At 38.5% G+C, this 116846-nt stretch overlaps 5 protein-coding genes across 9 annotated transcripts; 2 read left to right on the top strand and 3 right to left on the bottom strand.

The window, feature by feature from the left end:
* The first annotated feature begins 8333 nt into the window (after window positions 1-8333).
* Window positions 8334-8966, top strand: LOC127791819 (60S ribosomal protein L27-2). The gene has a single exon (XM_052321931.1). The coding sequence runs from the start codon at window positions 8391-8393 to the stop codon at window positions 8796-8798; it is 408 nt and encodes a 135-aa protein (XP_052177891.1). The 5' UTR covers window positions 8334-8390; the 3' UTR covers window positions 8799-8966.
* A 2019-nt stretch (window positions 8967-10985) lies between these two features.
* On the bottom strand, window positions 10986-27172 carry LOC127791818 (porphobilinogen deaminase, chloroplastic-like). Of its 4 annotated transcripts, none has more exons than XM_052321927.1 (6): window positions 26109-26399; window positions 16106-16516; window positions 13992-14198; window positions 13662-13839; window positions 13451-13559; window positions 10986-11133 (listed from the first exon to the last, which is right to left on the bottom strand). In XM_052321927.1, the coding sequence occupies exons 1-6, from the start codon at window positions 26382-26384 to the stop codon at window positions 11127-11129; spliced, it is 1188 nt and encodes a 395-aa protein (XP_052177887.1). In that variant the 5' UTR covers window positions 26385-26399; the 3' UTR covers window positions 10986-11126. The 4 variants fall into 4 exon arrangements, with proteins under 4 accessions (XP_052177887.1, XP_052177889.1, XP_052177888.1 ...); XM_052321929.1 differs by lacking the exon at window positions 26109-26399 and adding an exon at window positions 26883-27172 and having other exon boundaries at window positions 10997-11133; window positions 16106-16511; XM_052321928.1 differs by lacking the exon at window positions 10986-11133 and having other exon boundaries at window positions 13244-13559.
* A 23369-nt stretch (window positions 27173-50541) lies between these two features.
* On the top strand, window positions 50542-52129 carry LOC127791347 (probable BOI-related E3 ubiquitin-protein ligase 3). 2 transcript variants are annotated; one of them, XM_052321151.1, is made up of 3 exons: window positions 50542-50824; window positions 50910-51258; window positions 51370-52129. In XM_052321151.1, exons 1-3 carry the CDS (start codon window positions 50769-50771, stop codon window positions 51973-51975), a joined length of 1011 nt encoding a protein of 336 aa, XP_052177111.1. In that variant the 5' UTR covers window positions 50542-50768; the 3' UTR covers window positions 51976-52129. The 2 variants fall into 2 exon arrangements, with proteins under 2 accessions (XP_052177111.1, XP_052177112.1); XM_052321152.1 differs by having other exon boundaries at window positions 50542-50828.
* An 8620-nt stretch (window positions 52130-60749) lies between these two features.
* LOC127792199 (protein WHAT'S THIS FACTOR 1 homolog, chloroplastic) lies at window positions 60750-85225 on the bottom strand. Its single transcript, XM_052322621.1, has 2 exons — window positions 83982-85225; window positions 60750-61161 (listed from the first exon to the last, which is right to left on the bottom strand). The coding sequence occupies exon 1, from the start codon at window positions 85223-85225 to the stop codon at window positions 83999-84001; it is 1227 nt and encodes a 408-aa protein (XP_052178581.1). The 3' UTR covers window positions 60750-61161; window positions 83982-83998.
* Window positions 85226-86102: 877 nt separating this feature from the next.
* LOC127792200 (DNA polymerase zeta processivity subunit) lies at window positions 86103-88699 on the bottom strand. The gene is made up of 5 exons (XM_052322623.1): window positions 88349-88699; window positions 88166-88246; window positions 87838-87950; window positions 86700-86889; window positions 86103-86497 (listed from the first exon to the last, which is right to left on the bottom strand). Exons 1-5 carry the CDS (start codon window positions 88377-88379, stop codon window positions 86298-86300), a joined length of 615 nt encoding a protein of 204 aa, XP_052178583.1. The 5' UTR covers window positions 88380-88699; the 3' UTR covers window positions 86103-86297.
* Window positions 88700-116846: the final 28147 nt, after the last annotated feature.

The raw sequence follows: 116846 nt of genomic DNA, 5'->3' as shown, positions 1-116846 counted from the left end.
AACCTTATTATTGTTGTTATCCTAGTTAATACGCCTAAGTATGATAAGATGGGCCCACAACACATCGGGTAGGCCTATCATGAGATTACGTGAAATGGGTTGAATTGTTAAGGGCAAAGGGTTGGTCAAGTAAGGGTTTCTTGATAGTCAAATGGCCTAAAAAACCATGTTAGGAAATGATCAATACCATGCAAGAGACATGTTCAAGTAAGGCTATGCGGGACAGATGGCCGGGGTGAGGTCAAGAGACTGTGCAATGTAACAACCCGCCTTACACGGGCGTGTCATTAATACAATTATACCCTTAAACATCAAATTAATTTGCATTTCAACACTGAAAATGCAAAATTAATAACTTAAAGACATACTCAATAATGATGATTTCGCCCCAGTGTCCTCATCAGGCTGTTGTCTCATCCCGAAACCATCTCAGGGTTGATCCTTACAAAAAAATCAGAGCCTTCTCAGGGTTCCGTTGATTTCCTGGAGGTTTTTTACTACAATTCGGTAATTTAGGCTGAATTGAAGTTGTACCGAAAACTATCTTTGATTTAACTTCTTTCAATGTTATAAATCAAGTTTTGATATGCTTGATGACTTCATACTCTTTCTTTTAGACATCTAAGTCCCGAGGCATTCCCTGTTGCTGATTCGGCGACTTACTTTGCTATCACAACCATTTTTCGGTATCACAAACTCATTCAAACAACGTGACAACCAAACGAAACATGGGATATTATTTTCATCCACAACATACTTTTTCTTTTTAGAGATACTTATGTTCTGAGGTATTCCCTTCAATCGATTTAGTTGTTTATAACTCCAAGAAATTATACTTAAACTCCAAAACTTCCAATAATTTCATTTTTGCCCCCGGATAAATTACTTTTGAATCCTCTAGAAATTCTCAGATATTACACGCAACATGAGACCAAGTGGGTTAAGAGACATGTAAGAGATCATGCAACCAAGTAAGCTAAGCGATTATGCAAAAGACTATACAAGCTAATAGCCGAGTGATGACACTTGAATGAACACTACGATATGGCCAAGTGACCCCCCTGGAAGCTTCTCTCAAGACACGTTCAAGAGACCTTTCCAAAATACTTCACAGGTCACTTACTAGAAGATATACAAGAGACTATCGTGGGTCATTTAAGCTCGAAAGCCTATTTTCAAGTCAGGTGAGAGACCCTCTCGGGAGATTACATACCCTGAGAGACTTGATCTTTGGACATAAGAGTATGATGAACCAATCAAACTTACATCCAAAATGCCTGTCGATAAATTCATATGACTGTTTGAGATGTCTGTTGAAAGATGCAGTCTTTCAATTACTCTTCTCTATAAATAAGATAGCCATCATCTTTGTTTAGGTATACTCATAACTCTACTACTACTATAACTCTGCTTGTTCTTTGTTTTTACCTACTAATTTGGAGATTGACTTAAGCATTAGAAGGTCCGCACGGGACACTTACCTAAGTCTCTAATCGATTTCCTTTTTTGCAAGTCACCCAACAGATGGTTACTTATCACCATGGCATTGGCTAAAAGGTCACTCACTACCTCTTTTGAAACACTCTCCCACCTTAAAAATGTATTATTGTATTTAGGTAACAACAATTATTAAATAAGATTTTCTTATGGCAAAACTCACCCACAAAGTAGGTGAATTGGGTAATTAGAAAGTTTTGTGTTTTGAAAGAATTTTTGAATATGAGCAAGGTTTGACTGATATAACAAAAAATTTTGAGTGAAAATGCAATACAATGGTTGATAGAGAATAAATGCACAAGAGATTCAAGATATTTATAGTGGTTCAACTCTTTCTAGTCTACATCTACTACTCTAGCACTCAACTAGAGATTTTCAAATTCACTAATGCAACTTTGAGTTGCAAACCTCAACCTAATGTAATAACTAGCAACCAAACTAGATCTCTAGCACAACCAATTAGGAAAACTAAAAGTACAAATAAAAAAAAATGAGAGGCAATTCTCAAAATATAAGATGTTCTATCTAATACAAGGCTACATCAAAATTTATAAGAAATGAACAATTCTTGACAAAATTTAGAAGACGAACAATGGAGTTTAACAAAAATAGAGTAGTTTAGAAATTTCGATCTTCAAAATATTTTCTATTTATAATCTTTCACATCCTTTTGGAGATTTCTAGCTATTGTAGATCACATGATGATGGTAAATGATCAATCTGCAAAGAGCATTAGGATTTCCCAAATAGAACCCATTGATAGTTTCCAGGTAGTCGATAGTTTTTTCAAGATCTGTTAAAAGAAATTAATAGTTTAAAGGAATCAATTGATAGTTTACTATAAACTTTTTACTGTTTGTAGGAATTCAATTGACGATTAAATATAGAATATGCAATTTGGTTAATTGATAATTTAAAAGAATAAGTCGATAGTTTTAAAGTATTTGACAGTCTATTCTCTGAATTGTTTAGAAACTGGTTTTCAATGTTCAAAGATACTTACACATTTTTCATTCTATTAAAACTTTTTATTTTTATTTTGCATTTTAGACTTTAAGAGCCATCAATTTTTCATCATTAATTATAAAAAATAAATTAAAAATTGTTTTCAAGTGTTGTTCAAAATAGTTGAAGTCGAAGATTCGAGCAACACTTATTAAAGTTATTAAAGTTTTATGTGAAAACAATTATCATCAAAATTAAACCAAGAGTAATGTGGTTTTGAAATAACTAAGGTTATTTTGGTCATTTACCAAAGAGGTAAAAAGGGGATTTTATGTTATCAAAGGTATTAATTGTTATCATAAATGGTGAATTGTAAATTATAGCCAAGTATGGTGTTAAGAATCAATGGCTGAGCCACATACAGTCAAGGGTGGATCATTGCCCATGCAAAATTTTTATTTTTTATTTTAATTAGTTAAAAATTAAATATTAAAAAATAAATTTTAAAATATATTAATAATTATTTAAAAGTCTTATAATAGACATATATCTATATAATAAGGTAAAAAGGTTTTTGAAATGTCTCAAATGTATAGACATTTCAATGACTGAGATCAATTTGACTGAGATTATTCTATTCATTTGTGTGTTCCCGCCCATCTTCCATGTTTATCTCTGTTTCCCTATCTATCATTTGTCTCCCCACCTTCCCTCTCTTTCTCTCCCTTTCTCTATCTACCCTCCATATCTCTCTCTTCCTCTTTGTTCTTCTTTCTCTCTTAGCGAGAATCTCGCTGTTTGTAACCTTCCGACAACACTCCAACCCCCGTTGGTAGGGGCAAACGATAATGGGAGGGGCAACCTACGAGCGGTGGCAGCGGAGGGTAACAGCAGGCGGTGCAAACGGTGGGGGCCGACGGGTAGGGGTGGTGCTATTTGCAGTGGTGGGGATGAGGCGGTGCAAGCACAGAGGGAGGGGCGATAGCTTCCACCGACAGTTGGGTTCCTCACGGCCACCAACGGGTGTGATGATGGGAATAAGTGGAAGAAAGAGAGAGAGAGAGAGAGAGAGAGAGAGAGAGAGATGATGGGTGTAGGTGGAATCCAACATCCCCAAACCCACCGATTCGGGGGTGCTGGGCATCCCCAAGTTCAGGGATGCCAAGCACCCCCGAATCCCATCCTTCCTCTCTCCCCCCCCCCCTCTCTCTCTCTCTTGGGAGGCCTCGAATTACTCCGCCAACTGACAGCCATAGCGACTCTTTGGCTACTGTGTTGTGTGTATATCTATCTATATATATATCTATATGGGTGTGGGTGTGTTTATATACTTAACTGTATGTATGTGTCTATATATAGATGGGGTGAAATAAAAAAATAGTGTAAGTTTTTAAACACACACAAGCCGACAAACAACCATAGCAGCTCGCCGGTTGCTATGTGTTGTGTGTGTGTATATATATATTATATGTATAGGGGTGTGTGTGTGTTTATATATGTATATGGGTGTGTGTGTTTATATACTAACTGTGTATATGTGTCTATATATAGATGGGTGAAATAAAAAAACAGTGTAAGTTTTTAAATTTTTTAAAATTTAATTTTTAAAGTATTTAAATATCAATCGTGTAAGTTTTTAAATTTTTTTGAAATATCATGTAAGCTTTAAATAAAAAAAATACCAATAATATAAGTTTTAATTTATAAGAATTTGACATGGATGATTCAATTTCAAAAGAAATAAAAATCTCTCTTTTAAAAAAATATGAAATTGATTAATCTATTATATTGAATTACTTAAAAAATGTAAATATAAAAAAAATCATTTTTTTTTTTTAATTTTATTTTTGTTTTACTAATTTTATTTTTTATTAAAATAATATAAAAATCAAAGATTTCCTGACCACGCATGGTTAGGGAACCCAAGGCTCCGATCTCAAATCAAGGTTCCTCCCTCCATATTAATAGTAGCAGCCATGGCGGCCTGCTGCAGTTGGTATGTACTGTTTGATATTTAATTTTTAATTTAATTTGTTTAGATTATAGAACATTTAGTGATATGCTTTACTATATAGATTTAGTAATTTTTTTTTCTTTTTATTATAAAACGTTAACAAGTATATAATAAATTTAATTTTTATTTTTTGTTCAATGTTTATAATTTTTTTTTCAATATTAATGAACAATATTACATTTTAATTTTAATATTATTTATACTGCGCCTTTAGGCACGAGTATCCGCTAGTATATATATAATATACTAAAGGAAACTTCTCAGAGAAGCTTTGAGCCTTTGACATTTGATAAAAGAGAAAAAGGGACAGGAATGCGGGAAGCTTTAATTTGAAAAAGAGAGTTAGATTGTCAAAAAGATGGGATAGGAGTTTGAAATTTGAAAAAGTTGTTGGCTGTTACAGTCCTTCTTGCTTCTATTTCATCTTCTTCATCTGTCTCAAACAGTAGTAGCACCAAAATGCTTCAACTCATCTTCTCGTCGATCATTGTTGCTATAAAGATTAGATAATAACTTATTATAAATAATATATATATATATTTGTATAGTCATCAACCATTGATAAAATATATATGCCATGTTGGACCAGCTTGCAAGTTGGTGTTTCTTTTAATACATTGTAAGAAAAGAAAAAATACTTTAAATTTTAAATCAAAATTCAAAAGTCAATAGGTATGACTATAGTTTTGAGTTTTTTAGTCATTGTATTTGTGTGCATTTTGCTTAAAACTCATGCGATTTCTTTTGTCTTTCAAGAAATTCTCTAATTCAGTCATTTCGCATCACCAGCCACTACCAAGTATGACTATAACTGTTTATAGTCCATAGTCATAGACACATAATTGTATGCTTATATAATGTTTAGTTGAACTTCTATTTACTTGTGTTTTTCTGTATTTATTGTTGTAATTTGTTCTTGAATCAATTGTACTTGAGTCTTGAATGTAAGAACTACCGGGGACCTCTTCAAACTCTTGTCCGTTTTTCTTCCCTTATTCCTATTTGATATAAATGAATTGTTAATTAGAATTGGTTTTTGAAACTATGTTGATTTTTTATTCTTTATTTAAATTTAATGTCAACAATTATTAAGAGATATTTCAAAAGGACAGCTCTATTTTCTATTGAAAAGAAAAATGTTAATAGAAATAAATATAATGTCGCTTGGGATTAAAGTGAAACTGATGTTGATATTTGCATGAAAAATAATGTTGTTGGGGATCATAGTGAAATTCATGATGAATGAAATATTCAATTTGAAATGGATGTTTGAGATGAATATATTCAAAATAGAATTAATGTTACTCAACTTCCTACAAATCCTTAACTACGAATTCCAATTATGGAATATAATATTAATGTCCAAGATGAAATTCGAAGAGTATACATATAATTGGGTCATTATCAAACTCGTAAGCATAAATTTCCATAGACAAAAATTGGAAAATCATTACTGAGACCTTTCCAAGCTTCTTGGTTTAGTGAATTTCTTTTTTGGTTAGAATATAGCATAAAGAAAGATACAACATTTTGCTTCTATTGTTATCTTTTCCAACCAAGTGTAGAACGAGAAGATAGTGACACTTTTGTTGAGAAGGGGTTCTTAAATTGAAAAATAAAAGAAAAACTTCAGGAGCACGTTGTAAGTCACAATAGTCCACACAATAAAGCTCGAATGAAGTTCGAAGCCTTTATGAATCGAGAGAAAAATATTCGGACGATTTTCTTGAAGCAATCACAACAAACACAAGATGACTACCAAATTTGTTTGGGTGCATCAATAGATTGTGTTCGATTCCCTTTACGATAGGGACGCATTTCGTGGATATGATGAATTTGAAGATTCAAATAATCAAGGGAATTTACTCGAACTGTTGCATTTTTTGGCATATCATAATGATGAGATTAAGGTTGTTACTTTCAAGAATGCTCTTGAAAATCTCAAACTAACATCACTTGACATTCAAAAATATATTATAAGTGCTGCTGCTTTTGAAACAATAAACGTCATTATCAATGAGATTGATGATAAGTTATTTTCTATTCTAATCGATGAATCTCATGACATCTAAGTTAAAGAACAAATGTCTATTGCTTTGCATTATGTGAATAAGAAGGGATGTGGAGTTGAACATTTTGTAAGTATTGAGCACGTTTCGAGTACCACAACTCTCTCACTTAAGAATGTTATTGATCATTTGTTCTCTAAATACAAATTCAATATATCTAGTTTGAGAGGTCAAGGTTATGATGGGCTAGCAATATGCAATTTAATGGCCTTAAAACATTTACTTTAAAGGAGAACTCAAGTGTTTTTTTATTCATTACTTTGTTCATCAACTTTAACTAGCTCTTATAGTCATGGCAAACAAGCATGTAGAGATTGAAGCATTATTTGATTTGATTGATAGGATTGTGAATGTTGTTAGACGATCGATTAAACGTTGTGATCTTTTAAGAGAAAAATAAAAACTCCAAATTCTTAAGGCACTCAATCATGGTGAAATATCAAGTAGACAAGAGCTTAATCAACAAACTACTCTTAAGTGTTCTGGTGATATACGTTAGGGCTCTCACTGTAGTTCTTTATTGAACTTGATTCACATGTTTTCACCTACAATTGATGTCTTTGAAATGATTGCTAATGATGTTCCAAGTTTTGAAAAAAGAAATGAAACATATAATTTGTTGAGCTTGATAATAACATTTGACTTTACATTTAATCTATATCTCATGAAAAAGATTTTAGGAATGTCAAATGTATTGTCAAAGGTACTATAAAAAAAAAAATCAAGATATTGCCAATGTCATGAGATTCGTGAAAATTTGTAAATAATAGCTTCAAACATGATAGATAATGGATGAGATTATTTTTTGAAAACTATTTATTCTTTCTATAAGAAGCATAGTATTAATGTTCCCAATATGAATGATATGTATATACCCCCAAGTTCTTCACGGCGTAACACTCCAAAAATGACAATTTGCATCACTTGCGAGTGAATTTCTTTTATGTAATCATTGATATGCAACTCTAGGAGTTGAATGATCATTTTTTTGAGATAAATAGTGACTTGTGCATTTATGTAGCATGCTTGTATCTAGATGATTCATTCTCTGCTTTTAACATGAATAAATTAATTTAACTTTGTGAGTATTATTGGAGATTTTTTACCAATAGATTTCTCAACGTTTAATTATATACTTGAAACATATATTATTGATGTGCGTATTGACAAGAATTTTGAAAGACTACGGGACCTTAGTGATATTCCAAAGAAGTTGATAAAGATAAAGAAAAATGATGTCTATCCACTAGTGTATAGACTTGTAACAGTACCATTAATTCTTCATGTTGCTACTATTATAGTAGAAATAGTATTTTTTGCCATAAAGTTTGGTAAAATTTGACTATTCAATCAAATTTAAATCAACAGTTGAATGATAATTTAGTTGTGTTACTCATGTATATTAAAAATAATATATTTAATAAAATTGATAATGATGTTATTATGCGACATTATCAAAGTATGAAAATGCGTCGAGAATAATTATATTAATTTATTAATATATATTTTTTATATTATGTTATTTTAATTTGTTTTACTATTTAATTTTTGTCATAATTCGTCCAATTGTTAAAACTTATGTTTTGTCAGAATTTTGTGAATATAAATCTAGGTTTTTAGTAAAAGTGACAGCATATTTGACGGCTTTGAGTGTTGTTTTTAATTGCTTTGCTTATAGTAATAATAATATATTTATGAATTTACAATTATAGTCACCGTTGGACGGGCATGTCTATTTAATGACAGGATGGGCCACAATGTCATTTTGCACCTCAACCCATCGTATAAATATCACGCAATCTCCAAACCCTAGGTTCATTGGTGAGCGGCGAGAGAGATAGAGATAGAGAGAGAGAGCGGCGAAGATGGTGAAGTTCTTGAAGACAAACAAGGCGGTGATCGTCCTCCAAGGCCGATTCGCCGGCCGGAAGGCCGTCATCGTGCGGTCGTTCGATGAGGGCACTCGCGATCGCGCCTATGGCCACTGCCTCGTCGCCGGCATCGCCAAATACCCTAAGAAGGTGATTCGCAAGGACTCGGCCAAGAAGACGGCCAAGAAGTCTCGCGTCAAGGCGTTCATCAAGCTCATCAATTACAACCACATCATGCCTACTCGCTACACTCTCGACGTCGATCTCAAGGACATTGTCACAGTCGACGCCCTCCAGTCCCGCGACAAGAAGGTCACCGCCGCCAAGGAGGTCAAGGCTCGCCTCGAGGAGCGGTTCAAGACCGGCAAGAACCGATGGTTCTTCTCCAAGCTCCGGTTCTGATGTCGGTATCCGTTTGGTTTTTGTTCTATTGCATTCCAAGTTATGTTCTGTTCGGATTTAGGGATTTCTTCCGCTGATACTTTGCTAAAATGTTAGTTTGAAGTTTTGGTATGTTCTGAACTGGTTTTCATTTTCGTTATATTAATATAAGCTCCTGCTTTTAGGTTATGCGCTATTGGCTTGCATCTGTAGTTTTGGTTTCTACATTTGACGTGCTTTTGCTGCGGCAGTGATTTTCAATAATATTGGGTTGAGCCACACTTTTAAGCTGAAAGGATTAGATGTTGCTTAATAGGATCCTCTTCCATTGGTATACCTGTTGGAACGGCGCTGTTAAGAAAAATAGGAGCTGGTGAGTTTTAGTTAAAACGAAGGCAACACATTCCAAAGACTCGGATCTCTAAACAGGGAAATTGTTTGGTTGAAGGTTTGCAACATTTAGGTGTTGAGTCTAGAAGTAGCATAATCTGACCCGTTGTTTGCAGATGTAGCATAAGTTGTTAGATCAGATGCATATTGCCATCGCAAAACAAGTGCTATTGTTCAGCCTTTTATTGCGTACTGGCTCAAATCTAGAGGCCTGGGTGTGAAGCTGGCTTCAAAATTCGCGGGGGCAATCGTTGGATGGATCTATGCTTAGGGTTTCTTGGGGAATTTTTAAAATGCTACAATTTCTAAACATATTTAAATAAATACTAAGCTTTTGAAACTGTTTTAAGAAACTATTGCAAATTTTTCTATGCCAGCTAGCCTCTTGTTTTGACGGAGTAAATTTGCTACTACTCACAGGAGCGAGCTCCAGGTGAGTTTCAACATTAGAAGAGTAGAACTTGAGTAAGTTTCACAGTACCTCGCTGCTCCCGGGAGCCAGTTTTGTCTGAATAAATTTTCTAATGCTGAACCCCCCACTTCCAGCATGGACTAACATGACATAAAAAGTGTAGTAGTTTGGTAATTAGCTTGGTATTTCCTTTAATTTACTTTTAAAATTTCTCAGGGTTTTTCTTCTTCTAAACTGGAAACTTAGAGAAGACCGAGAACGGTTCATGGGAATCGGATTTAGACAGACTTAAGGACTCGGGGGGTTCAATTGCAATGCAACGCGATTTTACATATTTAAACACAATGGTTTGCCATGGTCCGGTCTCTAGGTTTGCCCTCCCCCCCATTTTAAGTGGTGAAATTGGCTTATGGGAGTCAACTTTTCTAGGTCAATGCAAACTTCGGCAATGTTGAAATTCAATACCGTCGTGACAGTTTTATAAGCTTGATGTGCAATAGCAATGAAGGGAATCAATGTATGTATGCAAGTTTTTATGTTTTGTTTGGTTTGAATACTAAACAACTGAATATGTAATGTAATATGGTTTTTTCCCCCATTGATTTTCCTTTCCAATCACATTTCCGAGGTTCTGTCGGTGTGCCATTTGTGCTTGAATGTTTTTGTTTTGGATCCGAATAATATTATATTAATGGATGACATGACAAATCAATGTTCTGTTACTTTGTAATATGTAATTTCTTTCTTCATTATCTCATGTTGTGGGTAATATAAATTTTGAAATTAATTATGAGACTAATAGTTGAACTAAATCAAAAACTGTTTTAGAAAGCATTTGGCAATTTTAATGCATTATGCATATGGTTGATTTATCAGCCATTTCCTGTATTATAGTTTAAAATGTCTTTGAATCAAATTTACAATTTACTAATAAATGTGTACTTTCATTTTTCCTGTTTAGCTATGAATTAAATGCTATCCCCTTCGAGCCTCATTCAAGGAAAAGTGGCAGAGCAGTGTCTTCTTGTAAACATGAGATTTAACGTTTCCTTGTGGCAGCATGGTCGTCTTGTTGCAAACATGAGATTTAATTTCTCAACAAAGAAAGGGTGGGTGAAGTTAGAGGGAAGTTAAAAATCACTTCTAACTTGTGTTAACTAACTCCAATTATGTGCTTTAATCTCATCCCTTTAGTTTCTAAGAATCCAACTATGATTTGGCTAAAAACATCTCTAACAAAAGGTAGCACAATATATCATCAGGAAAATTGTAAAAATCAGGTGAATGTGGTGAGCTCATCAACTAAGTAAGATACTTTATTTACTTCATGTCAACGCATTTAAAAAGTTTAAAACGTAAATTTAAATATTTGTAATAATTTTAACTTATTTAAATATAAAGTTAATAGTTCGAAATGCACTTATAAAAGAGAGTTTATATAGCTAACGTAAGCCATGGTAACAATAGAATTGTCAAGAACTAAAGATTCATTTTGCCAAAACTAATCCCTTCATCACTAATAAAAGAGAGATTATCCAAGTGTCGCATCAAAATCTACACATACACAAAATAAAAAATTAAAAGATTAAAAAAGAGAAGATAAAGAATGGTGTAAATAAGTTGCAGAAAGCATAAAAAAAAAAAAAAAAAAATTAGTGAACAAATCACAGCAAAAAGAAGAAGAGGAACATACCACCAGAAGGAGATATCCACGGGGTGTAGGAAGTGGAGGAGCGGCAGTCCACCACGGTGTATAGGAAGATTTTATATACTGTTTATTTATTTATTTTTATATAGTATTGTATTATTTTTATATTATTGATTTAAATATAATATTATAAAAATTATATTTCTAAATAATAATTATATTATTATTATTTGACTAATAATATAATTATTTTATTATAATTGGATAACAATCTTAAATTAAAGAATGAAGGAGAAAGAGTACGAGTAGGCTAGAAAAAAAAATTATTATATTTTTCTAACAATTCATTCATTTATTAGTAAACTTATAATATTAGTATTTGTATATGTATTTTTGGATTTACTTATAAGGGTATATGACTTTTTAAGTTACCGGCTAATTAATACTTTCTTTCGTTTCATCTCTGTTTTCCCATTTTCTTACTTGATATTTATTTATTTTTTTATTCCATTCAATTACAATGACTAACCCCTAGTCCAAACACCACACCGTACGTGGATGACGCTAATGACTCTGATAGATAGACCTAGTACCATAAATTCAATTGCAAAAATTAAACACGTTTGTGTTGTATTTGAATTTAACTATTCATCAAAATATTAAAGATGAGATAAATATTAATAAGTATATATATATATTATAATTAATAATATATATATTATAATTAATAATATATAATGGGCTTAATAATACATCTTAAAGTCCCTCAATTATTACAAAATATGACATTGAGTCCCTCATCTAAAAAACCTCAAGATTCAATTTTTAAACAATTAAAAAGATAGCTTTTTAGTCCTTGCCGTCAATACGAGTAAATGGCTCCGTTATATTTGTTTCAAACCTATACACACACACACACACATGCACACATATGGTCGCTATGAACGCAGTCATCACCCACCCGCCATGGCAGCCGCGATCAACGCGACCATTGTTGCGAGAGAGAGAGAGTTGGCCGGGGATGGGTGATGGGCTGTACAGTATATATATATATACATATATATATAGAGAGAGAGAGAGAGAGCTGGCTACGGCCATGGGAGGGGATGGGTCTGTGTAGTGTATGTATATATATATATAGAGAGAGAGAGAGAGAGGGGAGGGTTGCGGCCATGACAGTCACCGCCAGTCGCCATGGCCGCGGCTATTACCCATCCCCCCAACCATGGTCGCGACCATCACCAACCCCCCAATATACACAAACACACGCACAGATATGGCCGCTATGAACGTAGTTGTCGCCCACCCGCGATGAACGCGACCATTGTTGCAAGAGAGAGAGAGAGAGAGCTGGTCGAGGGTGGGTGATGGACTATACAATATATATAGAGAGAGAGAAAGAGAGAAGGGGGGTGGGTCTGTACAGAAAGAGAAGGGGGTGGGTCTGTGCAATATGTATGTATATATATATATAAAGAGGAGGGGGTAATGGTCGCGACTGCATTAACAAAATATATATCTATAATTGTATATATGTATATTAATTGTTAAATATATATATATATATATTTCACTGAGACTAAATTATGTCACGCACCTTAAATGGTGCGTGATGTGACACACAAACGGATGTAAACGGTAAGAACTAAAAATATATTTTTTTAATTGTTTAAAGACCAAATCTGGAAGTTTTTTAGATGAGGGACTCAATGTCATATTTTGTAATAGTTGAGAGACTTTAAGATGTATTAAGCTTATATAATGTAACCAATAGCTAAATAACATTAGTTATATATCAATCAGTACACCGCCATTACCCATTATTCCACACCACAGCATAAATCATGAAAGAAAGAAAGAAAGATAACTAACACCAAAAACGGGCTTTTACGATTATACAGAAACCACCCTAATAAACCGCTTGTTTTCTCCTGATGAATAATTGGATCTGAACTCCCATGACTACTACTTATCCAGAACCCACCCACCCACCCACCCTAATTTTCACTAATTTCGACAGCCAATCCAATCCAAGCCAACAGAACAACAAACAAGCTAATGAACCTCAATATGGATATTTGATATTTAGACGGCATTTGGCTGCTGCTGCTGGCTTACTGAGGGTGGGGGTTCTCATAAAAAGAGAAACAAAAGAATGAACCCTCCCTCCCCATTGGAAGAGGAGGAACACAATGCTTCGTCTAATCTGGCTAAAGTACTTACGAATCAAAAAAACCTGGCCCTGCTCTCAACAGAAGTTCCTTCCCGGCATCCTTTCCCATCAGAACCATATCTTCGTAGGCATAGGGCCCTTGTCTAGAAGTTTCTAGCACTGAAAAATTATAATTATAATTATAATTAAAATTCACCATCATCCCCCATATTTTTCTCCAATCAGCAAGCACTGTTCTAATGATATAATATAATATAATACCTCGGGTTCCGTCGGGCGAGGCCACCAGTCCTCTGAAAATGCAATTCCCATCCTCATTCCGACAAGCATATCCCGCAATTGGAGTGCGACACGACCCGTCCAATGTCAAGAGGAAAGCCCTCTCGCATGCAACCGCTAGTCTTGTTTCCTCCTCATTCAGTGAGGCTATGTAGTCGGCCTGAATGCAAAAACAGCACCACCACCAACACCTTATAAAACATACATACATACCTAAACTGATTTTTTGCCCACCAACAAAAATGAAAAAACAAATTACATAACCCACCTATCCCACCACCAGCCATAATTCAAAGAAAGAACTGAAATTACCATTTTATCATCGTCGCTTCGACACGCAATTCCAATAGCCCCTTGAGCAACCGCTGGAAGCATATCATCAATGGGAAGAACTGAAGTTACATTTTCAGTCATATTTAGGCGTTTGAGTCCTGCTAAAGCCAATAGAGTTGCTTGGACCACCCCTTCATTTAATTTTCTTAACCGTGTCTGAACATTACCCCGGAAGTTCTCCAACACCTACAGATGAAAAAACCCACAAAAATAACAACATATTGACAACCATACCAGTAAGTAAACTACCACCATAAGGTGCCACATAAGCCAAAATCCCCAAATGAGCCAAAGAGGCATATGCTAGAAGAAGCCAGCTCTAACGCTTTAGAGCAATTACACACATCACATGCCTAACTGAGCAAGTCTGGAATTGTTCAGAATTGAACCTTCTCAGCGAGTAAAATATTGCGCATAAACTTTTAAACTCCAGAAGAAAGTATTTAGAAAGCTGGAGATTGTCTAGTGCCTACTGTGGACATTTTATAAGGTTGCATTTGGATGGAGGGAGAATTTGAAATGCTTGCATTTAAATTCATTCAGTCATTTGAAATTTAAGTGTTTGGATAACTATTATATGTTAGATTGAAATTCAATCATTCTAATTAGTGTAAAAAGAAAATGTGAAAAAACTAAAAATTATATGCTTAAATATTTTTTACATCCCAGCAAAAAAATATTTCACACACACACACACATAATGCATATATGTAAACACATACATATTATACAAGTGTAAGTATACATACATATACTATATGTATAGTGTACATCCTTACAATTATATATAAAATATAGGTACATATGTATACCTATATACAAATATATATCTGCGTATATAGTACATATATATAAATAGAATGCATAAGCAGATATATATATGTACATATGAATATAAACTACCCACACATACTTATATGTATATATGTAATATCTATATAGGCATGCATGTATTTATACGTATGTACATATGCATACGTGTAAATATTATATATATACATATGCATGCACTTATGATATACATGTATTTATATACATATGTATATAAATATTTGTTATAATGTTGCATTTGGATGGAGGTATTTCAAATGATTTTGTTTGAAATTCTACAATTTGAAAAGCTTGCATTTCAAATTTTGTCATTTGAAATGATGTTATTTGAAACTTAAAAGTGTTTGGATAACTATTATACATGAGAATTTCAAATCCAATCATTCTAATATATGTAGATATATATATATATATATGTATATGCACATAAATACATATATATAATATGTTTATATATACATATACATATGTATGTAAATATATATACATGTGTATCTACCTATTTACATATATATATATGTAAATAGTACATATATATAATAATATGCATACATACATATGTAAATATATGTATATAGTATATATAATATATGTGCCTATATAAATGTATATATATGTCTATATATACTAACACACACACACACATACTATATATATGCACATATATGTACGTATACTTATGTGTACATATATGTATATACATACATGTAAATATTTTAATAAAGAATTGTATATAACTATAAATAAGAATAAAATATTTTATAATCAATGTATAACTAAATATTTAGTCCAAATGACACCCCTTGTGGGGTCATTTGAAATCCTCCTATTTATTAAGTCCAACACTCCAACTCCATGATAAATTTGGACCAAATCCAAATCCCTTCTATAAAATGGTAGCCAAACATTGGATTTGGGATTTCAAATCCCAAAGCCCAAATGATGGGGTCAAATGACCACCTCCAAACACAACCTAAAAGAATTTGCTGAATCTGTTTATTCACTTTCTGAAACCATAATGCATTGGGTTCCTCCTATTTTGAAACAAGGAATCAGAGCTCTAGAAGAACTTCCTCCTATTTTGCATTGGGTCAACGTGTTGACAAACAAACACTATCTACTCTTATCATCTTCTCTTGTCCCACCATGACTATCAAACCTCCCCCCCCCCCCAAAACAAAAGACAAAACATGAGAGAGAGAGAGAGCTTATGACCAAATACTTGCAAAAATATGTGATCACATGTAATACAGTATACTCACTTTAAGTGATGGATATCTATGGAGAATTTGAGACTTTCTTCTGAGTGAAGCGGTTCCTACAGTGCTTCCAGCTGGAAGCTCTGCTAGTGAAGCTGCACTTAAGGAGATAAATGCATCCCGAACATCCTCTCGTGGAAGATTACAAGGCAAAATTGTCCTATCTGGTAAGTATGTAGGAACATCTTTCATTGAATGGACAGCAATGTCAATTTCACCATTTATGAGTGCCTCATCAATTTCTTTTGTAAACAAGCCTTTCCCGCCTATATCTGCAAGTGGTTGACTTAATATCTTATCACCTGTTGTTTTTATTACTACAATTTGAATAGCACCCTCTTCAGCCAACTCTGAATGTGTAGCCATGAGTTTGTCTCGTGTCTCATGAGCCTGAGCAAGTGCCAGTGGGCTGTCCTACACAAAGAATGGATAGAGACAATCATATGGGAGCTATATATCCAAATATCTAGCTTAAAAGATGCTTTTCCTCTGCAATTGACTATCTATTATGTATCAATTATACAATTTAAGGTAGATAATATATTCAACTTCAGTTATTGCTGTATTCTTTTCAAGAAGTTAACACAGTTTCAGGAGCTAGTAGCATGCAGCAGAAAAAAAATTTGCCCATCAATTTTGCTGCACATCATTACAGAAGTACTCATGTATTGTTTGATATTTGTTGACTTTGTATAACATCAAGAGCTGTTTATTAGTTACACGAATATGATAACTTTTAGGATGATGTGCTGGTGGTTATCAATGTTTTGAAATTTCATAGAAAAACTGTTATACTAATAGAAAATATTTACAGTAGGACATGTTTTTAGCCAAGGAAATAGTGCTGCTTCGGCATGGTAAATCAAACAAAAATTGCATAGAGAACAGGCAAAAAGGAGTCCTCCCTGAGCCAAAAAAATGAAGTAGATAACACATGGCCTTTTAGACAAAATAGAGGATTCTTCAACAAAGAAAGATAGAAATACCCAGCCACAACCGCCTCTCCATTACCAGCCAAATATAGAAGGAAGAAACTGCTCAATTAATGACCTGGGGTTGCACCAAATGTCCAACCAGAATCTAATTCTAGTTGGCATCTCCCAACCTTAAATGGTAAAAACATGGGAAAACTTCCCAACTCATGAAGTCACCAAAGGCATACCCCATAAGGAGAAACATTTGTAGCTGTAGTCCATATGATAGAGTCAAGAAAGGCATCACATAATCTTTAATTTTAGGACTCTTTAGTTTTATTTGAAGAGAATAATGATTGGTTTTGTATAATTAGTATTTTTTAAGTTTATCTTGAATGATTTTGTCTTTTATTGGGAATTTTAACAGATTTTGCAATAGACTTTGTGCTTATAGATCAGTAAATTAGATAGGATCAATTTAAAATATGTTCCATCTGTTTAAGAGTTTTATCAAGCCTATAAACATGGCTTGTTGATGGATTATGAGTCATGGTTATGTTAAGGGATAAAAATAAATTTTTGGAATAGCTTTGAATTGACCAGATTGAAAACTAAATATATGAAATGTAAGTTTAGTAAACAAATAGAAGTGTAGATGATGTTGTCATGAACTTGAAGATTTATTCCTAGAAAAGATCAATTTAAATATAGATCAATCATTAAAAAAAGGAGAAATTATTCAGGATGATACAAGGTGGGATACTATGGAGAAATGCTTTCAGCATTTTATGTAATCATACAATCTAGAGCTGTAATGGGCAGTGACAGGTTAGCCCCTTTTTTTCTGGCCAGTGCAGGTTGGGCCCGCTTTGCCCACCATTTGGAATTTTTTAAAAAAATTAAAAAACAACTTTTAGTAATACAATAAAAATATCGTATTAAATATTGTTTTCATCATTTTATTGAAAAATCATACACAAAATTACATAATTCAATTTCTTAACTAGGACAATTACCTCAAATTAATTTTACTATCTCAAACTATTGACAAATAAAAAGTCATAAAATACATGCAAACTTACAATTTACAGAATGTAACGTACAAAATTACAAATAATACACTGATTTATATGTTAAATTATACTTAGATTATTTATTTATAGTTAGAAATTTTTAAAAAATATTTTTTATTTATCAGCCTCGTGGCTGGGTGGCATGGTGTCACAGTTATGAATTGTGACAATAATCAGCCTTCTAGTTCAATGTGTATTGAACGAGGAAGCTAGAGAACGGAGGAAAGAATGGGAGAGATTGGAAGAGAATGAGAAAAAGAGAGAGTGAGAGAAGTTGAGAGAGAATAAGAACTGTATTCCTTCTTTGATAATCGATGGCGTCTTACAGGGATAGATTGAGCTTATATAGCTGTCCTAGGGTGCTGCCATAGCAGATCACAGCTCTCATAACCAACTATTTTGTCGTATCCTAGCTACCTTTACAGCTGGACATTCTCTCTAACTAACTAACAACTTGGAAAAAGAGAATTACAATTGAACAATAAAGAGAAATAACAAAGTAAATTAAGCCGCAGAAAAATTGGCCTTGGCTGGCCTTGATTCCGTGACAATACCCCTCCCTTCAGCAATTTCTTGTCCTCAAGAAATGTTTAAGAGGCTAGCGGTTCGGGGAAATTGTTGTAGTAGTTGGGGAAGGTACTCCCAGGTGTCCTCCCTCAAAGATCCTCCTTGCCATCTGACCAGCGCCTGAATAAGAGAGGCCCCTTTGTGGTAGATGACTCTTCTATCCAATATAGCCTTCGGCTCCTTTGTGACTTCCTTCTCCCTAGGTAAAACGGGTAATTTTGGGTTCACTCGTTCCTGTCCAGTTGACTTCTTTAGTAGGGAAACATGGAAGACCGAGTGGATGTTGGATCCTTCAGGAAGTTGTAAACGGTAAACCACCTTGCCTACCTTAGCCGTTATGGGAAAGGGCCCGAAGTATTTAGGGTTGAATTTAGAGACTAGTCCTTGAGAAATGGACTTAAGATGGGGTTACCTCAGCCGTAGATAAACATTCTCCCCTACTTCAAATTCTCAGTCAGTCCTCCTATCGGCCTGCTGCTTCATCCGGTTTTGAGCTGATGCCAACTTTTGCTTGAGTTGCTGTATCACCCCTTTCTTTTGCTGGAAATACTCCTCAACTACGGCAGCTGAGGTACACTCTTCGATGGTTGGTAGAATTGGAGGTTTAAACCCGAACACAGCTTCAAAGGGTGACATCTTTATAGATGCATGGTGGCTGGAATTGTACCACCACTGTGCTAGAGCTAACCACCTATGCCAACTCTTTGGTTGCAGCAAGCACACGCAGCGGAGGTAGGTTTCAAGACTTTGGTTCACTCTTTCTATCTGCCCATCAGATTGAGAGTGATAGGCAGTCAATAAGTTGGGTTCTATGCCCATGTTTTTCATCAACTCCCTCCAAAGGTGGCTGGTAAAGATCTTATCCCAATCTAATATGATAGTCTTAGGGATCCCGTGCATTGCTACTACCCGGTCAGTGAACGCCCTTGCCACTTCTTGGGCGGTGTAAGGGTGCGTTAGCCCCACAAAGTGTGCAAATTTGGTCAGCCTGTCGACAATCACCATCACACAATCCTTGCCCTCGGAACGTGGCAACCCCTCGATGAAATCCATGGACACACTTGTCCATGACTGTTTTGGAATGGGTAATGGTGCAGAAGTCCTGGGTATTCCACATTCTCATATTTGCACCTCTTACATGTATCACACCCTAGAACATAGTCCTTGACCGTCACCCTAAGCCCCAGCCAGTGGAATAGCTGCCGCACTCTCAAGTAGGTGTTTTGGATGCCCAAATGTCCCCCTAAAGGAGACTCATGAAGTGACTGCAGAATTTTTCTCTTAAACTCCTCCTTGTGGCCTATTACTATCCTGCCTTTATATCTCAGCAACCCATCCACCATCGTATATCCTTCTGCCTCCTTACTTCCTAGAGCCAATTTTTCCAGCAGTCGTTTAATATGGTCATCTTCCTCATAGCTGTCCACCACCTCCTCACACCATTCGGGAATTACCACAGTCAGGGCGACTGCACCTGCTTCCTCTTGGCACCTAGATAATGCATCTACTGCTAGGTTCTCCTTTCCTTTCTTATATTGAATAGAGTAGTCCAACCCCATTAGTTTGGCCATCCCCTTCTTTTGGAGTTGAGTTTGAAGTTTTTGTTGGAGCAAGAACTTCAAGGACTCGTGATTCGTCTTGATTACAAACCTTCCTGCCTCCAAATAATGGCGCCATTTTTCCACAGTCATTAGGACAGCCAAGAACTCCTTCTCATAAACGCTTAGTCTAAGGTGTTTAGGGCTGAGGGCTTGGCTCAGAAAAGCCAATGGTCTTCCGTCTTGCATCAATACTGCGCCTATTCCAACTCCACAAGCATTCGTCTCAGGCACAAAAGGCTTGTTGAAGTCCGACAGTTGTAGTGTGGGTACCCTGCTCATCGCCACCTTCAGCTCTTCAAAAGCAGAATCTGCCTCCGACCCCCACTAGAAGTTTCCCTTCTTTAACAAGTTTGTAAGTGGTTTTCTCATGACCCCATACCCTTTAACAAACATGCGGTAGTAACCAGTAAGCCCTAAAAATCCCCTAAGAGCTCTTATTGTAGTGGGTTTTGGCCAACTGAGCATAACCTCCACCTTTCTTGGATCGGTGTTGATTCCCTCCTCTGAAATTAAGTGTCCCAAGTATTCTACTTGGTTATGGCCAAATGCACATTTAGATCTTTTGATGAATAGCTAGTTTCTTTTAAGGACCTCAAAAGTGGTTCTTAGGTGGATGAGGTGTTGGTCTAATGTGGGGCTATATACAAGGATGTCATCAAAGAACACAAGGATGAACTTTCCTTAGATAGGGTTCAAATATCCGGTTCATTAAAGATTGGAAAGTGGCTGGGGCGTTGGTGAGCCCAAAGGGCATCACCAAGAACTCAAAATGACCATGGTGTGTTCGAAAGGCCATTTTGTGGATGTTCTCGGGCTTCATCCTTATTTGGTGATAGCCTGAGCGCAGATCCAGCTTGGAAAAGAACTTGGCTTGGTGTAGCTCATCCATAAGATCTTCAACAAGGGGTATGGGAAAAGCGCCAAGTGACATCTTTTTTCTTTACCAATAGGACGGGGGAAGCAAAAGGGCTTTGGCTTGGTCTAATGAAGGATTGACTTATCATCTCTTTTACCATCCTTTCAATTTTGGTTTTTTGGACGGGGGCATAACGGTATGACCTGACATTGACTAGCTCTGCATTTGGTTTTAGGTTAATGGCATGGTCCAAAGTTCGATTAGGAGGAAAGGTCTTTGGTTCCACAAAGAGGTTCTTAAAGTCTGCCAACAATTCATCAATAAAGGGTTGTGCACATACTTGGTCGGCACCTTGTTGCTGGTGGCTGACAGTGAGATGTAGCTCCCCCAGCCCTTCCCCATTAGGATTCTCCTCCACTTCCACAATGGAAAATAGCTGTGTAAATTGACTCCATTTGCTCTTGAGGACCCTTTGCAGTCTCTTACCCGTAATCATCTTGCAAGTTGCAACCTCTTACCCACTTGTAAGTGTCATACTTTTCCCTTCTTTTTCAAAGGAGACTTCCATTCGGTTGAAATCAAAGCTTATGGGACTCACCCCCTTCATCCAATCCACTCCTAACACCACATCACACCCTCCTAGCTGCAACAACCTAAGGTCTGCCTCAAATTTTTCTTCCTGCATTTCCCATATGAAACCCAGGCAGGCAGAATTGCTCAACACCCGATTTCCATTGGCAACGACCACACTCAAGGGCGATGTCCCAGTGAGTTGGCACTTTAGCTTCTTAGCGGTGCTATCGTCAAAGAAACTATGTGTGCTCCCACTGTCAATCAAAATTGACAAGTTGCCTTCCTTCACCTTCCCTTCAACCTTAATTATCTTGTTGTTGGTGATCCCCCTTGAGGGCATGGAGGGATATTTCTCCATCATTCTCCCCTCTAATTTCCCTGAAATCTTCTACTTCTTTTGCCTCCAGTTCACCATCCCTATCTCCTTCCAGCAGTAATAGTTGGCGTTTGCATTGGTGCCAAGGATAGTATCTATCACCGCACCTGTAACATGAGCCGGGTTGCCTCCTATGCTCCTCCAACCATCCCCCTTGATACGAACCACCAACATTTCTTCCCCCTGTATTTCCTTTCATCGAGTCTCTATAAGTCCCTTTGCTGCTCATCCCTTGCTGCCAATTTCCCTTGGACGTCACTTTCTATTGTTGTCTCTGCTTTTTCATAAGAGCTTCAACCACTAGCTCCTGCAACTTGGCACTCTCCGCAGCTTGTTCCACTGTCCGAGGCCTTATCATTTTTACCACCAGTCGCAAATCCTCATTGATGCCGCTAAGGAAGCTAGAAACAAAATAAGCTTCCGACAGATGGGGGTCATTATTAGTCATCAGTGACCTCAACTCCTCAAAACGTCTCAAGTAAGACCCCACATTCCCCGCTTGCCTTAATTTATTGAATTCCTCTATAGTGTCCGACATGGTCCTCTCCCTGAACCTTTCACATAGCTTTTCTGAAAATTCCCTCCAAGTATAATTCTCCCTCATTCGGGTCCACCCTTGGAACCATGCATCCACCATATCATCAAAGTAAGCAGCAACCAAGGCCACCCTTCTTTTTGCTGGCACATTATACCATTTGAACATCCGTTCACACTTCCTAATCCACCACCTAGGATTAGTTCCTTCAAATACCGGAATCTCCATTCGAGGCATGGGAAATCCTGGTTGAGGTGGACTAAGCCTATCCTCACTTCCTCTCCTTGTTTCAATTTTGATCTCATCGTCCTGCTCAACCTCAACCTCCGAAGCACCATTTCCTTGGTTCATCCTTTCAATATGTAAAATAGGTTCTGTTCTAGTTCTAGGAGGGAAGTCAGGGGCTATTCTTACCTGGTTTTGCTAGGTGAACATCAGCATGAATCGTTGAAGCTGATTCCCCATCTCTTCTCTCATCTGGTTGATATCTTCCCTTATCTGATTCAAACCACCTTCGAGCCTACGCTCCATTCCTCCGATAGCCTCGTAATTGTTCTCGGATCCTAGTTCCAAACAATCCACGTGATGTTGGAACTCCCCCACGGTCGAAGTGAGTTGCCGGAGTTGTAACTCCATATTCTTCATGCGAGTTCCTTCAGCCATTACCCTCGTGATGTTACTATGTTGCCGGAATCGATGCTCTAATACCAATGTCACAGTTATGAATTGTGACAATAATAAGCCTTCTAGTTCAATGTGTATTGAACGAGGAAGCTAGAGAACGGAGGAAAGAATGGGAGAGATTGGAAGAGAACGAGAGAAAGAGAGAGTGAGAGAAGTTGAGAGAGAATAAGAACTATATTCCTTCTTTGATAATCGATGGCGTCTTACAGGGATAGATTGAGCTTGTATAGCTATCCTAGGGTGCTGCCACAGCAGATCACAGCCCTCATAACCAACTATTTTGTCTTATCCTAGCTACCTTTACAGCTGGACATTCTCTCTAACTAACTAATAGCTTGGAAAAAGAGAATTACAATTGAACAATAAAGAGAAATAACAAAGTAAATTAAGCTGCAGCAAAATTGGCCTTGGTTCCGTGACACATGGCCCATTTTGTTTCCTAGCCCATTTTACACATCTGATACAGAAGTTATAAAGCTAAACAAACAGCTATAAGACTATCTTTGTTGTATGGCTCAAAATGTTACACAATTAAATATTAATATGTGCAAGAGTGTAATTCATGCAAAGTTATTCTGGTGGATGTGTGGCTATATCAGGAAAAAAGAAAACAGAATAAGAAACAGATTATTCATTGAGAGTGGCACCTTTATGAAATAAGATGTAAAAAATATGATAAAACAGCTGGAATATGTGGGAAGGAGACAAATAGATGCACCTGGGGGAAAATCCTTTGATATGACTTTACAAAAGATATGGTCATGGATTCATATGACTAGAAAACCAATACTCATGTATTCAATCCCACCTAGTGGGATTAAGGTTATGATGACGATGATGATCTTTTTCCAATTTAGCTCCAATTTTAAAACTAAATATTTCAAATGGTTGTTTTACTTGTACATCTAGGGAGATCCAATTCCTGGTACTTAATTAGTTTTTCTACCATTGTTTATAACTGTTGAAGAAGATAAAAGGAAAAATGATTCCAAGCTGTGAACGAGTGGATAAAGAGATGAGGTTGTTATGGGAAAACCTAGGAGAAGTTCAAACTTAGAGGATAAATGAAAGAAAGAATGAAGCAGTTTCAAAACGGATGAGGGAAGCCAAGTTCAAATTTATTCTAATCTGTAATGTATTGTTATTTGAATTAGTTGTAATCTATTCTTATATTTTAGGAGAGTTTTTAGGATATTTTGTATATACACATTTCAACCTACAGATCAATGAAGTGTGAGGAAGAACATTTATTTTATTCAGCATCCAAACATTCAATATATCTCTTCCATTCATTTTTCAATAACTAAAAGAAAAAGAGTTATCATTAGTTCTCAATTATAATAAAGAAAGGAAAAGTGAGACATGGTAAGACACCCAACTCTCAAAGAGCTTAACGGGCCAACGAAATGTCCCATTCTCTCAAATCTACAAGTAAGTTTTACCTGATTGCAATATGATGTTTTGTTTTGATGTTGCAATGAGATAGAATGGACCTAGCAACAGTTATCAGACAGTTTTTGCAAGCAACAGTTACTCAGAGATAGTTTTTGACTACATGAATTTCTCTTTCTATCTTGAACTCATTTTAGTAACCATTCAATCCATATGACTAGACATCTCTTGATTTACATCCATAAGAAAGCCTATTTAGCATCAATATAACAGGTGATATGTGAAGGTGAGGTATGTATAAAAATAGTCTCACACCATTTCTTCACGCCAATAATATAAGAAATGAAACTACAAAGTAAGCATGAGATTTGAACCATGCTTACAAAGAGAATCATGTCACTGTTCCCAGAGCTTGTTTAACCACCACAAACAAATATTCCATTGCAGAAGAAGGGTTGCCAAGGGATACGCAGGTATTTATTAAGCAGTTATGATGGAAGCATCATGAGCAAAGGAATCAAAGAAACAGAAGAAATATGCAAATTTATGGATACTGCAAACAATATGCCGTTCTCCCCTACATGCTATCCAAACCACCAATTGCAGATTTTCAGTTCAGAAAACATAAAAACTGTGACAAAGTGTGCACCCAGATGCCAATTGGATTCCGGAACAATATATTGAAGACTCTTGACCATTCTCTAGTTTAATTTCATCTCATGTTTTCCATTAGCTAGGACTTATTCCTTCCACAATCTTATCACCCAGATGCAACCAGAATTCAAGTTCACCTCCACTTCCGGACAGTTGGAGATCTTTAGATTCTAAATAGCCCAGCTCAGCCTTACTAATCTGAGGCATTGTGAAGAGTAAACTAGGTGAAATCTTAACCTCCTTTTCATCTGCACCACATTATTTCCATAAATTTGAACTTACATTTTCACATAGGCAATCTGATCTTCTAGCTTTCCACCAAATAATGGATTTCTAACTGGCCTGCCCACATTGAACTCCAGCCAACCACCTTAGCGTTTTATTTGTTATTGCTAAAACTTGCAAAGTCCCCAATGTATCCACTATGGATTTCAGCTGAAGTGGTTAACCATCTATAACACAATTGAATTGGCAATAAGGTCGTTTTATGTTAAAAGCAGGTTGATGACAAGGTTGCTTGAAACCTGATATGCTATCAAGAGCCAAAAAAATATTCATACTCATATTATGGGATTGAAAACTAAAATTTTCAATAGTTCTGATGCATCGGTCATCAACTGTTCATTGTTTGACTTCAGGGCATTGAAGCCTGTAGAGTATATGCCACTTTGAAATTCCTAAGCTTCATAAGCTACCTTCTTTGTAAAAACTATATAGAATACATGTATACATATATAGACATGTATATTGATACTAATGCATTCTTCTGATCAGATGTCACCTCATAGCAGCACAAGCATCCCAAGTCTTCAGCAAAACTACATTGTGATTCCTTTGAGCTGTTCTGTCCCCAACTTTCAAACCGCTTTTTTCCTCGATAACCACCTATCAACCTATTAAAGGCTCCAGAAGTTTGAACTCTCACATGCAAGACATGTAGGCAACCAGTAGGTGAAGAAAGATGGTAAGAAATTTTAAAATCTCTGTTATACGATGAACCATCCTTTTCCCCCTCAAAATTCACCTTTATCACTTGATAGGCTTTTCCTTTTACCATTTAAACAACTTATTGGGAAAGATAATTGCCTTGTCACATAAGTAATCAAAGGCTTGATTTCACTCATAGCATATCCGCCTCTTTTCCCCGGTCATAGTATATTTAAGTTACAGATGCAAGTCAACATCAGACGATCCTCCTTAAGATCTGGAAATTCATTTAATCTAAATAACCTCTGATGCTGGTCAGTGGTTATCAATTAAGGTAATCTGCTCAACTCTTCTTTTCCTCTACGTCTAAACTCAAGTAATCAGAGCTTGGATCTTGTTAACTATTCTTCAGTTCCAATTATATTGGGGCAAAACAACACAATGCACATCGAGACTTCCGAAACAGAAAAACAGTACACAAAACAAACACATGATTTGCATTCTCCCGAGATTCAAAACCCTAGGACACCTGGGACCTCGCAGTCTGAACTACAGTTTTGACTTTCCATTCAGCCAGTAGGTGCACGGACAACATTAGATCTTTCAGTGAATTGAAAAGAAAAATTACCTTCCTCTGGTGCCGATTCGAATGAGAGCTACCTTGGTCTGAGCCTGCTGTTCGATGGCGACCGAGGCCCTTGTGACCGCATTTCTGCGGCGGCAACGGATGGTGGACGGAGCCTTTGGCGACGGCAGAGAGACGCCAAGAGCGGAGACTGAGCCGAGAGACCGGAAATTGGAAGGGAAGAGAGCTTGATTTAGCGAGAGCATCGTCGTTGTCGCCGTCTCCATTGAAGCAACAGGATGGAAAGTGAAGAGGAGAAGAAGAAGAAGAGGAAGAAGAAGATTGGGTTTTTGTATTTTGGCTCCATCTGTTGGTTTTATTGCACTTTGTTTCGATGCCGCTCCACTTATCCTCCACGTCGGACAGAAATTATGCCATGTCACATTTTAAATTTAAAAAAATAATATTTAAAATTATATTAATCTATTTTGTCCGACAACCTTACCGAGAGACTGATCAAAGAGCAGAAAAATTGAAAGAACTACCTTCACCCAAATTGTACATTTGCTTCATTTGCCCCTTCTTTACCTACGTCATTTCTTTCTCATTCCATAACGTTGTCTCTAGTAAGTGTTGATCATCACTACATCGTAACTGCAAGACAAGGCAAAGAGGCGAAGACAATGCAGTGACGGTCAATACTTGTTGGAGGCGGCCATAGAAAGAGAGAGATGAGGCAGGCAAGCAAGAAACAGGGGAAACAAATTTACAATTTGAATAAAGGTATTTTTGTTATTTTTGCAACCTTCAATCACTTCTTGATAGGTTACTGGACCCTGTAGACGAGTTCTTCAAAATTATGCCATGCCATGCTCCTATGCTATTACCTGATAATATTAAATATTTTTTAAATATAAATTATAAAATTATATAAAATTTTCAATAAAAAAATCCTAATTTTGCTTAAATGGGTAAAACATAAGCAACATATATAACTTTTTGGATTTATAATAAATTAATAATATTAATTATAAAAATATATAATTTTTTAATAAAAAATATAATAATTTAGCTTAGACGTACATAATCTCAATAATATTTACGATCTCTTACAAAAGAAAAAAGAAAAGATAAATCTCATAAACCACCATTGAATTATACTTAAATTTCCCCAATCACTTTGTTTTTTAAAAATATCACTAATCTCGTTTTAGATTAAACCAATAACATATACTCCCTTGTTAGGAAGTAACGAGAGTTAATTTTATTAAAAATTTAAAAATTCTTCAATAATTGAAAATAAAAAATAAAACGAAATAAGTGTTGGTGGTGGTTGGTAATGGCATTGCTAATAACCTAGTCGATAAAACCCCCCAAAAAAATGCTTGAAAAATCAAATTGATTTGAGAGAGAAAGATACTGAACCTGTATCTCTATTTTGGCTTTAAAGGACCTAAAATAGTTTAAGTTCGTGGTGTTATTTGAACCTAGGAAGAGAGAGATATTAGATTTGGATTTGAAAAACTCGTATCAATTTAGGTGTTTTTGAGATGACCATTTTTTGCGAGAGTTTCTAGTGCTTAGTCCATTAATTTTGCTAAAAGAAGTAAATCATAGAATATGTCTCAAGGAGGTCAGGATTTGAATTCACGACCCATCGGGATGACACCTGCATATCATGACCCGTCATTTGCCATCCGAGTTATGCCCCAAGAGGCACTTTGGGTGTTCTTTGAACCTAAAAGAAAGAGATAATGAATTTGGGTTTATAGAACCTAGCTCTTTGTTCTAAGTTCGAACACAAATCTAGATCAATCTAGGTGTTCTTTGAAAGAAATATAAATAGAAAACAAAGTGCCACATGAACAAATTATGATAATGTTATTGTCTAAAATAATATGATATAAAATTTTTTAAAAATAAATATACATAAATTTATAATAATCTAATTATCTTAATATACAGTAAAAAATAATCTTTCTCACTTGACAAAAAAAGAAATACCATTTCATTAATTTTAATATGAATTAACTTTATAAATATCATTATTCAAAATATTTCTATGTAATGTGCATATAAATTATAATAAAGAGAAGACCATCAATTCTTTTTTTCCTCTTCTTCCTTTTTATTATAATTTATATGGACATTATTTCTTATAGTTAAAGATGCGTTTTGTATCACCCAAATTTTTTAAAAGAGACAAGTAGGAGGGAAAACAAAATACAAAAGGAAATTGATGAGGGGAACGCCCTCGGTCCCATAATTACGCCGAGACGAATACCTAAACAGCGGTCAAAAGATACACAGCAGACAAGCATTGCCACGTCAATCAGATAAGCACTCAATAGAGAAACCCCCGAGATCTCAGGAACAGGCTATCCCACCGAAGATCACGGAGGCAACAGTTATCCCGAACTCCTCGGAGGCGGAGGCTATCGCAAAACCCTTATCGGGAAAGTCCCGAAGAAGGCGGGAGGAAGATCCCGAAGATCCCTCATGATTCCTATCCCGAGAAAAGGTAAGCGAAGAAGGTGGGGGATTCTCCTTATTTTTTCCATCAATTAACATAGTTTAAAAAGGACAAGGAACCCTAGATCAAAGAACTAACTGAATCATCGGAGATCGACCGGGGGAGCAAGCCCCGTCACCATTGCAGGTACATTCAGAGAGGCAAGAAGGGAACGTGCGGCTACCACTTCCGAAAATCCTTCATCAATTGGCGCCCACCGTGGGGCCGACATTCTTCTCTTCTGTCTTTCCAGTGCAGCGGACAATCTTCTCAACCGTGAATGGCGACCAGAAGACAGCCGTCTAGGGCCATGGGGAGCAACCCCGTTCCGGAACCAAGTCAGCAGAACCCTCCCCGAAGCCCGCCGGGGAGGGCTCGGAGTCCGGAGGGCCCTCCGCCTCCTCCTGATCGGATAGCACTTCTGGAGGGTCAAGTACAACGATTGACGGAGTTACTCATGGGTTTTCTAGACGGCCAGCATCAGCAAGCCCAGCACTCTCGGGCGGAGGAAAGGCGCGAGCCCCCAAGAGAAGAGGAATCTTATCGACGGGACGAGAATCCGCAGAGGCCAGGGCCAGATGACGGCGAGGCGGCCGAGTTTCTTGACTTGTCGTTTGTGCAGCAGCGGCAGGAAAGAAGATTGCGGCAGTTGGAGGAGGAGATGGCCGCCCTAAAGCCAAGGACCGGAGAGGCTCAGGGACCAAGGATAAATCAGCCCCTTGGCCCAGAGATCATGGCGGCCATACCACCAGAACGTCTCCGTATCCCGGCCATTAAGCCCTACGCAGGGACCACCGACCCGATGGATCACCTGGATCTCTTTACCTCACATATGATGGTACAGGACGCCTCAGACGCGATGTGGTGTAGAGTTTTCTTGGCCACTCTGGAGGGGCACGCACGGGCGTGGTACTCAAACCTGGCTCATCATTCCATCATAAGTTTTGCGCAACTCCGGGGCAGCTTTCTGGCGCACTTTGCACCTCTCCGAAGACACCGAAGGTCCACCATGGCCTTGGTGAGTATGAAGCAGAACCAAGGAGAGCCCTTGAAGGATTTCGTTTCACGATTTAATATGGAAGCCCTGAGCATCGAGAACTTTGACCACAATGTTGCTATGGTGGCATTCCAGAACGCCCTGAGGCCCGGCCCTTTCGCCCAATCATTAGCCAAAACGCCTCCCAGCGCGTTCACGGACATATTAGGCCGGGCCACGAAGTACATAAATGCCGAAGAGGTCATGCAGGCTAAGAGGGCGGAGCATGTGGAGAAGAAGGATAAAAAGAAGCATCCCGAGGAAAGGAGGAGTGACGACCGAAGAGAAAAGCATCGCCCTCGGTGGGATTCGGCGGGTTTCACTCCTCTGAACGCCCCGAGGGCAGAAATCCTCGCTACTATTGAGGGAAAAGATTACTTGAAAAAGCCTCGACCGATGAAGGCACCATCTGACAAAAGGAACAGAAGTAAATATTGCCGATTCCACCGAGATCATGGTCATGACACGGAAGAGTGTCACCAATTAAAGGAGGAGATTCAGGAACTTATCAATCGGGGTTTCCTGAGGAGCTACGTGGCAAAAACAGGTGATTCTCAGGGGAGAAAGGATCGACGGTCGCGATCAAGAAGCCCCCCCAAGAGAGACCGCGCGGAGGATCGAAATCGGGTCCAGCGGGAGAGATCACATCGAAGAGAAGATGATCATCCTCAGCCTCCGATATTCCACACACTCGCGGCGGGGGAGGTCCCAGTCATGAAGGACGAAAAAAGTAATGCGACCCGGCTGAAGAGATCGAGGAACGTGGATCCAATCTCTTTTTCAGATAGCGACCTCCCGGGGTACCCAACTCAAAATGACCCACTGGTGATAACAGCTGAACTCGGGAAGTGGGAACTTCGGCGGATCCTTGTGGATCCAGGAAGCTCTTCAGAAATCTTGTATCGGCAAGCCTTCTTAGGCATGGGGTATGAAATGACACAGCTAAGGGCAGCGAGGGTCCCTTTGGTGGGATTTGATGGTGAAGCCGTATATTCAGAAGGGATTATTCAACTCCCGTTGACGGTAGGGAGAGGTTCCCGAACTTCTCGTGTTATGCTAGATATCCTGGTAGCAGACGTGCCTTCGGCTTACAACATGATTCTGGGAAGATCGGGTCTCAATGCCCTTCGAGCCATCCCAAGCACGTATCATATGATGATGAAGTTTCCCACGGATAGGGGGACGGGCGAAGTGCGGGGAGATTTGCGCTTAGCCCGTGAATGTTACATGGCCTCTATAGGCATGGCGAAGAGTAAAGAAGCAGGGTTGCAGAAGGATGTTGACCCCCCGAAGGAGGTCAGTTTTCTACTAGAAGGACCTGAAGATCCCAAAACAGCGGAGCCGGTGGATGAATTGGAAGAAGTACCTCTGGAAGAAAATTGCCCAAGTCGATGTGTAAGAGTGAGTATGGAGTTAAAAGATCCGCTAAGGAGTCAAATAATATCACTCCTTAGACAATATGCAGATATCTTCGCGTGGAAAGCCCGGGATATGCCAGGAGTAAATCCAGAAGTAATGACACACAGGCTGGGGGTCCAATCAGGCTTTCAGCCTGTCAGACAGAAAAAACGAAGCTTCGCCCCTGATAGGGCAAGGGCGATCGAGGAGGAGATCGCAAAGTTAGCAGCTGCGCGCCACATTCGGGAGGTGGATTATCCAGATCGGCTAGCGAATGTTGTGCTGGTTCCCAAAGGGCAGAGCAAGTGGAGACTTTGCATCGATTTCACCGATCTTAACAAAGCCTGCCCAAAAGATAGCTACCCACTCCCGAGGATTGACGCCCTAATTGATGGAACTGCTGGATGTTCGCTCATGAGTTTCCTAGATGCTTTTTAGGGATATCACCAGATTCCATTGCACCCGGAGGACCAGGAGAAAACAGCATTCATCACCAACAAGACAACCTACTGCTACACCGTAATGCCTTTCGGATTAAAAAACGCAGGAGCCACTTACCAGCGCCTGGTAAATAAGCTTTTTCACCAACAACTCGAGAGAAATATGGAGGCTTACGTCGACGACATGCTGGTAAAAAGTATGGTAGCCGAATGTCATCCGGAGGACCTGGAGGAATGCTTCAAAACCCTTCGTAAGTTCCATATGAAACTTAATCCTGTCAAATGTGCTTTCGGCGTTTCTGCAGGAAAGTTCCTAGGCTACATAGTACACCACCGAGGGATCGAGGTAAACCCTGCGAAGGTCAAAGCTATCATGGATATGCCGGCCCCGAGGAATGTGAAAGAGGTACAGAGCCTTACGGGTAGGATGACAGCCTTGGGCAGATTCCTTTCTCGTTTGGCAGAAAAAGGCCTTCCTTTCTACAAGGTCTTATCGAAAGCAAACAACTTCGAATGGAATTCTGAATGCCAGCGAGCTTTCGAAAAGCTTAAGGAGCACCTAGCCACGCCACCGGTTCTTACCAAACCGAAGCCCGGAGAACCATTATACATATATCTGGCGGTGGCCAACGAGGCCGTTAGCTCGGTATTGATCCGAGAAGAAAATAGGATCCAGAGGCCCGTTTATTATGCGAGTAAACGATTATCGGGAGCCGAGGTTCGGTATCTTCCTATGGAAAAACTGGCGTTCGCCTTAATAACATCGGCGAGGAAACTCCGACCCTACTTTCAAGCTCATACGATTATAGTGCTTACTAACCAACCCTTGAAGCAGGTTCTTAGCAAGCCAGAGCTTTCAGGCCGGATGTTGAAGTGGGCAGTAGAGCTCACCGCCTTCGACATTGAGTATAGGCCGCGACCGGCCATTAAGGCGCAGTCGCTAGCAGACTTCATCGCCGAAGGGATAGGAGCTCTCGAAGGTCCCGAAGAAAACCAGAAACCATGGTTAGTGGCGGTAGACGGAAGCTCGACCTCGGGCGGCGGCGGGGCAGGATTAATGATAAAGAGTCCCGAAGGGCAAATATGGCCTTACGCGCTACATTTTGAATTCCGAGCATCTAACAACGAAGCAGAATATGAGGCCTTATTGGCTGGGCTGAGGTTGGCTGAACAGTTGGGGGCTCAAAACGTCGAGGTGAGTTCAGATTCTAACTTAGTGGTGCAGCAGGTGAATGGAGAATATGAAGCCCGAGAAAGTCACATGGCGCAATATTTGACCCTAGCCAAAGAGCTGATGGCGCGTTTCCAACACGTAAAGGTGGAATACGTCCCTCGAGCCATGAATACAGAGGCGGACTTGCTGTCCCGAATCGCCTCTTCCTCTTTCCCTACAAGCTCTCGGGAAATTCGGATCGAATCTCTTCCGCAAAAGAGTATCGAAGAAGCCGCAGACCAATTTTGTATCGATGACGAGCCTAGCTGGATGGACCCCCTGTTGTCATATTTAAGAGAGGAAAAGCTCCCGGAAGACGACTCGGAGGCACGGGAGGTCAAACGAAAAGCCCAAAATTTTGTGTTAGTCGGGGGGGAACTATACAGAAGGTCTTTTTCACAACCGCTGCTCAAGTGTATCCGACCTCGCGAAGCAGACTACATCCTACGGGAGATTCATGAAGGAATATGTGGAAACCACATCGGGGCTCGGGCGCTTAGTCAAAAGGCCCTGCGACAGGGGTATTATTGGCCGACAATGGTACGAGATTCCGAGCAGCGGGTTAGAACTTGCGACCGGTGCCAGAAAACGTCTAACTTGGTCCATGTGCCGGCAGTCGCGCTAACTCATCTCGCCACACCATGCCCCTTCGCCCAATGGGGTATAGACATCCTGGGACCTTTTCCCCCAGCAGCTGGACAGGTCAAGTACATCATGGCTGCTATCGATTACTTCACAAAGTGGGTTGAAGCGGAAGCAGTGGCCTCTATTACTTCTCGCCGGGTGAAACAGTTTCTATGGAAGAATGTAGTCTGTCGCTTCGGAGTTCCTCGGGTGCTGATCTCAGACAACGGCACTCAATTTTCTGATCGATCCGTTCGGGAATGGTGCCAGGAGTTGGGAATCAAGCAACAATTCACCTCGGTAGCACACCCCCAAGCTAATGGCCAAATCGAACTCGCTAACAGAACTCTGTTGCGTGGGTTAAAAACAAGAGTAGATAAGGCGAAGGGTAGCTGGGTAGAAGAACTATCGAGCATTCTGTGGTCTTACCGGACTACGGCGAAGGTCTCCACGGGAGAGACTCCTTTCAGTCTATGCTACGGCTCGGAAGCATTAATCCCAGTTGAAATTGGAGTGCCTACGCTACGAGTAGAGCTATTCGACCCTGAATCCAATGAGCAGAGTTTGAGGGACAACCTAGATTTCCTTGATGAATTTCGTGACCAGGCGAAGATTCGACAAGCTGCTTATAATCAGCGCATAGAGAGATACTACAATCGACGAGTAAGAGCACGAAACTTTCTACCAGGAGATTTGGTACTAAGGCGAGCAGACGTTCAGGGAGCCCGAGAAACAGATAAGTTAACACCAAATTGGGAAGGTCCTTACAAGGTAACAGAAGTCCTCAGCCCGGGGGCATACAAAATACAGACCCTCGAAGGTACACCGGTGAAAAACGCATGGAACGTGCAGAACTTGAGGAAGTTCTATCAGTGATAGCTCTTTATTATCCTCATATGATCTGTTAGTCATAATTTTACATTATATGTCTTGGCATCTTTTCTTTTTTATTGCTTTGCGTATGCTATCCAGGAATAAATTCATTTTTTCTCCTATGCGTAAAAACTCATCATTTCCAAAGATCTGGGAAGGCACATCAGCGCGAAGGGAAAGAATTGACATACCTTCAACGGGGCTAGACCCCTCAACTAAAACAAAGGATCAGATATGATCCTCGGGGGGCCCGAACCCCCGACAAAAACAAGGGATCAAATATGATCCCGACAAAAACAAAGGATCAAATATGATCCTCGGGGGGCTCGAACCCCCGACAAAAATAAAGGAGCAGATATGATCCTCGGGGGGCCCGAACCCCCGACAAAAACAAGGGATCAAATATGATCCCGACAAAAACAAAGGATCAAATATGGTCCTGGGAGGCCCGAACCTCCGGCAAAAGCAAAAGATCAGATGTGATCCTTGGAGGGTCCCGAATCCTCGAAAGGCTTAAGATTGCGAGGATCAGGCGCGATCCTTGGGGGGCCGGAGCCGAACCCTTTTGAGCAAGCGACGAAGACCAAGTCTTGCGATGAGCAGAAAAAAAAAAAAAAAAGGGGAAGAATCAAGCCTAATCCCAACACTTTTATTATTACGACAACAGGTTTTAATACAAAAAATGACTACTCTAAAGAAGACAAAGCGGCGACAACATCGAAGGGGATGGAGTCTACATCCAAGTTCGGGAAGCGCTATTTGATGAGTTTTCTCATATGCTCAAACCCACCCCGAAGAACTCCTTCCAATTCCGCGGCATAAGCTTCAGAGCTTCGGAAATCCTCTCGACCATTCTGAAAAGCCACTTGGGCGTCCTTGAGGGCAGATTGAAGTTGGGCATGAGCAGTACGAAGGTCTTCTTTGCACCGGGAATAAGACTCCAACGCTTCGACCTGTCCCTTCTTGGCCTCCTTCAGCTCTAGAGTGAGTCTTTTTATATCCTCCTGAAGCTGGCGATTAACAACCTTAGTGGAATCCAGCTCCTCCCCAAGTCGGGAATTGGCCTGGTTAGCGTCAAGCATGTTCTTCTGAACCAACTCCAAATCCTCCCGAGCTTGAGCTTCGGCTTCGTTGGCAAGTCGGGCATCTTCTTGCGCCAGCTCCACAGACTTGGTTAAAATATGAACACGGTGCTCGAGACCCGACAGTTGGGAAGAAAGAGATTCCAACCCTCGAAGCCTTTCCACTTCAGACTCCAGGGAGATGATCCGAGTTTGAAGTTCGGACTCTCGTCGAGAGACCAGACCTTGGAACTCCGTAAGGTTCTGAGGAAGTAAAAACAGAGTACAGATTAAGACCTACTCGCATAGAAAAAGCGAAAAGTCAAAAGAAGAAGGAGTACGGTCGCACCCTTAGAATTTCAGCGCAATAGTCGATCTCGTTCGGAGTTCGTAGAGTCTCCGGTAAGACTAAAGCCGTTGAAGGAGCATTGGTGGCTTCAGGAGCCGAAGGCTCGGAGGGAGCAGCAGCTGGGGAGGCGGTTTCCGTCCTGCGACGCTTCGTTCGGCGCGCTAAAATCTCCTTCGCCGACAACACCGAAGCCTCCTCCAGCGAAGCCTCTCCCGTCAGCTCCGAACGCCCCGCTGGTGCCAATGGCGTTAAAATTCGTTTAAAAATCGAACTGATAGGGATGCTGGGAGGCGTAGCACTGGACTCCGTACCTGCCATGGTTTGCCTTTTCTGGGCCTCTGCGCGAGCTACAGCAAGCACCTGAGCGATGGTCGCCGAATCGTCTTCGGGAGAGATCGGCAAACGCGCAGGCATGGTGGAGGCTTCTCGCCGGGCGGTCGGAGAGCCTCTGGTTTGAGAAAGGAGAAGCGGGGAAGATGGGTCCCCCGAACGGGAAGATGGGTCCCCCGAACCCCCAGCAATGCTCCCCTTGGAAGCCTCTTGGAAGGTCCCGGGGTCTTCCTCCACCGCCCTTCGCGACCTGGACGGTAATGAGTTCTTCTTGTTACTCTTCTTGCTCTTTGGAATTCGCTCGGAAGGCGCAGTCCTCTCCAACACCCTCTGGTTGCCGGAAGGTGCCGAAGGGCCTTTACTCCCAGGGAAGTCCAAAATCATTCCTTTGGTGATAGCAGAATAAGATATTTCCCAGACCTCTCCATCTAAGAAAGAGACAACAACGAAAATCAAATACAGACAAAGGAAAAAGAGAGAGAAAAAGAAAAAGATGAAGGAAAAAGAGCTCACAGTTCTCGCCGTCCAAACCCGCTTGGGAAAGGCTGGGATTGGAGAGCCATCCTTCTTCCCAGTTCCGACTGTTCTTCATAAGTCGGCAGGCGAAATCTTCAATGGTCTCGACACTCGGACGCTTGTGCTTAGTGTCCAGAGTCCACTCATTACTGACAGACCAGATCTCTTGAGAAGAGCCGGATGGCCTGGGGCGGACGAAGACAAAACGCTCCTTCCAATCATCAGAATCTTTCGACCCGCCGGATTGCATGAGAGTCGAAGCAGAAATCTCAAGATTAGAGTATCCCTTGCAGGCGAGAAGACGGCTATCTTTCACGATCCGAGGGGAGATGGAGATCCACCCCCCGGGGTCGCAGTTGGTCGTGAAGAAATAGTCGAAGAGGTCTCCAGTTGGCTCAATTTTGCCAGAATGACAAATAAGGAGGAACCCCATCAAGTATCGCCATCCGAAGGGAGACAGTTGGGCGGGAGCGATAGTAAGATGTTGAAGTAAGGTCATCACTCTTCTCCGGGGAGGGAGCCGAAAGCCCCTGTCAAAAGCACACTTATAAATGCAAAGGCGGCCGGCGACGGGATGACATGCTCGTAGATGGCTATTGAACTCTACCTCCCACTCTTCGGGGACGTTGTACTTTTCTCTAAACTGTTGACATTCCGCTTGGCTCATCCATTGACATGGAATCGACGCAGCAGGATGTTTTTCCCACTCAATAAGCTCTGCACCAGCGGGATTAAACCTTCCAGAACCGATTATCGCCATGGCAAAAAGCTAGAAGAAAGAGAGGCGAAAGAGGAGGAAAACGCTTGCGGGCACAAGAAAAGCTAAAACTGAAGGAAAGTCGCACGGAAAGAGAAGTAGAGGGACTGAAGGGTTCCCATTTTAAAAGATTAAACTGCGGGGATAAGAGACCAAAGGACGAGCAATAATGAGCATTGATCACCCCGCACTGACAGAGCTCGAAAGACGAAACGGCCTCGGACAGCGCATAGGGAAGGGATACCGCCGTCAAAACCGATTGATTTTCGCGTCTGCCAGACGCAAAAAAAAAAAAAAAAAAAAAAAAAAGAAGGAGTTAAAGTGAAGAGCCTCAGGGGCCTTACTACTCCTCGGGCCCTTCAAGCCGAAGAGCTCAAGGAGTGAGGGGGCAAGTGATGAGGGGAACGCCCTCGGTCCCATAATTACGCCGAGACGAATACCTAAACAGCGGTCAAAAGATACACAGCAGACAAGCATTGCCACGTCAATCAGATAAGCACTCAATAGAGAAACCCCCGAGATCTCAGGAACAGGCTATCCCACCGAAGATCACGGAGGCAACAGTTATCCCGAACTCCTCGGAGGCGGAGGCTATCGCGAAACCCTTATCGGGAAAGTCCCGAAGAAGGCGGGAGGAAGATCCCGAAGATCCCTCATGATTCCTATCCCGAGAAAAGGTAAGCGAAGAAGGTGGGGGATTCTCCTTATTTTTTCCATCAATTAACATAGTTTAAAAAGGACAAGGAACCCTAGATCAAAGAACTAACTGAATCATCGGAGATCGACCGGGGGAGCAAGCCCCGTCACCATTGCAGGTACATTCAGAGAGGCAAGAAGGGAACGTGCGGCTACCACTTCCGAAAATCCTTCATCAGAAATAAAAGCTCTAAAGCATTTGTAGATTAGGGAAATTTAAAGTTCCAAAGAAAAAGGAATTGAGTTCAAATTCTAGATGGAGATTGAGATAACGGGTTATTATAGTTCTAGAGAGATTTTGATTTGGCTAGACACTTGAATTGAGAATAAACTCGATTAAATTTATGATAAATAAAAACAAAATCATAATTATATATATGTATATATATTGTTGGAAGAGAATTTGAGACGAATTAGGATTCACTCTAAATGATGTATACATATGTATACGCGGTAGTATATGTATATATGTACCATAGTGGTAATAGACAAATCCAACTCTAAGCGGTGGTTGCCTAATCCAAATCAGGACTTTTTTTCGTACCGTTATATTATGTTATGTCATGGTGTGTAGTTGTGCAATATTAAATGTAGTATTTGATAACTATGTGTGATATTATGCTCCATATATAATGACTATGAAAGACACTAATATCTCAAATAAGTAATTTTTAAACCAAGACTCCCTTTGTTTCAATAAAGAGCTGCCAAACATTATTTACACTTTTACTTATTTTTCCATGCGGTTTGCAGTAGGGGAGACTAGTTTAATAGCTAAATGGAAGTTCAGTCTCAATCAAGGGCGGATCTAAGAGCAGATCTGGGGAAGGATTGACCCCCAGATCCATGAGTATTTCAACTCTCCTCTCCACAAATAGGCCAAATCTATCTTGTAGATCTGGAGAAAGGTTGAATCTGAGAGGGGTTGCAACCCGTGCATGCCCTCTAAATCCGCCCATGGTCTCAATAGATATCAATGAATTAACTTTTTAAATAAATTACAACAACAAAACACAAGTCTTAATCCCACTAAGGAGGATCTATGTGCATATTATGTTTCCTAATCCTCCAAAGCAAAGCATGATTTGTTGATCAAGTTGATCATTTAAAACAAGCATGGAAAACACCTAGAAAGTCATAATGCAGTTCATTCTTCGAGTAGACTAGTTTCCAACAACCTCCCAATTAGCACCACTAGAATAGAAACTTGATCGACAAGATAGCAAACTAGCTCGGCTAAGATCTTAGCCGATTAGATCCAAGCTATAAAGTTTGGTTCATGTCTAGTTGCCCTTTTCACCTGAGAATTTGCCACTAAATTGGCTTCTTACACAATGTTTATAAGCCTATAAGCATTGCTAAGTTCAAATAATACAAGACATAAAACTTCTTTATTCTTTTAGAGTAAATCTTGTCTCGAGCCTGTCCACTTCTTCGGTCATTACAACTTAGTTTTCTTTTGATTTTCTTTGCCATTTCTTAAGTACATTTTATGTGTTGTCCTTTCATCTAAGTAACTTCTATAATCAATATCCCTCGTACCTTTAAGGCCACCATTTACGGTGGTTTCATCTCATTTTTGTAAACAATTCAATGTAATTAATATATATAAATATATATGTAAATATGTGTATGTACATGATGAGAGTGAGCGAAGCAATACTATAACTTGAGCTTTCATTCAATCAAGTTATGGCATGTATCTACATATTTGATTGCATCACTTCGGTTTCACTTTATTTTAATGGTGTTAAGGAACACGTCGACTTTCATGGATAAAGGATTGATTTTAGCATTTTCAAAAATTTTAGTTTTAAATTTAGTTTTTTTCTTTAAATTATCTTACCCTCGAGAAATATCAATTTTTAAAAAGGATCTCGTGTCACATGAGGAGTTTTCTTGGTCAACCAAAACTTTAATAATTATCCCAAATTAACAACTTCTAGCATTTCTTATTGTCACTTTTGGGATTGTTACTTTGTCATCTTCATCACCTTAGCCCTTTACCAAGCTATCTTTGTTTTCCTCAAGTCTCTCCAATTTTCTTCCTTTTTTTTTTCTTATTTTTTTTCCTTTTTGCTTAGTAATGCTTTGCTCTTTCTTGACATCTCAAGTTTCTACTAGTTTGAACTCCATACTTTAACAAAATTCTTCTTATTTTCGAACTTCTTAGGTTAACTTTTCCACTAACTTTCCAATGGTTCTATTTGTGTTTATAATTCTAATTGAATATCATTATCAAAAAAAGGATCATGGGATCCCTATCCAATAAACACCACAGGTTGGTCCAATTGTCACCTAATCACCACCATTATAAAGTTCAAAATGAGCAGCCTCATCCAAATAGTGTGCCTAAACCTAGGCTTATTTGGACATCTAAACGCCACAAAAGCTTTTATTAAGGTTGTGGATTATCTTGGAAGACCATGCCACTAGTTCCCCTTTTGTTGTTGTCATTATTAGTTAATTAATGAAATCCACTAGGCAACAACATAATAAAGGGAACTAATAGTGTGGTCCTCATGTAAGACCCGTAAATAAAGCTCCCGTGCAGTTTAGGTGTCCGAATAAGCCTAGGTTTGAGTCACATATGTCCAATTGAACTTGGAAAAAGGTGACTTGAGGATTACTAAATAAGCACCTTTTTCCCATTCGGTTGGCAAGTCATGATCCCTTTCTTGACAATGTAACGTTCAATTAGAACTATAAATACCAATCTCCCAGGGGTTATCCCGAGTGGTAACTTGGCGACTCTTATGGACGTCTCCGTCACGTTTGAGGCAGTGTCTTGGGATCGAAATCAAGAGAAAGCTCGAGCCCTATTTAACCTTTTCCCTTGTACTCTGGGCCCAGATGGGGGGACACCCGCGAGGGGGTGTAAACCCAAGAACTATAAATACCAAGATAACAATTTGAAAATTACTTATAAGAAAAAAATAATTTAAAAATTAAACTAGCTAGTGAAAAAGCGAACTTAATTAACTTAGTAGGGAAAAAAGAAGGAAGTCTAGTTGAAATATAAAATTTGAACTAGCAAAAATCTTGAGGTGTCAGAAAAGATGAGAGCACTTAGAAAAAAAAAAAAAAAAAAGATAGCTTGGTTAAAGCTAAGTTAGTGAATATCACAAAATAGGAACTTATCGTATAAATCAAATTGAAGCAAAACAAAAGTGATCTAAACAAATGACATAGATAAATAACGTATATAATCAAATTAAGTAAGAATTCAAGTCACACCGCTTTCCTTCTCTCATTCTCATTATGTACATGTGTACTTACATATATATATGTTAGTATATTGAATTATTTATGAAAGATGAAAAAAGATGAATTGTAACTTCCATAAATGTAGCCGGTAAAAATATAAGAGAACTTATCCTGATGAGCGGACAACATTGAAAATGTCAAAAATGGCTAAGAGAATCAACAAAAAATTGAGCAAGTCGGTTGTCCAAGTTGATCCCACGGCCTGGGTAAATGATGCATCACAACAAAACAATTTGACTTAACAATAGAAATGGTTGAGTTTGAATAAATAATTGAGAAATCTAATGAAAAGAAATCGATGAGGTTTTTCAATCGAGTTTAAAGTATGAAAATAAGGAAGTATCAATAAAATTCATGAAGTAGAAGAAGGAATGTTACCAGAGTTCTTGTGACGACGAATCGCATGTTAGATCAATTTCCACTTCCCTCGAGTTCTTTCCATATCTTCATTTTGTTTTCTAATTGAATCGGGAATCTCTGGACCCTATTTCTTTTCATCCATCCTTTGTCCTAGATCTCTCCGCAATCCTGCTATCTAGTTTAGATCCATGCTAGGTAGTTATATATATATGATGCAGGAATTCCGTAAGTTAATGTGTGAATAGATAAGAAAGAGGAGTCCAACTGACAAGACATACACGTGTGTAATGTGAGAGTCTCTCTTTTTGCATTTACATTCTATACAAAACACGTATATCACTCTTATTTTGCATTTGATTCTATGCGAAACACGTATATCTTACGTATCTATCTCCCAAGAAAAGTTGATGTGATATATAGAAATAAGTAAGAAGAAGTGGTGAGTGGCAAATTCTATCCCTTTCCTAGTGGGCCCATGATATTATTTTGGATTGAATCAAATATGACTCGTTGAAGAATATAGAGAAATTTTAAATCGATCATTACATTTACAAAAATAGTCACGCTAACTCACACACTACATTAGTGAATACAAGGGGTCGAATGACGATTTCACTCCATTTGGTCGACCATGAGTTTTGATATGATTTCAAACAAAACTAATTATCCTTTTCTCATTATTTCTCTTAATTTAATTGGTTTATTTTGTGAAGAGATTGAAGTTGTGTTTGGTACTATATATTGTCTTCCTAAAGTATACTAATTTTTCTTCAAAATTTAAAAAATAACATTTGATTAGGTGTAATTTTACTTTTAAAGTATAGTTGTTTATTTTAGAAAATGTAGATCGAGTCATTTTAAGCAAAAAAAAGAGAAGAAGAAGCACTTTTTTGGGTATATAAAAAAATAATATCTATCCATCATGAACACTAATATGACATTAAATTTGAACAATAATTGTTTAATTAGTTATGTATTATTTTAAAAATATTTTGTTAAAATAAAAATTATAAAATAGAAAAAATCCTAGTTAGGGCTTGTTCGATTGTATTTCATTTTTAAAATTTTGTAAGCAAAAAAGAAGAAATCTTGATTGATTGCATATTTCTATTTCTAAAAGGTTTTGAAAGTTACTTAAAATTTTGAACACCCAAAAAGCTCGCGTTAACTTTTCATTTGTCCAATAATGGTCCAAGATTTACAGCGTGACCCTTAATAATTATTGATGTAAAGGAATTTGAAAAACCTTGCCACATTAACTCTAGGCCTACTTGGTATGGTTTACTCAGGTTGCTAGGTTATAGAACGCACCTCGACCACCTAGATAAATTGAACCAACTTGGGAAGGCAACCCTATAGTGCACCATTGAGCCTAACCACCTCTTAGACTCCACAATCTTAGACCTTGTTGCGCTTATCTTGGGTTAATTCTACTCTTAAGTCCATCTCCCACCATAATTACATTTGATATAGCAAAAACAACCTTGACGACCCAAGTAACCCATTGTACAAGCATGGCGCACTCACTAGCATCAAAGCCTCACCTTTTAAGGCACAAAAAGCCACGCCATTGTGGCATGGCCAAGAGGATGTCCAAGCCCCACTACAACTCCAATAAAATGTGAAAGGGATTTTTCGGGTGGTTACTTTGAAGAAAAAATATCCTTCATTCTCGTAGAAAACTCGAAGTGCTTTTTGAGAATGCCCCTAAGTAGCCCTAACTTTGCCTTGCAAACTTTGTCCTCCCACCAAATGCAACAAGGGTTGGTTCTAGTTGATGTTAGATAAACTCTCCGACCGACCTAAGTATTTATTGGTACAAAAACTTATAGCATCAATTATGAATCAACACATTAATTTCCTTTTATTTCCTCCTTTCATTGACCTTTGGACAAGCTTCATTTCCTTATAGTAATAATTAGGGATGAGCGTAATTGAACTGATTGAATTACTCAAACTGAATAGATTGAACCTTTTTCAAAAACCAAATCGAACAAATAGAATAATTGTTCAAATCAAAAAAATTCAAAAAATTAAAAAAAAAAAAAAAAAAAAAACCAAAATAAATGTTACTCAAATAAAAATAATATTACTTGATTAAGAACAACTTTTACTCAATTAACCTTTTTGAGCAAATTTTGATCGGTTCGATTTGGTCTCCTTATTAAACTTAATCGAATCGCCAATTTTGGCTGATTCGGTTTTGATTATTTCGATTTAACCAAAATTTTTCCCACTCCTACTAGCAATGTTCAAAATTCAAATTGTTTGACTAGTTCATCAATGTTTGTAACGTTGTACAAAGTTGGTTGCATAACATTTAATCTTGAAGTTGTAGAATTTAATACGTTTTTTCATTCGGGTAATACTAACCATTGTCAATATATAATGAATAATTAAGGTGTAGTAAATGTATTTTATTTTTAGATAAAATATATTATTTTATTACATTATATTTTTTTTTTCACAAAGAATACTTCTATTAATTAATGATAAATGTATCGTATTTTGTGATACTTTATTAACTAATAAAATTATTTTAAAACTATAAATAAACTATAATAAATACATATTATCTAAAAATAAAATACATTAATATTACCCTCCATATTATTATCATCTATTAAGAAAAATTGGTTAATGGGGGCGGCTTGCACTGCAAGGATTATTAATGGGCCACATTAGGGAAAGAGAACAAGGCCCAAATTGAGCCGAGGCCAGGCCCAACCGGCCCAAGGTAATAGCTTAATAATCAATTTATCTAATCAACGGGGTCTCTTAACAATCTTTAGAGTTCAAAAAACATAATCTTTTTGAGTCTGATGTTATGGGCTTTTATTATAGTGCCATTAATAGTGGTTTCGTACCATAAGATCTTTGGGTTTAAACATAGAAGATTAATTGTTTTTTGCCCCATTTTTTTGCCCCCAAGAGCAAGGCAAAGTTGGGACACCCCAAACTCATTTTTTTATAAGATTTGGTAAGCGTGGGGTAGGGAGCCCAAAATCACCCGGAACCTTTATATTCATGTATATATAATATATAATATTTTATATATTTTTATATTTAATAAAATAGATAATATTCTTTCTTGACGAAAAGAAAACGATCGGAGGGTAGGGTCCAGGGACGGGTCAGTTCGAGGGGGGGCGGCTGACACTTGCAAGCACTCCGACGCTCGAGTGAGTAAGAGAGTAATGAAAGGACAGTGTATCAATAGGTTAGATATTAGAACATACCTTGAATCTGAGAAGAGCTGTCTGATATAGGAGAATGAGACGTTCTCCTACATGTATGCATCGTCCGTTTGTAGGTGATGAGACTGACTATCCGGTGCCAGTGAAGGTTCTCAGGTGGTAGTATGGTGGCGACGGAACCCTTATTAATATGGATGAAATTCGCTATTAATGAGGATGGAATCTGAGGTAGCCGCGCGGATAGCCAGTCGGGGTTGCAATGATGCCATGGCAGGTTGGCGCTGGGCCAAGGTTGGGCCTAGAGGGAGGACCAATATTGAGCCCAAAGAGAGGGCCGAGATTGGGCCAAAGAAAAAAGCTGAGATTGGGCCTAAAGAGAGGGCCGAGATTGGGTCCAAACGATCCAAATAATATATTTATATATAGAAAGGAGGGGTAATCGAACCAGAATAAGGTGGAGGATAAGGTTGAGATGAGATTAAGGATGCTAAATATTATTTTCACCTTGATCTTAATTAAAACTTAACTAAAATTCCCCCCAAGTTCAATTCAATTAAATAATTTTTGACTTGGCGTTTAGTCAAGAAGAGTATGAGTTGGGTACTTATAAGTTTGAGGTATTTTGCCAACATTAATTTTGCTTGTGCAAAATAATGTGTTTATCAATTTTTCTAAGGGTGCGTTTAATTGCAATGGTGAAATTTGGATGGAAAGAAAATGAATTTTAGGGAATTAAATTATTTAGAATTAAATTCTAGAGAAAATATCAATTGAATGCATTTGATTGGTTTGATTTTCCACCTAAAAATAAATCAAATATATTATACAAAATATTTAAAAACCAAATATATATACACAAATATACATACACACACCCAGCAAGTCGGTTGCAGATCCCATCACCGCCAAACATACACACGCCCAGCAAGTTGTAACGCCTATCACCGCTGCCATCACCAATTGCAACACCCATCGGGTATCTCTCTCTCTCTCCCCCCTCCCTCCCAAACCCACTTCATCTCTCTTTCTAGATCTCCCAAAATGGTTTTTTGGGCTGGATTCTTGTTCCTCCTCCTTCTCCTCTGCTTTGGAACAGTGACAATGTCTCGTGCCTATGACTCCGACTACGGCGTTGCAGCCTTTGCCATCGTGGCGCGCTTCGACGTGGACTCCCTGTGTACTTGCGTCGTCTCAACGTGCAACGGGCAGGTCGACGACTACATCGACGACGGGGAGGAGTTGATGCTAGACTCGGTGGCGGCGTTGCAACCAGAGGAAGAGGATGAACCCTTACAACTGTCGCTGCAGATCAATGGTTCCCAGCCTGGAAAATAATTTCTCTTCTTTTCCCTAAGAATTCATTTTCCAGCAAAAGTGAGAATAAAGGGTCACGTGACTCTCAAGTGAGAATTTAATTTACCTGAAAAATTAGGCAATCAAACACCACAAAAGCTAGAATTTAAGTAGAAAATAACCATTTTCTATGAAAAATGTGGCCATTCAAACATGCCCTAATTTACAGTATTTAAAATATTTATTTTAAATATATAATGTAAAACTTAGATATTTTAAATACTTATTTTAAAATAATTAATATCACCTTATAATTAGTCACATCATTTTTTAGTAACCTAACATTTATTCATTTACTAAACTTTATTCATTAACATCATCAGCCTTCTTATTTAAATTCATATATTATATAAATTACAAATATCTATGATATACAAAAAACTTTTTGAGGGAGTCGTTTCAGTGTTTTTGAAATATTTTCGTTTCCAAAACATTAAGAAACATTTTCAGACTACTTTTACAATTTTAAAATTTTTTCATGACCATTTTGTAATATTAGAAAAATATCGATCTACGAATAGGAATGAAATTTTTTTCATATCTAACCCAAAATTTTTAATTTTTTCTAGAATATATTTTTAGAATATATTTGAATACATTATGAAATTTATATTTATTTTTACATTAAATAACTATTTTTTATATAAAAAATTATATTTATAAAAAATTCCTATATTTTTTTATTTACTCATTTCTATTTTTTATTTTTTTTTAAAATATTTTTTTTTTGTTAACGCACCATCACGACCGCATCTGCTGTTCGGTCCCACGATATCAGTAAGAGATATAAATTAGAGAACTCAATGGCCAGTTCAATCTCTAATCCTACCGTAAATGTGAGAACGACAAACAATTTTTAAGATCACTCTGACTATTAAAATTCTTCTCTAATTAGGATTCGAACATTAAACCTAAAGGTTAAAAGAATAATAGCGCACTTCCTTTGCCACGAGAACTATGTGCTGGGGACAAAAACAAAATAACATTTTTCATTTTTATTTCAATGCAACGTACACAAGCATTTCAGCAATAACATAATCCATTTTGAGGGGCCCAGCACGGTAGCTTCTGGCAATGTGTACGTTTGAACCTAACGGTCAAAAATTGGGAGCGATGTAAGGACATGCTGGGCCCTCTCTCCTTCCAAGCTAAGGCATGTGCAATAAGTTGCCTCACCCACTTAAAAGCATCATCCAATGCAAATCCCATTGGCCAAATCATACTTTTGAATTTTTACATTTTTTTTTTTGGTAAAATTTTAATTTTTTCTTAATTTTAAATATACCTTTAAATTTTATAATTTTATATGTGTCCATAATACATTTCAAATGTTTAAATGAGTGATTTTGTACATTTTTAGGGTACATTTAAAGTTACAAAAAAAATTAAAATTGTATGAAAAAAAAATATAAAAATTTAAAGATATAAAAATACTTTTGACTAAAGTTTAGGATTACATTTGAAATCACGAAAAATTTAAAATTATATAAAAAAGATATATAAAAATTTAGAGACATAAATATGATTTTGGCCCAATTCCATTCTTCACTTATCTTTTGTATATATAGCAAAACCTTTTTGTTTATTAATTTTTTAATCTTTTTTAATAAAAAAATATAAATAATTCTTAAATTCAGTCAAAATGACATTATTACCTCTCTTAATAGATCAAATTTTTATAATTATAAAGCAAGTGGGGGGAAGAAAGAAAGAGATTCTCACTCCCCTTATAGGAGTAAAAAGCATTGCAGATGTCACATGTAGAATGCACCATGCAATGCGACTTTAAGACCCCCAAACAAAAAAACATAAAATAAAAGAGAGGAAAAGGTGAAAAGAAAAGAACCCACAAGGAAGTGAAGGTGCTTGAGTTGCCCACAAAAGAAGGGAATCCCAATCCCAACCCCAACCCAACCATGCCCTGTCAATCCACAATTGCTCATGTTTTGCTACAGTTCAGAATCCTTTATTTATTTAATTAATTGGTATGGTGTTGTTGGGTTGATGGGAGCAATAATAGAGGGGTGATAAAAAGGTGGGGGGGAAATATGTAGAAAGAAGCAGTAGTGTAGAGACTGGACTTATTGGAGAATCCACTCACTCACTCACTCACTCACCCACCCATCATCATCATGTATATCTCTACTCTTTTAACATTTGTTGACAAATCAATCAATAATAAACAAGATCAACTGACCTAACTTAAGAATAGGGAGGGGAGGGGTAATTTATTATTATTAAATTAGGATTAGGAGTGATTATTTCCATATATAGGAGTGGGTGAGGGTAAATGCAGAAGGGGAAAGCAAAAAAATCAAAGCGATCAGAAGATCGAGGCCCCTAGGAAAATGCAGCGCATTTTAATGCCTTGTGACCCAGTTGTTGTCCGTATGGGCCTGACAATCTCTGCCCCATAAATAATAACAAACAACAATGCAACAACCCAACCCCCCCTTTAACCACGTATGTACGTACTTGGAGTCGTGGCCTTTTAAAATAAATAAATGAATGATTCAAAGCTGTGGCTGCCTGCCTTCCTGCCTGGCTGCTGCTGTTGGATTTTAATGAGCAGCGGCACCGAGCGAGCGAGAGGGAGCCAGCAAGCATCAATTGAATTGCCAAAAGAAAAAGGCAAGTCATGGGTGTGTGGGCGGTGATTCCAAGGCGGATGATGGCCGCACACGCACTGTGCATGCATGTGCCTTTCCGCCCGCACCAAAAAAAAAAGACTCGCTCTACCCCAATGCGCCAAAAAGCAAGCCAGCAGGGCACTCGCTTTGCGTTCGGGTCGACTCGGCTAGCGTTTCCAATGCTCTGCTCTCCCCCCTCCCCCTCTCTCCACACGTTCCGACTCAATGCTGGGAAGCTGCTCCGAAGGCTACCCAACGTGATAATCATCTTCCGCCATCTGACCGTAGAGCAAAATTACTTAACAATTCATAAGAATATATATGGAAACTATTCTTCATGTATGGAAATTATTGACCTCCTCCTACTAATTAACTCTGAAAAGCAATGAGGTTTAGTTCTTGGTGACACAAATTGATTTTATCACTATGGAGGATACAAATTATTATTCTAATTTAAATTTATAATTTTTATATTTATCATTAATAATAATAATAATAATAATAATAATAATAATAATAATAATAATAATAATGTGAAAATCTAACATGTGACCTGTATACGAAAATTTCTCGGGATAAGTAGCCGATTGAAGTGGGACCCACGTGCCAAGATGGCACATGTCGCATTTGTCTCGGTGTACGCCACCTGGCACACACGTGTGCCCACAAAATAATAGGCTTGGAAAAGTATGCATTATTTATTAAATTATTTAATTTAATTCGACTTTTTTTTTTTTATATCTTGAAAGGAACGTGCTTGCGTGGCAAGAGTTACGGGCTCATGTAAGTGGCCACGTGGAGGGCGATCGCCGTGCACTGCAGTTACGGAATTAAGTATCCCCCACCCCCAACGCCAGTAAGTAGATAGCATGGGCGCTGATTTTCCGGAATAACCCCTGACATTTCCCGGAAATTACGCTCTGACCGGATCTCTCCTCTCGCTTGGTTTCGCTAAATGAGTCACGTTTCGCGCCAGGGGCTTTATGGTAACTGAATCTCCCAAACAAAACAAAAACTGAAACAACACAAACCAACAAATCTCCTCTTCTCTCTCTCTCTCTCTCTCTCTCTCTATATATATATATAGAAGAAGGAGATCGGTTTCTCTGAAAGAACGTACTTACTCTCTCTCTCTCTCTCTCTCTCTCTCTCTCTCTCAGCGCAAACCCCCCTGAATAAACCTCACCACGCGGCTTCGTCACCACCTCCATTGCATGCGTTTTGTTCGTTTCCTCCTCATCTCTCTCTCTCTCTCTCTCTCTCTCCGGAAGGCGAATCCAGGAAATCCAGAGGACGGACGGAATCGGCACGGCGACGAGGATTATTAGCCTGTTTCTATGGCTGTTGAGGCTCGGCGTTGCAACCTCTTTCCTTCGCAATTCCTTGGAAACATGTAGGTATAACTTATAGTTTCTGTTTCTTTTTGTTCTTTTTTTGTTCTTCGGTGGTGGAAACTGATGTTGAGATTGTGCTTGCAGAGAGATGATAAGCGGTGTTGAAGGCAACGTGAACGTTTACAATAACAATCCAGTCGCGTACGGATTTCTTCCGGCGACGGAGAATCTGCTTCCGATGTATGGTTCTGCGATTGCTGATTGTCTTCCGGCGAAAAATGCGATCAAGTCCGATAGCGGCCTTACGTACGCCCTTCCGGTGTCGAGAAAGCGGTCAAGAGATTGCTTGAATCCATTGCTCACGTTTCCGAATGGCCAGCTTCAGCGTCAGAATAACATCAGTCGATGCGGTTCTTTCACCTTTCTCGGCGAGGATATTTCGTTACAGATCCAACAGCAGCAGTTGGAGATTGATCGCTTCATTGCTCAACACGTACGCATCTGATCGCTCGCTTTTTTCCCCCTCTCTTTTCTCTATCTGGCTTGTTTTTCGCCGCCTTGTATTTGTTGAATGCGTAGATTGATATTGTGCGTCGGTTCGCAGACAGAGAAGGTGAAATTGGAGATTGAGGAGCGGCGAAAGCGGTACTCGAGGAGCATTGTAGAGGCAGTAGAGGAAGCGATTGTGAAGCGGTTGAGAGCGAAAGAAGAGGAGATAGAGAAGATCGGGAAGATGAATTGGGCACTGGAGGAAAAAGTAAAGTCCCTGTGCGTTGAAAATCAGATCTGGAGAGACCTGGCGCAGACGAAAGAGGCGACGGCCAACGCGCTGAGGAGCAACCTCGAGCAGATCCTGGCGCAGCACCACCACGGGGTCTGCGCATTGGAAGAAGCGGCCGATTTGATCGACGACGCTCAGTCGTGCTGTGGCAGCAACTACGGCGGGGCGGAGGAGGAGCGGCGCACTTTAGCAGGGTGCGGTGGAGAGATAGTGGCGGGGAAGGACAAGCGTGATGATGATTTTGGCAGGAGCAGGAGCAGTAGCAACAGCCTCAGGCTGTGCAGGCACTGCGGGAAGGAGGAATCCAGCGTGTTGTTGTTGCCGTGCAGTCACCTTTGTCTCTGCACTGTTTGCGGATCGTCGGTCCACACTTGCCCCATCTGTAACACCCCCAAGACTACGAGCGTTCACGTAATTGTGCCATCTTGAATATCTCTCCCTTTTAATTTTCTTTCAAACGAAAATAGCGTAGAAGAAAATACAGTTATTAGCATCATCCTGATTAGTCTCATTTCATTCAGGTTTTGTAATTATCTCTTTCTCTCATTTTGTATTTATTTACTTGGTTATAATTTTCTTCGGAGGATTAAACTGTACAAGGACTGTCGTGTCGCATCTTAACTAGCGTGGGATGGTTATGATGCGGGGTGCAAGCAAATTAGCGGTGGTTAGTTCACGAGGATGAGAGTGCTTTTGAATCGTTTTATGTGATAATGATGATTTGATTTGTAATAAGTTGGAAGTGTGGGAGGGGGTGGAGACAACCGGTGGCATTTTGAACGGGAAGAGGGCGTACGCGCGGTGGGAAGGCAGTGGAGTCAACGGCCAGAGGAAAGCGACACGTGCAGCGGAAAAGCTGACACGTAGGACTCGCGCAAATGTCGCTGTTTTGAAGGGGGGGGGGGGGGGGTGGCCACTCCCATCGCTTTCGCATTGTGGGGGAGTAATTAATTAATTTATTAGGAAGTGGGGACATGAAGGAGAGGGGTGGGTGGTTAAGGTGGGGTTGGAAAAAGGGCTGGAAGGGAAGGGGGAAAAGCAAAGGGGACTTAAGAAAGAGTCTTATCTATCGCTCTCTCTCTCTCTGGTCCGTAATCTGCACCGTATTCTGCGCACAAATTGCGTATGGTAGACGGCGTCCTGATTCACCCAACTCAACTCAACTCTTATCAAAAACTTTTTTTTTAACTAATTTTATTTTCTTTCATCCGTGCTTCTTCTTGCTGCTGCTGCTGATGGTCTTAGAAAATTGAGAAAGTTGAAATGGCAAACGCAAGCCATCCCAATAATACCATGTCCATATCAAGCAGTGTCAATTATGTGGGCCGATTCCCGCCCTCTATTATACGTGGGATGGGGCCCTCCTCTGAGCTCTACCTTCTTCCATCTCCTGTCGACATTTAATGTACAGATTCATGGATAAGACTAGCAGTAGTAGTAGTAGTATAGAATAACATGACTGATGCGTTTATTTTAGCAGCCCTATTATACCCAACTAGCTACAGTGTTTTTACTTTTTTTTTTATTTCTCTTTTTCTTAGTCGACTCCAGCCCACTTTGCCAAGGAATTCAATGTAACTGTAAAACACCATATAAATGTAAATGTCCTGCTGCTCCTATCTCACTACTTAAAACACATAAATGTTTTGCATGAACAAGAGAGTCTTTGTAAATTCTTAGTAATTAATAATAATAATAATAATAATGGTTTTAAACCCAGATCCGGTAGCAATAAATTAGGAGTTGTTTTCAGTTATTTTAATTTAATTATTATTATTGTAGGTTGGGGGTGGGGTCCATGCCGTGCACATTTCGGTTTAGCTAGCTAGCCGTAGGTGATGTGCTTACTGCTTGCCGTCTTGTCAACGTCCAGTGTTACACATTCAATTATTTAAATATATTTTATATTAAAAAAACAGAAAAAAAAAAAAGAGAAGAAGCATCATAATAATATATACTTTGATCTTGGATTCTTCCTTCTTGTCAACCGTGTGTTTAAAATCCAACTTTTTTTTTTATTTTATTTTATCTCATATATTATAGATAGATTTTTATATTTAACCAAAATATCATCATTGCCCCTACTACTCCCCTCTGGTGGCGGTGGCGGTGGTTAAAAAAAAAAAAAAAACATTAAATTGGATTTTATATTAAATATAATAATAACAATTATTAATAAGAGGGAGTGGACCCTACGAAATCAGTACCATCTGTCTCTTTATGAGCGGCAATATTAGGGCATAGTGTCGTCTCGCAACACGTGAAGCTCATCTCTCTCTCTCTCTCCTTCTTTCTTTGCCACCACTCATCTCTCCAATAAATTCACCCATTCCATTCCCCCCCCCCCCCCCTATCTTCATTATATTTTCATATTTCTTTTTCATCTTATTTTAGCATAGTTTAGGTCGTACGCATCTCCACTTCCCACGCTTCTGCAGTTTGTCCTTTTCTTCATTCCTTTTCATATATATATATATATATTCTAATTAAGATCCCTTTATTTTAACCAAATTCGTAACGTTATTATGGTCAAGTAAAAAAGCCACACGAGGATAAATAAAAATGACTGATGATGATGATGATGAATTAAAAATAGTCAAAAAATAAAATCGTACCATATAATTGATTATTATCCCATAAAATTAAAACTTGATTATAACTTCTTCTTTTTTCTGACTTAATAAAAATTATTAGGGTGATATAAACTATGATGGCGTGACCCTATATAAATTAAATAGAATTAGAAGCTCATATATATATATCATATATTGACTTCAGCAAATAAAAGTAAAAATAAAAATGATTATGTTTGTAATTATTGAGTTCCACAGATAAAGATAATGATCCGTTCTGTTGGATGCAACTCATCCTATTATCGGGTCTAAATTTGGTCTAAGAAAAGGTGAAATCGCTTATTCGGACGCCCGTCACACCTGGTCCGACAGGACGTGAGGGATTAATCATGGTGATCCAATCAGACGTAGTGGTTAGACCCGGGCTCACCGTGCACAAGAAGTTCCTCTTATTTTGAAAAGAGATACCCCACACTGTCGCTTGAGAGACTCAATCCTCCAATTATCGGGTCTAAACTTGGTAATGGTAATGGTTGGAGTAAGGGGCTACTTGGGAGAAATAAAATGGTTGTGAAGTCATAGTCACATTATTATTATTATTATTATATGTACGTCCCCAGTCCATATATGGCATGGCATGGCATGGGATGGGCAACTACTTGGAAATGAAATGAAGAGCATATATCTCATGATGCCAATTGCAATAACAATCAATTCATCTTTTCTTCAACCAGATACATTGAACCACTTGAAAAATAAAAATAAAAAAAATGAAAAATATCACGACAAAGTACCATTTGAGTCATCCTCCACCACCAACCTACTAAGTTTCACGCACACAACACCACTACTAAAATTAGACCTCGTAACAGGGATTTAAATCTCTATCCAACCCCACCCCCCATATATATATTATGATTGATTGATTGATAAATAATCGTGTTTATTTATATACATGATTTGTATCGACTTTTCGTGACAAAATATATATTTTAATTTTTATATTTATTTATATTTTTTATTTAAACTTTTTATTGTTTAAAAAATACTTCGAAACTATGTAATTTTAAATGAATTGTATTTTTAATTTTTTTATTATTTTAATTACACTCTTGAATTTATTGTTCTCAACAAATTTATTAAAGTGTACAATTGAGTTAAAATTATATAATTTAGAGGATATTTTTGAAATAACAAAAAAATTCAATGTCTAAATAAAAAAATATGTAAATACAAAGAATTAAAATGTATATTTAACCAATTTTCATCAATAACTAAAGGTGAAAATCAGGAAAGTCTTAGTTCTTAATAAAATATTAGAAAATTTTTAAAGAAAGATTACATAATTGGGACTATGATGAAATGGACAAACCGACCCAATTCAACCTTGTCAATGTGAATGGATGAATGAATGAATGTTATTAGTTATTTATTTTTAGTTCATTAAGTAAGTTAATAATTAAAAGAAAGGAAAAGTGATCACATCAGGTCATTTCAAGGAGATATATATTATTATTATTATTATTGAGATTAAGGAGGAGGAAGTGTGTAGGAAGCATAGGCAAATTGACCATATTCCTCCTACTCCTACCTTTGGTTGCTAGCTTGCTTGCTTCCATGTGTTCTTTAATTTGGGCTTCAAGCCGACGCCAAATTTGAAGTGACTAATTGTCACACAAACGGTTAACCGGCCAATTCTCTTACTTAGCTGTCTTTCATGTTTTTTTCTCTATTTGTTGCTGCTACTGCTGCATTATCATCTCTCTCTCTCTCTCTCTCTTAACATTTGAAAATGCAAGCTTGTTAGACATTGAAGTAAGGTTGGGGCCCCACCTGCCCCACCTTCAATTGTCTCCTTTGCAAAAGTTCATTTTATAATTAGGTCTTGAGGAGGCCAACTTGTGAACCCTTTTGCTAAGCTTGAAATGACACCCCCCCCCCCCCCAAAAAAAAAAAAAAAAAAAAAAAAAAAACTCAATAAAATATAAAAGCAAAGGAACGAGGGAAAGGGGATTAATAAGCTTAATTAGTGGTCTGCCTGCCACGGGGATCTAATCATCCATCACCCCCACCCACTTAAGAAAAGTGCCTGCCTTAATTACAAGTCATCTAATTCTAGCATTTGTTATGGGTTGGGGGGTAATTGGGATTTATTATTATTATTTATTAATTTGTCAAAAGAATTTGTGGGGGGTGGGAGGTGGTTGGTGGTTTCCTGGTTCGAGTGGTGCATTGCCGCATTGGAAATGACCCCATCTCCAATCTCAATCCCACGTTTGCTTTTGGTAATTAAATAAAAAACAATACCCAAATGATGGCTCCATCCAAGCAACCAAACATCCAAATTAGGCCAAAGGCAGGCAACCCAACACCTCACAAAAGGCCCCCTTGTCTCCCTCTCCCTTGAATGAATCCAACAAAAATTGAAAGGAAGGGTGGTGGTTTGCATCCATCCAACTCCTCTCCCTCCTCTTTAACTTTGGTCCCCTCCCCTTGCCATAATAGAGATACATGAAGAAGAAGAAGCAGCAACAACAGCAGAAGAAGAAGAATCACCCATCAATTTCTTTGTGGGTCCTCCTCGGCTTTAACCAAAAAGCTGCCATTTTCTCTCTCCCCCCCCCCCTCTCACTGTCATTCATTCAATACATACAAAGCTACCCAACTTACAGTTAAAAAGCTGAGCCAAGGAGGAGCGATACATGATCAAAACAATAAGGTCGCTATATATATATATATATTTATGCTCGAACTCATCGTCATGTTCCCATCCATCATCCAAGGCCAAGGATGGGGGAAAGCGACGGGCTTTTGTACCTTTCCTTTTTTTCAACCTTCAGAGAAGTTGTCTTGTCAACAATGGGGCGATAATAGAATATGAAAGCAAGGAAGAAGCCATATTCCGAGCTGTGGTGGGAGATGGATGGATGAGTTCATGAAGGAATGGACATTACAGAGCAGAGAGAAAGAAATTAAAGGAAAGGAATATGGAGGAGAGGATGGGGCCAAACCAAGCCATGATGATGATGGATGGCTATGCCCACCCCACCCCACCCAGCTTTTTTATTTTCTTAGAATTGATTTTCTTTCCTTCTTTCTTTCTTACTTCCTTCTGTCATCACACATCCACCTTTTCAGGTCGGCCCTACTCTCAAGCAATCACTCATTAAAGGAAAGGAGGAAACTGAGTAAACAATAAGATAAAAAGATTAAAAAAAAAATAATAAAAATTGAAGGGTTTTAAACTATTAGGGTAAAGCCACGGAAAAAGGGAGAATATGGTGGATGAGAATCCCATTTGAATGGAAGTGGGTTTGCAGTGTATTTGCTATGGAAAAGGCAACGGTGGATGAAGAAAGATAAGAATCCACATAAGGAGAAGATAAACTATTCACAGAAGAAATGATATCTTTGCACCCAAGGATTGGGTTGGTTTGGTTTCCCTGGTATGGGAATTTCAATGAGTCTCACTTTAGACAGATTGGATTCGGTGTGATGGGTATTGGGTGGAGTGAGGCTAAAGATAAGGACATGTATAATTTATTGCAAATTTGAACCCACAAACAAGAACACCCCACCCACTATTGATGAAGCTCTGAAAAGAGGGAATTGAAGAATCCCATAGAGGGTAAAAAGAGGAGCTGCCTGCCTGGCTGTTCTTAATTCCACCCATTCATTCTTTTCTAACAAGGCAGTGACAGATAGACGGATGGATGGATGGATGGATGGATAGATGCTCACTCTCCTGCAGCGTTAGTGTAGACATCAGCTTCCCACTACATTACATTATAGTCCACCATCATCACGTGCCAACACTACCACAGCTTAATCATCCCACTGATGACTCTTTGCATATTGTGGCTCCAAACCAAACCCCTCCTTCCTGGCTTGGCTACACTATCATTTGGCTACAGATCCCCTTTCCTCTCCCCCAGGGTAAGAAGGATAAGCATAGATTTGAAGAATATCTCCGTGTACAATAGCAGACCCAGTCCATTTCCCCACTCATTAGGTTAGCTTGATGGGGCCAAACTCATGCTAATCTTCTTTTATTACACAAATGGTCCATTTATAGATGAGATCGACAGTGTCCTTGTTAAGCTTAAGTGACGAGGTTAAGAGGCTATTCACCCTCAAAACCCAAAATAATCAAATGACAGACAACCAACCAAGTCCTTAAGGGTAAAGATAAACTGCTAAAGAAAACTTCAATACGAGACTTTTGTCCAGACAATTTAAAATCTTATAAATCACTTAAATTACCACCACCATATCCTCTCTCTTTAATTAGTGGCGACTTTGATAAGAAACAATTGTTCCTTCTTGTCTACATTAGGCACCACTGCAAAAGCTAACCACTAAAATCATTGATGTTGTTTGGTCCAGTGGGGCCAGAGTGAGTACACATGATATCTCTAGCAGGGGCTTATATATAATATATTCTGGTGAGTTAAAAATCCAGTGAGAAAAGTGATTCCATTGCCATGATCCCTATCAAAGACTGGGAGGGCTAATGGCTGTACTATGTTGTAAAATCTCGTGTCCTTTTCCCTCTTGCCCCCCTTTTCTGAAAGTTGGACATTCCAACAGTAATAGTAAAGACAGACAAGGACTTCAGAGCTCAGCGACCTAACAAAGAATCAGCCATCACATGGACCAACCCAGAGTAAATCACAGGACAACACATGCCAATGCATTACCATATATATAAATCAATAAATGTATGGGCATAGGCAGTGCATGATGCTGTGTTGTCAACAATTTGACGCGTAAGTGCCGGAGATCTTGGGGTCCGCCATTAATGGACCATTAAGATCTTTTGTTCCATTTCAATTCCAAGTTGCATGATGATGGCTATGAAAATTGAAATGGCTCTCCCTCTAACCTATGGTGTTTTTTTTTTTTTCCCCTCACGGGTGGGGTCTCAATTCCCAATTTACTTCTGAGGCTTGCCCAATTGGGTACATCTCTATCTAGTCCCCACTCCCATTAGGACAAGAACATTCACGTTTTACATTGTCCTAAATATGAATTGGGCCGACAATTTCCCCCTTATCTAGATGCTCTCTATCTGTTGCCATGTCTAATCAAATCTCCGCCCCTGAGATCAAAAGAGGGATCAGTGCATATTACAACAACTTGGCCATTCACTTAGAAAAGTGATGTTTTGTTCAATCAGGGTAGTAGAATGGTAGAACAGGCATCACTGGTAAAAGCATCGCTTTCTTAGGAGGTAGTGGGTTCACACATGGTTAGAAAGGTGAACTCACTTGACATAATAGCTTCTTCTCTAGAACTGTGTAAAGGACATTCGGCCTAATTGTATCCTCACTTAACAGATAGCTGTACTTCCCTATTGAAACGTCTTGTGAGAGGTTTTTAGTATTTTTGGAATACCCATATCTCTCGACTGAGGTCAAGCGAATAGAGCTCTACCTCATCAAAGCCTAGTAGGAGAAGAGTTGCTTAAGGTACGTTCTATTGAAGAGCTATCCTAGTGATCCTTTTCTTATCCCTTATTACTCAAAAAGAAAAAAGTGAAAATGGTGATTGCTTTTGTGAAATAATTCATATCTGGGTGCATGGCACTTAGGGGAGGGTGCTGCAGGCTTGTAGATTCAGTAAGGCTTGACCAGTAAACCCTGCTAAATAAAGCAAATTAAATATGCGTGCAAGCGCACCTAACAAGGATTGCGAATTCCTTGGTGCAGCACTGATTCATGAATAGACTTTAGTTTACAGCTCCACGAAATGCATCTGGAAAAGCACCACAAAGATTGTTAAAAATAAAACAAATGGCTTGATGTTAAAGTAGATGGAGGTATCCGAAAGGAGATTGTGGCTTAGTAGATTACACAATGAGGGAAGATTTGTGTGTCTCCTAAGTTGTTAATGGAGAAAAGCAATGAAAAGAAAGAAAGCAACAACATTATCAAAAAACTTTTGACAATTACATGACTTTTGCCACCTTTTTCATAATTACAAAAGTCTTTTGGGTAGAATTATTCAATCCCATTTCCATTTTGGCTGGCATTGCAAGGTGAATAGTTTTCTGGTCAACCAACATTGTCAAAGCATCCCACCTACAATTGTCTTGCATTTCAAGGAAGTTTACACCAGTGTCAATGTCCATGACTTCAAAACACAACAGCAATATTCACGTCAATCCCCATAATGTCTTATGATGTACATATGGGGCAAGCATATGTCAGATTTTCAACGCAACAAACAATGTGAACAAGTTTTGTGCACTTGTCACCTAAGTTTACGAGACACTTGGTATCCATTCATCTAAAAGCTAAAAAAAATGTCTAAGTACAGATGTATCAAATTTTGCGGCAAGGTTTGGGCATACTTGATATTTGATAGCCTGCAGACAATTGAGAATCGGGAGTAGCTAAGTGTATCTATTCTTAAGGATATGCTAACTACCGGCCCAAGGTAAATGAATGTAGCCCCTTATAACTCCGCTTTGGGTTTCATATATGGTTTTTCCCTCCTTCCAGGTTTCACTTCTTTGACCGTGCTGTTCTGCTTTGTACACACCATGGTTAATGCAGACTCAACGGCTACATTCAACGGCAGACTCAGAAAAGTATGTTGATTAACCTACTTAAGAGGCGCCACAAAAAGAGAAGACACCAACCTAAGATAGCTGCCTTTGTGATAGTACAGAAAATGACAACATCTTCTAGATTGTACCACCAATAGCATGCCAACCCAGACGGGTCCTAATGAGATAAGGCCAACTCTATGATCTAACAATCTAGTTGACCACAAATTCTAAATAAATAACAAATTCGGCATCCCAATTTTGAAAGATATGCCGCGTTACATCAGAAATAAAAGAGGTCGATGAAGCCGAAGCAGTTACTTATTGGAGGGATTAAATATTTCCCCGGCATCTTTTGTGTTCCCATTAGAAGTGGGAGAGCAAATTATCATTCGCAATTGAGTGGAAGCAGAAAACTTTGCTTTTGCCTCGCATATTTCATGTATCAGGAACTTTCAGTAGGCCTTTTCCAAGCATAAATTGCATTTCCTGAGCGGCAAAAAAAAGCTCATAAGAAAGTACAGATATTTCCCAAAAATTACATAATATTAGCTGCTTCAAAAAGGTCATTACCAGGGCACCGGGCTCTCCACTTCGCGAGTGTTAAGGGAGGGTTGTTTTTTGTACACAGCCTTACACTTTTTTTTTTTTTTTGCAGAAAAGCTATTTTGAGTCTATTTTATCAAGAAACTTGTAATAGAACCCACGACCAAACATGTTTACCAGTTGCTAAGTAAGCACAAACCTAGAACTTAAATAGGGATGAAGGAAAGTTTAAATTAGATAGCTAAGATGAATGTACTCCTAGGAGAGAGCAGCAAAATAGAGCTGTCAACAGCTCTATGGGATTCCATTCTAACTTAGCCTGCCATAAACACAGTTTTGCAATTCATTATCTGGATTGGACTCCAGAAATGTAAAAACTGATCTTGATATAAAATATTGGATTATTAGGCAGATAATTTCCCATTACTTAGATTAGTATGAAAAAAGCATCCCCAAAGCATGCGACTCCCCTTTTTGCATGAGTTTTTTGCAGAGAATGTTTCTACAACTCGAATCCATGATTTTCTAGTCACAAAAAAGCAAACTTGCCATTGCAACCAAGTCTTGCCCTTTATTACTTAGATTGGTCTAGCCTTCAAAAATAGGGATGGGCGTAGATTTGGATCATTTACAGTTTTTGGGGTAACAGTAACCATAATCGTGGTGCAATGCCACTAACAATGGATTTTATTTGTAACCGTGCTAAACAAATAAAATTAAAACAATAAATACAAATAATCAAAACACCGACTTAAAAAACAACAATACAAATGACTTAAATAGGTAAAATAGTAATCTATGAAGAAATAAAAAAACAAAAAAAATTATACAACAAAAAATCCAAGTTCTACAACAATTTAAACAATGCAAGTGCTACAACAACATTACAAACAATGGATGAATAAAAGTACAAGAAGAAAATAGAAATTCCATAAGAGATGTATATATAATGAATGAAAATTTTGCAAATAATCAAACCTCTATGGACATTTTAATAACTAATATTATTTTCGTTACAGTTACAGATAAAATTTTCATACCCATAACTGTGCCTGTATCTGTTCCTCTCAATTTTTAACCATGTCCATTGGATTTTTTATTGGACCAACTTGACTGCGCTCTTCAAAAATCAGTCTTATCCTAGAAGGAATAATATGTTATTATATCCTATAACTTAGAAGCAAGGGGTTCCTTAATCAGGTGTCACAATAGAGTACAGAATAGTATAGACACCATACTATTGGACCAAGTGAATGAGATACAGATTTTCTGGCAACTCAGCAATCAAATCACAGCAACTAGGGGTTAAGTTCAAACGTTATATAGTTAGTTGACACAAATCAGAAATCAAAATTAAGATATAGTGATACATTTAGATATTCAGAAACGGGCTGAATAAGAAAACAACATCAAGAAGATTGAGATTGCTATCTGATGTGCCAAAGGACCAACTATGTGGAAAATTCATTACAGCATAGTTTCTAAAATAATGATTTTAAGTTGAATGTCACTTTACTATTGAACTTATTACAGGCTTAAGTTATATACAATTTTCTACAGTCAAATCATAAAGCAATAGCGTTGTATAACCAATAGAATTACAGAGATTTGTTTGTTTTAAGAATCGTGGCTAAATTTATCGGTAATGCTATTTGTACACGATGTTTGTACAACTCCATCTGCACACTCAACTTCGCTGCACAAAGCAATGCGGCGAAGTTGAGTGTACAGATGGAGTTGTACAAACTCTATTGACAAATACCATCTGTAAATTTATATGGTTCAGTAGGATTTTCATTTTTATGCTTCAAATGAGAAAACTAGAGTGCAGTGTAGGAAGCTCGTTGCAATCTGTAGAGAGTGTGAAGTTCTCAATTATTAAATGGCAAGCAAGAGGTACACATTAATTCTTATTGTTACTTTCTATGTATAGGAACTTATTTGTGAATCAACGAGTATTAGAACTTCTGTTTAAGCACGTGGATAAAATAGATGTCTAGCTTATTGTTTGAGACACTGGAAGAACATGAGGAAAGCCAGATATATGTGTGGATAGGGTAGCCCTTAATGTGGGTAAATATTAGGTCAGAGCTATAGTCAGAAAATAGTTGAGATTTAGGCACAAAAAAAAACAAAAAAAACAGAAAAGAATATAGTGGAGAGAGAGAGAGAGAGAGAGAGAGAGAGAGAGTAAATATTCATTATTATGTGTTATATGTGGAGGAAGCTTGTTGAATCCTTTGCATAATTCCTAATGATTTTGATGCTTAACAAAACAATTAATACTTAAGTTTTAGAAGAAGAAAAATCAAATACTTGAAGTTTAAAGAGAATGAAATGAAGTATTTGGAGTATTAGACTTCTAGTAACAGATATTCGAGTGTTAGAATCAACTGGGAAGTAATTTTTGAGTGTTTCCTTGAGAAACTGAGAAATTTTATGCAGTCTAAAAATACTTGAGTACAAGAAAATAATACTCGAGTATTGCACTGTAGCACAGAGAGGGCTTTAAGCAACAATAAAAAATACTTGAGTACGAAGCTTAAAACTAAAATCTGAAATAATGCTCTGCACGATACTTGACTACCATACTTAAGATACTCGAGTATCTGACATCCTGCATCCAAAAATTTGAATTTTGAGCAGTTCAAATGCAATCATTTCAATATGAAAACTTACCCAATGTTCATCTAACCTCTTTCTGATGTTGTAGGCTATCTTTTTCAAAATTTTGCGAAGCTTAATTCACCCCCCTCTTAAGCTTACTTGGCTAATATTTTCAACAAGTGGCATCAGAGTATGTTTCTCATTTTAAAGGCTTATCAGCCTGGGAACAAAGATCCAAATGGCTCAAGTACTAAGTGGAAGCATCCAAGAAAGTCAATCGTGTAACAAGCCACCATTCTTCGACAACAACAATTATGTCTATTGAAAGAATAGAATGGAAACCTTCATTTTATCCACAGATGTTGAAGTTTGGAGAATCATTATGATTGGTTTCACCATGCCGACCATTGAGGAAGACAATATAAAGGAGACAAAACCAAAAGAGGAATGAGATGAGGACATAAAGTCCATCAAGCCAAATGCAGCTGCCATGAACATGCTGTAGTGTGCCTTAAATGTTGAGGAATACAACTGAATATCTTCATCCGAGTTAGTGAAAGAGATCTGGGACAAACTTGAAGTAACACATGAAGGAACCTCAAAGGTAAAACGTTCCAAAATTAGAATGCTTAAACATGATTACAAATTATTTATGATGCAACCAGGTGGATCTATAAAAGACACGTATACTAGGCTCAACATTATAGTTTCTACTATTAAAAATCTAGGAAAACCTATTCCAAGTGAAAATATTGAAGAAAAATGTCATGTACCTGGGGGCATACAGTAATAAATAGATCTTAGTGGTTATAGGCGCTATAAACCATCTTATAGGGGCAGTAATGATGTGTGATACTTAAGCGGTTATTTTGGGCGGGAGATGGAGCATGTGAGGGAAGGCTATAAATTGTGGCCGACCCTACTATTGGAATCATCCAGAATTTGAATGAAATTTTGATTCCCTCTCAGTTCCCTTCTCTATCCTTCTAACCTTCTCTCTTTCCCTCTCTCTCTCTCTATTTCTCTAATTTTATTAACCTCTACTTCACTAGATTCTTCTCGTTCTCATTGAGATCTCTACCAACTGGAAGGGATTAATTCTCAAGCATTGCCAGATCCTTGTGGATTTGACAAATTGATATCAGAGCTGAATTCTGGGACTCGCGAACGAAGGAGACGACAATGGCTGAAGGCATGCGGATGAAGAGCTTGGAGGCTCAAGTGCAACAATGTGGATCCTCGATGGCGGATTTGCAGGCAAGGGTAGACCAATTGGAGTTGGGATTCGATGGGAACCATGAGGCGATCGTCGCCATGGACAGGAAGTTGGATGTGGCGGTAACGTAGATCCGAGAAGAGTTACAAGGATTTATGGTGATGTTCGCAAGGCAACATCAGGTAAGCATTCCACCTGATTTTCCCCCTCGAGAAAGAGTAGAGCCAATTTTGCTAGGGCAGGGTAGAACGGATCCAATTATGCTTGGGAGAGGAAGGAATCAGAGGACCACTGAAACTTCGGTAAGAGGAGAAGATCAAGGGTAGCCAAGGGAGGCTGGATGGGAACGGCGGCAAGAGGCTCTGGTAGACCACAATCTGCATGGTTTACCCATGTTGCGATTGGAAATTCCCTTGTTCGATGGGACAAACCCTTGCTGTTGGGTTCAAAGATGTGAAAGGGTGTTCGAGTGGTATGGTGTGGTCGAGAGGCAAAAGGTGGCAATGGCAGCAGTGTACCTTAATGATGCAAGGGACGCCTGGTACCAAGGGTGGTCCAAGGTCCAGGAATTTTGTAGGTGGGAAGATTTCGTAGAAGAATTATGTGAAAGGTTTGGGGATCAGGGGCTATCGGACGTGGTTGAAGAATTTAACCAAATCAAACAAGTGGGAACGATAATGGAGTACCAACTAAGATTTGAGGAGGAGAAGGCCTTAATGCTCAGCCACAACCCATTCTTAACAAAGGCTTATTTCGTCTTAGGCTTTATAAGCGGCTTGAACGAGGAATTGAGACCCCTGGTGAAGGTGCTAAGACCCCGGACCCTCAAGCACGCTGTTGATAGTGCTAGGCTACACGAGGTGGCGGTGGAAGCACTGATGAAGAAGCAGAGGGCAATGAATAAGAGTGTCGTCCCAGTGAATTCACTGCCCGATAAGAGTTATACCAAGGAATGGGGATAGGGATCTCCGGGCATGAAGAATTTAGCACTACCGACCCCCAACCCCCAAGGAGGGAAGACCATGGAACAAAGGAGACAGGCGAGCCTCTGTTTCATGTGTGGGGACAAGTATCACGTGGGCCATCAATGTAAGAAACAACTCTTGTTATTAGAAGGGGTAGAAGGAGATTTGGTGGAAGAGGGGGAAGCATCACACACGCAAGAAGAAGAAGACAATGGTGAGATCTCCCTACATGCCCTAAAGGGACTCACTAACAGCAAGATAATTAAGGTAGAAGGGCAAGTGGAGGAGAGTAAACTAATGATCTTGATTGATAAAGGGAGCACCCACAGTTTTTTGGATGAGGGTATGGCTTGAAGGTTGAAATGCCCCTTAATTCCCACTCAACCATTGACAGTGACGATGGCCAATGGGAGTAAGGTGATGAGCAAGTCTGCTTGTGCAGGGTTCTGTTGGAGGTGACCTTCGAGAAGGAAGGAAGGAAGATGACACTAAGAGGTAGCAAGGAAGTAGGGGTATGCAAGATGATTACAGGTAGGGGGTTACAGAAGCTATTCAAACACAAGATGAACAAAGTGGTTCAGTTGTTCTCTGTTCAAGCCACTGAGGAAGGAGAGGAGGAGCTGGGCACATAAGGGGAGTTTGTGTTAACCATCAGAAGTTCCCCACAATCCCACACTGAGGTACACCATTCCGATCTACTTAATATGTTCCTAGTTGAATTTGAGAATTTTTTTGTAGAGGCTCAATCACCTAAAGACTACCCTTTAAGGTCCTTCAGTTCAATCAATTGTTTATTAAGAACTCTAAATATGCCTTTGCTCAACCCCAAGTGGAGTACTTAAGCCATGTGATATCTTGGGCAGGGGTGAGCACCGACCCTAAAAAAGTGGCAACCATGTTGGCTTGGCTAAGGCCTAAGAATGTGAAGGCTCTTAGAGGATTTTTGGGCTTGACTGGATAGTATAGAAGGCTTGTGAGGGGGTATGGAGTGATCAACAAACCTCTGACCAATTTGCTGAAAAATGAGGGATTCACTTGGAATGAGGAAACAAAGCAAGCTTTTGAGCATAAAAGAGCCATGAGTGAGGTTCCAACATTGGGGTTCCTAGATTTCTCCAAACCCTTTACCATTGAGACGGATGTAAGCAATACCGGAGCAGGGGTAGTGTTGTCATAGGAGTGGAGACCCCTGACTTTTATTAGCCAAGCCCTCAGCTCGAGACACCAAGGACTGAGCGTGTATAACAAGGAGCTACTAGCAGTCCTCATTGCAGTGGAAAAATGGAGACCCTATTTGGAAGGAGGGTAGTCTATTATAAAGACGGACCATGAAAGTTTGAAATTCCTCTTGCAACAGAGGCTGCACACGCATCTACAGAAGAAGGGGATGACATGACTAATGGGGCTATATTATGTAATTCAATACAAGAAGGGGAGAGAAAATAAGGTAGCAGATGCCTTATCAAGGTGCATGGAAGAAGGGACAGTAGCAACTATCACTGCAGTCACTCCTGATTGGTATCAAGAAGTAGCTTCTAGTTATGAAGGGGGTGGTTGGGTGAAGGAAGTGATGGAACAATTGGTCCTAGCACCGAATAGCAGACCTGGGTTCACTTTGAGGAATGGGATGCTAAGGTATCAAGGAAGGCTAGTGGTAGGAAACCAGGAGGAACTGAGGGGTAAGATCCTGGGAAAACTACATGACTCTCCATTTGGGGGCCATTCTGGGGTGCAAGGCACTTACCAGAGGGTAAAACAGATGTTCTTCTAGCCTAAATTGAAAAAGTATATAATGGAGTTTGTGATGAAGTGTGATACTTGCAAGAGATGCAAGCATGAGACAGTAGTTGCACTAGGGCTACTCCAACCACTCCCCATTCCCACTCAAGCTTGGACCAATATATCCATGGACTTTGTGGAGGGATTGCCAAAGTTCGAAGGCCGGGATTGTATTTTGGTAGTGGTTGATCGGTTCAGTAAATTTCCCCATTTCATTGGCCTAACTCACCCCTTCACAGCCCAAGAGGTGGCCCGCCTCTTCATAGACAGAGTGGTCCAACTACATGGCATTCCCCAGTCCATAGTTTTTTTACAGAGACAAGGTGTTTGCCAATCTCTTTTGGAGGGAGTTGTTCACGAGTTTGGGGACTAAGCTTCATATGTCTTTAGCATATCACCCTGAATCGGATGGATAAACTGAAAGGCTGAACCAATGTTTGAAAACCTACTTGAGATGCCAGCGTTTTATACAGCCTAAGGGGTGGCATCGTTGGTTGTCCTTAGCCCAGTGATGGTACAACACTTGCCACCACAGTGCCATCAAGATGACTCCATTTGAGGCCTTGTACGGGTATAAACCTCATTTACTGCCAGCTATAACCGAGGAGGTGATAGTGAACATAGTGGAATCCTATTTGCAACAAAGGCAACAAGTGAGCAAGATGTTACAAAAGGAGCTGGCCAATGCTCAGAACTGGACTAAATAGTATGCTGATTGGAAGAGGAGTGACAAGGTATTTGAGGTTGGGGATAGGATCTATCTCAAGCTCAAAAAGGCCCACCTACAGACTTTGGCTCTAGGCCAGCACTCCAAATTGAGTTCGAAGTACTTTGGCCCCTGCCTTATCATGGAATGGATAGGCAAGGTAGCATATAGGCTTCAACTACCCTCGGAGTCCCAAATATACCCCATGTTCCATGTCTCTTTGTTGAAGAGGTCTGCAGGAGTTCATGCAGCCAGCACAACCCTACTTTACCAGATCCTATAGAGGCTTCAGAGCCTGTGGCTGTTGTGGATAGGCGCATCATACACCGACATGGGGCTCCTCTTATGCAAGTTTTGGTCTGGTGGTCCAACCTTTATTCGAAGAATAACACTTGGGAGTACCTCCCCAACTTACTCAAGTAGTTTCCCAAGGTGGCTAACCTACTACGAACTTCTAGCAGACAGGAAGTTGCTTGGGGGGGGGGGGCTAAATTGTAATTAGTCAATTGTTAGAATAAGCGAGAATGCTGGCTAGGTAGTTAAGCCTATTGTTTGAATTCAAATATTTGTAATTGGGCAAGTAGCCCTTGGCGCCTAGGGGTTAGCTAGATTAGTATATAAGCCATTGATGCCACTCTCCTAGGTTAACTTTTTGAGAATTATCAATACTCAATTCTCTCTCTTGCCATTTCTCTCTCTCTTATCTTCTCCTTTTCTCCCTCAATTCTCTCTTTATTTCCCCTTCAATTCCCTTAATTCTTCTCGGGTCAAGGAGAATTATCCCTTGTCAGAATTTGATTATGACATCTAACAATTATATGTCAAAATGTGCTTTTACACAAAGGCAGGTGGAGTACCTAGGGCACATCATCTCGAGTGTTGGGGTGAGTACAGACCCAAGAAAGGTTGTTGCCATGGTTGCTTGGCCCCGACCTAACATTGGGAAGGCTTTAAGGGGTTTCCTTGGACTAACTGACTATTACAAGTGTTTTGTGAGAAATTATGGGGTAATTAGCTGACCCCTCTCGGAATTATTGAAGAAGGAATGGTTCAATTGGGGTCCCAAAGCAGAGGAGGCTTTTGAGAATCTTAAGCAAAATATGAGTGAAGTACAGTACTGGGCCTACCTGACTTTAGCAAACCTTTTATGTTGGAAATTGATGCTAGAAGCACAAGGATTGGGGCAGTCTTAATGTAGGATGGAAAACCCCTAACATTTCTCAGTCAGGCTCTAGCCCCCAAGCACCTGGGCTTAAGTATCTACCAAAAGGAGTTACTGGTAGTGTTGGTGGCAGTTGAAAAATGGAGACATTACTTGGAAGGAGGGCCAATTCGTGATCAGGATAAACCATGAAAGTTTAAAATTTTTGTTACAGCAGAAATTACATACACAACTCTAGAAGAAGGGTATGACCAAGTTAATGGGACTAGATTATGTGATACAATACAAAAAGGGAAGGGAAAATATAGCCGTCGATGCCCTGTCTAGATGTTTTGAAGAAGGTACTTCGATAGCTATCACATCTATTGTCCTTGATTGGTTTCAAGAGATCACAACGAGTTATGACTAGGATGAAGTCATGAAAGAGCTTTGAAAACAATTGATAATAGACCCCTCTAGCAAGCAAGGTTACACCCTTACCAATGGACTAAAAAGATATCAAGGAAGGCTAGTGATTGGGGGAAGCAATCAGCTCAAACGGAAGATCCAAACAGCCCTACATGAGTCCTCGTTAGGTGGACATTTAGGTATACTGAACACATACAATAAGGTGAGAAAACTATTTTATTGGCCACGATTAAAAAAAGTTTGTGATGGAGTTTGTGTTGGGTTGTGACATTTGTAAGCAGTGTAAACATGAAACAATAGCTATACCAGGGTTGTTGCAACCTTTAGCTATACTTGGGTAGCCATGGGAAAGTGTATCAATGGATTTTATTGAAGAGCTACCAAAGTCAAAGGGGAGAGATTGCATACTGGTGGTGGTAGATTCATTCATGAAGTATATCTGTTAACCTAGAACTACGCGAAATTACCCTTAGATGATATAGGCCTCTCTCAACACTCACAAATCCTCTCAGTGTTAATAGGAATTGAAACAGAAAACTTAAACAATCAAACAATATGAAAATAAGAACAAGAAACAATCAAACAACAGCAGTAGGCGCGGATTTATCTTGGTTCGGATTGCATATGATGCAACCCTACATCCAGTCTTCAAAACCTCCTGAGAGCAGCCTTCTTTGATTCAAGAAAAATGAACACAGCAATACATTAGTTGCACCCCTCAATTACAACCCTTCTCTTAAGATTACAAAAGCTATTCTAAAGCACAGCCTTTCCTCTCTCAAAGCTTTCTCGAGAACCAATTGATTTATGCACCTAATGCCTAGCCTCCCTTCTCTATTTATAGAATATTTAGGGCGGCAATTCCTAGGCTATTAAATAACTGGATATTACTAGTTTTACCCCTCCACTAATAACTAATATTGCAAGTAGGGACCCGCCTATTTAAACCCTGGAAAAGTCTTGGGAGCCCGAGAGGGTTACCAAGAGCCTTACAGAAAAAGGGCAAAAAGACAAAATTGCCCCTTCAAACTTTGCAAAGCATTGCCCCTGCCCCTGCTCTGCTCGCTCCCATCCCATGGTTGCGCCTCCGTTGCCTTCTCCTCTTCGCAGCGCCTCGTTGCCTCATGGCCGTCGCCTCGCTGCCATCGCCGTCTCTCCTCGCCTCGCCGACCGTCGCTGCATCTTCCAGCGACGGTCGGCGAGGCGACGCGAGGAGAGGTAGCGAGGCTCCCATCCCATGGCCGCGCCTCCGTTGCCTTCTCCTCTCCGCGGCGCCTCGTTGCCTCATGGCCTTCGCCTCGCATCCCATGGCCACGCCTCCGTTGCCTTCTCCTCTCCGCGGCGCCTCGTTGCCTCATGGCCTTCGCCTCGCTGCCATCGCTGCCTCTCCTCACGTTGCCTCGCCGACCGTCACTGGAAGATGCAGCGACGGTCGGCGAGGCGAGGAGAGACGACGATGGCAGCGAGGCGACGGCCATGAGGCAACGAGGAGAGGAGAAGACAGCGGAGGTGCGGCCATGGGATGGGAGGCGACGGCCATGAGGCAACGAGGAGAGGAGAAGGCAGCGGAGGCGCGGCCATGGGATGGGAGGCGACGGCCATGAGGCAACGAGGAGAGGAGAAGGCAGCGGAGGCGCGACCATGGGATGGGAGCGCGCCGTCTCTCCTCGCTTCGCCGACCGTCGCTGCATCTTCCAACGACGGTCGGCGAGGCGACGCGAGGCGTCTCTCCTCGCCTCGCCGACCGTCGCTGCATCTTCCAGCGACGCTCGGCGAGGCGACGCGAGGAGAGGCAGCGATGGCAGCGAGGCTCCCATCCCATGGCCGCGCCTCCGTTGCCTTCTCCTCTCCGCGATGCCTCGTTGCCTCATGGCCGTCGCCGTCTCTCCTCGCCTCGCCGACCGTCGCTACATCTTCCAGCGACGGTCGGCGACGCGACGCGAGGAGAGGCAGCGATGGCAGCGAGGCGACGGCCATGAGGCGCCGAGGAGAGGAGAAGGCAGCGGAGGCGCAGCCATGGGAGGGGAGCGAGCAGAGAGCAGGGGCAAGGGCAGTGCTTTGCAAATTTGCAAAGTTTGAGGGGGCAATTTTGTCTTTTTGCCCCCTTTTTGTAAGGCGCTCGGTAAGCACGTCTGGCTCTGTAGTAAGACTCTTAAACCCTCTAATTTCGATACATTCTTACTGCCTATATTATGGATTTCTCGAGACAACCTTCTAATAATACCTCACTTCCTAAGCCTAACCCACCCCTATACTGCCCAAGAGTTGGCTACTCTTCTTAAACTAGGTGGTGAAGCTCCATGGCACCCCACTGTCAATAGTATCAGATAGAGACAAAATTTTCACAAGCTTGCTGTGGAAGGAATAGATGAAATCCCTAGGGACCAAATTACACATGTCCTCTGCCTACCATCCCAAATTTGATAGGCAAACAGAGAGAGTGAATTAGTGCTTGGAGACCTACTTACGTTGCCTTTGCCTCTTGCAACCAATTGTCAGATTCTTGATCTAACAAGTGAGTCTCAATCAATTGAAAAAGGTGAGAGAAGGAGGGAAAGAGAGAATTGAAAAAATTAGAGAGAAAGAGGGAACGAGAATTGAGAGGGAAACTAATTTCTAGATTTCATTCAACATAGGCGTAGAGGCGTAGATCAGTTCCTTTTATACTGATCTATGGCCTAAATGGGCGCCAAAAGCAGTTATACCCTCCCCACTTGCTTTACAACTTGCCCAGTAACATGCTGGAACATTCCTCCAACTATGCTTATCCGTGGCCTTTATTTACACAGGTCTCATCCCCCTAAATCGATGTCTATAGCCTATTACATTGGCCCAACATAACAATCCCTTCCCCTTAAAGCATTTCTTGTCCTTAAGAAATATATAGTAGGTTGGCAGAGTTTGGAAATTGTCAGAGAAGGTCTGGGAGGTACTCCTACGTGTTGTTGTCCTCATGGAGGGATGACAACTTGACTAGGACTTGGATGAGGGGGGCTCCATTTCTGCAAACCATGCTTCTGTCTAAGATGGATGTGGGCATGACATCCTCATTTTCTCCTCTGGTCATGGGAGGTAGCAAGGTGCTAGATTGTTGTGTATCGATGGCCTTCTTGAGGAGGGAGACGTGGAACACCGGGTGCATCTGTGTTCCCTCCGGTAGGTGCAACTTGTAGGCTACTGTCCCAATTTTCTCTAATATTGTAAATGGCCCATAGTATCTAGGGTTGAGCTTGGATATTAGCTGCTGGAATAAGGCTTTGAGGTGCTGTGGGCCTAGCTTAAGGTAGACTTAATCTCCCACTAAGAGTACCCATTCACTCCGTTTCTTATCAACCATCTGCTTCATTCGATTTTGTGCTTTGGCCAATTCCATTATCACTAATCTCATAGCGTCTTGTCTTTATTGCAAGTAAATACCTACAGCCGCTACTATAGAGTGTTTGGCCAGGGCTGGTAGGAGCCTTGGTTTGTAGCTATAAAGGGCCTCAAATGGTGTCATTTGAATGGAGCTGTGGAAAGTTGAGTTGTACCACCATTGGGCAACTGCGAACCATTTGTGCCATCCCCTAGGCGGTAGGAAACTAAAACATCTAAGTATAGCTCCAACGATTGGTTCACCCTTTCTATTTGACCGTCTATCTCAAGGTGATAGGCCGTTGACATCAATAGTTTAGTGCCCCCCCAGCAACCTCATCAATTCCTTCTAGAATAGGCTAGTGAATATTCGATCTCTGTTTGAAACTGTGGATTGTGGTATGCCATGCAACTTCACCACGCTGTCCATGAATCTCCTTGCTACTTCTTGAGCTGTGTACGGGTGGAATAATCCAATAAAATGGCTGAATTTAGAAAACCTATCTACCACCACCATAATGCAATCCTTTCCTTCCAATCGGGGAAGCCTTTCTATAAAATCCATAGTGACGTTAGTCCACGCCTGATCTGGTAGTGGTAGGGGTTGTAGAAGGCCCAGATGGGCCATTATCTCATGCTTACACCTTCTGCACACATCACACCTTATCACATAGTCCCAAACATATTTTTTTAGCTGAGGCCAAAAGAATACCTGTTGTACCCTCCAATAGGTATTCTGAATGCCAGAATGTCCTCCGATGGGGGACTCATGGAGTGCATGTAGGATCTTGCTTTTCAATGCTTCACTGTCCTCGATAACCAGTCTTCCTTTGTGTCAGATCACTCCATTGTCCAGTGAGTAACCTGGTCTACTATTGGCATCCACACTTAGCTGTTCCAATAAGCCTTTGGCCCATTCTCCTTATTGGTTGCCAGTCACTTCTTGTAACCAATCTGGGACTATTGCTAAAATGGCTTCACAGGCTCCCTCTTCTTGGCAGCGAGACAAAGCATATGTTGCAATATTCTCTTTTCCTTTCCAAAATTGGATTACATAATCCAATCCCATAAGTTTGGCCATGCCTTTCTTTTGTAATTGGGCGTGCAGCCTTTGTTGTAGCAAGAACTTGAGGCTTTCATGGTTCGTTTTTATAACAAATTTTCCCCCTTCCAGGTAGTGTCGCCACTTTTCTACTGCCATTAGTTCCTTCTCGTATATGCTAAGGCCTTGGTGTCTAGGATCCAAGGATTGGCTTAGGAAAGCCAATGGTCTGCCCTCCTAGGAAAGAACTACCCCTATTCCATGGTTGCTGGCGTCAGTCTCCAACACAAATGGCTTGTTGAAATCGGGTAGGCCTAGCACCAGAACTTCACTTAATGCCTTTTTTAGCTGCTCAAAAGCTTCCTCTGCTTGCGGGCTCCATTTAAAGTTGCCCTTCTTCAACATCTCTGTTAAGGGTTTACTTATTGTCCCATAGTTCCTTACAAATTTTCTGTAGTACCCTGTAAGCCCTAGGAACCCTCTCAAGGCTCTGATGTTTGTAGGTTTTGGCCAGGCCACAACGGCTTCAATCTTCTTGGGGTTTGTTCCCACTCCAGCCCTTGAGATGATATGCCCCAGATATTCCACTTGTTTTTGTGCAAAAACACACTTTGACCTCTTGATGTACAATTGATTGAACCTCAAGATCTTGAATGTAGCCCTAAGATGGTCTAAGTGTTGGTCAAAAGAGGGGTTGTAACCAAGATATCATCAAAGAAAACCAACACAAATTTTTTGAGGTAGGGCTCAAAGATTTGGTTCATGAGGGTTTGAAATGTGGCTGGTGCGTTGGTTAGGTCGAAAGGCATGACAATGAATTCAAAGTGGCCATGGTGTGTTTTAAAGGCTGTTTTGGAAATGTGCTTAGGATTCATCCTAATTTGATGGTATCTCGACCTTAGGTCCAGCTTGGAGAAAACAGAGGCATATTTAAGTTCATCCAAAAGGTCCTCAATAATAGGAATGGGAAATTTGTCTTTGATGATAATGGCATTGAGTTGTCTGTAATCAATACAGAATCGCCATATTCCATCCTTCTTCTTAACTAATAGGATGGGAGAAGCAAATGGGCTATGACTGGGTCGGATCACAGATTGGGTTAGCATGTCCTTGACAAGCTTCTCAATTTTAGATTTAAGTTTTGGAGGGTATCGGTAGGATCTAATATTCACTGGTTCAGCATTAGGGAAAAGGGGTATGGTGTGATCCAACGATCTTTGAGGGGGAAGGGTCTTAGGCTCTACAAACAAATCTTGATATTCAATTAAAAGTGCATCAAGGAGAGCCAAATTGTGTACCTGCCAAGTGGGTGTGATTGATGAGCCCTCTTCATTCTCCAATCCCAATTGTTTAGTGGCCTTAATCGAAAATAGTTGGGCTACTTGTGACATCTTCTTTTTGAACAGCCTTTGCAACTTTTTCCCTTTGATCATCTTACAGGCTCCCACTTCCATATTCCCTTGTAATACTACCCTCCTTCCTTCTTTCTCTAGGGTAATCTCCATTTTGTTAAAATCAAAGCTGATTGAACTCACCTCTTTCATCCAATTAACCCCAAGAACAATGTGGCATCCCCCTAACTTGAGCAACCTTAGGTCAGCTTGGTAGTCTTCCCCTTGCATTTCCCAACAAAATCCCACGCAAGCGAATTTGCTGATGACCCTGTTTCCATTGGCCACGGTTACCAAGAGTGGTTGGGTGCTGGCTAACGGCCATTTCATCTTTCTAGCCGTGCCCTTATCTATGAAACTGTGGGTACTCCCACTGTTGATTAAGACCATGAGGATACTCTCCTGGACCTTCCTCTCCACCTTTATAAACTTGCTACTGGCCTTTCCTTTTATAACGTGTAAGGAAATGGCCCTCCTCCCTTTTCTTCATCTTCTTCCTCCAAAGAGATCTCTTCCTCTTCTGTTCTTTCTGCCCCTTCTAATAAGAGCAGTTGTTTCTTGAATTGGTGCCCAGGGGTATACTTGTCCCCGCACCAAAAGCACAACCCTGTAATCCTTCGTTGCTCAAAGATCTTATCTCTTGGAGGCAAGTTTGAGTCATGGGGGGTATTGGTCAGGTACTTTACTCCTGTTCCTCCTCTAAAATTTTCTTTGTTTTGCATTCTGCCTCCAGACAACATCATTCCCGGATTCATCCCCTTGCTCTGCCCCCTCTGCTTCTTCATTAAGGCCTTAACGGTCAGTTCTTGTAACAGTGCATCTTTTGCTGCTTCTTGCACCAATCTGGGTCTCATCATCTTCACCATGGATTTGAGATCATCGCTCAGTCCACTGATGAAGCTCGACACAAAATAATCCTCTGTTAAGTAGGGGTTTTTGTAGAGCATAAGCGATTTCAACTCTTCGAATTTGAGCTGATAATCCTGGACCATCCCTAGTTGCTTCAATTTGTTAAATTCTTCTACAATGTCTACCGTCCTTCGTTCACCAAATTATTCACAAAGTCCCCTAACAAATTCATCCCAACTATAGCCGTCTCTTACTCCATACCAGCCTTGAAAGCATATATACCCTACATCATTTAGGTATGCTGTGGCCAATTAACTTTCTGATCCTCGGCCACTTGATGTATATTGAATAGCTTCTCATAGAGCCAGGTCCACCACCTTGGCTTAGTCTCATCAAACACCGGTAGCTCTAATTTAGGCACTGGAAAATTAGAGTGACCGGAGTTTTACCACTATTCCTGGCCTCTTGTCCATTACTACTTCTCCTATTCCCCCCGGTTCACCCCCTAATTCCGATGATCCCACCGCCCTATGGCTTGTGCCAATACCTGGTAGTATGGGATCCAATTGCTCACGAGGGGGAAAGTCTGGGGATATTCTTACCTACGCCTGATTTGAGAACATCAGCATGAATTGTTGCATCTGATCTCGAACCATGTTGCTATGCTCTCGTATCTCTTCCAAGATTTGGTTGCGCATATCTCCTCTTAATCGATCCGCCACCACTTCCAATTTCTTGTCCATGGCTCCGATTGCATCCTCCATGTTTCCTACCCGTTGTTGCACCTCGGTCACCGCAGCAGTGACCTGCTGGATCTGCATCTCCATTTGTTTCATGTGAGTACTATCGGCCATTGTGTCTCAAGCCTTGGAAACGTTCGCCAGGAAAGCTGCTTTGATACCAATTTGTCATATTCCTAATCTGGCAAGTGAGTCTCGATCGATTGAGAAAGGTGAGAGAAAAAGGGAAAGGGAGAATTGAAAGAATTAGAGAGAAAGAGGGAACGAGAATTAAGAGGGAAACTAATTTCCAGATTTCATTCAACATAAGGGTAGAGGCGTAGATCAATTCTTTTTATATTGATCTATGGCCTAAATGGGCACCAAAAGCGATCATGCCCTCCCTACTTGCTTTACAACTTGCCTGGTAACATGTTAGAACATTACTCTAGCTATGCTTATCCGTGGCCTTTATTTACACAGGCCTCAACCCACTAAATCGATGTCTACAACCTATTACATTGGCCCAATTATTCAACTAACATAACACCAAAGGGGTGGCACAAGTGGCTTACCTTGGCCTAGTGATAGTACAATTCTAGCCACCACAGTGCCATCAAAATGTCCCCCCTTTCGAGGCTTTATACGGCTATAAGCCTCCCTTCTTACCAGTCATCAATGACACAACCACAATGGCAGCCTTGGATACGTACTTGCAACAAAGGCAGCAAGTCCCACAACTACTTAGGACTAAATTGGCCAAGTCCAAAAACTGCATGAAGCAATTCGCAAACAGGAGGAGGAATGAGTGGGAGCTTGTTGTAGGGGATGAGGTATACTTAAAGCTAAAGCACGCCTACCTCAAGACCTTATTCCAAGGGTCGGTGTCTAAGTTGAGCCTTAAGTTCTACGATCCCTTTCCCATCATTACTAGGGTTGGAAATGTTGCCTACCAACTTTAGTTACCTACAAACTCTAAGATCCACCTGCTGTTCCATGTCTCCTTACTCAAGAAATTGGTGGGATCACACTTAGTGGGTTCCTCTCTACCCCTTCTACCTACAAAAGCACCTGTTCCGATGGAGTTAATAGCCATAGTCGACAGAAGAATCATTTATAAATAGGGAGCTCCTATAACCCAAGTCCTAATCAAATGGTCTCACCAACATTCGGACAACACCACATGGGAGTACCTTCCGATCTTGCTTAAACAATTCCCTCAAGCTGCTCATCTTCTTTGCATTTCTTGAGGACAAGAATTTGTTGGGGGAAGGGGGAATTGTCATGTACCCATTGCCGATACCTTGTAGAAGCAATTATAAGCAATGAGAGTTGCACATGGGTAGTTAGTGCACAAAACTATTATACTGAAGAGATAGCTTAGGCAGTTGTACTCTTTTGAATTTTGGTAGATAGTTAGCGCCACTTGGGTTGCTGGATCAGTATATAATCAACTGACCACACCCAATTGAGATCATGGAATATGATAATTGAGATCTCTTTCCCGCCTAAACTTCTCTCTCTCGATCTTTCTCCTCCGTTCTTTGTTCTTCTAATTCCCCCCTGCATTCCTCCCATATTCCCCCCATTCTTCTCTAATTCTCATCACTATTGGTCAGATCAATCTGTCAGAATTCTGGATTCTAACACCGAGGTCACCAAAAAGTCACTCCGATGTTATCATGAAAAATATAATTTCTTGTTATATCTTTTCTTGTATTTGTTACATTACATGCTCATTGTAACATCCTCTTCTTCCTTATGCTCATATTGACACATGTTAGTTCTTTATTGCCTAATCTTCTGTGGCATATAATAAAATTGGTCTTATAAAAATTTTCTTTTTAACTTTAATAGAAAATATTATCGCATAAAACATCGAATGTACTTCTCCATTTTAACTACCTTACCTTTTTTTGTGGGTAAACATTCTCATTAATCTTTCTATCTTTTTGGATGATTGGCCTAAGAAATCTAAACTAATCTTTTTTTTAAATAACTTGATCTTCAAATTTCACTGTAACATCATTTGCAATTTTTTACTAAAACTACATCCCATATATTTGGTTTTCAATCAATTCAAATTAAAACCTCTAGATTCTAAAATATTTCCTTCATATCTTGAGCTTAGCTTTATGCCTTGCTTTTGTCTCATCCACCAAGACATTTCATCTACAAATAGCATATATAACACCAAAATTCTAAACTTGAAATGGGTATAAATGGGTCGATTAGAGTGAATTGGAGACCAAGTAAGAAATTTGAGAGTAAAATGGATAAACCAGTTGATGCAAAACTCCAAACCAAAACATAAGAGTAATTCCGATTACTCAAAACAATATCATTAATCAATGTCAATAATCAGAAACTACCTTCAATGACAATCTGAAAGACTATCTATAGACAACTAATAGAAAAAATCTATTCTAATTAAGATTTCTTAATCCACCCTAATTAGGATTTACTAACTAATGGAAACAAAGGAATATTAAAAGAGATCAAAATAAATTAGGAAATGCATTAAAATAGGAACTAAGTTAAATAAAGAAAATAAACAATATTAATTCCGAAAATTTACTATTCTATCCTACATCAACTGTATTCCCCAAAATTTCTACAAAAATTTTAAAAAATGAAGTTAAAAATTTTATAGTTACAATATTTTTGCTACAACCTCCAAGATATACTTTTAGGTAATATATATTATGCTTTACAATTTTGTTTTAGTTTTTTTATAACAGAAACCAAAAACAAACTGTGCAAACTGGATTTCCTAAAATTTACAAACTAAATTGTTTTTAAAAAAACATATAAAATTATCCAAATTAAACCAAACTAACCAATTTGGTTTTTGATTTAATAAGTTGGAACAAATTATGCACACCCTTAACCCCACTTGGAGTCAGATCCTGGCTCTGCCAATGCTGGTCAATTGCATCTTTAGGGTTGGGAACCACATGTTTGTAACTCCTTCAATACTTAAGCATACTTCAAACACAATGGAAGAAAAAAAAAATTAATACTAACAGGCGCAGGACCACCACCATGTTTTCTTTCCAGACATAAGAATATAAATGCAGCAATAAGGTTCCTCAAGCAAGAAATCAGAGCTTGTAAGAATAAGCACACATTATGCTAACCCTCTATATGCCGCTATAATTAATTTATATGTAGAAAGAGTTAAGAGTAAGTAATTCACTATCCAAATTGCCACAATCTTGTTATGCTGTGGTTGAGGTCATCAACTCATCATGCAAAATCATTTCAGCATGAAGCAATGCTTTTGTCAGTTATTCTGCTTGTTTCTATAAGACTTTGATAGGTCCTGGTACTTACCAAAGAAGGTCCAAGAGGCAAGGGTGGGGTGGTAAATTGGCTGGCTAGCTGGCATAACAGCCAGCCATGTGAGTAAGGGATAGAGTGGGGAAATTGCTGGGTTGTGTAACAACCTAGCAAGTGTGCGTAACAGAATGCGGTTGAGGGGGGAGAGAGAGATATATATAGAGGGTGAAGATATTGGGAAAGGGAGGAAGATTTTGGTATTGAGTCTTGGGAGAGTTAAGCGCCTCTCAGATGCCCAGTTTTCTTCTTGTAATTGGATTGAGTTGGGTGAATTGAATAGAAGTTTCAGTGCTTTCTTTTCTGGTTCCTATCAATTTGGTATCAGAGAGTCATCGATCCTAATGGTGAACTTGACGGACCGAGTAGGAAAATTGGAAGGGAGGATGGAAGGCATGCAACGAGAACTTGATGCCATGAGGGGTGTGGTTCAATCGGTGGGGAAGAAGGCAGCGAGCTTGTTGGAAAGGTTCGCTTGGATGAGAACGAGGTGGGAAGAGCAGGAACGGGAGAGGAAGAACAAGGAGAGACAGGAGGAGCAAGAGAGAGAGAGAAAGGGGGAGCGAGATGAGGAAGACCAACCTGTGGGTTCGCCCTTGTCAAGGGAGGGAACGCCGGTTGCTGGAGGGAGAAGTGGCGAAGGGGGCGACTGGATCGATGGTGTCGGAAGGCAAGAGTACCGTGGGAGACGCCTGGGAATACCCATCTTCGAGGGAGATGATCTAGATGGTTGGGTGTTTAGGGCTGAGTGCTACTTTGTTGTGAACCAGTTGTCCGATGCGGAGAAGCTATAGAGCGTTGAAGGAGCAGCTTTGTCGTGGTTCCAGTGGGAGCAACAAAGGCGACGAGTGAGGAGTTGGGGGGAGCTTAAGGCGACGGGTGAAGAGTTGGGAGTTGCGGTGAATGGGCTGGCTGACGAGGAGAAGATGGAGGGGATGCAAAAGGGAGTCGACGCCATAAGAGGGGAGGATCAAGAACAGGAGAGGAAGAGCAAAGTGAAGAAGGGAGATAGTCCTTCGGAATTTACCCAGAATTCTGAGGGATCACCTGGAATCGAAATGGGCAGGGAGTTCGAGGGTGGAATTGGAGGGAATTGGCGGCCAGAAGTGCGAGGAAGAAGGCTGGAGATGCCGCTCGTTGAAGGTAAAGAACTTGACGGCTGGATATTCCGAGCCGAAGGTTATTTTGTGGTGGTTGGGATGATTGATGAGGAGAAGTTAGATGCAGCAGCATTGTGTTTGGAGGGTGTGGCATTTTCATGGTTCCAGTGGAAGCAACGGAGACCAAGAGTGAGAAGCTGGGAAGAGTTAAAGGGGTTGCTGAGGAATCACTTAAGATCCACGCAAGAAGGCACGGTGGAGAAGTCAGACAAGCTGGAGGACACGATGAAGGAGAGTGAGATGGTGGAATTGTCGTGGAATTCCGTGGTAGGCCTAACTCCACCACAGACGATGAAGGTAAAATTCTTTGGTGTTGGGGAGTTCACGGGCGAGGCAAAAGGGCAGCCGACGATCAGTCAGTTTAAAATGACAAGGACTGTCGATCCGGAGACATCCAAGGAGAGCATCTTACCGATGAGTGGGGTGCCATCAATGGTCCAGGTTGTCTGAGAAGCTGGTTTGATTCTTAGCCCAGTTTCTCAGAGATTTCACATGGGGTGGGTTGATAATGGAGGTCCCCCCATGTATTCTCACCATCATGAGGGGGTGGGTGCCTCATCTAAGCAGGTCATGATGGTGGAAGGGCTGCCTGTTTCTAGAAGTCAAGGGCTCAATTTGCATTTTGTTGTGGAGCCCAATGGTATTGACCCAAAGATCTTAATTAATGATGGGAATTTGGGCGAACTTCATGATGAGGTTAAGAAGTGGCCAGCCATGAAACAATTGACAAAGTCAAGGGCTGGGAAGTTGAATCAATAACCAAGGATGCATTCATTGGAATGGGAAATGCTGAAAATCAAAAACCTACTACGAATGAGTGCTATGAAGAAAGAGCACAAAATGAGTTTCCTGTCAGTCAAGAATCTAATGACCCTAATGTAGCCTAAAATGTGCCACTGCAAGCATGCATGCACAAAATTCCTCTTGCTGAAATAGAACGAGGGCATCTCTTCTCCAAGGTTGAAAAGAGATGTCATTTGATGGCTGAGGTTGACCAGATTCTTAGCCTAGAAGGGAAACTGATTGTTCGCAACAAAGTGGAGATCATCAATGAGGTGGAGGAAAGGATTGGGGGGCTAGGGTACAAACGATCTCTACCCCCATCGTATGTGTTAAAGGTGCTCATGCAATGGAAGGGGCTACCCCCATTGGAAGCTACTTGGGAGCCTTACCTTTTGATCCAACAGCAATTTTCATTTTTCCACCTTGAGGACAAGGTGAAAGTTTGGCGGTCGGGGGGAGAGTAATGATAGGTCCCGGTTCATGGGACTTACCAAAGAAGGTCCACGAGGCAGGGGTGGGGTGGTAAATTGGTTGACTGGCATAACAGCCAACCATGTGCGTAAGGGATAGAGTGAGGAAATTGATGGGTTGTGTAACAACCCAGCAAGTGTGCATAACAGAATGCGGTTGAGGGGAAAGAGATATATATATATATATATATATAGAGGGTGAAGATATTAGGAAGGGAGGAAGATTTTGGTATTGAGTCTTAGGAGAGTTAAGAGCCTCTCGAATGCCCAGTTTTCTTCTTGTAATTGGATTGAGTTGGTGAATTAAATAGAAGTTTCAGTGCTTTCTTTTCTGGTTCCTATCATAGAGTTGGCCAAGTAAAATGAGATCACCCATTGATCATCTCGTCATAATAAGAGATCAGCAATAATGCTCTCACTTAGTAGAAGAAACAGAAGGAAGCAAATGGGAATGGAGCAAAATAAGCTGAACCAAACAGCCACAAATGTAGGCAACTATTTTCTTTGACTTACATATTTAAGAAAGCTTGTTTTTGAGTGAAAGGATTATTTTCAAAAGATGATCATTATTGATATTTTCCAGAAGCATGGAGGGTACAGTTTATTTAGTATTTCCCAGTTTAGAAGCTTATTTTAATTTAGCCAGACATTCACAAGAGGCAAGGAAAAAGACGAAATACATAAGGACATAACTACCTAAACAGTTGAAAGCCTACAAGAGTTCATTATGGAATTTCTCATTCAATCTTTGACATATTATATGATAAGACAGAACATAAGTTGCATGAATTTCAAGAAAAATAGAATAGTCACCTTATCAGGAGACACTTTCATATAACAATCTGCGATGAATGCTGTCCAACTCTGTACTCATCCCTTCTACCAGTAAGTGCAACAAATTTATCCCAGAAAGCCAACAGAGGACATTTGTCAATCAAATATGATCCATCATAAGCCTCTTTAAGGAATACAGTACCCTTGGCACCTTTATTTGTGATGTAAAAGATACCATGGTGCTTTATCAAGCAAAGCAACAATTTAGCTGGTAAACGGTACTCTGAATGAAATGCATCCAGTTGAGCAGCTGTCATCCTCTTCTCCACGGTTAAACTAAGGAGCTCATGCAGCACTGCCACCATGCGTTTTCTAGCTTTTGGATCCTTAGGTTCAAATCTCCTTGCATTTAAGTATGGGGAAGGGAATTCCATTTTCTGCCACCTCTGAATTTGTTCAAGATAGCCCTTGTTTGGTCGAAAACCAGCAGGGAAACTCAAGCGGAAAGCAAAGGGACCCGGAAAGTTACCATCTTTGGAAATTCTAACCTTCGTTGAACATCTAGTAGAGATCAGAATCCCTTCATGTGCCAATCTTTCCTCTCTAGCAGTTACTGCAAGGCTAGAATCCCAATTTTCCAACTGAAGATATTCTCTCCCACGAACATCTTTCACTGAGAAGTACTCTGGGTACGTGGAAATCAAAGACCTCTTGAAGTCACACGGCAAACCCATTGAAGATTTGACCAAGTCAACAGTTTCCAGCGGAAGGCAGCAATCAACTGACAACATCAACAACTTTCTCAGGTTCTTTACTAAAATGGGCTCCATTTTCTCTCTGGCATCAACTTCTTCAGCGGCAATCTTTTTGGCTTTCTCCGTGAGCATAACCATTGGAGGAGCTCTGTTACCACCACTGACATGGAAGATGGTAGGGTACTTCTCAATGACAGCCATGAAATTCCATTTCTGAACAAAACCAACTTCTTTTTCAAGGTCTCTGAGGCGGAGAGATTGGTTTCTCTGAGCTTGAATAATGGACTTGAGCTGCAGAATCAATGATGGTTTCTTTTGAAGGTCCATGACTCTGTCAAGCTCACTGACCCTATGGTAGATCTTCTTCTTGGGTCTTCTTCCCCCACTCGTTATGTGCATTACAGGGACCCATATATAACCTGGTTTCCCCAATGGAGTTGTACCTAAAGCTTCACAGATCATTCTTCTATCAAAAAAAGAGGATCCAAGATACCGATACCGTCGCCAGAACATTGAACTTCTCTGCATTTCTGTAAATGGGGAAGAAATTTCTGTGACACCAAGTGTCGAACAGTTAGCCTGCACGATTGATGGACCCGTAAAGGCAGTTCTTAAGCCTGAGTAAACCGAATTCTTGGGCGTCTCGTTTCCTACAGAGAGGACTCAGTAATCAAAGAACCAAACCACCAGGAATATATATAAGAACAAGACAGAGACTCGATTACCCAGAAATAAAGGTTTTGCTATTTGGCGAATTGGAAATCTTGTGGAAGTTTCAGCCCAGAGGAGGAGTTTATGTCCAAAAGCAAAAGAGAATTTCCCTTAGCAAAATAAAATTAAAAATTCTATTTCAGTTAATTTTGAATTGGATTTTTATTGATTTAATTTCAATTTGATACAAAATTTGTATATTGGATCAATAATCATATTTAAAACTATTAGTCCTTTGTTAATAAAAATTACTAAAAACTAACGTGGCATTCAAATTAAATTACTATTACTTTAGTTGTCATCTTAAAATAAAAATATGAACATGATGCTTTATAAATAAATATATTTTTAATAAACATATATACTAAATGAACGTAAATTTCTTGAAAATTTTAACAAATTCATTAGTATTTCTTTCTATTGTTTTATATCCACTGTGAAAATTTTAAATCATACATGTTTCATCTGATTTGTTTAAATAAATGTTATTGATACATCATTATGTACATCTTGAGCTACACAATAATATATTAATATTTAAAATGCCCTCATAGCGGTGAAGCGTAATAAAACGACGAATATTTATGTCATTTATGTACATTATATAGTCCGAAATATACATAAATGATGTACAAATAGTATAACCCGATTTGTTTACCATTATTGAACTTTTAAATTTCATAAATTGATAAAATTTATCACAGTAATTTTTAGTATATTTAATTAACTTTTGGAATTTAAATTCAATTTAGTGGATAATATTACACTAACACTCAATTACGTATATAATTAATTAATTAATTAATACCAGCTTAATAGCAGGCTATTAAGGTGATGACCATTAGCCCATCCATCCTTTTCTTCACAACTTAGAACTTGATCAAGTTCTTCAGGGCTTTGGTTCAGATTGACTAGGATGCTCCAAATACAGCTGCAAACACAGAGGTTCAGAGTTCATGGACTTGAGAGGAGTTATTAATGGAGGCTGCAGCCACTGCTTTGTGTCTGTTGGGATCCATAACTCTGCATCCTTGCTTGTACTAGCCTCAGGGAGGGAACGGAAGTAAGCTGTTATTTCCCACCTGCAATCTGTCCAACGAATAAGAGCTTGAAGGGACCAAAGACAGTACAGTACGTTTAACTGACACATGAGGATGGAGCACTTGAGAATATTCTCATTCTCTCTTTCAAATCAAGAAAATGTCAAAGGTTTAGAGTCACACAATCGAAGAAGCATAACAATAGACCTCACAAGACAACTGCAAACAAGCAGCTAGAATGTAGCACTCACCCCGGGGCAAAACCTTTGTTAGGGCTTCTGATACTGGAAGCTTGATCAAGAATGAACGAAGAGAGAATTCCAGATTAGCTTCTTCCACCTTTGAGCCATAAGACTGGTTCACAGAGAGCTTGAAAATAAATCTCTCCAATGGGATATTCTCAGTGTTATAGAAAACAACTGCAACTCTCTCCACCAATCCCTAGTTAGGAAATAGTAAACATAATAAGCACACACCTGCTTCAATAAATCCATTAATGAACGGTTAGCATATTATCAGAACATGAATTTGTGAATTGAGTTTGTTCGTGTAACTAGTCCACTGACAAGCCAAAAACCAAACCTCACATGCCAAGCCCCAATCAGCACATAACGGAAAGAAGCACTCTGGACCACCGGAGCCATAGAATTGATATTATGACCGCCCATCATATCATTGAGTTTTGCTCATGTAACTAACTAGTCCATTGTCCCATTTTTATGTTCTTTAATGCTTTAGCATGCATCCAAAAAATTGCTTCAGTTACTCGGCAAAGAAGAACTACTTTAGTTTAATTATTTTGGATTTGTGCAATTACTGGTTAACTCAATTGAAGAAGCATTAATCAAGACCATTGGTATCAGCCACTAGGATACATCTAACTGACAAGTGATCATACAACAATAACAACAATCACAAGCTCTCCCACAAGGTAGGGTCTAGACCTCCAGCCATCTCTGTCCATGGCTGATTGAAAAGTGATCAGGAAAACACTTTTTTCCCTTGCCCAATTACTCTATGCTTTCTCATGTCTATGAGAAGCCACGTATATCTTAGCCTTCCGGTAAACCTCAACCTGCCTAACAATCATAGTAGAAGTGTCGCTATATGGCCAAAACTTAAAACTAATGTTGATGCAATACCATCCCAGGCCACTTGCTGGCCCGCCTGCTCAGCAGCAACTAGAAGCCCCAAATGACTTGCCAAAATGTCAATAAATAATGAGTATCACTGTTAAGAAATAAGATTGTTGTAAGCTCAGATCACAATTTGAATGGGAGAACTCATTCTTCGACCAATTACTACAGCAATTGATGATAGTTATAGCTATATAAGGCAATTCATTCTGCCCAAGCACCTTATGCAAAAGAAGCAATGGCATTTACTGACCTCCTGCAGAAAAGGAAGCAGCCCGTTGACCGCTGAATGGATGTATTCCCTAAGTTCAGGATGACGAGCCTTCTGGACCACTACATTCATATACCGCCGCCTTTCAAATGCACCTATTCTCATTATAAAGACACGTATAAGTATTAAGAAAATCCATGAAAATTTCAAATCAACCAGCCGTTTGGTAGCAGAGAAAACTGAATAGAATGAAGGATATCGCAGATAGATGAAATAAGAAGGTGATCAAGAATCATCTTCCATTTTTCTTTTCTTTTCCTTCCTTGCAAATTTTCTCGGCAGCCAAACAGGCACAGAAAAAGTGTTTTACCGGGATGATAAACGCCCTTGAGAAAGACGATGCAAGTGATGGCAACCTCCAAGAATTCCACGAGAATACGAGCCGTCTCTCCTGCAAGTTACATTCACAGATAAAGAGAAAGACCGAAAGTTGAAAACTGCAGACAGTAGACAATTGAGAAAGAAAAGCAGGAGAAGAGAAAGATTAGAAAACCTAGCGGCGATTGATTATCTCTACGCTCCATAAATCATTCATCACTTGCATATCTCTTCCTCCCTGGTCCGAAACACCAGCAGAAAAGACTGCTATGAACTGAGAACAATAAATCTCTCCCTTCGAATCGTTGGCCTAAGAGTCGAGCCCTTGAAGATCGAGCCGTAGTCGAAATCAAGCAACGAGGACCACCATTTACCGTTGGAATATTTCGGAGGCCAGCCGAAGACGTCGTCGATCAACAAGGAGCGGGGAGGCGAGAGACGCAGTGAGAGGGAGAAACGGAGAGGAGAGGGCGGCCGGGAAGGGGAAGGGAAGGGCAATGAGATGGATGTTTTTTCAATTTCTCCCTCTTTTCTTTTGTGTTTTCCGAGGAAAGAAACAATTGTTTCTATTGCGAAATTTTCCTATAGAAAATTGAAAATTGCAAATGAAAAATTTTATAAATGAAAAATAGGAAATTTTATTTTCCTTATATTATAATTTAATGACCAAATTACTACTTGAAATTTGTCCCTGTATTAATTATACAATGAACTTTAACTTTTATCAAAGATATAATTAAATTTTCATAACTATAATAATTACATATCACTATCAAACTTAGATTAATGATGCAAATTTTTAATCAAAAAAAATATTTTTTTCTTTTACAAAAATTCATAAAAAATGAGAAAAATAAGAAAAACCTATGGTAAATTGCATTCAGACCTCCTCTATTACTAACTTTTATCGCTTAAACCTTAATTAAGTTGAATTAAGTTAGATTTAGTTAAATATAAATTAACTTAAGTTAATTAAACTAAAATTTATTAATAATAAATTTTTTAAAAAAAAACATTGACAATCAAAAGGAACCTACCAACTAATGAAGTGGTGATTAGTGATGGTTCCAATGATTAGAGTCTTCACTGACTCGCAAACTAGTGGTGGATTTATTCCAAATCTAGAACTTGTTTACTATCGATAGGTTTTGAGAGTGAGAGAGAGAAGAAAGAGAAACGAAAAAGAGTTTCAATTGATCATAAGCCCTCAACCGTAAGGGTTTGCCCGCTACTTCCTTTTTTCTGTGTTGTTCCTACTTTATCATCTTTCTCGCCCCCTCTTTTCCCTATCTCTCTCTCTTACACATGCACACACACAAATCATTACGGAGATTCCAAAATTGATTGTCGTTTTGGGTTTCTAGAATCATTGTTAATTTGCAATTCTAGAAATTTAGAATCAAGATTTTGATTGGTTTCGAAATCACGATAAGAGATGAAGAAGCAACAGTGATAAAAGGAAAAAAGAAAAATGATCTAGTGAAGCCCTTGTAGGTGATGAGTTTACGTCTGTGAAATGGTCTAAGCATAATTTACCATTTTTTATTTTTTGTAAAAATAAAAAATTTAATTTTTGAATAAAAATTGCATCATTAATTTTAATTTGACTGGGTTATGTAATTTTTATAGTTATAAAAATTCAAATATACATTTGACAAAAGTTAAAATTCATTATGTAATTGATACACGGGACAAAAATTCAAGAATTTTTTAGTCATTTATGTTAGTGATATTCCTTAATGCTAGATTTGGATAATATTTATAAGGCTAATTTGATGTACTTTTGTATCTTATTTTATAAAATATCATATAATATTCATTCATGTGTCTCCATATTATTATAATGAGTCATTAGATTATTGTTAAGGATCTCATTCATAAGATGTTAAAATATATGTTGATGAGATTCTTTAATACAAGAATTCTTTAAAAAGTTTATAGTCCTTAAATTCCCTAAATGGGGACTTTAATTAATAAGGTATGGACTACTATATAAGTTTGCTACCTTTGATTAGTATAGAATACTAATGATAAATGATGGTAATTCATATGTCGTAATGCATGAGATGTAAATAGTAAACATGTGGGTGACCATTAGTTGATTAGTCATTAAATGTGATGTTAATAACAAATCACATAAATAAGAGAATTAATGATATGTTATTAGTTGCAATTGTGTAAGTGATCTTTTAACTTAAAGGAGCATAGTTGCCTTATATACTAGTGTTCAATATTTGCTAGTATATGGGGACTTACCCTATTCATGGATGGGAATGTTTGCTTAGTGGTCTTTTTCATTTGATATGTGAAGGCATGTGTTTGGTTAATAAGATTTATTACCTTCGACGTGAAGTGAACGTCTTATGCAATCTTATGTTGGATTGTGATTAAAAAAAAAAAATCCAAATTAGTCTAGACATTAATAATTGAAAATGAATTTTCAATGAGTCATCTCAAATAGGATCTATGACATAGAAACAAGTTATTAAGGTTAATCGGTGTATGACTATAACTCAATCGAGACGTTAATAATAGAAAGATTAAATGGCATGGTAATCATCAATGAAATAGGTTCACTTGATACTAATTTCATTGCCATTTAAATTGTTTTGATATATTGCTAGATATTAAAGACCTTTTGGATGCTTTGAAAATGTGGAGAGATTTCAAAACAAATCAAAGAGTTAAATTAATTTCAAAGTAGTTTGATGTTTCCTAATCGCTATTTATCAGTGAACCTAGAATGTCGCACATCAAAAAGTAAAGTGACAAAATAAGTTGAGGATCATCATTCCCTTTGGTAGATCTCAATTAGCACAAGGAAGAACCAAAAGATTGTCGCTGCTAGTATGGTATGGACAATTTTGGACCTTTTCATTTGAGTAGGAGTTTGTCAAAAGGGTGCAAAGCGTACTTTAAGTATTACACTTCAACGGGCAAGAAACAATAATATAAAGATTAATATTTTAATATTATAAATATTATTAATAATGATATGATATTAAATTATATAACCATTTTAAAGCATATTTTGAGTTTTCAAAATATGAAAATAATTTTTTGTATCATTATTTGGGTCACAATTTTGCACTTATTCAAAGACAATTTGAATTATTTAGTGATGCCATTTTTACAACAACTAATACTATATAAGCTTGTCACATCCCACATTTTTGTACAATTTTTGGATGACTACAGTAGAAGAAATAATGTGTAAAAGAAGTTATTAGGGTAGGAAAATTTAGTGAGGCCCAATTTAAGACTAAACCACTTTGGTTTGAGAAGATAAGAGATTAGGCTTATCTTTGGCCCATAAATTAGAGATAATTCTTTATTTAAGATTAATTGTCCTTGCAATATATATGCTATTTAAGAATAGTGATCTTAGATAGATTGAAAGAGATTAAATCTTTCTCTAAAGACTACTAATTTAGAAGAACATACGTATCCTAATCTTCTTTCTTGACCCAAAAGAGGACGATCGAAGGCGGGGCGCAAGCTCTAGCGACGAGTCCGTCCGGGGGGCGGCTGGCACCTACAAGCATTCCGACGGTCAAATGAGTAAGAGAATAGGAAGAGACAGTGTATCAGTAGGTCAGAGATCAGAACATACCTTGTCTCTGAAGAGACCTGGTTGATATAAGAGGAGGATGTAATACCCCACTTCCCTGGACATGTTATAAGTTAGAAAATTTTAACTATATATTTTTTTTTATAACTCATCATGATATAATTTCAAAATTTCCCTACTACTTGTCTATCATTAGCTTACTTACTCTGTATATGCTAGGTTAGGTAATTATCAATAACGGAAGTAAGAATCGAATCTCAATATACCTTAAACATTAATAATATTACATGATCGCTTCAACGAAATTAGCAACACAAGATTATTCGACAATAGTACTTAAATCCTTCAACATAACATGAAACATGACATAAGTTTTTTTTTTTTTTTTTTTCCAGCATAATTTGAAAACATAATATATCATAACTTAAAGTATAACATAGCACGATTGATATATGATCGGGTCCTTATACAGGAACTAAATATAGAAATTAACTTCGTAATGTCTTGAGTCTTTACAATTCATCCGCTTCTATGTCTTCGTTGCAAACCTCATCTGGAACGTTTGAATATTTCAGGGGCAATACTCATATTAGATGATGAATCATCTAAGTAAGAAGCACATCATAATGCATATGTATGAATGCAATGCACATAACATCATAACTCTCATGTTTGGGTTGACTGCACCTTAAGATTACTCGCCATTTTTACAGTCTCTCTGCCAGACCGGGGTGTATGGGTGTACCCTGGTAAAAGTAACGGCGCCAGCACCTAATTCGAAACCCATGCAACGTATGACCGTGAATTTCATCATGCTTATATGCATATTTTGTCATCAATACATGTAAATGCAATCCACATGACATGTTCACATCAAGACATGACAACATGATGAAAATATTTACATAAAATTAGGTTTTGGTAGAACCACTTACAAGCCATTTTCATAAACTAAATCCAGTTGGATAGTACCACTTACCTTGCAAAAAAATAATTTTGCCCTTAACGTGAATTTTGACGTAATTTTGCCTCAAAATTCACGTCGGATTTCCGATCGTATTCAATTATGAACCTTAACGTACGCATCATAATTACTTAAAAAAATCATATTTCTAATTTTCTCTAATTTTCCTAATTTCTCCTATTTCCTCCTATTATTTCCTCAAGATTATGAAATAAATACTTCCTCATAAAATTTTCTCAATTTATCTTCTCAATAATTCCTAAAACAATATTTTTAAGCTCCAGAAATTTTCTTATAATTTTCAAAATCCATGTTCTATTTATTTCTCATTTTCTCTTTGATTTTCAAACATCTATTACCTCAAAAAATTCATAATAAATACCAATCATGTATTTCTCTTCCAATTTTATCATCAAAAATTCTAAAATATCATTATCATATTTTTTAATTTTTAAAAATTTTTTTGAAGATAACTCACATTCCCACGGAGTGATTCGGTATTCTTCTATAATGCGATAAAGTCTCGATTTGCATATCCAACAACGTCTTTTGTCACAAATTTTCACACAAACTACTAAACCCAACCTATAGGATTTTTTTAAATTTTTTTTGGTATTTTTCTCTCTCTATATATTTTTTTCTTTTCTTTTTTTCAAATTTCTCTCTCACTCTCAAATTTTTCTTTCTTACAACATTTCTCTTTCTAATCTAAGTCCTCCAACCTTTCAAGTTTCCCCTATTTATAGAAGGTTGAATTAAGTTTAGCATAATTGTAGTAACCCACTATTTTTAATTATTTTTTCACATTTCTTAATTATTTTTCACTAAATTTCACTCAAAATCTTTAATTATTTATCCACACCTTACTTGTCTCCCACATTTCTCACACCCATTATCTTTGATTATTTGTCCATACCTTACTTTATCTCCCACATTTCTCACACCCATTATCTTTGATTATTTGTCCATACCTTACTTTGTCTCCCACATTTCTCAATTGTTTCACCCATTATCTTTAATTATTTTGTCACATTTCTTAATTATTTTCACTAAATCTCACTCAAAATCTTTAATTATTTATCCACACTCTACTTTGTCTCTCACATTTCTCAATTATTTCACCCATTATCTTTGATTATTTGTCTACACCCTACTTTATCTCCCACATTTTTCAATTATTTCACCCACCATCTTTAATTATTTTGTCATCTTTTTTAATTATTTTTCACTAAATCTCACTCATAATCTTTAATTAGTTGTCCACATCCTACTTTGTCTCCAATATTTCTCAATTATTTCACTCATTATCTTTGATTATTTGTCCACACCTTATTATGTCTCCCACATTTTTTAATTATTTCACCCATCATCTTTAATTATTTTGTCACCTTAATTATTTTCCACTAAATCTTTTTTTGAACAGATTACTCTTTCTTTTAGTTCATTAATTTTAAGCCCACTTTCTTAGCCTATTAACTTTAAGCTCATTTACTTAGTCTTTCCTTTTTTTCTACTTAGCCCACTAACTCTAAGCCCATTTACTTAACCTTTCATTTTTCAACTTATCCCACTAACTCTAAACCCATTAGTTTTTCAATTATAATATCTAATGGATGTCAAAAAAATATTTTTTTTAAATACAAAAAAACAATTATTATTATTCTCAAAATACTAGGATATTACAGAGAAGGTGTTCTCTTGCATGCATGCGTCATGCATTTGCAGGTGATGAGACTGGCTATCTGGCGCTGATGGAAGTTCCCAAGTGGTAGCATGGTGGCGACGAGACCCTCATTAGTATGGGTGGGATTCGCTATTAATGAGGACAGGATTTGAGGCTGTCGCGCGGATATCCAATGGGAGTCGTAATGATGTGGTGGCAGGCTAGCGTTGGGCCAAGGCTGGGTCTAGTGGGAGGACCATGATTGGGCCTAAGGAGGGGGCTGAGATTGGCCCTGAGGAGAGGGCCAAGATTGGGCCTAAGGAGAGGGCCGAGATTGGCCTAAATAATCCACAACCCCCCCAGGTCAGATGCTTGAGTAACGAGCATTTGAGCTAGAAAAGAGAGGCGGGGGCAATTTTTGTTGCATACGCTAGTTTTGGAGAGTTGGATGTCTAATTCGAGGCATGACTTTGGAGTCGGGCTTAGGTAGACTTGAGATCCGACGTGTTTGTCTAATCCAAGGCATAACTTGAGAGTGAAAGTTGGACCGAGGCAAGCTCGAGGTCCTGTGCGCTTGCCTAATACAAGGAGTGGCTCGATAGGGCCAAGGAAGCCTCGAGGCCTTAGAACAGTTACGAGGTTGTGCCTGAGGTCCACGTTGGTTTGGGTCCTGAGCACGGCAAGTAGAGGACTGAGGCAGACCGCGTTAACCTAAGTCTGGAACACTGCAAATGGAGGACTAAGGAGGGCTTGAGGTCTTGTGACGGACTCTGTCGACCTAGGTCCGGAACACTGGAAATGGAGGATTGCGGCAGACTCGAGGTCCTATGACCGACCGCGTCAACCTAGGTCTGGGACACTTCAAATGGAGGATCGAGACGGGCTTGAGGTCCTGTGACGGACTGCGCTGACCTAGATCTGAAACATTGCAAATAGAGGATCGAGGCGGGCTCGAGGTTCTATGACGGACCGCGTCAACCTAGGTTCGGAGCACTGCAAATGGAGGACCGAGACTGCTCGAGGTCCTGTGACGGACCGCTTTGACCTAGGTTTGGAACATTGCAAATGGAGGACCGAGGCAGGCTAGAGGTCCTGTGAAAGATCGCATCAACCTAGGTCCGAAACATTGTAAATAGAGGATCGAGGCAGACTCAAGGTCTTGTGGCAAACCGCATCGACCTAGGTCTGGAGCACTGTAAATAGAGAATCAAGGAACACTGCAAATGGAGGACTGATGCGGGCTTAAGGTCCTGTAACGGACTGCGTCGACCTAGATCCTGAATATTGCAAATGGAGGACTGAGGCGGGCTTGAGGTTATGTGACGGATCACGTCGACCTAGGTCCAGAATACTGCAAATGGAGGACTGAGGCTGGCTTGAGGTCCTGTGACGGACTGCTTCGACCTTAGGTCTGAAATATTACAAATGAAGGATCGAGGCCGGCTCGAGATCTTGTAACAGACTGCGTCGACCTAGGTCCAGAGTATTATAAATGGAGAATCGAGGCGGGCTCGAGGTCTTATGACGGATCGCGTCGACTTAGGTCTGGAGCATTGCTAAGGGAGGACCGAGACGGGCTCGAGGTCCTACTAATACTTGTATTGAATGAGTTACGAGTAATAAAATGAAAAATTCTTGGTCACCTTATATTTAGCGGGTCGAGTGAGTCCAAGGTGACCTAAGATCTGTTTATGTTGTGCCTGTTTGATACAAAGCTAACTTCAGGGAGAGTGGCCGAGGTTACTCATGGCCGGGGCTAGACCGAGGAAGTTTGAGATCTGCTAATGCCTATTTGATAAAAGGCTATCTTCAAGGAGAGTGGTCAAGGTTACTCGTGGTCGGGGCTAGATCAAGGAAGCTCAAGGTCTGCCAATGCTTGTTTGATACAAGGCTATCTTCAAGGAGAGTAGTCGAGGTTACTCGAGGTCGGGGCTAGACTGAGAAAGCTCGATGTCTGCCAATGCCTATTTGATATAAGGCTATCTTCAGGAAAAGTGACCGAGGTTACTCAAGGTCGGGGTTAGATCAAGGAAGCTCGAGGTAAGGAAATAGTTGCTTAACTATAATGTCTCCGTAGGCTAGCTGCGTTCCATGACCTGGGTAAGGGCCTTCTTAGGAGTTCGGCCATGTGGTAAGCTCCGTTACCGAGATTGTTGGCGACTCGATAAGGGCCTTCTCAGTTAGCGCCAAGCTTTCCTTGTGCAGATTGTTTGCTCAGGCCTTCAATCTTCCTTAGAACCAGGTCTCTTTCTTGAAATCTTCTGGGTTTTGTTATATTTTCGAGCTACTCATTGTTCGGAAGCCTGTTCGTGGATTTGGGCTTAGCCCCTGGTTTGCTGGATAAGGTCAAGGTCGGCTCGTGGTTCTTCATCGTTAGTGTCTTCACGAAAATGTTGTCACCTAGGGCTAAGTTCTTCAATCTCTACAGGGATCAGGGCCTTTGACCAGTAGATGAGTCGAAAGGGTGTTTCCAATGTCGAGGTTTGAGCTGTGGTGTGGTACGACCACAGCACCATGGGGAGTTTTTTTGGCCATGCGCCCTTGGAGCCATCAAGTCATTTTTTCAGACCCGCTAAGATGATCTTGTTAGTAGCTTCTACTTGGCTGTTCGTATGAGGGTGTTCGACTAAAGTGAAAACCTGGTGGATGTCGAGCTCTTGACAGAAGTCCTGGAGCTTGCTGTTGGTTTCTGGTTAACTTAGTAACTTGGTTTTGAAGTTGTTGGATAGTCTGGAGGAGGGCCTCCATGATAGTTGGGTTTTGCGGGAGGTGGTTGGTGTCGTTTGGCTCCTGGGTGGAGGCGCTTCTGGTTTGCACCATGGAATGGCCATGGGGAGGTCGGTTTGAAAGGCTCTCGTGAACTTATGGGGTAGGTAAGTTTTACCATGCCCCACAGTGGGCACCATATGTTCCTTCCTGACCTAAAAAAGGATGATTGGAGGCGAGGCGAGGGCTCAGGCAATGGGTCCATCCGGGGGGCGACTAACACCTATAAGCACTCCGACAGTTGAGTAAGTAAGAGAATAGGAAGAAGCAGTGTATCAGTAGGTCAGAGATCAATACATACCTTGTCTCTGAAGAAAGCTGGTTGATATAGGAGGAGGAGCTGTCCTCCTACATGCATGTGTAGGAGGAGGAGCTGTCCTGCTGTCCTCCTACATGCATGTGTAGGAGGAGGAGCTGTCCTCCTACATGCATGTGTTGTGTGTTTGCAGGTGATGAGACTGGCTATCTGACGTCGGTGGAAGTTCCCAGGTGGTAGCATGGTGGCGATGAGACCTTCATTAATGTGGATGAGATTCGCCATTAATGAGGACAGGATTTGAGGCTGTCGCACGGATATCCAGTGGGAGTCATAATGATGTCGTGGCAGACTGGCGTTGGACCAAGGCTGGGTCTAGAGGGAAGACTAAGATTGGGCCTAAGGAGGGGGCTAAGATTGGGCGTAAGGAGAGGGTCGAGATTGGGCCTAAAGAGAGGGTCGAGATTGGCCCGAATGATCCACGTAAGTTTCTCAAAATTATGATTAATGGCTAAATTTTAATAAATAATCTTGAATCACGATCAAGTTTGTCACTTTATTCTATGCGAGAATCTTAGTCAGATTATGAAATTTAATTTTAAGCAAAATTGGTTTGTTATTAGATCTTTGGAAGACCCCTTTGTGAGCTGAGCAGGTCCAAGTAAAATTTCGCACAAGATCGAGGGTGTAACAACCCGTTAGTGGGTCTAGGAGTTTATTAATATTTTATTTATGGGCATTTAAAATTTTACCCTTGTTAAATTAAATGTTGGGGAAATATTTTCTTATGTGAATAAATTATAAATGTTATTATCATATTTGATGAAAAGAGGAGAAATAAAGAAAAGAAAGAAAGAAAATGAAAATGATTGAAAAGTCCAACTTAGTGGGTTAAAGTGGATTGGGCTACTAAAATTAGGTTAAGCCCAAGTGCAAGTTGTGTGGTATTCTATTTAAGTAAATGAAATGGATTGGGTTGCCCATTAAGCCATTATGAAATGGACTACTTTGAGTTGGGTTAGTGAAATTGGCTTTGGGCCCATATGTATGGAAGGATGTGTATTAATGGGTAAAAAGAAAATTGGAAAAGAAAAGGAAAAAAGAGATGAGAAATGACCATAAAGGGGCTTGGATATTTCAAGTGTGTGTGTGTGTGTGTGTAGTGAAGGGCAAATTGGGAAGAGGAAATGAGGAGGGTGGTTGGAGTTGGCGGTAGCCCATCTCCCCATATTCCTTCTTGCTTCTCAAACAATTCTTCCTATTTTTTTTTCTCTCTCTCTCTCTCTCTCCATTTTCTCTTCCTCTCCCTCTCGTTCATTTCTTCTCCTTCTCCTTCTTTCTTCTTCTTCTTCTTCTTCTTCATTATTGGTGTCCATTGAAGCTTAAAATGAAGGTTGCAGTTGGGTGCTTTTCTTCTCTTTGGGATTCCATTATCAAGGCAAGTTCTTCTTGCACCTCTTTTCCTTAGTTGTGCAAATTCTTCCTCTTCTCTTGTTCTCTCCATTTGATGCAAGATCTTTGTATTTTTTTTTTTGTTGGGTCCATTTTTTGTGAAAATAGGTCTCTTTCTATTGGTTGTAAATGTTGTATAATTATTTTGTATTAGTTTTCTAAATTTGTGGGTTTCCATTTTATTGTCGTTGGGTGTCTTGTAAATGGTTTCATTGGAGTTTGTTCACCCCATTGTTCCTTCAAGGAATGATTTTGTTGGGTCAGAAAGCTAAATGAGGGGGTTTTGGTGTGTTTGGTGCTCATTTCGTATGTTTTTGGTTGCGTCAAGTCGATTTATCTATGGGTTAAGTCGACTCGGCCGAGACTTGTCGTTGTAGTCATTTTTCAACTGTTCTCAGATAAGTCAACTTATTTTTCCCTTAAGTCAACTTAGCCTCAATCGACTTATTTTCTCCTTAAGTCAACTTAGTGAATTCCGTCAATACTACGTATGTTGTGCTATTTTGTTCATAACGTTTGATGTAGAAGTCAGAATTGAGATTTGTTTGAAGTGTTATAAACTGGATTTTGAGGGATTCGATTTGATATTTAATATCATATACTTAGGTTATAATTTGAGTTGGTTAAGACTTTTTTCAATCCAAATTAAGCATGATTGTTATATAAATTGTTATTAATTGTTTCCTCTAGCATCACTCAATCCTCCAAAATGCTAGGATGTGATTGAAAATATGCATATGTGCATGCATGGGCTCATGAATGAATATACTATTGAAATGTTTAAATATGCATGATGTTCATGATATGTACATTTCTATAATGGAGCATGTTTGCTATACTTATGTGAGATCTCATGGGCATTGCATGGCATCATTATTTGCGCCCTCTATTATTATTATTATTATTATTATTATTATTATTATTATTATTATTATTATTATTATTATTTTGGTGCTGCGAATATGTTCCACAGGTAAGAAAAGGATATTATATAGAGCGTCTGACGCGGGTAAGGTGGCCATATAGCCTAGTAGATGATGCTCATGCCAATGAGTGGCAAAATAATTTATATATATATATGTATGTATGCATGCATGCATATGAGTAAATGGCTTTGAGAACCGATGTGATCCACGTATATGGAAGGTCGTGTGAGCTAATGCGATGTATGGAGGACTGTGTGATTTTGGGAAATGAAATGTTGTATAAATCCATAATGATGATAGTATGGAATGGTATTAATAATGGGAATTGAATGATGGGTTTAAATTGTAACAGGAAGTCGGATGTACTCTATTTTTGTTATCCATCCTTTCATTCTTGTTTCCGTTATTATATGTGTATACTTGTCGAGCTTTATGGCTTACTTTGAAATATGAGTTTTGATGAACCATAAGAAAATATATTTCTTTGAGGATGTTGTTGCCCAGTCTAGAAGGCATGAACCTAATGGGTGTCTAGATGTTGGGTAATGATTTTTTTTTGGCTCTGAGTTATTCATGTCTTCATATATCGTTCTATGGATACCTCCATTTGCTATATACTTATTGAGCCTTGTGACTCACTTTGCTTCTTTTGTCATTCCAGGAAATGGAAGATAGATATTTGAGGCGAGTTTTGGTTAGATATGTATAGAGATGTCCTGGCCTTAAGATCAATGGGTGTAATGTTGAGGGCAAGAAATAGAAGGTTTATTTTGTTTTTTAAAGCCTTAGTGTCTTTTTATTTTGAAAATGTACGGGTAGTAAGCCAAGATGATGATGTAATGAATGTTATATAATTTATTTTGGCTCCTGTTATTAGAGAGCAAATTCCGAAAAGCAATTTTTTTGAGAATTTTGACTATTTGCATCCATTTTCAATAGACATTCTCTCGGACTTCCTATGTTAACGAGAAACTCCGAGAGCGGGCCCTAACAAAGGGTGGACTAGTTAATCAGATCAAGATTGAGTGTGACCCAAATAAAATGTACATGCATCAACCAAGATAAATTTTGAGTATCATTAGGTACACAAACAATTACGTCAATTAAAAATGCTATGTAGATAACGAAATGAATGAACGTGTTGTATTTATTTATTGAAAGGTACCTATTAAAACATAACCAAGTCTGAGATTATAAATAGGAATCAATTGGATGAATGGAGTTATGTTTTTCTTTCAATCCTTTCTTTTCCTTTTCTGATTTGTACATAGTTTTGACTACAAGACTCTCGGAGGTCTTTTGCTATTTTAAGTGGAAGCAAATAACACCTTAAAAAAGAGAGACTTCATTATATTTTGATTAGAAATTGTTAGTTTATCCGACTTCTCCAAAAAGACATGTTTAAGTGGCTGTTTGGCTTATCTTTTTTTTTTTTTTTTTTTAGTTTATAAACTTTTATATTTATAAATTAAGTAAAGTTTTAAAATTGACTAACATTTAAATTTATAATATATTTGGATAATACTCTGAATTAGGATGGAGTGTTAAATATATATTTTATATAAATTATAATTTATAACTCAAAATATAGAAGAGTATATTTAATTTCCAAAAGCATATATAATATAAAATCTGAATATACACACACACACATATATATATATAGAAACTAAAATTAAAAAGAAAACAAAAAAAAATTGCAAGTCGGGGCTAGATGTTTCTCATGTCAAAGAAATCAAAGAATATTTATAACAAACTAATAAATTTTTTTTGCCTATTCATATACATACAATTGAATTCTTGCCTATTCATATACATACAATTGGGCTTCGCCGCTTTAACATTTATAACAAACTAATAAATTGAATGGTCGTCGTGGGTGGCTATTGGGTGGCATGCCGGGCGGGCCCTTCAAAGTGTACCCGAAATAGATATTTCAGTGGCCCGGACCTTTGGGGCTCGGCCCCGACGCTAACCTTTCCAGCCAACTGGTGATGGTGGCGAGGTGGCCCTTTGCGCCGGCAAAATCCTCCGGCAGAACCCTCCCCGCCTCTACACGACCCTCCATCAAAATGGCCGCGACGGTCACGAAGACGATGAGCAAAACAAAGCTGGTTCGCAACAAACCCATCTTCTTCGTTATATATGTATTGAAGCGAAACTGTGAAAAGTGAAGACGATGACGGCGGCGGCGACGAACGGAGGTGTTTTCTTTGTCCTCTGAGGGTGTCAGCTGGAGAGTTTCTTCTTCTGATGTGATTTTGGTTAATTAATTTTGTGGGTTGGGAAGAGAGCGAGGAGTGATGAAAATCATGAAATGAAATGGGTTTGAAGCATTTATATATATATATATATAGATGATAAAGAGTAAGGTACGAACGCGTTGACCAAGCCCCGTATTGAACCAGTCTCGTCTTACACTCAATTGTTAATTCCCGTGAATATTTGTACTTCGTTCCGGCGCGGCGGCCGCATGCGTATGGCCTATGGATCCTTGAGTTTGAATATGTCAACCCTATTCCGAAACTGCCCCTCTGTGGGTCAACTTTGCATGGAAGGTAATTTGTAAGGTTTGATTTGGTTTTAATTTTGGTCAAAATTATAATTAAATTAAACTTAAATTATTAAAATTAAAATTAAATTATTACTCATTGGTTTTAAAAATTAAAAAGTATAATCAAACCATTCGAAGTATTCATAAATTTTTTTTATAACTCCATAATAAATTAAGACAAACTCTAATAAAGTTATATTATTTTTACATAAAATTACAAATTAACTTCAAACTTCTTAGATATAATTATTTGATTAATAAAAAAAATAATTTTAGATCAAGTTTTATTTTTATTTGTTAATTACTTTATAAATATTAAATATTTTATATATTTGTAATGCATTAGTTAAAATACTTGTAAAAAAATACATTAGTCAATATATATATATTATGTGTATATATACTATTTTAAATAAATAAATATATTATATATATATATATATTCGGCTCACACATTTAGTTCGGTTTCAATTCGGGTTTTGATTTGAATTTAGGAAAAACCACAATCAAACGATATCCATTAAAATAATGTTCGATTTTTCATAAAATCAAATCATTATCCAATCAAATAATTTTCAACCACATTGATCAATTCAATTTTAATTCGATTCCTCACCATTTGGGTTGCAATTAGCATTCCTAATAATTTGGGCCTTTTAGTTAAAGGTAGAATGGCTGGGAGAACTGTTGAAGTATTCAAGTAATTGGAGTTCAACGTTTTGAAAATTTCAGTTGACCCAACTGCCCCTTCAAGCAAAGTTGCTTGACTTTGGGACTTCAGAAAAAGTATTTTTTTGCTTGAATTTGGAACTTCAGAAAAAGTTTTTTTTTTGTAATTTTTTTATGATTTTTGGCTAAAATTAAAAGGCAAGTACTTAATGGTAGAAAATGTTATGTATTTTTTGTGAATCATAAACAATAGACCTCACAAGACAACTGCAAAACAAGCAGCTAGAATGTATCACTCACCCCGGGGCAAAACCTTTGTTAGGGCTTCTGATACTGGAAGCTTGATCAAGAATGAACGAAGAGAGAATTCAAGATTAGCTTCTTCCACCTTTGAGCCATAAGACTGGTTCACAGAGAGCTTGAAGATAAATCTCTCCGATTGGATATTCTCAGTGTTATAGAAAACAACTGCAACTCTCTCCACCAATCCCTAGTTAGGAAATAGTAAACATAATAAGCACACACCTGCTTCAGTAAACCCATTAATGAATGGTTAGCATATTATCAGAACATGAATTTGTGAATTGAGTTTGCTCGTGTAACTAGTCCACTGACAAGCCAAAAACCAAGCCTCACATGACAAGCCCCAATCGGCACATAACTGAAAGAAGCACTCTGGACCACCGGAGCCATAGAATTGATATTATGACCGCCCATCATATCGTTGAGTTTTGCTCATGTCCCATTTTTTTGTTCTTTAATGCTTTAGTATGCATCCAAAAAATTGCTTCAGTTACTCGGCAAAGAAGAACTACTTTAGTTTAGTTATTTTGGATTTGTGCAATTACTGGTTAACTCAATTGAAGAAGCATTAATCAAGACCATTGGTATCAGCCACTAGGATACATCTGACTGACAAGTGATCATACAACCATAACAACAATCACAAGCTCTCCCACTAGGTAGGGTCTAGACCTCCAGCCATCTCTATCCATGGCCGATTGAAAAGTGATCAGGAAAACACTTTTTTTCCTTGCCCAATTACTCTGATGCTTTCTCATGTCTATGAGAAGCCACGTATATCTTAGCCTTCCGGTAAACCTCAACCTGCCTAACAATCATGGTAGAAATGTCACTATATGGCCAAAACTTAAAACTAATGTTGATGCAATACCATCCCAGGCCACTTGCTGGCCCGCCTGCTCAGCAGCAACTAGAAGCCCCAAATGACTTCCCAAAATGTCAACAAATAATGAGTATCACTGTTAAGAAATAAGATTGCTGTAAGCTCAGATCACAATTTGAATGGGAGAACTCATTCTTCAACAAATTACTACAGCAATTGATGATAGTTATAGCTATATAAGGCAATTCATTCTGCCTAAGCACCTTATGCAAAAGAAGCAATGGCATTTACTGACCTCCTGCAGAAAAGGAAGCAGCCCGTTGACAGCTGAATGGATGTATTCCCTAAGTTTAGGATGACGAGCCTTCTGGACCACTACATTCATATACGTGTCTATATAATTTATAATTTTATTTTTAATAATAAAATTATAAATTAATTTATAAATATTAGATAAATTATACCTACTTATTAAAAAATATATTAATATAATATATATACATATTTTATTTTTTTCTTAAAAAATATTACCATTAATATATATACAATATATATATACACTTAATATATATAAAATATATATTACCATTAATATATACAGAGGCGGAGCTAGGATTTTCATTTAGTGGGGGCGAACTTAAATATAAAAAATATAATTTTCAACATAAGACAATAATGATAACATTAAAATGTAAAAAAAAAAAATTACAATTGTTGTTTACGGCTTTTCATACTTTGATAACATCGCATAATGACCCCATTATCAATTTTGTTAAATACATCATTTTCAACATACACAACTAAACTATCATTCATCCATTGGTTTCCAATCCTACTACACAATCGATTCTTCACGATATTCATTGCAGAAAATACCCTTTCAACTGTAGTAGTCGCAACCGAAAGAGTTAATGGCAAAGTCACAAGCTTATAAACTAATGGGTACACTATATTTTTTTCATCGCAACCAACTTCTGTCCAAGTTCATCGAGTCCCCGTAATTCTTCAAACTCTTTGTTGGAGCGTATATCAAAAATATAAGTTTGAAGCTGATCATCAAGTGCCATGAGCTCTACTCTTGAAAAATCTTCAAGATAATACTCAGCAAGACGAATTAATTTTTCTTTGTCAAAAGCAGAAAATGAATCATTTGGGCATAAGCATGCTATACAAAGAAGTAACTCAGTACTAACCTCAGAAAAACGGTCATTTAATTCTTGAAGTTGCATATCAATGATAGCATAGAACAAGTCCACACAAAAGTGATGCAAATTTGTCATTTCTTCAGTGTTACGCCGTGAACGACCTCGGCGTATAAAAACACCATCCATGTCGGGCACATCAATATTATGCTTTTCACAAAAAGAAACCACTGCTTTCAAAAACAAATCCCACTCATCGTCCCTCATCACTTGGAGTCTTTGTTTGCATATTTTCATTAAAGTAATAGCATTTACAATATCTTGATCTTTTCTTTGTAATGCCTTGGACAATTCATTTGAAATCGCTAAGATGGTTCTCATGAGATGTAGATTAAAAGCAATTCAAATGATTGTATTGAGTCCAATAAATCATCTGCCTCACATTTTTGTTCAGTAAATCCATCATCAACAATCATTTCAAGAACATCAACTATAGGCGAGAACATGGAAATCAAACTAATCAAAGTACCATAATGCGATCCCCAACGAGTATCACCAAAACGAGTAATAGTACTTTGTTGATTAAGACCCTAGCCACTTGAAATCTCACCATTATGGAGTGCTTCAAAAATTACGGCTTCTTGTTTCTCTTGCAAAAGATCACAATGCTTCGATGACGCTCCAACAATATTCACCACTCTAGAAACCAAATTAAAGAGCAAAGTAACTTGCACATGTTTCTTTGCTACAGCTGCAAGTGCCAATTGAAGTTGGTGAGCAAAACAATGAACATAGAAAGCACACGGGTTCTCTTTCAAAATAAGTGCTTTGAGACCATTAAACTAACCTTGCATGTTGCTAGCCCCATCATAACCTTGCCCCCGCAATCTAGATATACTTAACCCATATCTAGAAAATAATTTATCTATAGCAGCCTTAAGTGATGGGGCAGTAGTACTGGAAACATGTTCAATCCCAATAAACCGTTCAACTACATGTCCCGTTTTATTCACATAACGCAAAACAGTAGACATATGTTCCTTTATTGAGATATCCCGAGATTCATCAATTAGAATTGAAAAGAATGCATCACCAACATCTTTTATGATAAGATCAATCATTTCAATAGTAGCAGCTTGTACAATATCCTTTTGAACATCAGGTGATGTTAACTTGAGATTTTCAGGAGCATTTTTCAAAGTAACAGCCTTAATCTCCTTATTATGATTGGCTAGAAATTGCAATAGTTCAAGAAAGTTACCTTGATTATTTGAATTTTCAGACTCGTCATGACTACGAAAGGCAAGTTCTTGTCGTAGAAGAAGTCGAACACAATCAATTGATGCATTCAAACGAATTCGATAATCACATCGTGTTTGTTTTGACTGCTTGAAGAAAACTGTCTCAATATTTTGCTCTTGATTCATTAAGGCTTCACAGTTACTTCGAGCTTGATTGTGTGCACTATTGGCATCTCCAACATGAATTTGAAGTCTATCTTTCTTTTTAAAATTACTGAACCCTTCTTTCACAAAAGAATCACCACCTCCTTGTTTCCCATTATTTGTTTTAAAAAGATAACAATATAAGCAAAATGCAGCATCTTTGCTTATACTATATTCCAACCAATCACTAAATTCATTGAACCAAGCCGTAATGAATCGTCTTAATTTTTTTCATGGAAATGCATGATTTCGAGGTTGACACGGACCTCTTTGCAAGTAGACTCTTCTAATTTGATCTCTAAGATTAACATTGTAATCCATTATTGGAGTTCTTAGCCCAGGATCTGTAGGAAGTTGTGCAATATCAATTTGCTCAATACTTCCTTTGTTAACTTGTTCATTTTCTTCAATATGATTTTCCTCCTCCAGACTTGCTTTCTTTACTTCAAAATTTTCTTCAATACTTACTTTATGTATATAATCATTCTCTTGAATATCATGATTATCATCTGCCCCAACACTTATTTTCTTTACCCCACTGTTTTCTTCAATTGAAAAGAGAGACTTTCTTTTAAAATATCTTTCCATATCTTCCTAAAAAATAAACAATAATTTCATAAATAACCAATGATTAATAATATGTCCACAGAACCTACGTCAAGCTTTTCTAAATCGTCCAAATTATCATTATTTTTTCATCTTATAAAAATAATAGAGAAACAACAATGTATAAGAATAGGGGATAAAGGATTATATGAACAACATTTTATTCTTGTAAAAAAATGTGTAAAATGCATATACCTTGGAGTAGAAGAATGTGTAAAATGCATATACCTTAGACTAAAAGACTAGAAGTAAGGTTGTTATCAACTGGAATGCATCCTATTCATAGCTTTCATTCTCACATTTCTTATAATCAAGCTCCAGCCCCCATCGTTGGTTCTTCCACAACCCAAAATTGTCACTGACTCACTGTTAACATATTTCATAAGTAATATGATAATACATTAATATGATCTCTTTTTGTTTAAGCTCCAAAGAGTAAAAAAATAACAATTAATGAAAAGAACATAAAATTAAAAAAAATGAAATTATAGGATTATTGAAAGATTAGTTATTAATCTATCATCACTGATGTTTCTAGCAGTGGAACTGTGGAAGTCTATTATTTATATATCTAATACTAGCCATATTCGCCGCCACTGGCAGCAGCCGACGACCACCGTTGGCCGGTGATTTCCATGATCAAATGCTACTGTTTGAAACGCAAAGTCAAGTGGATTAATATATCCAAAAATGGGCTAGATCTAACGGTTGGATTGTCGTAGATCTGGTTTTTAATTTTTGATCAAAATGAAAAAATAATCTGCATTTTCACGAATCTATACTGAAAATAGAACTGATGAAACTAAAAATCTTACCTTCCTATAGATCGGGGTTACTTTCACGGTGAAAATGTAGTCGAATCTAAGATCGAACGGCTAGATTTCAACAAATCTGTGTTTTACGCACTTGAAAAAAAGAGAGAGAGAGACATTATAATGAGAAGAACAGAAATGAAGCTGGGAGAGGAGAGTGGAAGTGGTGGGGTCGTGGGAGGCTAAAGTGAAGCCCTAATGGGTCACAAGTGTAGTGGGCTTGGGCTGCTGGCTCTCTTGGGCCTTTATTAAATTTTTTTTTTTTGTCTGGCCCAGTGGGGGCAACTGCCCCCACTGGGCCTCACTTGGCTCCGCCCCTAAATATATATACAATATTATATACAATATGCAGCGTCGGTGCCACCCAAATACAACGATGGCCGACCCAGTTGGAACCAGATGTAGCGATGGTGACGGCAGATCTAGAACAGATGTAGCGATGGGGCGATCCAACTGGACGATGGCGACAGCGATTATGGAGGAGGGGCAACGGCGACAGCAGTATTGGCTGAAGCACAGCAATAGCTGAAATGGGAAGATGATGGGTACCAGGGGCATAACAGTATTTTACTTGGTCAATGACGAAGCATTTTGTGCAAAAGCTTGGAGGTACCAACCTTTGCAAAACGCTATTATAACAACTTTAAAACTATCTAGCGTTTAAATTGATTGTTGTTGCCAAACACTTAACCAGAAAACACTATATAGCTTATAAGTAGTCAAACCTCTAAGCCAAACAGCCTCTAAATCTCCTCATTCAAATCGTTTGCCTAAGAGCCGAGCCCTTAAACATCGAGCCGTAGTTGAAATCAAGCAACGAGGACCACGATTTATAGTTGGAATATTTCGGAGGGCCGCCTAAGACGTCGTCGATTAACAAGGAGCGGGGAGAAGAGAGACACAGTGAGAGGGAGAAACGGAGAGAATAAGGCGGCCGAGAACGATAAGAAAAGGGAAGGGGAAGGGAGAACCGCAGTGAGATGGATGGTTTTTCAATTTCTCTCCCTTTTGTTCATGTGTTTTCAAAGGATAGAAACAATTGTTTCTATTGCGAAATTTTCTTATAGAAAATTGAAAATTGTAAATGAAAAATTTTATAAAATAGAAAATAAAAAAATTTATTTTCCTTATAGTATAATTTAATAGCCAAATTACTAAAAAGTTCTTAAATTTTATCTCGTGTATTTATTAATTATACAATGAACTTTAATTTTTATCAATGATATAATTACATTTTCATAACTATAGCAATTACGTAATACTATCAAATTTAGATTAATGATGTAATTTTTCAATCAAAAAATTATATTTTTTTCTTTTACAAAAATTCATAAAAAATGAGAAAAAAAAAGAAAAGAAAAACCTATGGTAAATTGCATTCAGACCTCTTCTATTACTAACTTTATCACTTAAACCCTAATTAAGTTAAATTAATTAAACTAAAATTTACCAATGACAAAATTAAAAGAAAAATAAAAACCTTGGTAGCCAAAAGAAACCTACTGGCAAATGAAGTGGTGATTGGCGATGGTTCCAACGATTATACCCTTTATTGGCCCACAAAAATTTACCAATAATAAAATTAAAAAAAAAACATTGGCAACCAAAAGAAACCTACTAGCGAATGAAGTGATTGGTGATGGTTTCAACGATTAGAGCCTTCATTAGCCCACAAACTAGTGGTGGATTTGTTCCAAATCTAGAACCCATTCACTATCGATAGGTTCTAAGAGTAAAAGAAAGAAAAAAAAGAAGGCAAAAAAGAGTTTCAACTGATCATAACCCTCATCAGTAAGGGTTGGCCAGCTACTTCCTTTTTTCTGTATCATTCCTACTTTATCATCTTTCTTGCCCTCTCCTTTCTCTATTTCTCCCTTCTTTACACATGCGCACGCACACACAGACAAATCATTATGGAGATTCCAAAATTGATCATTTTGGGTTTCTAGAATCATTACTAATTTGCGATTCTAGAAATTTAGAATCATGATTTTGATTGGTTTCAAAATCACAATGAGAGAGAAAGAAGCAACAATGATAAAACGAAGAAATAAAATGAAGAAGAAGAATCTATTGGAACCCTTGTGAGTGATGAGTTTACGCATGTGAAGGGCTTTAAGCATAATTTACCATTTTTTAAATTTTCCCCATTTTTTATTTTTTGATGATTTTTTGTAAAAATAAAAAAATTAATTATTGAATAGAAAGTTGCATCATTAATTTTAATTTGACTAGGTTATGCCATTTTTATAGTTATAAAAATTTAAATATACATTTGACAAAAGTTAAAATTCATTATGTAATTGATACACGAGACAAAAATTCAAGAATGTTTTAGTCATTTATGTTAATGATATGCCTTAATGTTAGATTTGGACGATATTTATAAGGCCAATTTGATGTACTTTTGTATCTTATTTTATAAAATGTCATATAATGTTCATTCATGTGTTTCCACATTATTATAATGAGTCATTAGATTACTTATTAAGGATCTCATTCATAAGGTGTTAAAATTATGTTGATAAGACTCTTTAATACAAGAATTCTTTAAAAAGTTTATAGTTCTTAGATTCCCTCAATGGGGACTTTAATTAATAAAGTACATACTACTATATAAGTTTGCTACATTTGATTAGTATAAAATACTAATGATAAAGGATGGGGATACACATGTCATAATGCATAAGATGTAAATAATAAACATGTTGGTGATTATCAGTTGATTATTCACTAAACGTGACATTAATGACAAATCACATGGATAAGAGAATTAATGATATGTTATTAGTTGTAATTGTAAGCACTCTCGCTTGGATATTCTAACCACCCGGACTACCCGAACGAGAACACTTATGGAAGGAGAAAGAATGGAACATACAAGACAAAAACTACCCTGGCATGCATACATAAGATTTAAAATAATAGAAGCGAAACCGTATATACATACATGCACTACGAGTACCCTGCTAGCACAGCGGTCACAAGATAAATAAATGGATACAGACTCATGTGCCGACATACACGAGACTCAAGGAATAACTTGGCATAGTAAGAATAATAGAGTAAATCATACATCAAACATTAGAGTTGACGGGGACTGATGAAACTGCATGTACATCATACTGACTCTCTCGCTAGACGCTGGCTCCCTTACCCGAACCCACGCTGCCATTACCTGGAATGATGGAAAGCAAAGTGAGTCGAGAGACTTAGCAAGCGTAATGAAAGAAAGGCTGAAGGTTGTATAGATCCAATAAGCTTTCCCCCAGAACATGAGATGCTACCACACAAAAGTATAGCATAATGAAAGTGTTGGTCCCTTGACACACACAATGGCCACTCAGGAGAGAGGGTGAATTGAGTGATTAAAAACTTATTGAATTGATTCTTTCTTTTTTAAAACTTTTGAGATTTTCTTATATACAAAATACACTTGTTATAAATATATATATTGTTTGGAAATGATAGCAATATAAATACACAAACAACTACAATATAAACACAAGATATATAGTGGTTCGGTGTATCCAACACCTACTCCACTCTCTCAAGATCAAACCGACACTTGAGGTTCCACTAAAACCACCACTAGGTTTCCACACAAGAACACCTAGCAAACTTGTACACCCCGAGGTTTTCCCTTAGCTCACCCCGAAAACTAATACAACACAATAATACACCTAGATTACTTGGGCTCTAGGATGCCACTCACAATCCACAATCTAATACAAATAAAACAATCTTATGTCCAACACACTTGGACTATAATGGATATCAATACAAGAACAATATACAAGGTAAAATGAAATGATACAAGTTACCAATAAGAATAAAACTTTTTCTTTGCCTTGAGGCTCCAATGGATAGATCTTTGAAGCTTCTTGGGCCTTAGATTGCTTTGATTGAGTGCTTGAGAGCTTGGGTGTGCTTTAGGAAGATAGGAAAGGGTAGAGCATTAGCCTTCTCAAGATTTCTAATTTTGATATTTATATTGAGGCTCCCAGAACGACCTACAACTACTCCAAAAATCCGACCGTTGGAGTCTGGTAGTCGACTACTCTAACTAACAATCGACTTCGCGACACCCACAGTCGACTCTCGCTGCCGACAGTCGACTCTCATTGGCCTACAGTCGACTCGACAGTCGACTGGCCAAAACCCACTCTCGGCTACCTCGACTCTGCATAAACAAGACTCGGCTATATCGACTGATGTACATCCACAGTCGACTGCCATTTTGACTTACAATTGACTGTCCCTCACTAGGAGTCGACTCTCAGTCTAGATTTCAGAAAAATAAGATTTGCTTTGATAATACAATACATAGCATAAATTTTATTTATATTTTACCTTCCATTTACTTTAATACATAAATGTAAATAACAAAGTACCCCCCATTTGGATTCAATAAAAATATCTAAAAAATTAAAATCCAAATAGATAAGAAAGTAGATTTTAGGTTTTAGAATAAATTTCGGATTTAATGATTTTAACACTTCCAAAATACATACTTTCCATTACTTGAAAAATTCACTAAAAATCATTTTCACAATAATGAATACTAGCTATGAAAATATCGGAGTTAGTTTTTCGAAAGGAAAATATTTTCTTATATGTTCCCTTATAGTGTGCTAATATTCTACTTAGAATCAAATATTATTTCTTGGTTCATTTTGATACACAAAATACTATAATACTTAACAAGTATCAAAAAATTCACTAGGGGTTTTAAACATACTAAAAATAGTTTTACTAAAATTATGTTTTGTTAAACATCAAAATACACAATAGGTTGATTGGAGCAACTTAGCTCAACATAAAGCACATACCAGTCCTTGGGGCACACACAAGACACATGGCACTCAAGTCCCATACCAACTTGCCATTGCCCTAAAAGGCAACATAAATCTCCAACAAACCTGCACGCGTTGTCCCGGGTCGGTGCTCTCGTTATCCGTGTGTCCTTGTCGGTACTCCCGACACCCGAGCCATAGGCTCCCTCGGAACGATCCTCCCGTCCGAGATCTGATAACTACCAGTAACCATGCAATGCACATAAAAATGCAATGGCGTAGTGAGCATCAACGTGATACACTAGCGCCCATACATCTAGGCATCAGGTCATCCTCCGCCTATATAGTAAACCACACGCGATGCATATGCCCGTGCTGGATGCAATCTAACCAAGCTAGAATGTCCGTGTCCAAGCATACTCAGTGAATGAATATCCCAACATGCATCTCGTACCCATGTCCATATCAAATCATGAACAGTAATACAATGTATCTAATCATGCAGTAAATCATATACCGGCAGAGCTAGTCAGTAGTGCCCGGCACCGGTCAACAGCCAGTGACTAGGAGTGTCCACCCGACGGTCCACTTCAAGGCCGTACAATAGTCTATCCCAACGTCACCAAACAGCTGACCTTGGTCTACTACTCGATAGCTCTATCCGAATCATAAATAAACCCGAGAAAATCGTAAATAATCCCGCACGTCTAGGAACCTAGTCCCCAAGCTGGGTTCGACATCATTACGAAAGGAATCGGGGAGGGACAAACCCTCGTAGGCTTTCAACAATTAAATTCTAGAAGTTCGAATTTAATTTAAATTAAAACAAATGAATAATAATTCAATAATTAATGTTAGGGAGAGGATAAAATACGGGAAATCAAGGGGTCTTTCACGGGAATTAAAGATCATGAGGAGAGGGTTAGGAGCTTGCCTTTACACGGCCGTAATATAAATAATTTAGCTGTCTAAAATCCCACGTAGACTTACCACAAATAAAATCCCAATAAGTCTCATATTTATTTTAAATTAAATCATGCCAATTAAATCCTCATTTCATATAATTAATACGCAAAATCGAAACTAATTAAGGGAAGACAAGGGATTCATAAAATGGAAAAAGATCGCAAGGATAGCGGGAACTTGCCTTGTTTAAGCTTATTACAACGTTTTTACGCTTGAATGCTATCAAAATAATACACGTTGTAAAATAGATTAAACTCCCAAAATTAACAAAATAGGACCAAAAATAAAATTCTAACCATACAGAATGTTTAATACATATTTATTTATTTACCTGGCTAATTAAAACTCAATTATACTGCATTTAAACTTGAATTTGATCCCAAATTCCACCATTTTTCTCACTGTGCGCGAGCTTCATCTTCTTCAAATTTTCTTACTGTTTTTGCTGGCTCGGGACGCCCGAATTGGGCTTAAAAAGGGTAAAAAATAAGTGGATAGGGGAGTGCCACGTGGTAGCAGTGGAGGCACCACCGCCTTAGGCGAAACGACTCTGTTTTAGGCGCCCTTGCTAATTAAAAATCAGCATTTTCCTCTCTCACGCGCGTGCAGAATCGAACCCGCGTCTAGCCCCTGGTCGCCCTCGTGCTCGACCGCTCGCGCTCACCTTCAACATATATGTGCCTTCCATTAAATTTAAAGTGACTTTTAGTCACTTTCATAAATCACGCTTTAGCACCTACTATTTCCATTAATTACACACACACCCCAGACTCCAATTTTTCGGTTATTACACTTACACCCCAACTTTCCAGAAATTCACTCAAATAATTTTATTTTATTTTATTATTTTCCTAAATACTCCCCAATAAATAATTATTTTCTCAAAATAACATAAATAAACATTTTTTTTAAATCTCCAAATACTCAAATAAATTAATATTTCCTTTAAACCCACAATTACAATAATTAAAAATGATTAACCACTTCCAAATAATTTCATTAATTACCTTTACTTTCATATTTCCTCAAACAACATAAATTATTATTTTCTCTTAATTCCTCAAATATTTCATAATGTCCTCAAATACCCGTTTGAATAATTATTATTTATTTTAAAATTTCAAGATATTACAGTAATTGTATAAGTATCTTTTAACTTAAAGGAGCATAATTGTCTTATATACTAGTGTTCGATATTTGCTAGTGTATGGGGACTTACCCTATTCATGGTTGGAAATGTTCACTTAGTGGTCTTTTTCATTTGATATATATATGAAAGCATGTGTTTGGTTAATAAGATTTATTACCTCTAATGTGAGATGAATGTCTTATGCGATCTTATGTTGGATTGTGATTTAGAAAAAAAAAAAACTCATTCGTTTAGACATTAATAATTGAAAATGAATTTTCAATGAGTCTTCTCAAATCCCATCAAATAAGATCTATGACATAGAATAAAGTTATTGAGGTTAATCGGTGCATGACTTTAACTCAATCGAGACGTTAAAGTCAAAGTAGTTTGATGTTTCCTAATCGCTATTTAGCGATGAATTTAGAAAGTCACACACTTAAAAATGAAATAACAAAATAAGTTGATGAGCATTATTCCCTTTGGTAGATCTCAACTAGCACAAGGAAGAACCAAAAGATTATCAGTGCTAGTATGATCCAGACAATCATCTTGGACCTTTTCATTTGAGTAGGAATTTGTCAAAAAGGTGCAAAGCGTATTTTAAGTATTACACTTCAATGGGCGGGAAACGATAATATAAAGATTAATATTTTAATATTATAAATTTTGTTAATAATGACATGATATTAAATTATATAACCATTTTGAAGCATATTTTGAGTTTTTAGAATATGAAAATAATTTTTTGTATCATTATTTGGGTCACAATTTTGCACTTATTCAAAGGGAATTTGAATTATTTAGAGATGCCATTTTTACACCAACTAATACTATATAAGCTTGTCACATCCCACATTTTTATACAATGTTTGGATGACTATAGTAGAAGAAATAATGTCTAAAAGAAGTTATTAGGGTATGAAAATTTAGTGAGGCCTAATTTAAGACTAAGCCACTTTGGTTTGAGAAGATGAAGAGATTAGGCTTATCTTTGGCCCATAAATTAGTGATAATCTTTTATTTAAGATTAAGTGTTCTTGCAATATATATGTTATTTAAGAATAGTGATCTTAGATGGATTGGAAGAGATTAGCTATATCTCTAAAGATTGCTAATTTAGAAGAAAAAATGTATCCTAAGTTTATCAAAATTATGATTAATGGCTAAATTTTAATAAATAATCCTGAATCAAGATCAAGTCTGTCGCTTTATTTTATGTGAGAATCTTACTTAGATTATGAAATTTAAATCTAAGCAAAATTGGTTTGCTATTAGATCTTTGGAAGACCCACTTTCCGAGCCAAGCAAGCCCAAGTAGAATTCCACACAAGATTGAGAGTGGACTAGTTAATCGGACCAAGATTGAGTGTGACCCAAATAAAATATACATGCATCAACCAAGCTAAATTTTGAGTTTCATTATGTGCATAAATGGTTACGTCAATTGAAAATATTGTGTAGACAACGAAATGAATGAATATGTTGTATTTATTTATTGAAAGGTACATATTCAAACATAACCAAGTTCGAGAATATAAGTAGGAAACAATTGGATGAATGGAGTTATGTTTTTCCTTCAGTCTTTTCTTTACTTTTTTTCAAATTTGTACACAGTTTTGCCAATGAGGCTCTGGAGGTGTTTTGCCATTTTAAGTGGAAGCAAATAATTACTCCTTAAAAAAAGAGCAACTGCATTCATGATTATAGTTTGATTAGAAATTATTAGTTTATACCACTTCTCGAAAAGGATGTGATTAAGAGATTATTTGGTTTTTTTTTTTAATTTATAAATTTTTATACTTATAAATTATGTAAAGTTTTAAAACT

Source organism: Diospyros lotus, chromosome 15 (genome assembly GCF_014633365.1).
Source record: "Diospyros lotus cultivar Yz01 chromosome 15, ASM1463336v1, whole genome shotgun sequence".
In the NCBI taxonomy this organism is placed as follows: domain Eukaryota; kingdom Viridiplantae; phylum Streptophyta; class Magnoliopsida; order Ericales; family Ebenaceae; genus Diospyros; species Diospyros lotus.
This window is presented reverse-complemented; position numbering and strand designations above follow the sequence as displayed.

What these genes read in the sequence shown, in the direction of transcription:
- LOC127791819 (XM_052321931.1), top strand. Translation starts at nt 8,391, where the DNA reads ATGGTGAAGTTCTTGAAGACAAACAAGGCGGTGATCGTCCTCCAAGGC.
- LOC127791818 (XM_052321927.1), bottom strand. Translation starts at nt 26,384, where the DNA reads ATGGTAAAAGGAAAAGCCTATCAAGTGATAAAGGTGAATTTTGAGGGG. An exon ending in GAAGCGACGATGATAAAATG is followed by an intron (nt 13,840 to 13,991) that starts GTAATTTCAGTT and finishes TTTTGCATTCAG; the next exon opens with GCCGACTACATAGCCTCACT. An exon ending in CTCGCCCGACGGAACCCGAG is followed by an intron (nt 13,560 to 13,661) that starts GTATTATATTAT and finishes ATAATTTTTCAG; the next exon opens with TGCTAGAAACTTCTAGACAA.
- LOC127791347 (XM_052321151.1), top strand. Translation starts at nt 50,769, where the DNA reads ATGGCTGTTGAGGCTCGGCGTTGCAACCTCTTTCCTTCGCAATTCCTT. An exon ending in TCGCAATTCCTTGGAAACAT is followed by an intron (nt 50,825 to 50,909) that starts GTAGGTATAACT and finishes TTGTGCTTGCAG; the next exon opens with AGAGATGATAAGCGGTGTTG. An exon ending in ATCGCTTCATTGCTCAACAC is followed by an intron (nt 51,259 to 51,369) that starts GTACGCATCTGA and finishes GTCGGTTCGCAG; the next exon opens with ACAGAGAAGGTGAAATTGGA.
- LOC127792199 (XM_052322621.1), bottom strand. Translation starts at nt 85,225, where the DNA reads ATGCAGAGAAGTTCAATGTTCTGGCGACGGTATCGGTATCTTGGATCC.
- LOC127792200 (XM_052322623.1), bottom strand. Translation starts at nt 88,379, where the DNA reads ATGGAGCGTAGAGATAATCAATCGCCGCTAG. An exon ending in TGCTTCCTTTTCTGCAGGAG is followed by an intron (nt 86,890 to 87,837) that starts GTCAGTAAATGC and finishes TTTCCTAACTAG; the next exon opens with GGATTGGTGGAGAGAGTTGC. An exon ending in AACAAAGGTTTTGCCCCGGG is followed by an intron (nt 86,498 to 86,699) that starts GTGAGTGCTACA and finishes TTCGTTGGACAG; the next exon opens with ATTGCAGGTGGGAAATAACA.